This window comes from Triturus cristatus, chromosome 2_1, assembly GCF_964204655.1.
Source record: "Triturus cristatus chromosome 2_1, aTriCri1.1, whole genome shotgun sequence".
In the NCBI taxonomy this organism is placed as follows: domain Eukaryota; kingdom Metazoa; phylum Chordata; class Amphibia; order Caudata; family Salamandridae; genus Triturus; species Triturus cristatus.
The window spans coordinates 465,360,432-465,504,610 of record NC_140581.1 but is presented as its reverse complement, the minus strand read 5'-3'; positions in this window follow the sequence as shown (position 1 = coordinate 465,504,610).

Genomic DNA, 144,179 nt, shown 5'->3' with positions numbered 1-144,179 from the left:
AATTTTAATACTCTTAAATGCCTGCTGTGAATACTGAAAGTAGTAAAGTTAGGATATTGTGTCAGATTACTTTTGTGAATTGGGCCCTTGGTTTTTTGAGAGGTAGTGCAAAGAGTTAACAACTGGGCTGTGAAGTGCTTGCTTTTTAATTTGAGCTGTATTTACACAGCCCTCAGTATCTATAAGGATGTGTTGAAGGGAAAGTACCGTAAATAACAAATTGCATTACATAAGCTCTAGTATTAGTAAAATCTACATTTTGGAAGCACCATTTTATTGTAAAACTAATTCCAGGTTTTGCAGCATACTATCTTACACTGTGTATAATGCCGTTATAAAATAATGACTTACATGTTCACAGAGCTTTCTGTCACAGGCTGTTACCTCGTAGCACTAAAAATACACATCACTGTTCTTCACTGCACCAATCAAGATTTAATTATGTGGCTCTCTGGTTACACAGAGACTTATGCACTGCATTTCCCACTGAGTAACAACTTTTTAAATTTATTTTTCATTTACTCTGCCCATTATTTTATACGTAGATACCTGATAGTGGAAGACCTAAAAAACCTACAGAATATTTTTGGGCTTATTTATGAGAGGCTTGCATCACAGAGCATCACTTTTTTGATGCTCCGATGGCGCAAGAGTCTTAACCATACCTATGATGCGGTGCAAAGTCACCCTGCATGACTCATAGATATATGGGAGAAGACATAGCAGCGCAAGTCACTGCGTTGCCTTACTCTGCGCCAAGGAGGTGGTCCATGGGATTTGCCTGGAGTTCCCACACAACACTCATGGATTTTGATGCGCCCCATATTTACAAAATCACATAAACCTGGGGAAGCTCCAAAAACGGGCGCCTTCCCAGCGGAGGTGTAACGAGGAAAAATGTTTTAATTTCTCCTCGTTTCTTCCTCTTTCCATGTGTACTGCATTCTGCAGCTCACATAGAAAGAGGAAAACGCCTCTCTGGATTGTTTTTGTGAAGGAAGGTGCCCCTTTCTGTACAAAAACAATCCTGCCAATGTTGATACTAGGCAGCAATTTGTGTGTCAACGCAAAGGAAAAGGACAGGAATGCACTGTATTTCATAAATACAGTGCATCCCTGCCCATTCACATTGGCCTAAAGCAGTGCAGCAAGAAGACTCATTAATGAGGCCCTTTATTTTTAGCTACACCTTTGACTGCACCCCCACGCTCACTGACTTTTGGTTTGCTAAACACTATTTAATATTATTTCCCCACTGTAAAAATTATTTACTGTGGGAATTAAGGGGCGTTTATGGTTGTCAATCATTGTCATTGATGAGAAGTACCAGGTCCTCGAAATTCGGGTCAGAAGGGGCTACTTATGCCTAAAAAAAGTTTGACAAGGGGGTCTTGGCATCAAAAAGTTTGAAGAGCTCTGTGGTAGACAAATTCAACCATCCTGGGAGTGTGCTCAGATGCAGCCTCAATGGACGTACCAACAGACATTATTCTGCTCTATGCTTGTTCCTAAGTCTGATGGTTCATTAGGAAAAACCCTTTCTTTATATCAAACGATAACAGATCAAAAGGCAGCTGGGGTGGACAAGTCTCTAGAGAACACTCAATCAATCGATCAATCCAATCCTGGATTTGAAATGCACGATAGATCACCCATGAGGGGGGCCCAGGCACTGAATTGTAGGCACAGGGAGATCAAGTGATTTGCCCAGAATCCCAGGATGTTGACGTCGAGGCTCGAACCTGGTTCCAACTGGCTCCGAAGTCGGTAGCTCAAGCCATTGTATCAGATCCTCTTTCTACAAAGCTACATTTTTAACCTGTTTTTGAAAAAAAATTCCATTTATTGTTATTAAACACAATTTACATGAATTTTCTGCTAATTTTGAATGCAAGATGTATCCCACTCATTTTTAGTGTTGATATTTTTACTTTCCCATAAATCTCTACTTCACGCTTTTGATAATTTTTTGCTTTATCGCTCTCATTAGCTGATTATTTGTTTTTAGACTTGCACTTTCTCTGAGAACTGCTTGCATGCTATGGCCAAGCTTTCAAAATTGATCTAAGGGTGGTTCAGTAAAACCTTTTTTACTGTGGGTACAAGACTGCTTGGCAAACCTAGATAGGCTATTTTCTCACACTTACTCACTTAATTTTGCATCAAACAATATTATAGAGTTGCATTCAAATTAATTCCTTTTAAATTTAATATTGATAATTTATAAGATTTAAATGCATCACTTGAAGCTTTAATCCATAGTAAAATTCACCCATTTATTGCATTTTGTTTGTGATACTTCCACTCATCAAGCTTGGCTCTTATTGGCCACCACTCCCTGGGGCAGATCGTCCAGAGTTTCTTTTCCGTAATAAGAACAAGCACTTGATGGATCTCGACAGAATTTGGACTGGAAAATAGTATTTAGTCAATTTAATTTCTGGAGATGGTTGGCAATTTCAAGAGTGTTATCTAATACCTTTCGTCCCCCAAAATAAAAATACCTACATAGCTGATATGTTCCACATACTCAAGTTTAGGGTCAAAGATCAGTATGCATGTATGCTCTTTTCCTGTCTGATTTGGAGGAAGATTACATTATTGTCCATCTTCCCTATATCTCTAACAGCAAACACAACACTAACCCTGACCTTAATCCTAACCCATCTCCTGCACTGTGCCTAGGGCTTGGTAAGGACCATAGCCCATCCACAGCACTGGTACCAAGGTAAACTGGCACGTTTTGGTGTGCAGACTTAGAAAAAGCATATTTTAAATTGATTTTCAATGGAAAGTCTGCAAGACACTTTCTCAACAGCAATGTTGAAAGCATTTGATCATAGCCAAGGGGATCAATTACAGAGTCTTCCCAAAAATTTTCCATCACAATTTCCACCAGGCATGTCCATACCCATTAGGGTACCCTGGCGATGGCAAATCTGCAAAAAAGACTGTCTGATTGGGCTAGTGGCCTGTTGCCTTTAGGCCAAGGGAGTCAGGACCGGAACTGATAATAAGCCACTGCTACTTCTTAGGACCTTCAATGTATGGCTTAAAGCTTTGTTGGGTGGGCGTGAGGTCTGTTACAGAAATCATAGGGTACGGCCGAAGACTGCCCACTACATGCTCTAGTGAAGGAAGATTCTGCACACTATTTACTAATACGCAACTCTATGTAGTTGGAGTACATAAGGCACCGTCTGTTCAACATGCTCAGGAGACGAGGGAGTGGGCAAAGGGTGTGGTCATAAACCATGCTTCGTGCTGAGAGCCCAGAAGTATGTCCAAAGGTAATATCCAGCTGGTTGTATGGAAATGGGGTATGAGCACAGCATGTGGTTGTAGGCTACTCCATGAGTCCAGAACTCAGAATAGAAGACTATAACAATCATCAGTGGACTTGGCTGAAAGTCATGTCAAAGGATATTGGGCTTATGGAGACCAATACCAGCATGGACAGGGACTTGACAACTCCGCAAAGGGTGTACCGGAAACTTATACTCTGCTGCCTCTATATTTTGGTCCACATGTGGAGTGGGTAGTAGCTGTCAACTTGGGTGTTTCTAGGCATGCATCTATCCATGTGGCACCAACTCCACTCTGGTCAGCAAGGCTATGGGGCTGGCACTCCAAGCAGCTATGTGCTGTGGCCTTACCTATGATGCTTACCACAATCCATCATTACTTCTGGATTCTTCTATATCTACCCATGTTTGTCATTAATCACCTGGCTACATACTGAAATTCCTTTCATGTTATTGGTTCAAACACGTCTTCAGCAATTCAGACCTGTGGACACAGAATCAGAGGTTGGTCTAGCTGTCTTTACTCAACTTGCTACTCCTCTTCAGCATGCTTGGTGGCCTCACAATATCCTCGAAAGCAACATGCACCAAAAGCATGCTGTACCAACCCTCATTATCGTATTTTCCTGACATGGAGTCAAATATGATCTAATGGAGCCAATCAGAATAGGAGGCATATACCAGCATAGCCACGCCAATGCTTATTTTGTAATTTCGATATGAGATTGTTTATGCCACTAATCCAGCATATCTCAATTATCACTTTCGGTGTTATGGATCAATTTATTGTGAACTCTAGTCACAAGTCTAGGATGGCTGCTGTTCCTAAAGTGCATATTAGAAGGCAAGCTCGATAGAATATTCTGATGGAGCGTCACTTTTTTTAACACTCCGGTGGCGCAAGCCTTTCAATCATATCTATGAGTTCATGCTAAGCCACTCTGCATGGCTTTGCATGGCCTCATATATATGGAGTAAGACAAAGCAGCGCAAGTTGCCTTAGTCTGCGCCAGGGAGGCGTTCCATGGTCGTTGTGATTAATTTTCCTGCGCAACACTCATGGATTTTGGCGCTGCCCCAGATTTACTTAATGATGTAAACCTGGGGCAGCGCCCAAACCTTACATCTTCCCAAAGCAGGCGTAATGAGGAGAAATATTTTTATTTCTCTGCATTATTTTCTCTTTCCATGTGTGCTGCATGCAGCACAAATAGAAAGAGGAACGCATACAATGTACACACCTTTTCACCATGGTGCAAGGGGGCCTGCATTGGCGCTAGGCAGCAAATTGAGCGCCAGAGTAAAGAGAGGACAGGAATGCACAGTTTTTAGGTCTCGGCTAGTGTAGGTTACGCACATGCGCAGTCTCGCTGGCGAGATTTAACGTTATGAGGTTTTTTCGGTAAAGGGCTTTAAGCCCCGCCCCTCTTTTCCATTGGCTGGCGTCACCGTTTATGGTAAACGGTGGCCAGCCATTGGAAAAGAGCTGGTAGTGACGTTTTCGCTCTGCTTTTTCTGCCGTCCCACTTGACGGCCTCGCCTGCTTTCCTTCAGAAGTAAAAGGTTTCTTATCTTTATGGGGCCAAACACATGGCCCCATAAAGATAAGAAACCTTTTACTTCAGAACGAAAGCAGGCCATCCAAGTGGGATGGCAGAAAAAGCCGAACGAAAACGTCATAGGCTGCCTGGCGAGCGCTTGTTTGATTTGCTTCTTTTCCTTGATGACTTTGTGGCTGCTTAAACATACTCGGGCAGATTTACAAGCACCTTGCGCCACTTTTGCATCATTTTTACCAGGTTAAAAGTGACGCAAAAGTGGAGCAAGGTGCTTGCAAATCTGCCCCACTGTTTTCCTGTTCTTGGCCTTGGACGTCCCGAGCTGCTCTTGGTTCACCTCCGTTGGCCACAAGGACGGACTTCCGAAAGCGCTGAAAGTCACACAAGCATCAAAGAGGTGCTTTATTAGCTGGTGAAAGAAGTAGGGAGGTGGTAAGGCAGGACAGTGGGGGGGTGGAGGTGCACGGCGTGGAAAGGGGGTGCTACATCGATGCATTTCCGAACCATCGATGGAGGGGGCCCCGACATACGCCTAGCGCCGGACTTTAGGTCTAAGGAACGGGCGCCGAGAGCTCAACCTGTACCTTCGTGGCGCCACAGGTGTAGAATAAAAATAAACAGCGCGGAGAGCATAGCGCCAAGGCAATAAAATAGCAGTGGTAAAGGAACATAAAAAGAGCGCCTAGAGCTCAAACGAAGTGAAAATAGCCCCTCGAGCCTCTAAAAACAGCGGTGAGAACGAATCACATTTGGACTTAGCGCCGCGCGTGTTGTGCGCCTAATCACAGCCCTCGGAGTGTTTATTTTGTGCTCCCCACGGGAAAGTCTTCAAATACAAACAACGTCTCACTTCTGAGTAGAAGAAAGAGAAATGTACTCGCAGCGCAAAGAAAAGCACGCATCAGAAATAACAACGAAAAGGCAGCATTCAAGCGGGAAATAGAAACACGAGGCACACATGGGTCGCTTTGGCATATCGAATGAGTCTCGAGGGGTCAGCACTGTGGGTTTGGAGGGGGCTACACCCACCCCCATCTGCCGGCCCTGTCTCCCGAACACCCCAGGAGGGGGGGGGAGGGTGGACGAGCAGAACTTCGCCCAGGGCGCTTCATGGATTAATACACTACGGACTCAAAGGGAACTGTCCCTCAATGCAATCAGAGCCCCGAGACGACGTCACGCACTACTGGTGTGTGTATGTGTGGGGGGGCGTTATTACTCCATGCTCACGAGTTTTCGGTCCCCTTAAATGACATATGACGTAAGGGGCAGGGGGCCCCGGGTCACGTCCCCATGCTATCCTCGCTATCCTCAAAGAGGACGTCACACACGGAAAACAAATATCGCCTCTGGCGCTAGAGTGGCCAATATTTCTTTATTTATTTGATGTCATTTTATATAGCGCGGACTTTACCCAAAAGTGTCAGAGCGCTTCACAATAGAACCAAGACCGTTACATGAGGGCATTTACATACTTACACTTTACAGATACAAACGAGATAGATGAAAAAGTAAAATAAAACAATAGGTGACAATCATAGAACTGGTTAAAATTCAGAGTCACTCCTTTCATCCCCAGCAGATACGTCTTGAGCCGCAGTTGTAGACCACGGGGGTGTACGGATGTATTCATGTCAAGTAGTGAAGTGCCCACCTTTCCCACTTCGGGGGGTGAGCGTCAGAGTTATAGACAATCCTGTGTTCTCCCCCCCTCCCCTAGCTGTGGGGAGTAGGGGGGAGCGGTAGGTGCTGGGGGTGGGTGGGTATTCTGCTGGGTAGCTGTATGGTCCTATCAGCTCCTACCTTCCCACCTCCAGACCTAACGGACAGTGCTTTTAATAAACTATATGGTATATTTATATAAGGAAAGTGACGGAGCGGCGCCAGCCTTCTTGGCTTAACACCCTGCTCCACCACTTTGGAAACACAGGGCTGCACGTATTTACAACAATACGGTGCAGCCCTGCGTTTCCATGTGCGCTGCGACTATGGTCAACGCACTGTAGTGCAAGGGTGCCTGTGTTGGGGGGAATTATTGTTTATGTGCTGGAAGGCGTCCCATCTTGCACATAAACAATTTTAAATGCTGATTTGTAACTTCGATGTGTGCTGTTTTGTGCAGCACACATAGAAGTTGCAACTCATCATTTCTAAAATTATTTTTTATGTTCAGGAAGGGACATCTTCCTGCACATAAACAGTCATACATGGCGTTTTGCTGTTTCTATCAGTGCTGCACAATGCAGCACACATTGAAACAGCAACAAGCATTGAAAATGCAATAGGTCCCGCTTTTGATTAAGTTAAAGCCATTTGCTTTCCTAATGGTATTGTATAGCAAAGCAAATGGCTTTAACTTAATGAAAGGCGAGACCTATTGCATTTTCAATGCGTGTTCATTAATACGGTGCATTCCTGCCCTTTCACCATGGCGTAGAGCGTAGGGCAGCACAGCACAGCAAGAACACTGAAAGTCACTAACTTAATCCCTTTCCCAATAAGGAGAAATACCTCCCTGGCTAGTTTTAACAAGGATGTCAAACTTGCACTTTTTGAATGAAATTTCCAACCAGAGATATACTAACTCCCGTACTTTCTCCAGTATTCTTTGAAATGGCTTTTCTCTGCTGGCAAAGGTTTGTTTAGCATCTAAATCTAGATCCTGTACTCCTGAGGCACAGCCGGGAGCTCTGCTCGAAATTGAACTGTTTTTAAAACTTGTGTGTTAAATTGATTTTAATAATTGCGCACCTCTCCCTCACCTACTAGTCTGGTTGGGGCACTTATCCAGAATCCCTAACACCCGTGCAGCCGATTTGAACGCTGCCACGGGGTAGGAAATCGCCATCACCGCCATCAGCGAGCGAGCCTGCTCGCAGGCCACGCCCACTTCATCAGGCCACGCCCACTTCCCTGGGCCACACCCCCCTTGACTACTTAAAGCGCTGACGCTCAGCCTTCCCCAGATCCTGTACTCCTGAGGCACAGCCGGGAGCTCTGCTCAAAATTGAACTGTTTTTAAAACTTGTGTGTTAAATTGATTTTATTAATTGCGCACCTCTCCCTCACCTACTAGTCTGGTTGGGGCACTTTTCCAGAATCCCTAACACCCGTGCAGCCGATCTGAACGTTGCCACGGGGTAGGAAATCGCCATCACCGCCATCAGCGAGCGAGCCTGCTCACAGGCCACGCCCACTTCATCAGGCCACGCCCCCCACGCCCTCTCCCAGCATAAAATCATGTGCAGCACTCGGACGCGCAGCGGACGGGCGCAGCGGGTGCGCCGTCAGCGCGCCGAAGGCACGCCAAAGGCAAGCCCGTCTGGGCCCGTCCGGGCCCGGACGGTCCCAGGCCCAGCCACTATGCCCATTTCTCCCAAGAAATGCCCTGTCTATACCCGAGATAGGCTTTTGGCCCTAAATACACTAAAACATCGCTCCTGCAATTATACCCTCATGGGCGATAATCCATTTACCGGCTGCAGTCTCTGTAATCCTCCCGGTGCAGATCTTGAACGCGGTGGCCTCCAGCTAGGCCTACTCAACTGCAGGTCGCTTGTTAAACACGCCCACGAAATAAACCTCCTGATCTCAAACCCCGCCATGGACATTCTGTTTCTCACTGAGACATGGCTCACCCCCAACAACGGCCCTGACATTGTCAACGCGCTCCCTCCGGGCTATCAAATCTGTTCTCTGAATAGACCGCGTGGTAGAGGAGGTGGCCTAGCCATAATATTCAAGGATTCCCTCACCTGCAGAATCTTAGATGGCAACATCAAAGACTGCGAAAGCTGCCACTTCACCATCCAAATTTCACCAGTAACATCCCTGTCGGGACTGCTTGTATATCGCCCCCCGGCCTACTCGCCGAATTCCCCAGCAAGCTCATCGACCATGTCACTCTTGAGTCTACAACTACCTCTAACTACCTCTTGTTAGGGGATCACAATCTTCACTTTCTGGACCCAGTCGACATTCAGGCAGCCGAATTTTTACTGGACATCTCCTCCTCTGGTCTCTGCTTAAAGAACCCACAGGCCACTCACGACAAAGGACAGCTACTTGACCCCATCTTCACAAACATTCAAGACCTTAATACCCGCGCTCACTTCCCTCTTCCCTGGACCGACCATTTCCTGGTCCCCTTCGAATGGCACATCAATATTCCTCCACCCCAACCGCCCAAAATCAGAACTCTTATCAGACGCTGGCACAAACTGGTCCCAGAAGAATGGGCAGCCAAACTTAGGGAAGATATCCCCCCTCCCTCTCAAAACACCATTACAGCCAACACTGAATTCAATACATGGCTCACCCAATCACTGGATTGCCTCCTACCGAGATCCAGCACCCTTAAACGTACCAAGAGAGTTAACCCCTCTCCCTGGTACACCCCCGAATTGAATCTCTTACGGAAGGAATGCAAGAGAAATGAACGCATATGGAGGAAAGACAAGACAGCAGACAAGAAAGGTACGTTCCGTGCTTCCATAAAAACTTACAAACGGGAGCTCCAGAAAACCAAGAGCGCATTCTACGAAGATAGAATTAAAAACTCGCCCTGCTCTGCCCAAGAAACTTTCGCTATTCTTAAAGAACTTCTTCAGGCTCCAGATCCCCCTGCAAAACCCCTGGACCCCAAAGCCGCGGAATGTAAATGTATTCAACTGGCCACTTTTTTCGACGAGAAAATTAAAAAAATTCTCGCATCCCTACCCCCCGCCGGCCATACGGACAGGGACCCTTCTAACTCTCCCCACTGCCACAGTCATTCCACCGATGCCCCCTCACCCCTTCTCGACACCTTCGGCCAAGTATCCACGGAAGAGGTCGCCGCGACGCTGGCCACAAATAAAAGTGGCTCCCCCAGCGACCCTGCTCCGCTTCGTTTCCTGAAAAAAGTGTCCAGCACCATTATCCCTCCTCTCACGTCCCTCATCAATGTCTCCCTCACTCAGGGAGTAGTCCCTCCCAGCTGGAAAGCGGCGGTGGTCAAAGGTCTTTTGAAAAAACCTTCACTGGACCCCCAGGACCTAGCCAACTACAGGCCAATCTCCCTCCTCCCCGGAAACAGTAAAATCACGGAGAAGCTAGTGAATAAAAAACTATCACTATTTCTTGAAAGTAACAACATACTCAGGAACTCCCAGACTGGTTTCCGCCCCGGCCAGGGCACTGACACCGCCCTCCTGGCGGCAGTGGAGAAGGCCAGAAGCATTCTGGACACAGGAGGATCAGTGGCAGTGATCCTCCTGGACCTCAGTGCGGCCTTCGACACTGTAAAACACCAGATTTTAATCCAGCGGCTGAGAGATACTGGAGTAAGGGGCACGGCCTTGAAGTGGCTCATGTCTTTTCTAGATGGTCGCTCTTTCCAAGTCTGGGAGAATGACAGCCACTCTCCCGCGATCCCCCTCCGCTGTGGAGTACCGCAGGGCTCATCTCTTAGCCCTACGTTATTCAACGTTTACATGTCTCCGTTGGAGGAATTGGTCACCCCGTTCGGCGTGACGATCATCAATTACGCCGACGATACCCAGCTGGTGGTAACCCTTTCACACCCACACCAAGATCCTTCCGATCTCCACAGCTGTCTCACCGAAATCCCCAGCTGGATGAACACCTCAGCGCTGAAACTGAATGGGTCCAAGACCGATATCCTGCTGCTCGGACATAAAGAGCCCTCCCTGCCGCCTAACATCTGGCCCGACTGTTTAGGTGACCCCCCTGCCCCCAAGGAGGAGGTCAAGAGCCTGGGCGTATGGCTCGAAAAGGATCTGAACTTCAGAACTCAGGCCAAAAAGACAGCAGGAATATGCTTTGGTCTTCTCAGGGCATGTAGGAAGGTCTTCCCTTTGCTTCCCGCCACTTCCCGGAAACTATTGATCCAGGGCCTCATCCTGGCAAGGTTAGATTACTGCAATGCAATCTACCTGGGTGCCCCGGAAGCTACTTTTAATACCCTGCAGAGAATCCAAAACGCCGCTGCCCGACTACTCACTCACACACCAGCCAGATCTTCGGCAAAGCCAGCTTTGAAGCTCCTTCACTGGCTCCCAGTCAGAGAGAGGGTTGCTTTCAAAGCCCTCTGTCTGGCCCACAAACTTCTCCATAACAAAGGCCCACCCATCCTCAATAATTTTATCATCCCCTACAAAGCGACAAGAGCTCTTCGATCAAACGGAGAGAATTTCATCACGGTTCCCAGAGTAAAAAAAGCTCGGTCTGGAGGACGCCGCTTCTCGGTCCACACTGCCAAACATTGGAACAGCCTCCCTCGGAGTCTAAGAACCGAACCAAATCTCCTTCAGTTCAGGAAGGCACTGAAAACTCTTCTCTTTCCCTGATTCCTCTTCCCTCCTGCTGCTGTTCCCCCCCGAAGTCAGGTTCAAGCGCTGGGATGCTCAAGGGTTACTACGCGCTCTACAAAAACCTTAAATTAAAATTAAATTAAAACATCTAACTCTCCTTGTGATATACCTCGAGTCACGTTAGTTTTTTATTCGACCCCATCTTTAGTTATTGAAAACTAGTTGTTTTTTAATGGTCTATTTCTATTTTTTCACGTGACTATGAATATCTCCTACTATTTTTTTTATCAATAAAGTATTTCAATTTCTCTGTCTAAAAAGTCTTTTATGTGACACCTTTATGGCCTGGTTCGCACGCATTAAAAGCACTACATAATTGAATAAGTACATAATATATGTGGCATTCTTATGAAGGGCGGTAGGGCCAGTGCGTCTCCAGTCTGGTTCGATGCACCGTCCGTCAGCAGTTGCAGCAGCATGCTGTCACATCAACAGACGTCGGCACGTCTGCGTCATTTGTCTGTGATTTGGACAGCTTATAGTATCACCTGCTATAGGTGTCCGATGTGCTCATTAAACTCTCATACAGCACAAAACCCGTTTTAATAACACAGTAGGAGCACACAATACATCATCCGCGATTTTTGTCTGGCTGTGACATCTGCCTGCTCGTCACGCACCAGAGTGAAGGCCCACTATGTCTTGCCTCAGCTTGTTTGCTGTAAAACCTCACCTATCCTTCATACTTGTACTGACACTGCATTTTGACAGGAAGACAGAGTTCCCTTTTTAAGTGTGGCTTTGCAGTGGAGCTGAGTGAATGATCTATTGTTACCAAGTCTTTAAAATGTACATATGTTGGACTTTGGCTTCATCCAGACGAGTATAACTTTCTCACCACATGCTGAAGGCTGCTCAATGTTTCATTCTGTCTGCTATGGAATTCTTGAATTGCCATGCACGAGGGCGTTTCATACATCCCAACAATACACAAAATCATCACACATTACATTATTTCCATCACAGAGGTTTAGAAATATCAATTGCTTTTGCTCTGTTTTTTCACTGCTGCAGGCTTTAATAAAAAATAAGTTTTAGCCAGGATTCAAAATGCAAGCGCAACCTTCTGGCTTTGCCAATGCTTGTTTTCTTTCTGTTTTTTAATTAACTGACAAATGCTATAATGGAAACTTACAATGAAATTCCTAGAGTAAATGGAGGACCTCATAGATCCTTTCATAATTTATTCCTGATTCTTAAGCGCTGCATTGCACTTGAAAGCTGCTTCAGTGTGCCCCAAGGGAAAGAAGCTTGAGAGAGGTGTGGAATAACAATAGGTTCCGGTCTATCCACTGCTTTGATTACTCACATTCCAGTTCCTATTTAGCAGGGAGTGTGCCTAGGTGGGCTTCGTGGCTCATGCGTGCTATGTGGTCCATAATTCTTACCTGGTTCTGGTATTGTAGGCTCATAATCTAGGATAAATGCACTCTTCCAATAAGGCTTGATATAAGTTGCCCATTTTCAGCTCTTGAATCCTACATTTTGCAGAATATGTGTTGCTATGGAAGCAGAAACTGTCCTCTCCAGCCACCAACAAATGCTTCTTTTGTTTTGCACTGTGTACATACTGTAGAAAGAAGGCAACCGGAAGCAAGCAGCAGTTGTTGCAAGGCCTCCAACATTGATCTGAAACAGTGTACCATACATTTTGTGACCAATGCTATTCTTTTATTAGTCAGTCAGAAGGCACATTATGTTAAACAGTTGCTACTGGTGTATCTACTACAATTTTTGGCAACATCCTGAGAGTTTCACGTCCATGGGCATGTGCTATCACTCATGTATCTCTCTACAAACAATTTTGTTCAGATGGATTTGACCGCTTCATAGTCCCTCAATGTAGCCAAATTTGTTTATGTATCTTATCTGATACTCTTGCCTACAGTCTTTTAGGAGCTTCTGGATACTGTGTCATATGTCTTGATGGAACAAATTTCGAAATAGCAGCAGAGGAAGCCTCTTGGCGGAGAAAGAAACGCAATCTTACAATCTCAAGGTCAATGTAGTTTGCCAGTTGAACCGTGCCTTATTTATATTTTCAAGCAGTTATTGTTTAGTAATGTAATGTTGTTGTTGTTGGTTAAAAGACCTATTTAACAATCAATTTTAGGAGGGTTTCTACAGTGAGCTTTCTTCACATAATGTAACTTTTAAATGATGATTGATTTATAAATCTTTATTAGTGCAGCTCATGGTGCTACTTTACACCACACAAAGGTAACTGCTGAAAACCTATTTAGTGTGCTGTTTATGGAATGTTTCTCAACTATATTTACCCTTTCCTTAGAGAGTGGACTCCATGTTAGTCTGTTCTTTGACTTTGAATTTAGAATATTTTTGAGGTCTTTCCTTTGCTCTTCTTGTTGGCAGACTCCATGTTGGTGCTGTTATTGAATATATACTTGGAGATTTTATAGGATGTGTCCTTGCCTTTAAATTGTGCAGAATTTAAGTCTGTCTTTTTGGTAATGGATTATTGTACTTTGTGCTAGACTGCATCTGGTCTTAGCTATTTAACTAGAATAGGACCCAGTCACTTTTATCATATGTTAATTAGGGATGGATGGAACTCGCAGAGTTGCCTAAAAACTCCATGAGATTCCGCAGAGTTCTGCACATAATTGTGTAAAAAAACAAGTTTTTGTTAATTGATTCACTGCCCTTTGCAACCTGACTGACTGCCCAGCTCCCCGCTAGCCACGACGCTTGCAAGAAAGACACAAGTCATCACCTTTAATCAAATCTCTTATTCAGAGGGAAACAAGGGAGTATTGTATATGGCAAACAGACAATCTGTTTTTTCACTGAAAGAGGTGCACTGACCTCTCGCTGTTCCTTACTTCTTTAATTACTGTCTATGGCATTCAGGTGAAGGAAAGACATGGACCTCTGAGCTCCGCACCCCACATTCCACGCACTCGCTCACCATTTCTCGCCAGGGAAACAAAAACCTGAGCCGATTTTCTTTAAAAAATCCAAATGTTGCAGAGCAATCTGGCATCCCTGGGATCGGAGAATTACATGAAGCAGCAACCTCTCTAACTCCTAGGCTCCTCACTGCCTCTTCTTTGCAGTTTCCCCATGCTCAACAGTTGTCACTTGTATCTGGCCCAAGCCCTTTGCACATCTCCTGTACCCTCCCTCCCCCCCAGGTGTTCCCCTCATTCTGAACTGAGTGCCAGCGCAAATCAGGTGCCTCCGCAACAGCAACCCTAACACTTTCCCATTGTTCATTTTTACTGCAGTAATGAAATGAATGACAGCCAATGCAAATGTCAGTCACGCCAGCCTCTGCCGCCATGCACTGCAGCGCAGGTCCTGGGCTTGGCACAGCAACCTGTATCCCTGTGAGCCCCTGACAAATAGGGGGTTATGGCTTATCATTGTCTGGACAATTAATTGAAAACCTGAGAGATTCAGTTCATGGTGATAGGCAGCACTGGCAAATCCCCTACTCCACGGACAGCTTGATTAATTTTTGGGGGACGGCATGGTGTGGCGTGGGTGCTTTGTACCCAGAACTTGTGCCGCCGGGGCGGTGACATGCTGTGTGCCTGAAGCCTGCTGGAGCTGCTCGACATGCCATATGCTGCAAGAAACACTTGGTCCTGCAGGGCTTTGCCTGTATTTTTCCATGTGAACTTCCATCTAGCTGTAGAAAATTACTTTCAGTTTCATAGTATCCTCTCAGTGCAAATGCACAGGATGTCTTTAGATTCTCCCAGATTATTGTTTCCGAATAGCGTTGGCGACGTTCACCCATTAACCCTTGGAAGAGAAGTCTGCAGCTCTGTTTATGTCAGAAGGACACATGTGATACATGGTGGTTAGAGGAGTTTTTGCCAAACTCCGTGCTCCAAGTGAAGCGCAGAGTGGGAAAAACGCAGCAAAGTCTGCCGGTGGGGCAGAGTGTTCTGCCCACCCCTTATGTTAGTTTTATTTGTTTGCATTTTGAGTATCTTAAATAAATTGACTAACCATTTTTCTTTTTGCCTTCTGTAATGATTTTTAAATTTTAAAATAACCTTCATGGTTAGGACTTGAACCTTGTCCTGTGTGGATTTTCCACTGTGAATTTTTCTATTTGGATTCCCTGGGTTTTATTGCAGTTTGATGCCTAGGTCTCTCAACCTGTGGTACACATACACTTCCTGATTTGTCCACTGACCCTTTAATAGTAAAAAGCACTGACAGTTACCAAACCTAATTCAAAATGTTCTTACAGTTCCTCAAATTAAATGCCCTGCTTATCCAACAGGACATGCATGATATGTCCAACAGTTCTTTTTCTACCATTTAAATTAATAACTTTTATTTTGATGTTCTCACTTGCATGAATGCACAAATATAACTCCAAGTGAGTTACATGATGAATATTTCACAATTGTGAAATATATTCCACACTCATTAAGTTTGTGCTATTTTGATTGAATCCTACCCGAGACCATGGATATCTCTCTATAGAAATACAGAAGCAAACATGTGCTGGCAAAGCCAATAGGTCTGACTTTGAAGTGCTAACACATGCAAACAAAAGCATGCACAAATGTCCACTGACAATTTGTACTGTGTCTTTCTGCAACCAGTCTCTTTTTGTGACCTTTTATGTCTAGTTACAATATTTTATTCTGCAGCTTCTGGTGCTTGCTGGAACCAGGAACATGGTCATTATCTACTGAATTCCAGCTACAACCCCTGAACAGAAAATATCCCCATATGCACTTTCACTGCCTTCACACCACGCCCTGGAGTCCAAAGCAGTGGCTAGGCCCAGGCCAGGGTTAACAAAACAGCCTACCAGCCTGAATTGGAAAATGCACCTCTCCTAGGTATCATGTGATTGATGGGGGGAAAGGATGTGAGATTCTGATAGATCACATGGCTATGGAATTGAAATACGGTCTAAATCCCATCATATAGGGTGTATAGCCAAGATGGCGGTTGCATGAGACGTGCCTTGCACTCCTCCGTATTTCCGTTGTTAGAAGCACACAGTAATTGGCCATGTGAATGACAGAGAAACTGTTCAAATGCCCCAGGAGGAACTTTACAGCGGCGCTGTGCATGGTCTAGGCAGTGCAATCCCATAACATTGATTTACTTGGTGCCACCTGTGTCTGGCCGGAGACAAGATTGTGGCCATGGCCTCAGTGAGGGCGGCCTCAATGGAGAGGGGACTGCTATGAAGCCCTGCTCCCCAGCACGGGTAGAACAAAGCCTATACCCGACACATGTGACTACCTCAGTGGCTCCACAGTTCACTGGTTAGCACCTCCTGCACGGCTAGCCGAGTGAGGCTCTGGAACTCTGTGCACGCCCTAACAATAAATACCCCATCATGAACCACCCACTGGTGCAGAGTGTGGCAGACAACACAAGCTAGCATAGCCAGAACATCTAGTGTTAAAGATTATGGGTATCTGTTAGCATGAGCTGAAAGCCATTTTGTACTTGGCAGGCATTTTAGTTAGTTATGTGCTGGCCATTTACTGTTTCCCTCTTCCAGAGCCTTGCATATGCTCAGAAGGGCCTAGCTAGTAGAATGCACCTGCTCCTAGTATAGAACTGTCAGGCTGTTCTAACTGATGTCAGCAACTTATTACTCCTCCTACTTGTTGACTGTTCATTTTTTGTATGACCAGCTATGTGTGTAACTCTTCTCATGTGTACTTGTACCGCCTTCTTTTGAGCCCCTGTGTGGGTATATAAGGCCCCTGTTCTCTGTAATCCTTAGATGCCTCCTACAGTGACTTGAGATTAATGTGTGACGCAATCTCCCCCATCCGAGGTTAATAAAAAATATGTCTTTTATATTACAGCTTCTGTGCCAATCTCTTCTTTGTTGGTTTAAAAGGACCAGGTGTATCAGTGAAACCCCTGAGAAGGTTTTGATTTCTTCACTAGCACAGACTAAGGCCCTTCATGTCCCCAGTTCAGACACAAGAGGATACTGTAGTGGCGTGTGAGCTATCAATGACGAAACCCTTGTAATTCCCAATGGACAATGTAGAGCTGTGATTTATGCATTGGAGAGTAGAGAAGTAAATGCAGGTTGAGAATGTTGAGTTCATGGTTACACACAGAAGAATAAAGATGTGTTATACTAAGCTCCATGTGTGGCATACTCATTGGCAAGTACCCAGGCTGGGGAGGACGCTAGAACCGGCGACGTTATAGGGGATCAGTAATCCGAAGATCGTCTGTGCTCTTCCAGAGAGTTTGCCGTGGTCCAGAAAACTGCTCATGCAGGCCATGTGTGCCTTCGTGGAAGTGCAGAATCGAAGTTTGGCGTATGTGAAGTCAACAAAGAACTCCATCCAGTGTGAAGCATTTGATGAGAACGAAAGCTACAGATCATTGGCCAAGAACCTGCTGGGAAGGCTGTAAAGAGAGGTACCACACTATCATGCAACACAAAGCTATAAATCATACGGAGTGACATCTTTGGTGATTTGTGCACCATCGAAGAAATAGTGAGTCCGAACAAATACATTTCTGCTCAAATGTAGTACTTATTAAGAGCTGCCACAAAGAAAATATCGTACAACTATCAACTGCTTTTCCAACTGACTTGGAATACACCATTGGCACTTCAGCATGTACCATGATTTGATTTGAGTTATAATTTTATATATCGCTCAAATGCCCTGAGGCGTCTTGGAGCTGCTGCTATCACAACCGAGAGTTGGAAAATAAAACCAGAATAAAAGCTGCTCTCCTGATTAAAAAGCCAATTCTTCATGAGATGTGGCCACTTCCTTAAATTCATGGGGAGGGAGTTCCATAGTTTTGTGGCCTGCAAAACAAAACTTTTACCTCCACATGAAGCTTGTTTAGCCTTGGCCAGTACTAAGTATTTTGCTTCTGAGGATCTAAGTCTCCTAGGAGGGATGTACCAGGCAAATTACTCATGAAGATAGTGTGGACCAATATTGTGCAGTGCCTAGAAGGCAATACAGAGCACCTTAAATTCAATCCTTTTTACCACTGGAAGCCAAGGTAGCTTAATCAAGGCCTGTGAAGCTGAAAAGGGTGTTCCCATAGTCCAATTTAGCTAGGACTAAGGTGGTAACCACCCGTTTTTGAAAGTCAGAGGGGATAAAAGGACATATTTTTCAGGTTATTCTTAAGGAAATGAATAGTGATGTGGCAAGAGCAATGACCTGATCTTCAAAATTAAGTATATCATCAAAGCGAATTTCTAAGTTCCTCACTTTCTGCACTGGTGAAGGTGGAACCCCCATATCATGCGCCCACCAGCTTGGCAACCAGAAGGAATTATCTTTGCCAAAAAGAAGCGCCTCTGTCTTTCCTGAATGGAGCTTTAAGCAATTTAATCTCATCCAGCAATCTACCTGGACATACAAAAGCTAAGCTTTTGAGCACTATCCTCAGGACTGCTTGAAATGGATACCACCATTTAGGTATCGTCGGTGTAAGACACCACCGAGAATCTAAGCAATGTTATCAGTCTCACCAGTGGGGTAACATAAAGATTAAAAAGAGTAGGGCTCAATGAAGAGCCCTGGTGTCCTCCACAATGCAGACTAAACTGTTCAGAGACCAGATTGCCAATATGTTTCGTTCTATCCATTAGAAAAATGTTATCAGCTTGAGAATAAGGCTGCTTATTTTTTGCCCAGTGAATCGGTCAATTAGGATATTATGGATGACCGCATCAAAGGCCACTAAGAGATCTAATATTATTAATGCAGCCCGACCTCCTCCATCTAGAATGAACCTCAGCTCCTCTGATGCAGCTATCAGCGCTATCTGTGTACTATTTGCGTCTCTTAAACCATATTGGGTGGAATCCAGAAGGCTGTAATTGTCAATAAATTACATAAGCTCAATGTTCAAAGCCTTCTCTAATAGTTTGGCTGGGAAGGGCAGTCTAGATATAGGCAAGTAGCTACTTATCATAGATAATCTTTCCCTTGGGAAAACAACTAACAAAATTAAGCACCATAAAAAATATTCTACTATACAGTATATACAATAAAAGAAGTAAAAAAAAAAAAACATTATAAGATCCTAATATCAAAACTATACATGCAATTACTGGAAACCAGCATACAACTGTAAAATACAACAACAAATAACCCCAAAGCTGCAATACTACAACATGAGCCTGGAACTAAATAAACAAGCTGATCATAAAGCCAGGCAATTATCTGAACCTATGAGGAACATGTCTAATGCAACTGCGCCAGCGAACCTCGAGAATAATTTTTTTTGGTTCCAACATTTCATATACACCACCCCACTTGCTTCCAACCACCTTATTCCAGGTATTCACCATGTTGTCCTAACCATACGGACCAGACTCCTCCCAACTATCCATAGTGACTTCCTGCCTAGGCTTAGCCTTGATTACACTAGACACATTCCACCAATTAGTGCCATTCAGTCTAACAGCATTTCCACACACTTTGTCCACCACCAATGGTCCAACGAATTTCTCACCACACGTTCTCACATACCCACTTTTTTTATATACATTCTGTCACCAACAATAAATTTCACATCACTCACATGATTTTTGTTATTGAAATTATTTTTATGCTTGCTCTTAGTTTTGGCCACACTTTCTTTTACTTTCACATCGCAATCCTTTAACTATACACCAAACTTTACCCACCTACTCATCTAACTAGGGTATAACTTGGTGGCAGGTTTACTACCCTTTAACAATTTGAACGGAGAACCTTGTGCGGGCTGGTCCGGTAAAACCATAACATGGACATGGACTGGACTGCATTCATCACAATACACCTGTCCCACCGAACACAATAGACCAGCACCCGATTCATGCACGCCACATGACCATTGCTTTGGGGATGATGTAGAGACATTTTCAAAAGTTTAACATCGCCATATTTAAGGAACATGTCCACCTCTTCATTAACGCATTGTACACCATTCTCAGAAATAGGAAATTCAGGATGACCTTCTGAAAAGATAATTTCTTGAAGAAACTCAATTACCGTTTTGGCATTGGGCTCTGCTACAAATTCTACTTCTGGCCCTTTGAATACAAATCCATTGCTACTAAGGCAAAATGAAATTGACTTGGTAACCTATTAAACCAACCGACTAAATCAATATCCACTTTTTCCCAAGCTCTAGATGGGCACTCACTGGGCTGCAATGTAGTCTCCCAGACGTCCTTCATGAGCCATCTTTATGAGCTTAAACCTCAACCCAAGCGGAGGTACACATTTTTCTCCTTCTAGAAGAAGTCCATCATCCACCGACAACTCGTCAGCTATCTTCCAAAATGATTGACACAAAATGGAAAGTGCTTTTTCTGTACTCCATCCCTTGGAACCATAAGTCTTTATTTATATCATAACTTCATCCAACTCCATTTAATTCTTCCATTCATCCAATGTGGCAATCAAACAATTTTCATCCTTAGTGTCCTCAGCGTCATCCACATTGTCATCCTGTACTGCAAACCTAGACAAAAAATCTGCATGCACATTTTTTTCACCTTGGATGTGCACAATGTCACAATGAAACTGAAACAATTTTGTTTTAAGCTTTGAAATTGAGTATGTTCTTTAATTTTTTCCCCTGTTTGGATAGCCACTAGAGGTTTATGATCTGTCTTTCCAGTGAACATCGCCCCCGAAATATATGGTTTGAATTTCTGTATGGCCCACCAACTTGCCAGCAATTCTTTTTCTATGATTGAAAAATGGGATTCAGCATCCCTCAGCACCCTACATGCATAAATGATAGTATTTTCTGTTCCAAAAATGCTCCTGGGTAGGAATAGTAACCAGACCATGGTTACTCACATCAACAGTAATGAAACATGAAAGTTTAGGGTCAAATGGTTTGTGAATCCTAGAACTGGCAAGTTGTTTTTTTTACCCACTTGAATGAATCTTGGCATGTGGAAATCCACTTAAAGATAACTTTTTTTGAAAGAGAACTTTCAAAGGTTTAATGTGTGATGCATAATCCGGAATAAAACAAGCATGGAACTTACACATCCCCATAAAAGACTTAAGTGTTGTTCTATCATTGTGACCTTGTACATCAATTATAGCACTAACCAAACCCCGCCTTGGTTCTATGCCATCTCCAGAAACAATATGTCCCAAATAATTGACTATGTTTTTACAAACTGCACGTTTGTCAATTTTAAGGCCTACCCCGTCAACGCTCGATCAAGATTAGCCTGGCATTATATTGTCCAGATAAGGCACAACCCATTTCTGATCCATGAATACTTGGTACATTATTCTCTGAAACACGGATGCTGCTGAAGCTAATCCAAATAGAATCCTATGACATTGGAATGTAACGATAGGGGATACAAATGCTGTGTAATGCATGGATTCTGGTTCCAGCACTACCTGGCAGGACCCTAAAGCTAGGTCTAACTTACTGAACCACTTGGCACCAGCCACTTCAGCAAGAAGATTGGAAATTTTAGGAAGAATGTATCAATCAATCCAAATAGCCTTATTAAGGCTCTGTAAATCTACACAAAGTCTCGGCTTGCCATTATTTTTACAAGCCACTACGAAAGCTGACAGTCACAGTGACAACTTAATAGGTTCAATGATCCCACCGTCACTCAATGTAATCAATTATTATTGTCAGAGGGAGTACAGCCAGTATTTCCAATGGACCAATCATGATGTGCCTTCCCGCTGACATAACTGGGGTAGGGAAACCTGGGTTGGCAGTTCCAAAGGAATATCAGGCAAACACTTAAGTATTTTATTTTTCACACTTTCTTTTCCTGTCATGGACCCGATCGTCCAAGTCCTGCCTTTGCTGCTGCTTTTTGTCAATCTGTGCTCTCCACAAAAGCACAGGATCAGAATGTCACATGTTCCCAATGCCTCACCGTGATTTCTCAGCAACACGCATTACAGAAGCATGTATGCCGACGAAACCCCAGGGGGGAAAGGGGATGGGACACAGAAGAGACAGTCACACTGCGTTTGATTCTTTCTATAGCTTCAGACGTTTCCTACTCGTCTTCTTCTGGCTATTCACTGGTGTGTATTTTACTGTAAAGGAAGAACATAAATTTAGACATAATACACTCTTCTATATTTCTATTTTATCAACTCCTAATGTACCCATACCCAGTCTTGGTGTGACCTATGCTTCTCTTCTATCTTGTTGATAATTTGGCTTCTGTATGCTGTAAACTAATTATCACAGGATTGTTAATTCTTTTGCTCTGTTTTTTCCTAGTCTCACACTCTCTCACTCTCTTATGCCTTGTAGTTTAGTCACTCCGAGTCAAAATACCAGGATAAAAAATTATCGAACCAAACTGTTTCTCTTAGACTTCAAACACAAGTTCCTTTCTTATATTGTCAGAAGACTTGTGCTGACGCTGAATAATTTCAATACAGCTCTGACAGAGTCTAGGTAAGGAGCATGCTCAACTTGCCAACTGTTCCTCACAGAATGCGCATGCTCTAGTTGCCGACAGTCCCTCACAGAAAATGTGCATGCCCTCAATTACTAGAAAAAGAACGGTCATACTTCTATCCTCCGAAAGTAATTTTCCAAGACTCCAATTCCGCCGAAATAACAAGAATAGACGCGCGACTAAAGTTTCCCTTACTAAACTTTCTCGATGCAGTCTTCCAGAACTTCTTTCTCTCCTCCATGGTTAGGTGAAATGCGCCACAGAGTGGGCACTGCACCTGGATCATAGTGATTGCCATCAAGCACTCGAGCGCTAACTTGCTGCTCTAGTAGTTGACTCCTGACGGCCATTTTAGAGATGGTACCTGTTTGTAATTTGAACTGCATTTGGGCTTTTCTCCTTTTAACTCTGGCCCTAAGATCAATTAGGCTTACTGAAAGTCTTTTTCTGTTAAGAGGCTTGGCGATCCTGATAGTACCCTCTCTCAAAGTACTTCCTTTCGGTTTGGGCTTGTTTGGGAACCTTCTGTGAAAATCCCTAATTAATCGAGGGGCATGAACTTCTGAGGATAATTCCCAAGATCTATCCTCAGGTCCATAACCCTTCCAATCTAATAAATAGTACAATCGCCCCTTCCGCATCTTTGCATCCAAAACTTGTTTCACCTCATAGTCTTCTCCTTTCTCTGTTTAGATTGTTTTTGGAGGTTTGCTTATTCGTACATCATTTGACACCTTCTTTAATAAGGAGACATGAAATACCGGATGAACTCGTAACCCCTTGGGTAATTTCAACTGATAGTTTAACGCACTTAATCTTTTCTCAATCAGATAGGGGCCTACAAATCTTGTCTGTAACTTCCTATTTCCTTTGAGTCTAAGATTTTTAGTGTTCAACCAAACCTTATCTCCTGCTTGTAAATATAGTTCCTTTCTTCTTTTTTTTGTCTGCATAATGTTTATAACTTTCTTTAGCTTTGGTTAAGTTTTCTGTGGCTAAGCTATGCACTCGTGTCATGTGTTCAACTAGATCAGTTACTGCTGGAACGCCTACCTCTTGATAACTTAATGATTGGTTAGGATGCCTTCCTGCATTCAAATAAAAGGGGGAATAAACAGTGGAAATATTTTTTACATTGTTATGCGCAAACTCAGCAGCCCACAGGTAGTCTGGCCAATCACCCTCTTGATCTAATAAACACAATCTAAGGTACTGTTGCAACTCCTGTTTCGTTCGCTCTGTTTGGCCATCTGTCTCTGGGTGGTAGCCAGTCGTATACCTAGTTTCAATGTTCAACCTCTTAGTGAAGGCCTTCCAAAAATGGGATAGGAATTAAGAACCCCTGTCAGATATTAGAACCTTTGGTATACCATGAGCTCTGACAATATTTTGACTAAAGGTGTGTGCTAATGTTCTAGCTATGGGCACCCCCTTCAAAGGTACAAAATGGGCCATTTTTTAAAAAGCATCTACACATACTAGTATTGTATCAAACCCTTCACTAGATGGTAGTTCGACTATTAGATCTATCGTTACAGTATGCCATGGGTAAGGTGGGGTGGACAAAGGTTGTAGTATACCTTTGGGAGCTTGCCTCTCCGGTTTTCCCCTTGTGCAGATCTCACATGTGGCTACATATTGACGTATATCTTTAATCATGTTTGGCCACCAGAAACGTCGTCTCACCAAGTCTTCAGTCTTTAAAATTCCTTTATGGCTGCCAAAATGCTATCATGGCATTCCTTCATGGCCTTTTGTTGCATTTCTGGTGTGGGCAAATAGAGAGCTCCATGTTGATACAGTAACCCTCCTCGAATTTCTCGTCTAGGATCTTCTTTCACCCAATTCCTCATTTCTTCCAGTGTCATTGAATTCTGATCTTCATTTTCCAAAGATTCTTGTAAAACAGCTCCGATCACCCTCTCTGCTGGTATGATCTTCTCATCCTTGACCTCTTCTGACACTCCTTAGGTACCCAACCTTGATAAGGCGTCTGCCTTACCATTTTGTGAACCTGGTCGATAAGTAATGATGAAATCATAATCGGCAAAATACAAAGACCAACGCAATTGTCTAGGTGTTAATGTTCTGGCCGACTTCATCATTTTTTAGATTTCGATGATCTGTATAACTGTGACCACATGTCTAGCACTCATCAAGTAGTGTCTCCATTCTTTAAATGCATCCTTGATGGCCAATAGCTCCTTCTCAGTTATTGTATAATTGACTTCTGCCGAGGTCAACTTCCTTGACCGGAAGGCCACTGGATGCAGTTGACCAGTAGTTTTATGTCTTTGAGACAGCACCCCTCCCAACGCCAGGTTGGAGGCGTCTGTTTCCACAAAGAAAGGCTCAGATGGATCAGGGTGAAGTAAAATTGGCGCCATGGTGAAATCCTTCTTTAACAGGATGAAAGCTTCCTCTGCTTCTTTTGACCACTTGAAGCTAACACCTTTCTTCAGTAATCTGGTTAAAGGGATCAACTTTTTGGAGAAATCTTGAATAAATCTCCTGTAGAAATTTGCGAAACCAATGAAACTTTGAATTTCTTTCACTGACTTAGGAGATTCCCAATTAATCACTGCCTTGATCTTATTTCCGACCATGGTGATTCCGCTTGGTGCGAGCACGAACCCTAGAAATTCCACCGTAGAGACATTAAATTCACATTTCTCTAACTTAACAAACAGACTGTTTTCTCGCAATCTCTGCAGCACCTTCTTAACATGTTCTTCCACAGTATTTGAATACATTAGAATGTCATCAATATATACTATTGCATTCTGGTCAATGAACTCCTTCAATACATCGTTAATAAAATGCTGAAAGGCAGCTGGGGCATTACATAGGATATAGGGCATCACTTGATATTCAAAGAGCCCATGCTTGGTTCTGAAGGCTGTTTTCCATTAATCTCCTTCTCGAATTCTGACAAGATGGTATGCCCTTCTCAGATCCAATTTGGTATAGACTTGCGCTCCTTTCACTTGATCTAATAGGACAAAAATTAAGGGCATTGGGTATCGATTCCTAATGGTTATTCGATTGATTGCCCTATAATCTATGCAAGCCCTTAACTCTCCATTTTTCTTCGGGATGAAAAAAAGTGGCGAAGATACAGGGGATTGTGATGGTCTAATGAATCCATTTTCGAGGTACTTTTGTATATAATCCTTCAGATGTTCATCTTCTCGTTCTGTTAAAGCATGAATTCTGCTGTATGGTAGGTTAGAACCTTGTTCCAAATCGATTTTACAATCAAATTCCCTATGGGGTGGAAGTCTTTCAGCTTCTACCTCATTAAAAACATCTCGAAATTCAGTGTACTCTTTGGGTAGTTCCGTTGTGGTTATCACACAAATCGTAGACTCTCTTTCACTTAAGTGAAACGCTGGTGTCTTCTCATGGTCTCTCGTACTTTTCTTATAACAATTCTCCTTACAGTACCTCGAATCCAAGGCTATTGATCGAGCTCCCCAATGTATAGTAGGATTATGTTCCGTGAGCCATGGCTGACCCAGTATTAATTGAAACTGCGGGGCATCAATTAAGTTGAATTGCAAAGTTTCAAGATGTCCTTCCTCAGATTCCAACTCCAGTGGCTCTGTATGACTCACGATGGGTGACGATGAAAGATTAGTCCCATCAACTGATCGGACTGCTTCACTTCTTTCCTTCTTGATTGCCCACAGACCAATCTTATCAGCGAATTTTAAGTCACAAAAATTGCCCGTGGCTCCCGAATCAACCATAACAGTCACCTGTTTCAATATTTTTTCTCTGAATCGTAAAGTCATCGTCATAACCAAATGCGGAGATGCAGACTGCAAGGTATTCACCAAGGTATGTGCTTCTGGAGCTGTTTCTGATTTTGCAACCACCAGTCCAACTCCATTTACTGGTGGTGCAAAGCGTTTTCTGACGGTGTTTGCTTGGGCTTCTTTGGGCAATTGCGAACAAAATGTCTACTGCCTCCACAATAGAGGCATTGCTTATTTACTCTTCGTCTTTCCTTTTCCTCTTTAGAGAGAGGACCCCGAATTGTCCCAATTTGCATGGGTTCTCCCCCAGGGCCTGAATCAGTTTCTTTGCTACTTTCTATCCTTGCTCGATCAAATCTTGGAACACTGGGTCGAAAATCTCTCTTTTTCTCACCTCTTCTTTTGCTTTGTCGGAAGTCGATTTCTAAAACCAAATCGATTAATGCTGATGTCACCGTGGGTCTATTGGGAACTTGTGCTAAAGCGTCCTTTAATTAATCTTTTAAGCCTCGATAGAACACCACTGCTCGTTTTATCTCTGGCCACTCCGTTTCAACCACCAACTTGTTAAACTGGGCCAAACAGGAAACCTGATCACGGTTGCCTTGTCTAATTTCCAGTAACTCATTGTCTGTTGCTTGTGAAACCCTTCGCCTGTCAACAATTCAGGAGAAATTATTTTTTTAATTCATCGAGTTCATATAAGATGGGATAATTTCTGGTCATCAGAGGCATAGACCAAGACGCAGCGTCCCCACTCAAATATGATAGAATAAATGCCACTCGAGACTGCGCATCGGGGAAAACTGCCGGACGGTACATAAAGTGTAAAGTACATTGTGTCAGGAACACTTGAGCCTTCTGTGGGTCTCCATTATAACGCTCAGGTGGGGCTAAAGGAATTACAGGGGACAAGGAGTGAATAATTTGTGTAGTGATCTTAGGCTGGGGAACAGATGCATCACTGCAACTTTCTTCTGGAGAGGCCGAATATTTTAAACGGGGTCCTGACACTAAACTACTTACTTTTATGGTCAGATCTGTAGTCTCTTTCCTAAGCTCCCTATTTTCTTCCCTGACTGAGATTAATTCTCTTTGTATTCCTTCTAAGATTTCTCCTAGCTTTTTTAAACCTAGACCTTCCGCCATTCTGCTCAGGTGCTAATTTTAACGTGGGCACTTCACTCTGTCAGGCTGTGCTCTCCACAAAAGCACAGGAGCAGAATGTCGCATGTTCCCAATGCCTCACTGTGATTTCTCAGCAACATGCATTACAGAAGTATGTACACCAACAAAACCCCAGGGGGGAAAGGGGATGGGACAGAGAAGAGACAGTCACACTGCGTTTGATTCTTTCTTCAGCTTCAGACGTTTCCTACTGGTCTTCTTCTGGCTATTCACTGGTGTGTATTTTACTGCAAAGGAAGAACATACATTTAGACATAATACACTCTTCTATGGTTCTATTTTATCAACTTCTAATGTACACCTACCCAGTCTTGGTGTGACCTATGCTTCTCTTCTATCTTGTTGATTACTTGGCTTCTGTATGCTGTAAACTAATTATCACAGGATTGTTAATTATTTTACTCTAAAGTTTTTTCCTAGTCTCACACTCTCTCTCTCTTATGCCTTGAAGATACCTCACCTCTGTTGATACAGCTGAAGCGTAAACTGGATTCTGTTATTTGGTAAGTATATTTTATTCTGTTTTCTTTTCTTCATCTATACTGCTTTTTTATTCTTGAATTACTCAGTAGCATAACTCTGCAACCCTTGAACTAAAATAAATATCATGCGGTGTTTAGTCACTCCGAGTCAAAATACCAGGATAAAAAATTATCGAACCAAACTGTCTCTCTTAGACTTCCATCACAAGTTCCTTTCTTATATAGTCAGAAGACTTGTGCTGACGCTGAATAATTTCAATACAGCTCTGACAGAGTCTAGGTAAGGAGCATGCTCAAGTTGCCAACTGTTCCTCACAGAATGCGCATGCTCTAGTTGCCGACAGTTCTTCACAGAAAATGCGCATGCCCTCAATTACTACAAAAAGAACGGTCTTACTTCTATCCTCCGAAAGTAATTTTCCGAGACTCCAATTCTGCCAAAATAACAAGAATAGACACGCAACGAAAGTTTCCCTTACTAAACTTTCTCGACGCAGTCTTCCAGAACGTCTTTCACTCCTCCATGGTTAGGTGAAGTGCGCCACAGAGCAGGCACCGCACCTGGATCATAGTGATTGCCATCAAGCGCTAGAGCGCTAACTTGCTGCTCTAGTAGTTGGCTCCTGGCGGCCATTTTAGAGATGGTACCTGCTTGTAATTTGAACTGTATTCGTGCTTTTTTCCTTTTAACTCTGGCCCTAAGATCAATTAGGCTTACTGAAAGTCTTTTTCTGTTAAGAGGCTTGGCGATCCTGAAACTTTTTGACCACAAAGCAAATCGACCCTGTTGTCACCGGAATTGAAGGTAAGCTTCTTTTTTGTTAGTTATCTTTTGAATTTTCTATTTAAGTTTGCTCCAGGCTTGGCTATTTTGCAATCTCTCTTACAAGCAATAACTTTCTAGGGCAAAATGCATTTGTGTGTAATGTTTTCATTTAAGAAATATTAAAGAAACACACCTCTTATGATTTTCTTGTATTTTTAAATTTGGTGCAAGCTGCCTTTAGGATAATAGACACTCTCATAAACATTTACATCAATGAAAAAAACTAAAAGGGACCATACAGGTTGTTTAATTAATTTTTGTAAACGTTCAAATCCTAAACATGTGCATAACTCATTATTGGGACAATTGAAATGTAATATAATGTAGAAATTGCACTAGACAAGGTGTAAAACTTTTATTTAATTATCTGTAAAATCAATGTTAGTTCTAAACTTGAGTCGGTTAATATATTTATTAATGTAATATTTCCCTTTGTCAAGTGCATTTCTTGTCATTTATTACATTTCAAATGTCCCATTGTTAACACTCAAGTTCAAATAAACACACCTGTATTAAGAGTTCATACAAAACTATTTGGTGTAAGTGTCGATTATCATGATGAATGCTTGCATCAAAATTTAAATGTCCGCCACATTCTATTTTAACTAGTGTATGGACTTAACAATTTAGACATTTAAAAAAACTTTTGTATTTCCTGTCCTAATTGTAAGTAGAAATATGTACTTTATATTTAATCATTAACATTTCTAGGAATCAAAGAATTGTAAATAAAAAATAAATGCCAGGACAAGCTTGGTGAATCGAAAATATATGCTTTATTAACAAATGAATTACTTCTCTCATAAACTTTTCTTTATTATAAAACCATAAAACAGTAACAACACGGTTTTCTCTGCACAACAGCCTGCTGTACGTGCCTCTTATAAAACTGGCAAGGGGTAACCTCCTCATGAAGGGGCATCTGTTGGGCACAGAGAAGGCACCTGAAAGATCTTTCTTGGGAGGGGTCGGTCTAGGTTTTACAGGGGTAGGAGGAGTACAGGTGGGAGGTGTTGGAGAGAGTTGGGTTTGGGAGGTAGAAGGAGCTGGAGTGGGTGATGTGTGTGTGACTATGTTTTGCAGTTGCATGTGGGTCTGGTGTATGTTGTATCTGTTTGGGTATTTGTTCCTTGGCAGGTGCATGTTGTTTGGGTGAGTGTGTGCATTTGGGATTGGTTGGTGTTATGGGTGTGCTTTTGTGTGAGTATGTTTAGAGAGTGTGTTGTTGAGGTGGTTGGTGAGGTTGTGGTGCATGTGTTTGTATGTTTTGCAGTTGCATGTGAGTCTAGTGTATGTTTGGATGTGTGTAGTTTGGCAAGTGTTTTGTATTCAGGTGAGTGTGTGCGTTAGGGTTTGGTTAGTGTTCTTTTGCGTGTAGGTCTGTGTTTGGATGAGTGTGGTGTTGTGGTGCTTGTGGGTGTGGTGGCGGTTGTGGTGCTTGTGGGTGTGGTAGTGGTTGTGGGTGTACTGGTGGTTGTGGTGCTTGTGGGTGTGGTGGTGGTTATGGTACTTGTGGATGTGATGGTGGTGGTTGTGGTGCTAATGGGTGCAGTGACCATAGTGTGTGTATGTTGTTAATTGTTTGTTTGTGTGTTTATGTGTGTGTGTGATTGAGCTGGTTGTGTCTGTTGGAGTGGGTGCCTCCAAACAATTGAGTGTGCTTGGAATACAGGTTGTACTTAGGAAATGTGATGAGGGGACTGAGTTATGGAACACGTTTGGACTGGTTGGGAGGCTGCGGTCAGTAAGGAGGCTATTTTTGCAAGCGATCTCTGCATGCCAGACACAGAACTGTGAATGCCATACAGAAATGCAACTATTTGTTGCATTTGGCTGATAAGGCCCTTGATGCCATTTATGATCCCAATCTGGCCTACAGAGATGCTGTGTTAGAGGTCAATAGCCTCTTTACTCTGCGCAGCTGGGGTGACAGGGGCAGAGGGTGAGGTAACTGTGGCAAAGGAGACCTCAGCCCCTTTAGGGGATTGGGTTTAGCCAACTGGGGGGAGTAAGAGGGAGGATGAAGATGGGTCTCGGGGTGGCTAGGATGCAGTTTGTACAGTTCCTGTAGGGTCCGCCACTACTAGGGACCAGTAGCTTGTGGAGGTCTCTGAAGATGTTAATGAGCTGCTGCCCTCCATTCCAATCCACTCACCCTCCGTGCCACTGTGTCGATCGGTGTCTGTGGTCTCACCACCCGAAACACAGTGGCCAGCTGCTTCCCTGCCTTCAAGGCCAACATCCCCTTCGCCTGCTCCTGAAGATACTGAAAACATTTTTATCATTATCTCATGCACGTAGGGGACATCTTCAGTAACCATTTAGTAGTCAGAGTTTTGTAATTTCCCATTATTGCTCTTATATCATTTATGATATTTTCTCTTAACCATTTCCAATTCTCTCCAGAAAATTGTTTAACACCTCTGAATGGTTCTGGTTTGTTCTTTTGAATAGTGATTTAATTTCACAAAATATTTTATAATGCAAAAATACCTTTGTAAAGACAAAACAATCTGACATATTTTTATATGAATCAATGTGAAACAATAATTAATGCAAAGTTGTACCAAAAATTTTATAAACCAAAAGCATGTTTAGTTTGTTTGAGCATTTCACAATGGTAACACTTACTTCAAGTAACTTAAGTATTTTCCAAATGTTGACAATATTATATGGATTCAGTGCTGAAATTGCTTATTAATGTATCACTTATGCTGCTGAAGAAATTAAGAATACATTTGGGGGCTTTACAAGTGACTTCTACAGCATAAGTAAATGCATAGCGCTTGATACATTTCTAATCCACATTAGTACAAAGCAAAAATTATTTTACGTTTGACTTCAAAATATCTTAAGTTACACTGATTCATATCTAATTTTCAAATCAAAAATTAAAATGCAAATCACAATATGCAACAGATTTAACCTTGATGTATTGCTACAATTTCCTAATGAGTCGCAGGTTGTGCCTTGAGAAACTGCCCGTTCGCGATGAGAAAGGTGCCGCTCGAGTAAAAATCTACTCGAGCGGCAGAAAAGGTAAGTTTGCACTGTGCATGGTGCTGTTCGCAATGATTGCACAGTGTGGACAAGCATCCAGCACTGTGCAATCACAGCGAACAGTATTTTTCTACCGAACTCGGCCGCTTCCAGAGCTCCACGTAATACGACAGAGTTTTTTTTGCACTTTGCGTAGCTTCGCGTAGTGCCCCAAATCCAACTTTGATTATGCTGAAACACGCGTAGATTTATTTAAATTTGTGCACAGATTGAAATTGCAGATATTTCATCTGATACAAGGCACGCAAAAACGCAAGGCCAATGGAGCACTAATGGCAGAAACTGGCAGACCCACTGCCTTGACGGCAGGGGATGTAGGATTGTTGAGAGCTCTAGAGCAACTCCACAATGAAAACACAGAGAGGGAAGTTGTTGCCATTCAAGATAACCCACTGCTGGAAGGCACAATAAAGACCTCATTTAAAGTAAAATCAACTTTTGTCCAATTATAATGAAAGACAATCTTGATGTATTCAATGAAAAAGTGACTAGTGAGCTGAAAAAACTATATTTATCAACCACTTGTGATCCGAAGAAATATAGCAAACAGGATAATCTCTATTATCAACTCATGAAGAAACTGCAATCAGATGACAATATCATTATCCGTCAACCCGATAAGGGGGGCAATGTGGTGCTTTGGCCACAGAACCTCTATATGGAGGAAGCCCTCAGGCATCTGTATAATAGGGATTGCTATAAAAGGAGCACTATACAAATTGTCAAAAAAACATGGCATGAATTTCACAGCAAACTGCTGACATGGAAAAGAGCAGGATTACTGAGCATTGAAGAATTTAGGTTTTTGAAGACAGTTCATCCAGTGATCCCTGTGGTATACTTCATACTTAAAATTCACAAGGGACTATCTAAGCCACCGGGGAGGCCCATTATTTCAGCCTAAGGGAGCCTGATGGAAAATGCTTCCCGGTGTGTTGACTCTTTCCTCCAAGAGCATGTGAGACAATTACCATCATATGTACAGGACACGGGGGATTTCCTAAGAAACATAAATGTAATAAAGTGGGAGGAGGATTTTATACTTATCTCCCTGGATGCCACAGCATTATACACCAGCATACACCATCATGATGGGGTTAAGGCTGTTGAGCATTACCTGAGTATCAGACCAATGTATTTATACATGCATAATAGAATGTTGAGCACAATGATTACTGAGGGCCCGATTCACAGAACTAACTTAAGACAAAATCCTAAACTTACTACCATTTTGGTATTCACAGAGGGCACTTACTCATTTTGGTATTCACAGAAGGCACTTACTCATTTCGGTATTCACAGAAGTTAGGAGTCCTAACTTTAGGACTCCTAAATGCCTTCTGTGAATACCGAAAGACTTAAAATTAGGATTTTTCTCAGTTTAGTAGTAGTATAGTTAGGACTCCTAACTTTAGGACTCCTAAATGCCTTCTGTGAATACCGAAAGTCTTAAAATTAGGATTTTTCTCAATTTAGTAGTCCTAAGTTTAGGACTCCTAACTTTAGGACTCCTAAATGCCTTCTGTGAATACCGAAAGCCTTAAAATTAGGATTTTTCTCAGTTTAGTAGTAGTATAGTTAGGACTCCTAACTTTAGGACTCCTAAATGCCTTCTGTGAATACCGAAAGTCTTAAAATTAGAATTTTGCTCAATTTAGTAGTCCTAAGTTTAGGAGTCCTAACTTTAGGACTCCTAAATGCCTTCTGTGAATACCGAAAGTCTTAAAATTAGGATTTTTCTCAGTTTACTAGTAGTATAGTTAGGACTCCTAACTTTAGGACTCCTAAATGCCTTCTGTGAATACCGAAAGTCTTAAAATTAGGATTTTTCTCAATTTAGTAGTCCTAAGTTTAGGACTCCTAACTTTAGGACTCCTAAATGCCTTCTGTGAATACCGAAAGCCTTAAAATTAGGTTTTTTCTCAGTTTAGTAGTTGTAAAGTTAGGAGTCCTAACCTTAGGACTCCAAAAAGCCTCTGTGGTGTCCAATGACAACCAATCTGATCAACCCACTCGCCTAATTTTAACCTACAGCCAGCAACATAACTCCTTACGAAAGATAATCAACAGAAACTGGGCCTCGATACAAAATGACCCAGTCATAGGAGGCCAACTCACCAAGTCCCCAAACATCACCTTCAGGAAAACCCCTTCAATGAGTAATTCATTAGTGAGTAGCAGTCCTGAGGTGAGAACTGGCAAAACCTGGCTAAGTGCCTGGAAGGGGTTCTATAAATGCACCTCATGTAGAGCCTGCAAGTATGGAAGCAACAAATCATCATACGCTACGCCCTTTTAAATCCAAGCCAGTGCCAATAACTAAAATCCTCAACTGCAAAACGGAACTTGCAGTATATGGACTGGAGTGTTTGTGTGACCAGCAATATGTGGGTAGTACCAAGTTGCAGGTCCACAAACGAATACTCCAGCACATAAGGGCCATCACTAACAACGATGTAACATACCCAGTTGCGACATTTTAATGAGTTCCACAACAGGAGGTTAGAGGACCTGAAATATTATGTTGTGGATACAGTTCTTCCACTCAGAAGGGGAGGGAACCGGGAGGCACTACTTAGGAGATTAGAGACAAGGTACATGTTAGAGATAGACAGCAAAACACCTTCAGGCCTTAACTCTAGTGAGGATTTCTTTACCTGTTTATAATTTATTCTTAAACCACATCAGTTTCTTAACACTCTCTTTTTATACAAGCTGATGTGTCGCTGCTGTTGACATAAATTTTAGTTTTCATGTAACTTTTTTAATTAAAGCACATTTGCACTGACTAAATCACGGCTGTGATTTAGCGTGGTAATATCATTTGCACTATACGCACTAGCAAGTTCAGCAGGGATTGAATAAGGTAATCATGGCCCACTGGGGCAGTACACCAGCAACAAACATAATCATACCATATCCACATGAAAAGCAACAGCTCATGGGTTGCTTTTCGGCATATAAGACTAAAGTTTCTGATAATAATTGAACTGTGTAGGAATGCCAAACAACAATGTTTTTTCTATGGGCAATGGCATATAGGGGTTTTAGCTCATAAACACCACTTTGCATATTTGAGTGGTGATATTACATCTTTTAAGCATGTATTTATATGTTTTTATATATGATATGCTTAATTTATGTATATAATTGGGTATCAGATATCAACCCGTTGATTCTAATAGAGCTGACCATGAATGCCAAGCACAGGGGTAAAAAATGACGCATTTCAGTTCAATTGTTATCATTATATTGATTTTAATGATTTTATGCCATCTCTCTTAAGCATAAATTATTTATTTATTTACACATTCATAATATCTTAATTTATTCTGTTGGATATTGGATGATGATTATAAATTATTGTAGTCATACAGTGAACTTTCAAAAACAGAGGATGTGAAGACAGACTATGAATGTATGTGTTTGTTGTGTTCATGTCCTTGGTTACCCGTCAACCCTGTCATGTGATTTGTACTAGCACTTTAAGTTGGTGAGAGCACTCCCAAAGCGTGTAATGTGATCAAGGCCTCTGGTAGGCTGAAACGTGTAATGGCGGAGGTGCAGGGCGTTCCTCAATAAAGAAAATGTGCACCAATTGCTGGGTCTGCATTTGTCTATTTAGCATTGCGGAACGTGGCGGAGTAAGGATATATATATATATATATCTATATATATATGTATATGTATATATATATATATATTACCTACTGGCGGTCGCCAGTAGGTAGTTATAGTTAGGACCAAGTTTCCATAGGAAGAGCATTTTTTGTTTTGCTTATAACTTTGGCGTCGTTTGATGAATCTTCATGAAAGTTTTCAAACTAATTCTTTGTTCATGCCAGCTCCTATGTGGGAAGTTTAGGGGGACCCAAAACCTGTTTTCTCCATGTTAATTTCCATATGAAACTTTAGACAAGGCTACAGGTCAAACGGGTGAACGGAATTACTCCAAATTTGGCAGGGTGAAGGGTCTTGGTCTAGAAAGCACGCTTTTGATTATTTGGTGTAAATCCGTTCAGTAGTTTTTGAGACATATTGAAATTTACAGATATCGATATTTGGGAATTCTGCCATCTGATTGGCTGAGGCATTACGAGCACGAGCTTGCTGCTTATTGGTTGTGAGCGCTGCGAGCGGTTGCAACTAGGAAGTGTTGGCCGCCCTTTTGTGAGCTGATTGCTGTAAACTGATGTACTCCTGGCGCTGTAGCATACTGGCCGGTGTAGCATAGCTGTGCAAGTGGTGTTAGTATGGGTTTAGACTATAGCGGAGTGGAAAGCAAACTACTCACCCCTACCAGTCTGAAGACTCAAATAGAGTGTTTTAGCAAGCAGGAATAAAGAAATAATCGTGAAGAATATAATGCAGAATGTTGCAGTGCCACAGAAGACAAATGGTGAAATCAGGTGTGTTTAAGAAAGTAAGTGCCATAAATGGAACCACTGGTGCAAGAGCTAAGGCATCCAGCTGAGGCAAACTCCAAATGCTTCTGCTGTATTCAAACCTAAGCTCCTGCATCAGTCAATTCCACATTACATGTTACAGTTCCATGTGAAATAAACAATACCTATTAGACATGAATGACTGTAAATTGTGGAATGAAAATAAAGGTAGGATACGATTACCACACTGTGCCAACCAGTTCCTAAAAAATGCCGTGTTTTTTGATCTTGATCGCCAGTTCGTGAGCAGAGGCTGAGGATGAGCTAATTTGTGTGAAAGGGCGTCGTGGATAAGAGGCAGGCAGAGAGACGTGTGTACAAAGAATAGATATGGTTTCAAAATGGATGTCGGGTTTAGGCTAATTTAGCAAGTAAATAGCGTATTTGCATAGGCCATACATCATCCATCCCTGGTTAGTGTGGAGAGGTAAGGGCCAATAATGAAAACAGAGTTCAAATGCCTAAGCATATTTAGAAAGTTATTATATGAAAATAGTTCAATTGAAGTGTATTCAAAATTCAAATATTTAATAAGAAAAAGTCAAAAAAGTTGGAAAAAATCAATCCAAGAATAAAGTGAATTTCTTACAAGTCTTGGAGATTGCAGTCCGGAAGTTCTTCAGCGGCTTGAGATGCGTAATGTTCTAAGATGCGATTGTTGCCATCGTGTGAGAAAAGAGAAGCGATCCAATTCATATCCTAGAAGGGACAGTAATGTTCCTCGAATGTTGGAGCGGCAATTTGAATTGGCAGGCAATCTGCGATGTTGTCAAAGGTCACACGTTGCAGGAGATCTTTCGCGGCTGCGCAGAAATCCCATTCTGCCAGGATACCTTCTTGCATTGCATCCGCCATTGCTCCACTGCCCGAACAATCAAGTTCATGGTTTTCAAGATACTCCATTACCTGCTGGATATCGGGAGCGTTTGCTGGCATGTTGGCAAGGCATAGATCCATTCGCCAGTCGAATGGGCAAGTTTTGCAATAAAAAGATGGTTGCATGCAGATTGTATATGTGTAAATAAATGTCATGTTGTAGCTGGCTCCGATAATAGATAGAGGCAAGCAGCCGAAAAGTTGTTCCATTTTTTCACGGTATTGATGTAGCTTCGTGTAGAGGCGTATTCTGTCGGACATGCTTGTTACCACAGGGAGCGTAGCCATTTTTAACAAGCTAAAATAGTAATAGGATGGACGCAAACAGAGCGAGAATTATGGGCACTGTTGCTCTTATTCCAGAGATGATCGAATGAATGAAGTCTGGTATTAGACTAAAAACAGTTTGAAGGCCTGTGAGAAGGCCGGAGGAGACAATGTTAAAAAAGTGTGCCAGACCTTAAATGTCAGATGTGTTGAAAATTGTGTAACAATTCACAAAGTGTAATGGGAGGTTCGTATTTAAAAGTGAGTGCATTTTACTTGAAGTTCGTGCTATTTGCAGTTGATAAATTACTTCTGGAGAAGTGAGGGACACTTCTGTTTGAAACAAAAGTGCTTTCAGTTTGCTCCGTTTAATAAAATCTGTTTTCAAAGTAGGTATTGAAGGCCAAGTTGAACTTTGGGAGTTACTTTGTGTGGGTGGGAATAGAGATTGCCAGAGGAAGTTATCCGGTTTGAAACAGAAAGGACCTACGGTATGCCAGCTCATATTGCATAGCAGTCCATGTTATTAAGAAGCAGATAACTGCCGTTAGAAAGCTGTGTGAATGTTGGTCTGATTGTGGGAGTTGGCGTGCTTTTAAGAAAGCACGCACGATTGGGGGCTGTAAGCTTAGAAGCGTCGTGCAGTTGGACATTCTTGCATAGTAATGGATGATTGCCATTGTTGTCCCACTTTTCATCTGTGAGAAAAACTTCGGTATCCTCTCTAAGACAGCGATATGTAAATGGGAGAAACCACTGCTCATAAATAAACGCGCTACCTTATATAATCACATACAACATGGCAAACAACATGTACACCTAGCAGACACAACAACACTACGTACTGTGGGAACCGTGGCTAGCCATGTACACAAACCAAACATGGCATGTCACATCTGCCACACAATAAAGAATGCGGGGAGAGAAGGGAGCAAAGTATGTGCGAAGGTGGCAAATGATTCTCGATTATAAAAGTATACAATGCAAAGTGTTGACGGGATGTGCCGGACAGACTTGAGTATGCAGAGCACAGACATTTACATGTCAACATACACTGATGGTCTATTGAGTGAAGTCGACAGTGGACGCAACCATGATAGTACAGTTAGTAGGGAAGATTACGGAAACATAGTGCGTACTCGCCCCCTCCCCCCCCAAATCTTTAGCTTAGTGAGCTTGCTCGGCATACGCAAGGCTAGCGTAGAGGTATGAATAAAAGGCGCGTTTCTCTGGGTGTGGTTCTCTTCCGGAATGGCGAACATGTCTGTCAGGTCTGCGCAGCTTACACCACCATGAGGCTGACGCCCTGAGCGGAGGTAGCTGCGGGAATAATGCTCTCAGCCTGCTGCTACCCAGAAACCGTCATAGCCGCTGCGACGCACATATGCCCCACAGTTCACCTTTAGACACCGTCGTATGTGAAAGAGGGCCCACCATGTGCCGGCAGAAGCTTTTGGGCAGAGGACTGCGAGCTGGGAAGGCTCCTGAGATCAACGTTGGCTACCGCGACACAGGCAGACTGCGCGCAGCCTGAGGCCCAGCACCGTGAAGTGCTCTGTATACTACTAACACAGTAGTCGAAGAGGTACCCACAGTGGATCGGTGTCTTGATCCCACAATGGACGATGTTAGAACTGCATCTGAGAGTGCAGATGAAGGTACTCCTTTCGACCAGCTGTAACCAACTCTAGGTCCCAACAGTGGAACGGTGTCTTGATCCCACAATGGACGATGTTTGAACTACATCTGAGAGTGGAGATGAAAGTACTCCCTTCGACCAGGTGCAAGCAACTCTAGGTCCCAACAGTGGAATGGTGTCTTGATCCCACAATGGACGATGTCCAATAGTACCTGCTGCTTGTGGGTTTTCACAGAAGTCCCTGTGTTGATGTGCATCAGACTCTGTGCTTCCGTAGCTAAGTGCTGCACATGATTATTGTGCTTGGTTGACACCAGTCGGTGGAGTACACCGTGGTACAGCAGGTCAGAACAGTGGAACGGGGTCTTGATCCCAGAATGGATGATGGTAGAACTGCATCTGAGAGTGCAGATGAAGGTACTCCCTTCGAGCAGGTGCTACCAACTCTAGGTCCCAACAGTGGAACGGTGCCTTGATCCCAGAATGGACGATGTCCAATATTACCTGCTGCTTGTGTGTTTTCACAGAAGTCCCTCCATTGAAGTGCATCAGACTCTGTGCTTCTGTAGCTAAGTGGTGCACATGATCATTGGGCTTGGCTGACTGCAGTCGCTGGAGTACACCGCGGTACAGCAGGTCCGAAGACTGAAACAGGGTCTGGATCCTACAATGTACGATGTTAGAACTGCATCTGAGAGTGGAGATGAAGGTACTCCCTTCAAACAGGTGCAAACAACTCTACGTCCCAACAGTGGAACGGTCACTTGATCCCAAAATGGACGATGTACGATATTACGTGCTGCTTGGTTTTCACAGAACTCCCTCCATTGAGGTGCATCAGACTCTGTGCTTCCGTAGCTAATTTCTGCACATGATTATTGGGGTTGGGTGACTGCAGTTGGTGGAGTACACCGTGGTACAGCAGGTTCGAACAGTGGAACGGGGTCTTGATCCCACAATGGACAATGTTAGAACTGTATCTGAGAGTGAAGATGAAGGTACTCCCTGTGTCCAGGTGCAAGCCTCTAGGTCTCAACAGTGGAACGGTGTCTTGATCCCACAATGGACGATGTTAGAACTGTATCTGAGAGTGGAGATGAAGGTAGTCCCTTCAACCAGGTGCAACCAACTCTAGGTCCCAACAGAGGAACGGTGTCTTGATCCCAAAATGGACAATGTCCGATATTACTTGCTGCTTGGTTTTGACGGAACTCCCTCCGTTGAGGCTTCCGTAGCTAACTGCTGCACATGATTATTGGGCTTGGTTGACTGCAGTTGGTGGAGTACACCGTGGTACAGCAGGTCGGAACAGTGAAACGGGGTCTTGATTCTGTGATTGAGGATGTCAGAAGTTAAAGTTTGTGATGATTTTTGTGTGCCCACTCCGATCAGGTGCAACCAACTGCATGCTTCCAAATCCAACGGCACATGGCTGTGAGGCATTAATGACCACTGCCTCTGGCCTACAGTGTGGTCAGCAGGGCTCACAATTCAGATCGAGTGGTGATTGTTTCATTACAGAATCCAGTAGGCAACTAACTACAATGTCTATTGAAATATACACAATAGCCTTTTAGTATACTTGCTTGAAGAAGTTTTTTAAGATGACTTATAGGTCTAGTACAATGACCAAATTCTTCTTGGCAGTGGTAAAGAACACTGAATAACAGTGTACACAGTGGACAGCAGAGATCGCAATTTGAATTGCTTTCATTTATTTATTGCAGAGTTTTGTGTAATTTATGTTGTTGTATTTTGTGAAGAGGACATGAGAAAAAGTATTCATGGAAGACTGTGCTCACTACTGCCTTCAATTTACACTGCAGACAGCAGTGTTCACAATTCAGATCGAGTCGCTATTGTAGATGACGCAGTCCTGTAGGTAAAAGACATTGCTCCAGTGCACTCTGTCCGCACCACGCATACGCATCTTCACAGGGTCCGCACACGGTTTTTGTTGCTTCGCGTACGGTAAACTGGGGAGCTCAAGTCAACGCCACGTGGCTATGAGCCCTTGCTGACCGCTCTCTGACCTTCACTGCAGGCAGCAGTGTTTACAATTCTGATCGAGTTGCTATTGCAGATGATGTAGTGTTGTAGGCAACAGACATTACTCCTAGTACAGCCCACCCGCAGCACGCATCATCGCTGGCTGTGCACATGCTGAATGCTTTTGATGTGGCTATCTAAGTGCACTAGACCTGATGGACCCTTTATGATACAATCTTTTTGTGAATTATTTCAGATCTACTGCCTGTATCTTAGTATACCACAAGTTATGGTTGTTTTACGAGAGAATCTTTTCTGTATTATTTCACATCTAGTGTCCCTACCTTACTGCAGCACAAACTATTGACCCTTTTATTATTGAATCTCTGTATGTGATCCATTGATTACTGTTGTAGTTGATGCTAGCAGCAACCATTCCCTGAGAGCTGGTTTACACTCACCCCACACGCATTCAGCACAGACGTCACTGGATATGTGACCCTGGTAATAAAAAGGAGTCGAGCGCACGTGCCCGTACCCACTTCCACTATCTATCTGGGTCCGTGTGTTCATTATGTATGCATGATACTGCCTCTGGGCCGTACCACATTACATTGTGCTGTGGACAGCGTATGCAACCATGTTACCACTGGCAGCGGGGAAAAGTTCTGTTATGTAGCTTTTAGATGCATGGCTATCATAGGTTGAAGGCTGCTTTACAGAGCATGAATATTGATGAAGATGATGGTTGCATGTTGTGTGTACTGTCAGATATGTGTACATTGCAAAAGTTTTCAAAAAAGCTCTGTAAGCAGAAGAGGAGTCTCTCATCAAAAGCTATAGAGAGAATGGCGAAAATGTGTGGGGTCCTCCAACTGTTACAATGGGAAGTGTTATGAACCAATCAAATGCATTTCATTAAGGTCAAGGAGGCCGCACCTGACGTGATTTTGAGAAAATATTACCATAATATAAGTTTATTACAGTTAAAAATATATAAATGTTTAAAATATTTTAGATTATCGCCTGTTCTCATATACACTTTAAACATATTTAGATATAGTTTTGAGACGAAAAATAAATGAGGGAATTACATTCCCAGCGCGACACAATACGTCTATGATGTAACACAGGGCCTGGCAGCGTGCACTCTTCACATACGCACCGCGCAGTGGGCGTGCCCCCGTACGTATATGATGTTACGCGGGACGTGGTGCCACGAGCCCGTTGGATACGAAATGCGCATCCTTTACGAGTTTAGCAATACGGCGAATAGGATTCGCGTGCTGATGGAGCTTGGTAGACATACTTTTTTTTTGAAGATATAAAACATTACATGCTTTTCAAATTAAAAACAAAAAAGGATAATAGAGTTCCAAAATATTTTTTTTTTTTAAATAGAAAAAATATAGGTTTTATAAATATTACAAAATTCACTGAAAAAAACAAAGGTTTTACAGACGTTATAGTTAGGAATTAGCATTTAAAAAACCTTAGAAATTCACTGAAAAAACCATAGGTTTCAGGGACATTATAGTTAGTTGGACATTTGACTCATATAAAACCAGAGAATTTCGCCCGTTATAGTTAGTTGAGCTAACTATAACTCGCGCGCCCGCAATGCACTGGTGATGACGTCACATATTACATCACTCATGACATGGTCAGTGACATCACTGATGACATCTCAAATGACATCACTGATGACATCACTGATGACATCATCCACCTGATAATCAGATGCACATACTGATAGCCTAATATAAACTTTGATACACGCACTCTAAAATACAGACTACTATTTTTGAAACCATACACACAACAATGCCAGATACTACATAGCACCAACTATTTCCTAGGTCTACACTCACATCCACTCATTTATACATGCAGTTACTCATCAATACAGTACTATAATATGCACTCATACACCTATACATGCAGTCACAGTCCGCCACTCATCCATAGAGTTACTGACACACCTAGTCAGTCATGCAAAGAATCAATCACATACCCATTTACTCATGTATACAGTTATACACACCAACTACGTTATTTATACACACACCACATCACTTATTTATGCAGATACTAAGACATACTTACTGTCTTATACAATGACTGATATAAGTAGACACTTTTATACACCCACTCTTTCAAATAACTTACTCTCACGTATAGTCATTTATATACTCCAACACTCACATATACTGCCTTAAAACACTTAGAACATATGTAGTTACTCACACATATACCAGTGAAACATTCATTCACTCACCAACACACCCATACACACACTAACTCACCCATACAGCCCTTCCCAGATGTACTTTCGAATCCATACAACCAGTGAATCACCCACTCAGACATGTATGCACAGAGTCACACACACCCCCACCCACCCACACAGACACTCAGGCACTCATACAGATACTCAGACAACAAATCAATAACCCATATAAACGCTCATGTAGCTACTCACCAACCCATGCAGCCGCTTATACACCAACTGAGACACTAATACAGACTTTCACACAGTTTAGTCACTAACCCATACATTCAGTAACACATGTTCAATCACTCAGTTATACAGTCAGGCACGCACCTACTAAATAATCCATTCAGGGACTTGTAAATTCACTCTTTCTTCAATACACCTTGGCATAGATATATATGAAAAATATTTAAACTTTACAGAAACATACATTCACTGGATGATGTCATCAGTGATGTCATTTGAGATGTAATCAGTGATGTCATCAGTGATGTCACTGACCATGTCATGAGTGATGTAATATGTGACGTCATCACCAGTGCATTGCGGGCGCGCGAGTTATAGTTTGCTCAACTAACTATAACGCGTGAATTTCTCTGATTTTATATGAGTCAAGTGTCCAACTAACTATAACGTCCCTGAAACCTATGGTTTTTTCAGTGAATATATATAAATATATATATACATATATTATCTACTGGCGGTCGCCAGTAGATAGTTATAGTTAGGACCGTGTTTCCGTAGGAAATCCGCAACATTCTATTTGGAATAACTTTTGCGCCTATTGATGAATCCTCGCGAAATTTTCAATATAGGTGGGGCGCTCCGCTCCGCTCCTACCCTGAAAGTCTCGGGAGGATTCGTCAAGCGGGGGCTGAGAAAAAGGGGGGTCCCAAAACGCGTTTTTCCCATGCAATTTTCCCTAGGGACCTTTAGTCCAAGGTACAGCCCAAACGGCTGAACAGAATTACTTGAAATTTGGCAGAGAGGTAGTCCTCAGGTCAGGGATGTGCCTTTTACAGGTCTGGTGTAAATCTGTTCATTAGTTCCTGAGAAAATTGCAGTTAAAAGTACATACATATCTATAGGCGCGCAACGTGCCCGTACGGTAAGCATACCGTACGCGCACGCTGCCGTGCGCGAGCGCAATTCTGATTGGTTGTTAGATGTCAGTAAACATTCGAATCGGTCGAAATCAGGAAGTGTCAGCCGCCATTTTGTCTCTCGCAGTCTGAGGCAGTGAAAAACAAAGGTGGAAAACGTGAAAGGGGGGCAGGATGGACAGTTCCTGACCCCCTAGCCTTTGTCAGGGGGTCACTGAAGGACCCCCAAGGGTAAAAAAACCAATATTTTTTTTTCGAAAAATCGCGGAGTGCGCGCACCGTACGCGCACGGCACGCGCAACGCATCGTGGGCGCTTGGTGCGCGAAGCGCACCAAGCGCCCACAGTGCGCGCACGGTGAAAAACCTGAAAAAAAAATTAAAATAATAAATACATAACTTAGCATTTAAAAAACCGTACACATTCACTTAAAAAACCATAGGTTTCACACACGTTATAGTTAGGAATTAGCATTAAAAAAACCTTGAAAATTCACTTAAAAACCATAGGTTTCACACATGTTATAGTTAGCTGGACATTTCCCTCGTAAAAAACCATTGAAATTCCCCCGTTATAGTTAGTGCAGGCAACTATAACTCACGCGACCGCAATCCTCTGCTGATGACGTCAGATATTACATCACTGATTACATATGTGTCTTTCTGAAAAATAAATATTTGTAATATATGTATAGCTAAAGATTAATGGAAGAAGACATGGGTAAATAGGTGTCTAAATACAGTGATGTAATATCTGACGTCATCAGCAGAGGATTGCGGTCGCGTGAGTTATAGTTGCCTGCACTAACTATAACGGGGGAATTTCAATGGTTTTTTACGAGGGAAATGTCCAGCTAACTATAACATGTGTGAAACCTATGGTTTTTTAAGTGAATATATATATATTTAATATACACCTATATATATATTTTTTTGTTATGTGCAACCTCCAAAATTAACATTATAATATCTTAGAAAAAAATATTATATATTTTATACAAATTAACACATACATTTTAGATAGTGTGTTTGTGAATATTAAATGTGTCACCACCACTCAAAATGGTAGCTACTTTGTTTATTTATACAAAATGCTAATGATCATTTGTTTTCATAAAAAAGTGTTATGTAGTGCATTAACCCCTTGAGTGCCCATGACGAGATGGTCTCGTCATGGGCCGCGTTTGCGCTGTGCCCATGACGAGACTATCTCATCATGAGCCCCGCCCGCTAATGAAATGCCCGGCACAGGGCGTGGAAAGGGCGGGGCACTCAAGGGGTTAATGTGGTTAGATGCAATATTAGTGTGGTTTTGTTTATACTTTTGTTGACAGTTTTCTGTGACAAAATTTAAAATAAAACAAATGTGTAAATAATACATATAAGATGTATTATTTGCACATTTTAATTACAAATAATAAACACATGTAAAAAATGGAATTTTGTAAAAGAAGAAAACAAAAATATTAATGTTGTGTATAAATATGTTGAAAGAGTATTTCTTTAGAAAAGTAGAGGAAATGTGTGTTTTGATTTAAAAATAGGTTTTCAAAGCTTTACAAGATTTTTATTATTTTAAATGTAGACATAAGAACCCAGTGAGAGTGAGGAGAAGAAAGCCTCAGGTTTTCCAACCATTTCTGGACCTTGCCACCATGGAAAAATGGGATGGCATCAAAAAAGTAAGACTGAATAGGCAAACAATTATTGATTTATGTAATCAGCTGGAGCCATATCTTCTACCCCACAATAGGAATGCCACATCAATTCCACCAATTTTCAATATCATGGTAGTGCTTCATTTTGTGGCCAAAGGATCATTCCAATACATTGTGGCAGTATCTGGTGAAAGTCACAACTTTCAGTGGTGTGCTACAAAATTCTTTCTTCATTGATAAGACACATCAGCAGCTTCATGCAGTTTCCATGAATAGAGGATTTTTCCAATGTGAATGGATATTTTTATCCTTTGGGTTGCCTCCCACATGTGGTTGGAGCAATTGATGGCACACATATTGCCTTGCTACCACACGACAGAGGACATATCTACCACACTCGGATTTCATTCACTCAATGTGAAAATTGTCTGCTTACAAGGTTTGTACATCACAAGAGTGTGTGTGCGTGTTCCAGGATCAACACATGATTTCTTTGTACTACGAAACAGCAGCATAGCCCTGCAAATATCATAACCTGGACCTGATAGGGCCTGGGTTGTTGGTAAGTACAATCTGTCCATAAAATGTTTTGATAAATTCAAGTCTAATGATAAAAAATAGTATACAATCCCAGAATCTGGTTCTCAAAGTGTCTGTGGTTCTTAGGTTCTTCTCGTCGGTCTCGTTGGGATTGTAGGTGTAAGTGTAATACACTGCATCCTATGAATGACTTGAAACAATATGGAAAGAGGAAATTTAGAAATCTAAGCCCTGATGAAGTCCCCCTTGCGGGAATGAAACACATTGGCTGGACCTTTTTATAACAGATGAACTCTTTAACAAGTTGAAATAAAGAAGTTATTATTTATTACTACCTGCCTCTTGGACTTTCTGAACTGTGCACCCCCACCTATGCCCAAGTGTTTAGCGGTTTCTGTGTTTAAAAAGTGAAAAACACATTAGCAACAGTTAAATGAAAATCAAAAACGAAATTTAGGTTTAGTGACACATTTATAAGTATAACTTACCTGTCGTCACTCCACCGGGGATTTCAGTAAAGTCTTAAGGATGTACCTTCTCCTCCAAGGAAAAAGTTGTAAGGGGGGGCTGGGAGAACCACCACCAGTCCTCAGGGCCTCCAGGTGATGCTTTGAGATCAGGGAATGCACTCTTCCCCGCAGGTCATTCCACCGCTTCTTAATTTCCTCCTGTGTGGGCAGGCTGTTTGCTACAGCATTCACTTTGTCAACTATTCTGGTCCACTTTTGCCTTTTCTGAGTTATGACTGTATTTTGTACTTGGGCTCCAAACAATTGTGGCTCTACTCTAATAATTTCATCCCGCATAACTGACAATTTTTCCTCTGTAAAATGGGGATTACTCCTCCCGCCATTATCCCCCCAAAAAAATTACCTAAATATTATGACCCACAGGAAAATAAATGAAAGAGGGAAAAAAAGGACAAGAAACAGAGAAAGCAAAAAAAAACACCTGACTTGACAGACAAATTTCTCCTTGACTATGTTGTGCTGTAGTGGAATGGAAAGGATCATGGTCTGAAATGGAGTGTGTTTTATAGTGCGGTATGCAGCTGAAAACAATTAGCCACAACACATCAGGTGCAGGATACTAACATCCATCCAAAAGCCACAGGATTAGTTCAATGTTGAACGCGTACAAAGGCGAAATCCCTCCATTGGCAATCCGTCAATAGAACACCACCGGCCCAACTGTGAAATCTAAATGTGCTCAGTGCAATCCCACCACTCTGACAGTGATGGAGTAATGTTAGTCAGCAGAGAAGTTCACTGCATCGGCAGTGGTGAGCCGCTTACACAACAGAAAACAGTCAGTCGAGGCAGACGGGGATTCAGCCAGCCAGCATACATCTAAATACAGCCAGTGAGATTCCGTCAGCTTGGTGGAGTACTTGTAAACTTTGCGCGGAGAGACAACGGGATTACACCCAAGATCTAAATCAAGCCCATGGTCTTTTGTGCCAGGCCTCAAAACCATTTTGAACAAACCTTGGTGAAACCACTCTAAAATACATAGACCCTTGACAGCCTTGTATATTTTACCAAAAATCTTTCTGTTCCTAAAAACTAGGACACCTTCAAAAAATCCTGACAGATTGATATGTCTGTCTTCATGTGATACTGGTGCATGATCAGGATGTTCTAAAATTCTGCCTGACCATGCTTTATTTAATAACTCATGCATATGGGTCCACACAGGAAGAAGGGTCGCCTGTACCAATCGCATCTTCACTAACAACTAAAATCTTATCTTGAAGTTTTTCTTCAAGTTTATCTAAGTGGCCATCATTATCTTCTACTCCAAGGTTTGCTACTACAGTGTTACTCCTGACTGTCTGTTTTACCTGAATCTGACATACCTTAGCAAAATGACCCAATTTATTGCAATTTCTACACACAACATTTCTTGCAGGACATTGTGCCCCAGACCATATATGTGACATATTTTCACATCGAAAACATATTTAGTTTGCTTAAAAATATATTTTCTGATTTAGCTACTTTTTTAACAGACTCCTTTACATTGCTTTTCCCTTTTTGGCCCACATTTCCCTCCTATAAGTTTTTTTCTTTTAAATCTTTCACTGATATCTATGGCGTTTCAATACTCTTAGCTATTCATAACATTTCATCAAGAGATGTATCTGTTAAAGACAATAGTTTTTGCTGTACTGCTTTGTTTGTACAGTGGCATAAAAATTGGTCACAAACTAGTTGGTCCGTAAACTTTTGAAAACGACAATCAGCTACTAGTCTCCTGATTGCTGACAAATACATGTCTACATTTTCCCCAACATTTTGTTTCCCCGTAAGAAATGTATGTCTTAAAACCACTATGCTAGGTTTAACATTGAAACATAGCTCTAGCTTCTTTTCACAGTCTGTGTACTCATCCATCTGCTCTTCACCTGTTCCTTCCACATCAGGTAAGTGTTTATAAATGGCATGTACTTTGAAACTTGAAGAATGTAACAGCAAAACGTTTTTCCTCTCAGTTCAAAATTTCAAAGCTCTTATTGCCCCAGATAAGTTTTGAAAGCATCAAATCAGTTTCTCCCCACGATGGGGGGTTCTAGAAATGGTGGTGGTGGATTGACTGATTGTATAGCGAAAGACAGAATTTGGATTGAAATTTAGACCTAAATGCTCTATGATAGTGTGCGCATCACTGTGAAGTGGATGCGCTACTGATAATAATGTGTGTTATGTTGTGAAACAATAGTGTGCGTATCACTGTTAATCTGAATAAAATATGCTTTGCCAAGATTTTAACAAGTGTGATCGATGGAGAAATAAATGCAGTCAATAGTACGCGTATCACTGAATTGACACACCCTATGATAGTGTGCGCATCACTGTGAAGTAGATGCGCTACTAATAATAATATGTGTCATGTTGTACGACAAAAGTGTGTATATCACAGTTAATCTGGAGAAAATACACTGTGCCAAGATATTAACATCGGTATTCTTTTTCTGCTTTTACTTTAAATTTGCTCAACTAAACATGTGATGCTAGGTAACAAAAAATGCACCAAACAATACCAAGGAAATGAGCAGTGGCCAACCAAAATGAGAGTTTGAGGCTACTTTCAATCAGGGACTGAAATAAATGTTATAGGCATAGATTGATCTATAGTAAGCCTGAAAACCAATTACAGAGCTGCTCCTCCTATGGAGTTTCACTTAAGTGGATGCAGGCTGCCTGGAATGACTGGTCCTAGAGAGGGCACAATGTGAGTTTTACATTTAATAGGTTTATTGGAACAATGGTAACGTTTTCCTCCCTTTAAAAAAACGTGTATTGAGATGCAAGTAAAAACAAACTAACACTTTGAAGAGTCTTTAAATAGTCTTCAACAGAGGCAGGGCTGCTGATGCTTAGATGAAATGCTTGCCTGCGAACGCTTTGTCAATACTTGCCTGCCTACACTGTAGCCGGGCCGACGCTGCAGCTTTGGTACAGTGAGAATTTGAGACGCGCACCAGCTGTTCCACTAATTCAAAATGGCACATGAAGAACGTGATGACGTTTTTGAAAGGCTTCTCAGCACACTTTTTGCTTTTCCTCTGTCTGTGCTTCCAACAATACATGTGCTCCTGACTTGGCATTAAAATATGTCGAAAGAGATAGCTAAGCAGCGTTTGACCCCACGTAGGAAACAAATAAATAATGCTGACGTGATGTTTGACAAGATTAGATCTGTAGAAGACCTTAACATTATGTGCTACTGAGGAATTCTGTGGCAGCTCATTGCACACAAAAGTGTGGTGATTTGTGCACCATAGAAGAAAAAACAATTCCAAAAAGGTTAGTTTCTTCTCAAATATATTGCTTATTAACAGCTACCACAATGACACTGTTGCACAACTATCAACTGCTTTCCCAACTCACCTAGAATACTTAGCTGAGCATTGCAAGCCTTATATGCTGAGGTTCCATAAAATTACATCATACCCTTGGTACTTCAGCATGTGCCACTCATATTACAATAACGCGAAAGGCAGATGCAACCAGGTTTTGAAAGAGAAGCAAATTGCAAGATAACGCTGAGAACAGAAGAGCTGAAAAGCAGAGGTCAACAAGGTGCCCAACAGTACAAAGAGTTGCCTAAAGGCAAAGTGATACAGATACCAGAAATGGTAATTTGCTTACCAGCACTAATTAATGAGAGTCATCAGACCACAGTGCTGGGTGAAGAAGTGTCCGGGCTTGTGTTGACGGAGCTGTCCATCCCCGAAGGAGCACACCACCAAAGCTGCCGAGTGTGGCTCAGAACAACTCCAAAGGTCTCCAAAGCTCAGAGGCAGTGAGCACCGATCAGAATTGTGTAAATTTGATTTTCAAATTGAGACCAAGAAAGAGGTCACGTTTCCTGTAATTATTAAGGTTGACCCAGAGGCCAGTGAGTCGCAAGGCCTCAGAGATGGTCTGCATAAACAAGATCACTAAGCAGCTTCAGAAAGAACACTAATTTCCACATAAGTAAGTTCCACCAATCGTTACTATGCTGCAGCCTTCGTGAAAGCACCACCACCGTTTGATACTACCAAAAAGCAAAAAACTGGCGACAGATGGACTGCCTGGATAGAACATTTTGATGAGTCCATTGATGTGATAGAAGAAGCAGATAAGAAGATTATCAAATAACTTAAGAATCTTGCTGGTGAAGGTGTAAAAGAAGTCATAAAGAAAATACTAGGCCTGGGCAAAAATTTCGTTCCGTTCGCGGAAATTGCGATAATTTGACATTTTTGCGTTCCGCGGAGAGCGCGAAAATGTCAAAAATTCCGGTTTCCGCAGCTTGGCGATAATTTGTTTCTTGCTCGCGCTGTAAAATGATACATTCTCGCGCGCGCGCGATCGCCTTACCTGAATCCCTGCGTTCGCCGACAAGTTTTCTTGATCCGGTCGCGTTCTCCATGAGATGTTGTATTGTTTTTAGCCATTTGCGCTGTCTCGCGACAGTTCGCGCCCGCAGTGACGTCATGCGTCGCGCGATCACGTCTTTCTTCTCGCGATCATGCACCGCGAGAACAACTCAAAACAAGATGGCCGCGCCCGCAAGCAACCACATGGGTAAGTTGGCGACCCGCAACCATGCAGAAAATCTCGCGAACATGCCGGAAAAAAACTTCCGCATCTTTGCGATATTTCTGCTTGTTTGCGATAATTTTAAACATTCTCGCGATAATTTGCGAAGGTTAATTCCGCAAATTCCGCCCACCCCTAGAAAATACCACAAGTTAACAAAATTACATACTGTCAAATCAGAGCAGCCTTGAATCTCAAGTTCAATCCAATGTCAAATGTAGATTACGAAAGATACATTTTCAGTCAAGAATTACAGAAGGTTGGTGAAACCATCAAAAAATTGGTGAGAGACTGGAAATGCTCATCAAACACTGTAAGTTCAATTAATTTAATGATAAGTGATCTATACCCCTCAGAAATATTAACGGATGTATGTTAGATTCCTGCAGATGATGAATGTTGAGAGAAACTCCTACACCCGAGTACCGACCTCCAGATTCCTGGGGGCGCGGCGGTGGCAGTCTCTTGACCACCCTATTACGATATGGGTTGTGGACTGCCACAGCACCGCCACAGTCGCCAGAGAACTGCTGTTTCCTGGTGGTGTTGCAGCAGTCAGAAGACAGTATTATGCTTGGCAGGACCACCACAGTCCCACCAAGCATATTACAAGTTTCCTCTCCACCATGGTTTTCATAGTAGGTCCACCACCATTTTCAGGGCACCGCAGTTGTAATGTCAAAAACAAAGCCCGCCAGGCAGGAGGAATCTCCAAAACTGGCAGGTGGTCTGACCATGGCTTTGGCAGGGCGGTGGCTGGGTGGACTCATCGTCGCACTGCCAAAGTCGTAATTGGGCCCTTAGTCTGGAGTGAGTTCTCATGGCTGCCCGAGCTGGAGAGCTTCTCAACAAGCTGTTGATATGGAGGCTGGAAGTGCCCAGATTGAGTCAGTTATGAGCATGAATAAGAAACACAAAGTGATGGCTCCATGGAAAAAGAAGTTGTGCTTCAGGTGTGGAATTTCATTTCCACACGGAGGTAAATGTCCCGCTATTAGACAGATTTGCAAAGGCTGTGGGAAGGAGAACCATTTTGTATTGGTCTGCAATGTGAAGAAAAAAGTAGGTAGTCGTGGTGTGAAGACAAAATGGCCACCTAAATGTTCCAGAAGTGACGTTTGATGCATGTCCACAAGGCCAAGCAACAATACCAGCTGAGGGAAATCAACACCAAATGAAGTTGATCATCATCTAAATTATCATGAAAAAGTTCTTCAGTATCAATATCAAGTGAAAGTGAAGACGATTGTTGCGCAATTTCAATGTTTACCACAGAGAAATAAGAGCATGTTGGACTGGTCGCATGAGAGGAAAAACACAGGTCAAAGAAAAACCGACATGACAAAGCACCAAAGTCATTCAAGCATTGTCTGAAGATTATACTGAAAGTCAATGGTTGTTCAATACCTTTTATTATCGACAGTGGTGCGTCAATAAACATTATGCCTGAGGAGAAATACATTGAACTTTCTCCATTGCCCAGACTAATGCTGTTGAAAACTAAAATGTATGCACGGGCTACGTCGACGCATTAAAACATCAAGGTTCATTTGTAGCAACAATGAAACACAAGAAAACAAAAGTACAAGCATCCATTCATGCACTTCAAGGTACGGCGTCAAGCGCCTATTTTCTCAGCTTCATCTTTAGCACAGCTGCTGAAATGGGACTGATATCAGTGAACTATAACATGAATTCTCATCATGAAATAGAAAATCCCTTCCTTGTTTTAAGGGTTGGGAAAACTCAAGACTATGAAAGTACAATTACACATTAATGAGGACGTCCATCCTATTGCTCAAAGACACAGACGAATTGCATTCCATTTACAGGAAGTTCTTGAAAAAGAACTTGAATCTTTACTCAAACATGATATCAGTGAGCCTTCCACTGGTCCAATGCCATGGGTTTCTCCCATAGCACCCAAAAAGGACGGCGAAGGAGCTGTACGCATCTTCATGGATATGCATCAAGCAAACAAGGCAATTGAAAGATAAACACATCCAGGTCCCCACATTGCTGACATGATAACATAATTGAATGATGCGAAGGTATTCTATTGCCTTGATTAAAATGAAGGATATCATCAGTTGGAACTCGAGGAGAATTGCAGGTAGATTGCAACTTTTCTACACATATTGGTCTGTTCCGATATAAAAGACTAAGTTTCGGTGCCTCATCAGCTGCAGAGCTTTTTCAAGATGTCATTCAATGTATCAGACAGCATAAACCAAAATATCAGAGGGGAGGGGATGAACCACTTGAATCTTGTTCTTGCCAGGGTCTCTGTAAAAAATGTTCGCACGACCCTCAACCACGCTGCCATGGCCTGCAGTGCTATTTTGGTCTATATAAACAGGAAGTTGGATGAACCTCTAATTCTTGCTCCCTCCTCCATTGATCTGAGCACATATCGTACAGCATGTCATGAATTCTTTCAATGATAGTGATGACATATTGATTTTTGGAGCTACACAGAAAGAACACAGAGAAGCTCTCACCCAAGTGTGTCGTTTGCTCGCTGATGCTGGTTTAACTTTGAATACTGAGATATGTGAGTTCTGTAAGACAAATTTAAAATTATTTGCCCTTATCTTTTCTAATGGGGATATGACACCTGATTCAGCTAAAGTGCAAGCTTTGTCAGCTGGCAGTCCCCCACAAGATGTTTCCATGTTATGTTCATTCCTGGGCATCACCAGCTACTGTACAAGATATATACAAGACTTTGCCATCGTGAGTGCTCTGTTAGGAGGCTTGATGAAAAAGAATGTTTCATTTCATTGGTGACATGAATGCAAGCAAAACTTCAAGAAAATCAAACAAGCTATTGAGAATGCTACTGATATGGTATACTTTGATCCAAAGCTTCATACTATGGTTTTTGTTGATACTAGGCCCGTTGGGTTAGGCGCAATCCTTGCACAGAATAGCGGACAACCAAATACTCGCAGACATAGTGTGGCATATGCAAGGAGAAGTTTATCCCAAACTGAATGTGCTTATTCACAGCCTTAGAAATAAAGCTTACCAGTGGTGTGGGCTTCTGAACATTTCCACATATTCTTGTATAGGAACCCTTTCATGCTTGTGACAGATCATCAAGCATTGTTGACCATCTTTGGCAATCCAAAGGCAAAGATGCCTCCTTGCATCGAACATTGGGTCACTGCGTAAATATTTGCGGAAAACAGCTGCCGAACCCACTTCTAAGGCGCAGGTCTGGACAGGGCACCACGGGCAAGGGTAGGACTCCTAGATGGAAGAGTCCAGCAGCATCAGTAAAGTTGCAAGTAGTATCTTGTGTCCCTGAGACTTCAGAAAACAGGAGGCAAGCCAGAAAGGCCCTTGGAGAATCTTGGGTTCAAGGATGTAGAGGACAGGTCCAGTCTTTCTCACTCCCAGGCTAGAGCAGGCCAACACACAAGAGCAGGTAGCAAAGTGACAGCCCCTCCTACAGCACGGCAATCAGCAGTCAGAAAGCCAACACAGCAATGCAGGTAGCAAAGTGGCAGTCCCTCCTGCAGCACCGCAGGGCTACTTCCAGGCAGAATGCCCGTCGTTCCAGTAGAGGTCTGATTTGATGGTGTCGGGGGTCCAGTACTTATCCCCAGATGTGTCTTTGAAGTGGGGGAGACTTGAAAGAGGCCTTAGAAGAGCATAAGGTCCCTGTCTTTTGTGCTTTGGCTCAAGAATCACTACAGGTAGGTATGCAGTTCTTTGGTTGGGGACAAACACTGTTCTATTCAGGTGCAAGTGTCAGCTCCTTCCTCCCAATCCACCTCAGGAAGCCCCATCAGCCTGGTGATGGGCCTTCAGGATCCAAATGTCACACCCAGCTCCCTGTGTGTGACTTTCTAGAGAGAATGCCCAAAGCCCAGCTGTCTCCCAACCCAGATGTGTATTCAGAGACAGGCAGAGGCACAGAATGGTCAAAATAATAAAATGTCACCTTTCTCAAAGTGGCATTTTCAGACTTACAATGCAAAATCTGACTTCACCATAAGTTGTGATTTTTATTTGTGAGTCCAGGAACACCAAGCCTCTATCTTTTACCAATTGGAATTTACACTTAAAAGATGTGCTAAGGCAATCCCAATGTTAACCTATGGGTGAGAAAGGCCTTGCTGTAGTGAATAGCAAGTTTAGCAGTGTTTCACTAGTAGGACATATAAAACTAAAAAGAACATGTCCTACCTTTAAAATACACTGCACCCTGCCCATAGGGTGCCTTAGGGGTGACTTATATGTAATAAAATGTAAGGTTTCATCCTGACAAGTAGGTGACCTTGTGTATAAAGATGGGTATGCAGTTCCTAAGGGTGAGGAGACATATAAGGTCAGCAAGTACTAGGTTTGATATGTAGGTTCAATAAGTGAATCCTATTATTCAAAGTGAGAGGGGAGACCCCTCTTCGGAACTGGAGCCCTCACACGCCCAGCAAGCTAGGTGTCATGCTTCATCATGTGGGCTTGCTCCTCGTCGGGCCGGCGCAGCAATGCCTGACGGGCTCCCATAAATGGGGCTCTTTGTCGGAGATCTTTTGTCCCGGCTGTTTGGTGCAGTGGTGGTGAGGGGCCCAGTAGTGTAGATTTAGTGTAAGTGAGTTAAAATAGGTCAATTATTCCTTGAATTGTATTTATTCTGGTAGATAAATTGCCTGATTAAAAGTCAATAGAGTGGCGTAAAGCTAGGGGTTAAGTGCCTAGATGCCTACTTCCTACTCTCATTCGGTCGACATGTTTCTTGCGTGAGGGATCCAGTTCCGAAGAGGGGTCTCCCCCTCTCACTTTGAATAACAGGATTCACTTATTGAACCTACATATCGAACCTATTACTCGCTGACCTTATATGTCTCCTCACCCTTAGGAACTGCAGACCCATCTTTATACACATTGCCCTGGGCACGTAAACTGGACCTGAAAAAAGCCCTATTGTCCCGCCTCTTGTTGTTACAAAGTAGGTGAACTTGCCAGGTAGAAATGGCAGTTTAAACTGCACACACAGGTTCAGCAGTTGCATGCTGGAGCAATGTGTGTAGGGCTGCGTAGGTGGGTGGCACAATCATTGCTGCTGCAGGCCCACTAGTAGCATTTAATTTACAGGCCCTGGGCATATATAGTGCACTTTACTAGGTACTTATAAGAAAATATGCCAATTACAGATATGACAATGTTACCATGTTTTGAGTACAGAGCATATGCATTTTAACACTGGTTAGCAGTGGTAACGTGCCCAGAGTCCTAGAGCTAACAAAAACGAATTAAGCAAAAAGAAGGAGGAGGAAGGCAAAAGGTTTGGGGGTGAACCTGCAGAAAGGGCCATTTCCATCATATTCCTGCTGCCCTGGTACTCCTCCCAAGAAGGCTGAAGAATACATACATTTCATTGAGAAATCAAGCACACCAGCTGCCATTTTGTTGGAGCAAATCGTTACTGACACAAGTCAAGATAGTGAAGTGTTAAAACTAAAAGACATTATTGCACAACAATCTTGGCACCAGAACCCTTGATCTCTTACCAGTAATAGTGAGTACCAGAAGTTTAAAAATGAACTGTCCATTACTCAGGAAGCATTACCCTAGGAGGTTTGAGAATTGTTATTTTGGAGAGTCTGTGACAACAGATAATTGAAGTGGGTCATTTAGGACATCGAGGAATCGTTGCCACAAAGTAAGCTCTCCGAGACCGAGTCAGGTTTCCACATTGCGATGAGAGAATTGAAAGAGAATTAAAGGCCTGTCATCTTTGTAACTGTTTTTCATGGAAAACCATTCAACACACCTTAAACATGTCACAGTTGCCATAGCATGTATGGGAACGATTTGCTATTGACTTTTCCAGTCCTCTTGACAATGGACATCACCTGATGGTCATTGTTGATGAGTACTCCCATTTTCCATTGATAGAAGATCTCTCATCTATCATTAAAGAAAGGGTCATTGAGAGATTAAACGGCATCTTCGCAACATGGGGTGTTCCTTCTAGCTTAAAATCTGACAACAGTCAACCTTTCAACATTTGAGAATTCAGAGACTTTCTCAGTCATCTTAACTCTTAACTCTTTGGCCACAGGCCAATGGCCTTGCCGTACTTTTAAGAAAGCTGTTCAGCGTGATGTATGGGAAAAGGTTGACCTTTCAACTGTCTTGAATTCTACTCTTCGAGCTTACGGTTCGACGCCTCACTACCTCAGGTGAAAGGCCTGCAATTTGATGGTCAGGAGAGCATTGACAACCAAGTTACCTCAATAGACTACCAAAATATCAAGCACTAAGGAGTCACAGTGAAGGCAAAAAGAAAGGAGTGCGGTTTGGGGATATAGTTCAGTTGAGTCTGCACTCAGGCCATGGCTCAGTAGGTAATGTCTGCGGCACTGGAGGAGTCAATGGAGGTCACTCCTGATGTGTGAAAGCATGCTTCAGCCCGGGTTTCCCCGCTGGACATAAAACTATTGTTATCCATTGTGAATGGACCTTTTGATGGTTATAAAGTTCTTTCTTTGATTTGAGATTAGTACTGGGTTCAGACTCACAAAACTACACTTAGTCCTGCATCACAACCTACCGTAGCAGCTGTCTATGCACCCCAGAACATCAACATTGTGCGATCACTGCCTCTTTTCTGCAAGACCCCATTCAGAGGGCTTCTGAGGTTGACTAGGCGGTATACACTTCAATACCACTGATATCAAAATAATTAGTCTCATTATCAGAGGCCTGAATAACCCGACCAAGAGAGCTTGATATTGTTCCTCCTGGAACAGAGTGGGGGAGACATCTATTTCCTCCAAGAGACACATCTTCTAACAAAAGATTGACACAGCTTGAAATCATGCTAGTTTCCCCAGCAGCACTTATCATCTGGGCCTGTAAAGTGAGAAGGAGCTGCTATACTTTTCTCTCAGAACTTCCGAGATGAAGTCGTGAGCAGGATTGCTAAAATTAGAGGCAGGTTGCTAGCATATCGCATACAGCTAGGTGGGAAATATCTCAAAATAGCCAATGTTTATGCGCCCAATGAGAACCAGGAATGTTTTTAAATAGCACTAGCTCTGAGATTTTGCAACTTCCTGACCCAGCTATCCTAATTGGGGGAGGTGGGGTATGAAATTGGGTTATTGGTTAAAAGGGGTGGAAACCACACTCAAGCAACAACCACAATTCTTGCCAGGGTAAACCATAAAAGTAAACTAACCTGTGCTTAACCCTAGGTTAGCTTGGCCCAAAAGCAGTCAGGCTTAACTTAGACACAACACAAGTAAAAATTGCAAACCAATTTAGAAAAGTAGAGTAAATAATTAATAAATAAAATCACACCAAAACAAATTAAATCCAATCAGTAGATATAATTTAGATTTTTAGTGAAACTAAGCCAAAGAACCAGAAAATGCTACTTGTGCGGAGCAGGTCAAGCGTCTTGGATGGTCATTGCTGTAGCTCAAAGAACAAGTTGTTGCTGGAGCTACGCTTTGGTTAATCATTGCGGACGATTGCTGTCATCGGGAAGTGCAAGTTCTGCATTGCCAGTTGTCACAAATAGTCACTGTCAGCTCAAAGAGCAGGCCAAACTGGAGCTTCATGTTGGCTGATGTTGCGGGTGGTGAATTGATGGTGTGAAGATCTCACTTCACAGTCATGAGGAGTCAAAACTTCAGGAGCTTCACCATTTTGTCTGAAGGAGGAGCTCTCACAGATGCCAGCCAAGGGTCCAGGACTCTTGGGGATCAGGACTTAGTCCATCAGGTGCCATCGGCATGGCTCAGGCAGATCCCAGCAGGCTCAGTTGGTGCTGGTCAGCTGGGCAGTTGCAGTTAAGGCCTCTGTAATCTTGCTGTGCCCCTGTACCACCCTATGGTAGCTGGTTTTCCCCGACTGGGACCCCGGCGGTCTGTGGTGTGCTGGCGGTGTCGACGGTTCAGCCGCGGTCTTACCAAAAGCAATTGGATCGTGTAATAAGGCGTCAGACCACGGGTATGGCAAATAATGGACTGCTAAACTCATAATAAGGCCCTAAGAACGCAGTTCTTAAGTGTCGGGTGCCTGTTTTTATGAGAGACAGGAGATGTGTTTATATATATGTATATATGTGTGTATACATATATATAACATACACATATATATTTGCCATTTTACATATATATCGCACTTTACATGAGCAACAGATTACATTACACATGGTCAGAATCATTTTATTTTAAGCACCACAGAGCATATGATTTACCCAGAATTAAAGGATGTTGGGCCAACGCCAGGATTCGAACCTGGTTCCCTAGATCGAAAGTTAGCACCTCTGGCCGTTATGCCACATCTATATTTCTAAATTTATATGTAAAAAAAACACACAAGTGTTATATTGGTGAATGATATTCAATAGTGAGCACATTCTCTGTTGAAATGGCTTTGTGAAGTTAAAAAATAGCAACACAAAAATACTGGAAGGTTCACTTGGAGCCTTGCTTGGGAATATATGTAAGAGTTTCTTTGAAACTGGACTCAGGGACATTGTTCAGCACCTTTGCACTAGTGCACAAACAGGGGTACTCATTTTAAATGCTTTTTACATATAGAACAGGTCTTTCGCAACCCATTAGAAATTAGTGTGCGACCCACCACAGGGTCTGACCCACAGTTTGGGAAACACTGATTCCAGCGAAATCTGCTATGAAAGTCATCCTTGGTAATATTAGCAATGAGTAAGTACACATCAAAGCCCTCCTTATGTGTGGTCTGAAATCCTAATGGAGCTTGTAACAGTATTCCCATGTGTAATAATACTTCATGTGTTACCAAGGAGAATTCCTTCAGGTCATATCTGAAGGATCTTGTCCCTACATGAAGCAAAGGGAGTAAGAGTTTAAATGCAGAACTTGGTTCTGTAGTGCTTTCTGGAATTGAGATACAATCCCAAACATATTTATAGCACTTGCACGTTAGTGTGTTGTCTTAAAAACAGCACTTATCCCCGAAATCAAGTGATTCTTATAGACAAATTTGCATAACAAATTATATTAACAAGAAAATCATCATGGTACGAACATAACTAAAATCTTTACTCTGAAGTTTCAACAACTTTACCTTAGCGCATAGGCAATATCCCATTTTAAGAAAATATTCAGCATATTCTGCACTATTTCCATCCAGACATGTTAGAACAAAATATGAAACATTTAAACAATATCACTTCATACAAATGAATAGGGCCATTCTAAACAGCAGAACTATCGTGGAAGGGCCTTGACTGCAACTGAAAGTTCATTCAAAACTTTGTATTCCTAACTGTGGAAATAATATTTCCATCAATTTGACTTAGTCTGCAGAGCTTCTGAAGAGGGAAAAACCACATGGGGACAGGGTATGAGGGGAGAATACAGGAGAGAATGACAGAAATAGCATTAATTTTATACAGGATGGTGTTTTTACATGACTGTGACCTAACTAAATTATATTAATAGTCTCAAATCTATATTTCATGTTACACTTCTTTCAACAGTAAGCGCATGTGCTCATCATTTGCATATTGGATCCAACATGAAACATATTATTATTCATTATTACTTAATGCAAAATAATATAGATGTGGAAAAACGCTTCCATACAATTATCACAAGGCTGGTGCACAGCTTTGTTTAATCTGCGTTACTGGATGCTTGATATCTAAAAAGCAATGGTGAATTTTAGTGCGACTATAATGTGAACATAGAGGTTTTAACTCAAAATGTTGTGTATGATGTACCTGATGACACTCTTGCCATTTTCACTCTCTATTACAATTTGAAACTCAACCTTTCTTCAAGCTGAAATCCAATTGAGTCTTAATAATTAAACAGAGTATACCCTCAGGCATAATAAGCTAAGGGTATACTCTGTTTACAAACATAAGCTTGTTTATCAATGAGAGCTACCTTTAAACTTAGGAAAAATCCTTTCCTGCTTTGTTTGCATTAAAGATGACAAGGAATAACTGTAACATGAAAACGTTTGATAGCACTGTAAGCGTATATTCTAACCATGGTCATACACTACACAGTAGTGGTTATCATTGTGTATTGATCAGCCAGAATTTCCATAAGAAAAGCGTTTGTTTGTTCGCTAGTAAGTTTCGTGCTATTTGACAAATCTGAACAAAATTTTCCAAACACAAATTTCATCCATATCGGCTCCTTCATGGAGTGTTTCACACTGATCTAGCAAGTGGAGGCCAAGAAAAAAGGGGAGAGGGGTCTCAAAAGTGTAATTTCCCATCTTGATACCCATAGGCAAATTTGCTGTCAGATGCAGACAAAACGGCTGAACTGAATTACACAAAATTTGGCAAAAGTTAGAACTTTACTCAGAAATCATGCTATTTGTGATTAAGTTGTGATCTTTTCAATCATTTTAAAGAAATAAGCATTTAAAGAAGTGCTGGGGTTAGGCATGAAGTCTATAACCTTCAGAAAAAGTTTGATATATCCCCACAGGTAGTTCCATGGGAGCCCCTTGGTACCAAACATTAAAAAAATCTACTTCTGATTGGTTGAGGGAGCTTTTTCTTCTGTCAGCCATTGTGTTACTGGTGTACCGGTGCCAGCACCACTGTACTGATTGATCTGATTGGCAAGCTGCAACTCCTCCATAGAAAATGTTGCAGCTGCCATGACAGGACTCATGAACTTGGCCCCCAAGTTCTGAAAACAAAGTTGGAAAAAGCCCCAAAGGGCAGATCCTGATGCCTATGACTATACTAAATAAAATACATTAAATTTGGGACACCAGTACTGCTGTACTGGTGCGATATCCCACGTGGTACTGCGGTAACAGTACTTTAACTGCAGTACCAAATATTTCATTGAAAATTGCAAGTTTTTCTTCATAACACCACAGTCCAGGGTATTAAGGATATGTAGCCTGGCGATGTTCACCTTCTGCCCTAACCCCCAAAAAGGCACGGTCAAAAAGGTTCATGCTGTGCTATAGGAGGTCTTGCTGTAATCCAAATAAGTAGAAAATCACCAATCCTGCTAAAGTTCCTTATGGTGTTCACCAAGTTATTTATTATACCATTTCTAAGGATTATTTCATCACTTCCTGAATACAATATCCAAGAAAACAGCAGAAGGCAGCCAAAGTTTGTTTTAAAGAGAGCTCTCTTTCTCAAGGTATCAAGTTGAAGGACAGGTACAGTTAGCCTTTGTATTGGAAATTGACTTCTTGGTTTTTTATTCTTTTCAGACAGAAAATATCAGAAATTGACCTTTTTTGGACCTTCCATACGGTGTTTGTGGCTCAGTCTTATGTACAACTAGTAGATTTGTGAATTTTTATTCTCCCCTGAGAAGAGGTATCAGAAGTACAGGTATTTTCTCATCCATCTAGATTCAGCAGATCATATTTGTGACCATTCCCAAACTATCAGATCATTTCAGGACCTTCTCTATGAGACACTGGTCACTTTGGTTTATAAATATCGTCCTAATGTAAATGACCTGTCCTGTTTTGAAACAGATGTAAACAAGTACCCCAAAACACAGATCCAAGTACTATATTTTTTTTGGGGGGGGTGACTTTAAAGTAGTCTTGAACCATCAACTAGATAAGTCCACAACCACTGTAGGACTACTTTTAGCTGCAGCCCACAATATATCATGCAGCAATGTGATTTGATTGACATATGGCAACAAAGACATCCTGACTGTAGAGGATATACATGTACTTCTCAGTCTATGACATGCCGTCTCACATTGACTCCTGCTTACTGTAAAGGCATGCTTTTACGTGGACATAAAATGTGGAAATTTGCCTATCCAGTCATTTGCTTATTCACTCTACACAACCATTCGCCTATAGTTTTAACAATGAATTTCCCATTGACAGGACCCAACGCAAAATGTGGTACTTCTTCTTTGAAGCTTTGCCGGATAGATTGTTTAAATCTATGACATATCAGGCCCTTGGGGATTACTTGAAACTGAAGGTAGGCCCTGTGCCCAGCTCCTGTTCAATCCAGACAGCTTTAAGGGCATATTTCAGGGGGCTATGCATATTAAAGCATGCTGGGATACTCTGTAACTATGAAATAGGCTTAGGAGACTGGAGGGGTTATACATGAATTCGAAGAGAGGGATGCAATATCTGGGAGGGGAAAAGTACTATGTGAGTTAAAGGAGAAGCTTTAAGAACTGAGAGAAGAAATTGGCTGTTCAATCACATTAATGAATAAATATAACACTGCTAGATGGTAAGGTGAGGTGGTGTTTTCTTGGAAGGTGCTTTCACAGATGCTGAAAGGGAGTTCTAGAGTCATTATGGAGATAGTAGATGGCTCAGGGACTATAGTAAAAGACACTCCATGTATTCTTTTCTTTTTTTTTAAATCTGTTTATTAACATAGCTCATAGTACCATAAAACAATGGACAATGTCCAAGAAGCCGTATAGAAAATTGCGTTGTGGTGAATAAATACAAGCACATCAGTACACAAGTGGGATATTCAATTACATAACTGCTCCCCCGATTCCCTCCCCGACCCTTTATATTTCCGCCATGGCCCCCAGATCTTTTTCCATTTCTTGATGCAACCCCTGCTCTTGTATATGGTTTCCTCAGCTATTTGGCACCAATATAGGTCCCTCCTCCACTGTTCCCATTGCGGAGGCGTCTGGGAACCCCACCCACTGGCGATGTTTCTTTTCGCAACCCCGCGGCCAGAGCCAGTCAAAGTTCAACATGCCTCGTCCAGTCTGTGTCCCCCTTAATCATCAATAGCAGCCACTTTGTCTCCATCGGAACCTTGTCACCCACAACCGTGGACATAGTGTCCGTAACCTTGGTCCAGAAATGAACCACTTCAGGGCACTCCCATAGTATGTGGTAGAAGGTGCCCTCTCCCTGGCAGACCCTCACGCAAAGGGCTGATTGACTCCCGCCCCATGCATATAAATGTGTGCGAGGGTAATACACACGATGTTGAATTTTCAATTGGACCAGCCTAAACCTGGGGCGGATTGCTATTTCGCGTGGGCTCTGTATGGCGTCTTGCCAGTCATCATCATCTAAGGTACCAATGTCACTGGCCCATGCCACCCGGAGCCTCACCAAGGGGTCTGGCATATTGTTAATGAGCTCTCGATAAATGGTGGATGTGGGCTTTTCCGATATGGGGCCCAGCAGTAGCCTGTCTTCCAGGGGGGAATATTCCGGGATAGAGACATCTCTACTAATATGTGATTGTATGGCGTGTGTGAGGCATATGAAGTGGTATCGCTGTCATGCAGGTCATATTCCTTCTTGAGGTAGGCAAAGGGGAGGGGAGCAGTTCCCTTCCAGACGCCACCTAAGTATTTAATGTCAATCAGCCTCCACCCCCTAAAGCCGGTCAAATTCTTCACCTCTCTCAGCTGATCTCCAATCCATAGGGGTGTTCTACCTGTCAATTTGTCCGTCCACCCCAGGAACTTATTCGCCTCCCTCCAACATTGAACTACCACTCTTGTGTGTATAGGCCACTCTCTTTGCAGCCTTCGGGCATAAAGCAGGTGCTCACAGTTTCCCCCTGACATGACAAACCTGTCTATTCAGTAGGCCGGTTCGGAATTATCTGTGTATACCCAGTCGTTAACAACTAGGAGCTGCGAGGCCTAGTAATATAACCTGACATCAGGGAGTGCCAGGCCCCAGTCATATACCCCTCTAGTGAGCCTGTGGAGCGCTATTCTAGGAGTCCCACCTTTCCAAAGCAGCGTTCGCACTGCCTGCGAGATGTGTGTGAATACCCCCGGGGAGGCAGGATGCGGTGCATTTTGTAGGCTGTATAGTAGCCTCGGCAGAGCAAGCATCTTAAATAGTGACGCCCGGCCCATGAGGGAAAGAGGTAGTAAACGCCAGTGACTCACGTCTGTCCCGAGGCCAGCCAACTGGAGCTCAAGGTTCCTAGCGAAGAATTCCTCCTTATCTCACGTGATATATACCCCCAAGTACTTGAACCCGGCAATGGCTATGGTGGCTGGGCATCCTGTGGGGATCCGTGGGGGGGGCCCGACAAGGGAAAGATTACTGACTTTCCCCAATTAATGGGGTAGCCGGAGTAGCTGCCAAAGAGCTCAAAGAGGTGAAATGCCTGCGCAATCGAGTGGTATGGTCGCGCCATGTACAGCACTATATCATCGGCGTATAAGAAAATACACTCTTCCCATTCATTCATCAATGCCAGGCCCCAGAAAGACCCATCTCTCCTGATCCAGTGAGCCAGCGGCCCCAGGGTCAGGGCAAAAAGGAGGGGAGACAGGGGGCAGCCCTGCCTGGTACCCCTTCTAAGAGGGAACACCCTGGACATAGCACTGTTGACCCTAACCCGGGCTACAGGTTGTTCGTAAAGAAGATGCACCCAACTGCAGAAGATCGGGCTGAAACCAAGTTTCTGTAGCACCATAAATAAATAGGGCCACTCAATACTATCAAAAGCCATGGATGCATCTAATGCCATTGGCACCGTCTGTGCATCTCCCAAATCCTCAGTCATGTATAGTATGCCGTATAAGCGGTGCAAATTGTGGCGGTTGCTCCTACGAGACATAAACCCAGACTGGTCAACATGCACCAGGTCGAGAAGAACAGATACCAGCCTATCTGCTAGGACCTTGGCCTCTACGTTGATAAGTGAAATGGGGCGGTACGAAGAGCATTGGTCCTCCGGCTTCCCTGCTTTATGAATGACCACAATCGTGGCTTCGTGTTGATCGGGGGAGCCTGACCACCTCCCGCGCTTCTGAATACATCTGGATAAGGGGGTTGATAATAACGTATGCCAGCCTCTTATAAATCTCTATTGGAAACCCGTTGGGTCCAGACGCTTTCCCGGACTGAAGCAAGTTAAGGGCCTTCCCAATTTCCTCCCCCGTAAGATCCGCGTCCAGGTGCTTACTCTGTTCCTGGGACAACTTGGGCAGCACAAAATCCTGCAGGAATTCAGCGCAATCACCCCCAGTCCTGGTGCACACCGGGGAATACACCTTTTCGAAGTGAGACGCGAACGCCTCAGCTATGTCCAAACTGTTTGATACTGGGGAACACAACGCGTCCATCACCTCAGCCACTCAGGAGAGCTCCCTGTCACATCGCTCAAGCCAAGCCAGCAATTTTAGGGACTTATCCCCAACGTCATATAGTCGGTGTTGTGTGGCAAGTGCGTATGCCCGTGCCTCCCCCTCAGCTAATGCTCTGAGTTCCCTCTGTTTGAGTATCAGTCTGTGGCGGAGGTCAACTGAGGAGGCCATGCTGGCGTCTCGCTACATCTGGACTATTTCATCTTCAAGTTGACTGATCTGCAGGGATTGGTCTTTCCTCTGGGCCCCAATCAGTGCCTGAGCCTGCCCTCTTAGCACTGTTTTGTATGCTTCCCATATCGTAACATGAGAGGCTACCGAGTCCTCGAAATAGAGACGGGAACCCTCTCGGAGTTTTTCGCCAATAGTCTGGTCCCAGAGGCACCACGGGTCTATCCTTGGGAAGTAAGCCCTGTTGATCACAGGGCCCAGAAGGGTGACACCGACCGGGGAGTGGTCAGAAATCCCACGAGCCATTATACGGGGGTTGGCGAAAACACCCGCCTGGTCAGAGCAGGTAAAAAAGTAGTCAAGTCTAGAAAAAGTCCCATGACGAGTTGAGTAGAACGTGTACTGTCTATGTGAAGGGTGATATGTGCGCCACAGGTCACTAATGCCCATAGCCAGAACGAAACCCTCTAGGCCTCGTTCCCCCCTGCATCCCAGCCCATCCCCGGACCGGTCAAGGTCCGCATTCATGACCGCATTCGTACCACCCCCCAACAGCAGGAGCCCCTGGGGAAGATCTGCCAGGAAAGAGCCCAGTCGTGGGAAAACTGAGGAGTGTAGGCCTGCTGGGACGTAGCATGAGCAAAAGACTACTGTGCGGCCCTCCCATTTCACTGCAGCCGCGGTAAAACACCCCGCGTCATCGGACCATGTGCCCAACAGGACTGCGGGCAGGGCATTGCGGATCAGGATGCCCACCCCCGTGAACCTGATGTGAACCCCGAATGAGCAATCATTTTATAGCCAAATCAGTCTAAGGCCTTGCACCTATTCCCACGCAGGTGGGTCTCCTGAATAAACACTACATCGGGAGAATGTCGTTTGAGGTGCTACAATACTAGTGTTCTCTTAATCATGTTGCCCAGCCCATTCACATTCCACGTCCATATTTTAAACTTGGCTTGTGCTCCCATTGTAGTCAGAGAGGTTGATCATGACCGGACATGCGTTCGGACCCACTGTGCCATCAGACAGGTTACCACAGGCATCAGTACTAATCTGGTCTAGAGCAAAACTTAGCCACCCCTGAAACAATCCCCCCCTATTAACACCCCCCTCCCTGCCTCCCTGCTCGATGGGTCCCCCACCTCCCACCGTTTAAACATGCAGAGTGCCTGTCGCCCCATTATCTCCCCATTCAACATATGCAAGGAAACATGAACATGCAGTCAGCTGGAAGAGTAATACTGTACTAACGAATGTTCCACCCATATTTTGGCTATACTAGGGCAGTTCAAAGCACCGTCCCCTAGTCCCGCCCCCTCCCAGTTTAACTCCCAGTGCATCCAATACACCCCTATGAGCCCGAAACACCCCAAAACATTACAAGGAAGGGTAATATAGATACTGTGCGGAGCTCCTCATAACCGAGTATCCCCCCCACAAAGCGGAACTCAGGTGATTTCTGGAATACCAAAAAAGAGAAACGAGGAAAAACCAGTTCAATCTAAGTAACCTTACCGCTACCAGTCACTTTATAACTCTCCGTTCATGGCCCTGGCTGCCGGCCAAGGGTCTCTCGTCACTCCCATTGTCTTGTCCGTTGAGTCGTTGATCCGCCCTGTGCGCGCTTCCTTGCCTTCCCACTGTTCTCCAACCTTCCAGCCAGTCACTGGCTTCCTCTGGCGATTCAAAGAAGTAGGCCTGGCTACCATCCAAGATCTTGAGGCGGGCGGGGAAGAGCATCATGTACTTCACCCCTTGTTCCCTGAGGGCTCTCTTCAAGCCCTCGAAGGACCGACGCTGGCGCTGAACATGTAGGGTGAAGTCCGGATCGTGGCGTTCTCAAGATGTAGGTCTCCTGTCGTCTGCGCCGCCTGCAGGATGGCATCCCGGTCTCTAAAGTTTAGAATGTGGGCGATGATGGTACGCGGGGGGCCCTGGCTTAGGATTCTCCCCAAACGCATGGTGGGCCCGCTCGACGGAGAAGAAGTTGAACAGGCGTTTGGGCTTCAGGTGGTTCAATACTAGATCTTCTATGAACCAATCCGCGGAGGGCCCCTCCTTTCCTTCCGGAACCCCTACTACGCGAATGTTGTTTCGCCTGGCCCGCCCCTCCTGATTTTCGAGCCTGGCGTAGATGTTGGTTTGGTTTTTGGTAAGGACAGCCACTTGTTACTTTTCATTTTGAATTGAAGATTCCCGATGCCCATTTCCGCCACCGCTACCTTGTTGGATATCTTCCTGAAGTCTGCTCTTAGCAGGTTGGCCTCCTCTGTCACCAAATCTAGCTTGGGCTCCAGGGTTCCCCGGAGGTCCCAAATGGCTGTCATTATGTTTCTCTGGGAGGGGTCAGGACCATTAACTGCTGGATCTTCCTGCTGGCTCCCACCCGGAGCTCCGTCATGCTTCCCCATGGCCACTGTGTATTTGTCGATCTGGTTCAACTGTCCCGAGCCCAGTGGTCTATTGCAGCCCATGTCGTAAGGTGCGTCACCCTTGTCTAGGCCCAGACAAGGTGAGTCGGGGGAGGCCCCCTCAACGCCCTCGTTACTTCCAGAGGGGGAGATGGGCACTCTACAAACCCCCTCGGGCATGGTATGGCGCAAAAGGCAGCACGTAAGGGGTAGCCAGACACAGTCCATCTCCACAGGGCTTGGTCTCACTCTACTGCGGGCCCCCTCTGACAGCGCTCGGTGTGGCCGGTAGTCCAGACCCGCAGGCCCAGGGGCCGTCGCTGTTCCTTGCACTGCCCGCTCACGTGCTCAGTCTTAGGTAATCCTCTTTGCCCAGGTCAGCGCTTCTCTTCTCACCAATGGGGGGGGCCCACGCTCTAACCCCCAGGGCTGTGCAGTGCACTCACTCAGCGGGTCTTCAGCCCCACGATGATCCGGATGATTGCCCTGGCAGGCGCTTGAGCTTTGGCAGGCCTCACTGCCTCCCCTCCCCTAGCACGCCAAGTCCCGCAAGCGGCCTCACCGCGGCCGGGCCACACTCACTGGCCACCAGATGTCAGGCGCCTCTCCCGGCCCAAGGCCCAATTCCGCTGCCTCCTTCTGTAGCTCCAGACTCGTAGTTGCTGCTCAGTGTGGATCGCACTACCTGTACTGCGCACCGGGATTGTGTAGCAGACATGCGTCTGTGTCCACGTCCTCGGCCGCTGATCGCAGGCTGTAGCTGACGCCGTCTCAGGGACCGGGAGACGCCATCTTGGCCTTGTCTGCTGGAATGAGGAAGGTCGCTGTTTTGCGGGCAGAACACTTGTCGGCAGCCGCCGCAAGTCCGCTCAGCCCGCCGCCGTGTATCAGTGCATCAGAGCCCCGAAAATCTCCAAGAACTGCCGTCAGATAATGCCGGATTTCGGGTAAGATTGCGGAGCTCTAGCTGCAAGCGGCCTTCTGCAGCTGCTGCAGGCCACGCCCCATCCCACTCCATGTATTCTTGAGGTTTTTACAGGATATTACACTCAGTTTTACTCATCTTGATCACTGGTGCCATATGCTGACATCGCTGCACAGTTTTACAAAATTGCAGTGGCCTGGTTGGAAGACAGTGATTAAAAACCACGGTTGCAACTTATCACAATCAAGGAGAATATGAACACTATACGATCCATAACCAATAGTACAATGATGGTCTGGCTACTGAATCCTATAAATATTATGAGGAGTTATTACCGACTTACTCTTCAGCCAAGTATGAAGAGCTGCTTCATAGTGTTAAACTGCTGCGATACTACGTGGGACAACCATGGTTGCATTGTTTAAGCCAATCAAAAAAACAATCTATATGCACATCACGTAGACCACTCTCCTTAATTATCACAGACACCAAGATACTGTCAAAAATCACAATGTCCAGGCTTCTTCTGTATAGGTTGGGATTAGAGGTTCTGTATCAGATCAGACTGGAATAATTCCTAGATGATCAACATCACATAGTCTCTTCACTCTCTTTGGAGTACAGCATAAAATATGTTAGTTCCCTAGGCTGTGGTATCTTTAGACATTGAGCAGGCCTTTGGCTGACTGGAGCAGATGTTGACAATGCTGCAGAGGATCTACCTAGTGGAATACTTTATAGGCTCAATATACTTTGCTGAGAGAGAAAGACCAGTATTAGAGTAAATATTATATATTGTCATTTATACTGATCTGATTACTGAGCATACTGAGTACCTGCACCACAATATAGACTTGACTAGTCAGAGAAAGATTGACTTTTAAGGTATGCCTGGTCTGCAGTTTAACTGGAGTAAAGGAGAGGTATTCCAGTTGTCATCAATAGACTCCCATTTTCAGATGAAATTCCCTATGAAATGATGCGATAACTCAGCAAGAGTGAAAATTAGCCATTACGCTACCTTCGTCATAGACGAGTTGCATAGCACTAAGCAAAATGGTTATTCTGCCCCTATCATTGTAAACATACCAGTGACCATGACTAGTAACTTCTTCAACACTCTAATGATGATGTTAACTAAATAAGTATAGGCAGGCAAAGCACCTAGAATAGGTTGGAAGGTCCTGAAGCTACCCTTTTGAAAGAGGATATATTCAGTACCTGGTTTTGTGTTTAAACTCATGTGGAAGGGTCCACTATAAGGAGCCCATTGGAAGAACTGTTAAAAGACCAAAGTTCCCATGATTGAACAACAGGACTCCAAAGCAGAGCTGCTCCAGCCCCTGCAGCAGGCTAGGAGGAAGTCAGACCCCCATATATAACCTATGCAATCGACTTAAAGGGGACTAACAGTTTAACCGCTGGAGACACTGTAGAGCTACCAGAAATAATATATATGGCAGAACAGTATAATCGTGTGTCCGTAGATTAACCAGGGCTACTCAATTATTCAGGTACATTCTGTCGTTGGTAGTGGTGTGGTCTGGGAATGCGTGTCAACATTGATGGGCTCAACCTTTCCCTCTCCTGACCACTGTCCTGTCTTTACAGAATAATAGGGTAACATATTTATTTCTCAACAGGAGTCACAAAGAAATGCTAAACGGTAATTGTGTTGAGTTTAGAGTTATCAATTGAAGGAATAAGTATTCCTTTACAGAATGGATGCATGAGGATACAAGCATGTCAGCCTCCATCTTCTCAAAATGTTTTGGAGAAAAAAGTTACAAACACCTTTTCACATCATCCATTTGGTCCAAACTGAGGCCTTCATTCTCATCTTCCAGACAAATAAGAATGCTGCTGTTTGTTCCTTTTATTCTCCGAGCAAAATTTGCCCAAGCTGTCAAATCCATATTTTTATACAGATCTTGAAATTGCTGAAATGTTAGCATTTCAGATTTCACAAAATAATCATTCATCTTTGTTCACAATGCCTTTTCCAGCACGGAATAAAGAAAAGACTGCTTCCTTGGCAACCAGAGAATATTAAACATTAGAACTGCAAAGACTTATGATAATTTTATAAAGCAATTGTTTGGAATTGCTTTCCACTCCCAATGATAGTGATGATGTGAATAGTAAGCTCACTATACCTCTTTGTCTCTGAAAGTTGAATTAAAACATTTAAGATGGCAGTTGCTCGTTACCAAATATAGGGCCAGATGTACGACCCATTTTTGCATGCGCAAACGGGTTTACGACCCGTTTGCACATGAAAAAATACCAATGGGCTATGTACAAACCCTATTTAGTGAGTCGCAATTTATTTGTGGCTCGCTAAATAGGATTTGCGACTCACTATTAGGAAGGGGCGTACTAATGGCGTCCCTTCCTAATAGTGACTCGCTACCCAATGTAAGAATGTTTTGAGACCGCCATTGCGATAGCAAAACACTTGCAATTTACCGCCCTCTTCAAGAGGGTGGTAAACCACTCGCAAAAGGGAAGGGGTCCCCTGGGGGCCCCTTCCCCTTTATGAATCCAGGGGAAAATATTTTTAAGGGGCAGGCAGTGGTCCCAGGGACAACTTCCTGCCCTTAAAAAATTAAACGAAAACGTTTCATTTTTCTGTTTTTTAAATGCAGCCCGTTTTCCTTTAAGGAAAATGGGCTGCCTTTAAAAAAAAAATGCTTTATTTAAAAGCAGTCCCAGACATGGAGGTCTGCTGAGCCCAGCAGGCCACCATACCTGCGAGGGCAGCCATTCCCAATGGGGTCACAAATTGCGAGTGCCTCGTGAATATTGATGAGGCATGCCATTTGCGACCCCATTGGGAATCGCAAACAGTGTCTCTGACACTGTTGTACATTGGCATTAGCGACTCACAAATTGCGAATCGCAATTGTTCGCAATTTGCGAGTTACTAATACCAATGGTCGTATATCTGGCCCATAGTGTGGAAAAGTTTTTGGGGTTTGTATTTTGTTTATTAAATAATGATCATTACTATTAAATTTTACACATGATTTAATATATATTGACAGAATTAATATACGTGTAATTGAAACACATTTCTAATGCTGTATAGAATTATGTTTATATTAATATGTTTGAGTTAGGCCACATTTCTGTGTATTTTTCTTTGCTGGGGCAGTTTTGTGGAGCGGGGTTAGGCTGCGCAGGGGGCAGGAGTGGTGGCACCCTCCTAAGTGAGCATGAATGTTCATGCAAACTTTGCATGTTTTCCACCCAGGCTGCATTAGAGCCTGGGCGGAGAACATGCCAAGGCTCCCATTCCCCATCTGAGCGCCGAACCACAGCGCTCAGACCAATCACAACGCTGCATTGCAGTGTTGTGATTGGCTTAGGGGAGCCTATCCTTCCAGCAGGTAAGTGATCTTTCTTTTTTAAATTCTCCTCCATTTCCACCTTCCCCCCTACCTGCCCCACTACTGCTTTGCGGGAGCAGCTGCAACTGCACCATCACTTCCTCCCTCACCTCTTAACAGGTAGTGGAAATTTGCAGTAGTTCGATTGTATGTTTCCGGTCGTCCGTTGACTGATTGATGGGTACCTCTACTTTTGAAAAAGCTCTTCTTTGGTAAGTCATATCCGAATCTCTGTTGTTCAGTGGGTTACAATATTACAATACGCAAAGTTATTGCTCATTAAGTGTGGGAGCCCAGGTGGAAAATGCACTTTACTGACTACATGTCCTTTCTGTTCGATCTAGTTGAATTTTCTACAGCAGCTAAGATGCTGGTTAAAAACATCCAGTTGATTCCAGATGCATCTTGGAGATGATGGTCAATAGTGTCAAATCAAGGGGTCCATTAGTTTCAATTCCTATTTTCATCTTACCAGTAGAATTTCCCTTATTTACTTGATAAATACGGTCAAGCCAAAAGACCTACAACAATCAACTGGATCCAATAGAAATCATTTGCAACTGTTTATCTAGTATTGTACGTTGGTAGGAGTCTTCATATAGCATGTTTTAGATTTAGTGATCAATTTTCACACTTACAAGGTGGATTCAATACTTTCTTAAGTTTGTTTGGAGTCAATACTATGTGCGTTGAAAACAGATTCTCAATTCTTTTAACAAAATGTCAGTTTGCCGTGCATGGACCGACTTCCAAAACATGGGTATCTGATATTTAATAAGAAGAACTGCTAGATCTGTGAACCTCTCTTCTTGCTTTTCTTTGATCTTCTATATAATATTACAATGTATAATTCAAGTATCTGTAAGTAGCTCCAACTGGTAACTTCCGATACCAGTTATGAAATTGCCTTCCAATAATTTGATAGTTCTGAGCATGTGTGTCAGGTATGCATTTTTGTCTGAACATCTCAGACAATCCCTCGACACTCCTTCATATATGATGTGCAATCTATGCGGTGTGAGATATGCTCTATGAAAAATGTTGAATATAACTACTTTAAATCTCGCATTTCTGAAGACTATAGAGGAGAATCCAACTATTGCAGCCCATTACAGTTATCTGTATAGAAACAAGGGGCTCCCACTGTTCTCTTAATGGAAGAAGTGTCGGACCTATCCAAATGCAGGCCCAGAATATTGTGGCTCCCTTAAGGGGAGGAGTGCGTAGCCTTTAAAACTCCGTGCTCACTTGCAGGAAGTTGCTTGTCGTCATAGTGACTTACTGCTTGCTAAATGCAACTTCCTAGTATGGAGCTCCAGTCGGCGTCCTTTCCTGGCATCTTCTGTGCTTCTGTTTTCTGGGTGTTGTAGGGGTTTTTGTTCCTGACGTCTCAGCGTTGGTTGAGAATCGCGGTGTGCATGTTTTGAGGATTTACAGACTGCAGGATAGGTGAGATATTATGTAATAGTTATGTATTACCTACTGGCAAGTGTAATTGGAGGAATTACATTATGTTCTCGTCTTTTCCCTAACTATTCAATCTATCCAGAAGGGCAGCACTAAAGAACATTTGAACAGAAGGGGGAATTGTTAGGTATTTCTCCTACATGTGCCTACTTTCAGTTTAGTATAGAGAAGAACCGTAATATTCCTCATAACTCAACAAACAATAATTTTGATTACAGGAGGAAAGAGAGAGGAAATTCTAGGCAACAGTTGGGACTTGGCTGCTTGACCTAGAGGTTGGGTGTATTCTTTGTGACCAACCATTTCACTCCTGCGGAAATGCATACCAGGTGAAATACTGATAGTATGACGAGCCCATGAGGATTTTTCACATGATTGAAATGGAGGCACGGGAAATAACTTTAGCCGACCTGGCCCATATTATTGGAAATCTGCAGAAGGAGACTCAGGCTCTGACACGAAGGGTTGATGCTTTACAGAGAATAGAAAATACGAGTCCCGGTAATCAGGGAACGATACCAGGGGGAGAGTCTTCAGAGGGTCCTTTTTTATCTGTAGCCAGAACAGGTATGGGGCGGGTCCCTCCGTTATTCTTGTTACTACCCCCCATACTGTACCCTTGGCTCCTCCTCAGCGATTCATAGGGGATTTGACAAATTTGCCACTTTCATAAACCAGTGTCAGTTACAATTCATGTGTAAGCTGGCATGTTTTCCAATCAGCAATTGAAAGTTGCGTTTGCTGTATCACATCTGGGTGGTACAGCTACTGCCTGGTCCATTTCTTTAGTGAGTTGAAAGGGATGACCCCCTGCTTTACAACTACACTGCCTTCAAGGCACAATTAAAGAAGTTGTTTGATCATCATTCCTTTATTCAATTGGTTGATACAGAGTTGCTCAATTTACGCCAGGGTAGCAAAGACCTTGTGTCTTATATAACTACGTTTAATCGTTTGGTGGCTGAGTTGGGTAGCCTGAAAATAAAAGGAGTTCCTTGTTTTATAGAGGACTCAAAGATGAGTTAAAGGATCTGTTGGACAAAGTTGTTAACCCTCCTGAAAACTGCTGTGACTTAATTGATCTGGTAGTAAAATTGGATCACCATCTTTCTGAATGCCGTCAAGACAGAGGAAGGCCAGATACTAAAGTTGTGGTTTACAGAGAAAAAAGCACAGAATCAGAAAAGATAGAAGACCCAGAGCCCATACAAATAGGAAATAAAACAAAGGACCACTGAGTGATGAGTAAAGACAAAGACGTCGTAAATTGAAGCTTTGTTTGTGTTGTGGGAACAAAGCTAATTTTCTACATGATTGTTTCTTGAAACCCCCAAAAATGAAGGCTGCGGAACTAGAAGACCCGAGACCTGGTGAGGCAACAGGTTAGAGTCATCCTTGTAATTCAGCTTCACAAACCCTGGCACAAATAAATTCGGTGCGTTTCAATCGTCATGTTTTTGTTACGGCTCAGTTGAAATAGAAGGGAGGCTCAGTAATTTTTCAGTTATTGATAGATTCAGGAGCAACTGGAAATTTTATTGATATGTTTTTAGTGCCCAAATATGCAAAACCAGTAATACCAAAAAAGGTGGTTGACAGAGTCAAAACTATTGATGGTAGTAAATTGAAACCTGGTCCTATTACTCAATCCACAGTAGATATGTGGATGGACTAACATACTAATCATACAGAATGAATATGATTGATCTAATTCAAGCTCCGCAGTTTCAACTGGTTTTGAGAATTCCTTGCCTGGAGGTTAATAACCCAGATATTGACAGGGAAAAACACTCTTTCATTCTACCTTTTGTAAGAAGTGTTCTTTCAGTGTGGGATCCATTACTAATGATGGAAAGATGGAAGCAGTTATGGTTGAAGAGTCACTTATCAGTATTCCTCCTTGTTATCAAGATCTAGCAGATCTTTTTGTTGAAGGCCACTACTCTCCCTCCACACAGACCATTTGAATGTCAAATAGACCTCCTCCCCAGGGCATACATCGCTTTTAGTAGGATTTACGCTTTAACAAAGAAGGAGACTCAATATTTAAGAGCATACATTGATGAAATGATACGCATCAGATTTATCAGACCATCTAGATCAAGTGCATCATCTCCACTATTTTTTGCGCCATAAAAGGGGGGGCGATTTGTGTGCGTGCATAGATTATAGAGCCCTGAACGAGGTAACAGTTAAAATTGATATCCCTTGCCCTTAATTCCTACCCTTCTAGATCAGGTAAGAATGCCAAGGTTTTAACAAAGTTGGACTAGAGGGGGGCGTACTACTTGGTACGCTTTAGAGAGGGGTATGAGTGGAAAACAGCGTTTCATAATAAGTTTGGCTTGTACAAATATTTGGTGATGCCTTTTGGACTGTGCAAAACCCCTGCTGCCTTTCAAGTTTTCATGAATGAGGTGCTACGAGAGTTTCTGGATCTTTGTACTGTAGCTTGTATTGACAATATCTTGGTATACTCCTCCTCTATGTCTGAACATAAAAAGCATGGAAGGCCCATCACACAACAATTATGAGAAAATAACTTTTTTGTGAAATTAGGGAAATGTGAATTCAATGTTCCTAATGTTCCCTTTTTGGGATGCATTCTGTCTGCAGAAGAGGTTAGTATGAATCCCCAGAAGGCCTCAGCCATTATACAACAGAAGACCCCCAAATCGGTGAAAGAAGTGCAAAGCCTTTTGGGGTTTGCCAATATTTATAGATGTTTTATAGATCCTTTTTCTACCTTTGTGGACCCTAATACGAAGTTATTGAAGAAAGGAGTGGCTTTCCATTCGAATGAGCTGGTAGAGCAGGCTTTTCAGAAACTGGAAGAGGCTTTTTTATAAGTGCACCCATCTTACGACACCAACACATTACTCAACCTTTCATAGTTGAAACAGATGCCTTGCAGGTGGCCATTGGTGGGGTTCTATCCCAGAGAAATACTGAAACAGAATTGCTCCATCCTGTAGCCTATTATTCACACAAGTTAAGCCCAGCAGAAATTAATTATTTGGTAGAGGATAGAAAATTATTGGCCATAAAAAGGCTTTTGAAGAATGGAGACATTTCCTGTTAGGCTCTATGCACACAGTTACAGTGAATACTGACCATAGAAATCTGAAATTCCTTAAGTCTGCTATGGCCTTCTCCATGCAACAGTAACCGTTGATTCAGTTTTTCTCTGAATGATATTATGTAATACAATTTTGATCAGGACGCCAGCATGGAAAAGCTGATGCCGTGTCGCGTCTGCGCTTTGGCAGTTCAGATAAAGACTTAGACCATCCCAAAATAATTCCTATGGAGCGAATATTAGGGGCTTTGTTTTCAGAGGAAAATTTCATGGCAGAAGTTGCGAAGTCACAAAAAACTAAAGAGGCATAAAACATTGTTTACATTAATAACAGTCAGAGGGTAAATGTGTTGTAATACATTCAAGGACAATTATTCATACCTACTAATGCCTTGCAATGGCAGGCTGTGGAGTGGCATAATTCACAGATACTCACAAGTCATCCCAGGGAAAAAAAATCTATACAGTTGCTTAAGAGATACTTTCAGTGGCCCACACTCGCTCATGACAAGAAGCAGTTTGTGCAGACATGTAGCATTTATGACCAGAGCAAAGACACACATCAAGTCCCCATGGGCTTGCTGCTTCCACTGTCTACTCCTTCTGCACCTTGACATACACTTTCTCCGAATTTCATAATAGATCTTTCAAGGACAGATGAGGGAACTACAGCAGTTTTGGTTATAGTGGATTTGTTGACTAAAATGGTGCATGGTTTGCCAACATCCAAGGAACATGCAGATACATTTCTACAAACTATTGCTGTTACAGGGCCTTTTGTCTATTATTGATCCTGATCGAGGTCCGCAATTTGCTCTGAAATCCTGGAAAACATTGTGTGAGACATTGGAAATTGATGTTTGTTTCTCTTCTGGATGCCACCCTCTAAAATATGATCAGACGGAGAGGGTGAATCAATGTTTGGAGCAATATGTCAGGTGTCAAGTGCTAACTAGTTCAAAAGACTGGCTTGTGATTCTCTGGGCAGCAGAGTTTTCATATAATAATAAGCAGTGCATAGTTCCACAAATACCTCAACCTTACAATGTAAATATGGGGTTCAATTTGCTTCCATCATTAACCATGGCTAAAGTGCCAGTAATACAAGACTATGTTGAAAAGATAAAATAACTACAACAGACAACACCAAAAAATGTAGAACAGGCAAAGGCTGAATACAAAAGAAATGCTAATGAACATCACAGACCTAGCCCTGAATACCACATTGGGGAAGAGGTATGGTTTATCAACTTGATATCTGAACTTGAAGGGGCCTCACAAATTTCAACTACGATTTATTGGTCCTTACAAGATAATTTAAAAAATCAATGACATTGCAATGAATTGCAATGAAATTAGAATTACCCTCAAATATGCAGATCCATCCAGTATTCCATGTGTCTTTATTAAAGCCAGTTGTGTCAGGGACAGTGGTACTGCCAAAACCTCCAGCTACTATGGTCATTGGTCAGCCCTAATTTGAAAGGGAGGCGATCTTGGACTCAAAGCGAATGCGAAACAGACTTTATTACTTGATTGGTCTGGAAGATGGAACATGGGAACCAGAAGGGCATGTTCACGCTCCTCGCTTGATTTGTATGTTTAATCGCCGACACCCTGATAAGCCCAAGCCTGGGGGAATGCTATTTGGGGGGTGAACTGTCAGACCTGTCAGAATGCAGGACCAGAATACTGCGGCTCCCTTACAGGGAGGAGCACGTAGCCTTTAAGAATGCTCGGTACCTTGCAGGAGGTCACTCGTTGACTTCCTGCTTGCTTATGGCAACTTACCTGGTGTGGAGCTTCAGTCGGCGTCCTTTCCTGGCATCTTCTGTGCTTCGGTTTTCTGGGTTTTGTCGTGGCTCCGGTTCCTGTCGTCTCAGCGCCGAGTGGAGAATCGTGGTGGGCGTATTCTCCTGGGGCGGCTCCCATCTTCCTTCATTTCCTGTTTGTTGCCAAGATAAAGAGAAAAATAAAATGAGGAGACATTATTAACTACTTCTGGGTAATGCGCTGAAAGCGCTTCATTATTTTGAGAGAATAACTTACCTGTTTGTATTCTAGAAATAGAGCCTCTTTCTGTGTTCAAGCTGTCTATGAAAGAAACAAAAAATATAAGGACATTTATTAGTGATATTTCATTTGGGAATGATGAATGATTTCAAAGTTGCACCATTTAACTAAAAGCTTCATTCACCTTATGTTACATGTATAATTTATATTTTTTGTCTGCATAAAAACTTAATTTTGTATGAGGCTTGAAGGAATTCTTAATTCTTTGCAGAGTTTTGAGAGCATATGTACTGTACCTGCAAGTTCCAAGGAAAAACATGTTTTGAAGATTTACAGACTGCAGGATTGGTGAGATATCACATAATAGTTATATATTACCTACTAGTTAGTGGATTTGTAGGAATTACATTATGTTCTCATCTTTTCAGTAATGATTCAACCTATCCAGAAGAGAAGCACTAAAGAACATTTGGACGGAAGGGGGAATTGTCAGGTATTTCTCCTACCTGTGCCTACTTTCAGTCTAGTGTTGGAAAAAGTGTAATAGTCCTCATAACTCAAAAACAGGAGGAATGAGTGAGGAAATTCAAGGCAACACCTAAAAAGAAGCTTTACTTTTCCATCCTGCTTCCGTGGCGGGCAGGATTAGGCCTTAATGTAGTTGGGACTTTTCTGCTCGACCCGGAGGTTGGGAGTATTCTTAATGACTGAACATTTTACTCCTGCAGAAATGCATACTAGGTGAGATCCTGATAAGAAGATGTATTCTGTATTTTGCTAAAATTTCACAGTGGATTGTGGAAATCGCTTTTCGAGATCTACCATGTGTTAGTATGGTCTAAAGAGCAGTAGGAGTTAATGACTATTGATTGCCCCCATTCTAATATGCTTTTATTTGTCTTACTAGTGTGCCACAGGATTTGAATTGGCCTGCTGACAAGGTATCATTCGCCCTCTGTTCCGCAAAGAAAAGTAGACTGCGACCTTCTAAGAGATAAACCCATTTAGCTATACCGGCTCTACCCTGAATAACTGTGTTAAGAGCTGTATCCCAGCCTACAGAGAGATACGTAAGGGGAGCCCAGGGGAGTATGCCTTCACTGTTTTAGAGTGTCAAAGACACTTTCATAAGCAAAATCAACAGGTTGACCAGATTTTAAGAAGCAAAACTGTGACAAGCTGATATAAAAGTAAGACTAAAGCCTTTAGCCCCCCTTCTATGTCTGGCCTGTCCAAGCTCCTTGTAAATGTATTGGCCCGTAGGAGTTCCCCATACATGGGGGCAAGTAAGAAGTTGACATGGATACAACAACAGAAGGGTTTTTTCAAGTGTGGAAAATGTAAGGCCTGTGGTACGAGTAAGAACGTTAAGACATATCCTTTGCCCACAGGTAGAACAGGTGTTATAAAGAAATTTATGAACTGTAACACGGAATTTTGTGTTTATGTTATCAGATGCCCATGTGCCAAAATGTATGTTGGTAGCACGATTTTCCCTGTGAAAAAGCGGATTCTTGAACACCTAAGAGCGATTAGAAATGTGGATTTGAATTATTCTACTGCGAGGCACTGGCTGAAATATCATAACAAAGATGTTAATTGTTTTTCATTCTTTGGCATTGACAGGATGCCGGCAAACCCCAGAGGGGGAGATCGGGAGAAACAATTGAGAGTCCTGGAATCACAGTATATCATCCTCTTAGAGTCCAAGAACCCTTTTGGTTTAAATGAAGATGAGGAACTTTTTATCCATATTGGATGAGTATCCATTGGGTTTCATTTTTCTGCTCTATACATATTTATATGTATACTCTTCTGACTATGCCCTTCTGTTTATTTGAGTTCGGTTTGGTATCCCAATGGTGGGTTTGTCACCATAAGAACAATGTTACCCTTATAGGCGATTACTGAATCAGTACTGTTATGGATTGTTGATTTAATGGTGACATCCGCCCGTCGAGTGCCCCCTGATCTTTCCTGCTGTGTTTAAAATTTCGTATAAATGTTTTGTGACTTTACACTTCTCTCCAATTTATATTCTAATGAAAATGATTTGTCTGTGGATATATTTTTGGACCATGACTATTGGGCCACATGGCCTGCATTTTCAAGAGTGTATATGTGACAACAGATTGTTCATGAGATATTTGGATAAATTGTTTAAAATATTCGTGTGATGTTTCACATATAAGGCCACTTGGCCTTGAGGATTTGTATTACTTATAAAAATGTTTTTATGTATTTGCAATGAATAATCAAATTGTATTTGCATATATATATATTTTTGGGAATATTGTAACTGACGCACTGTTATTATGCAGTTTGAAATGCGTCTTATCTTTATTTCTGAATGAAAGTCTTTTGTTCACTTCTATGCTCGGGTTACGAGCAATTTTGGTCCGTTATCTATGTTTACATATGCTAAAAATGGTGGACGAGTAAGTTGTGACTGTTGGCTTGTGAAGAAGAGCACTTGCTCGAAACGCGTTGCCATTAAATATTTTTTGAAACGAGCCTTGGAGTGCGAGGTATTCCTTTGTATAAAATACTGTGGAGTCTTCTACAATATAATACCGGGACCCGAAACCCGGGAACTCGCACCAACCCCGGGAGGAGTGGAGCTGACGAAATCAGGAAATCTTCTTACTCTCATATATATATATATATATATATATTCACTGAAAAAACCATAGGTTTCACACATGTTATAGTTAGCTGGAAATTTTACTGATAAAAAACCTATGAAATTCCCCTGTTATAGTTAGTGCAGGCAACTATAACTCACGCGACCGCAATCCTCTGCTGATGACATATGTGTCTTTATGAAAAAAAAATATTTGTAATATATGTATAGCTAAAATTTAATGGAAGAAGACATGGGCAAATAAGTGTCTAAATACAGTATTAGCATCAGCATAGGATTGCGGTCGCGTGAGTTATAGTTGCCTGCACTAACTATAACGGGGGAATTTCATAGGTTTTTTATCAGTAAAATTTCCAGCTAACTATAACATGTGTGAAACCTATGGTTTTTTCAGTGAATTTGCAAGGTTTTTTAAATGCTAATTCCTAACTATAACGTGTGTGAAACCTATGGTTTTTTCAGTGAATTTGTACGTTTTTTTAAATGCTAAGTTACTTTACGCCATTCGTGGCGTGCGCGCCCAGTTAACGCAGTTCGTTCCGTGCGCGCACGGTGCGCTTCGTGCACCGTGCGCGCACAGTGAGCACGCGGTGCGCTTCGCGCACCGCGCGCCCACTTTACGCAGTTAGTGCCGTGCACGCACGGTGGTCACGCGGTGCGCGGGATGGGCCATGTACGCACGATGCGCTTCGCGCACCGTGCGCACATGGAGGACATATTATGCGCTTCGTTGTGAAATGTAATCTTTTATTTTTTCATTAGATCAATATATGCCATGCACAACGGTTGCCCTACGGGCACCATTTGCACACAGGGTGGGGAGAGTGTGGACAGTTTTTTTTTTTTAATTAATTTTTACCGTACGCGTACGGTAAGCGTAATCGGCGATTTTTCGAAAAATAATAAAATTACATTTTTGGTCTTGGGGGTTCTTTGGGGACACCATCATCAATGCTAGGTGGTTAGGAACTGAATACATTGCCCCTTTAGATGTTTTTAGCCTTTGTTTTTGCTGCCTCACTTAAAGTGCGAGAGAGAAAATGGCGGCCGCCGCTTCCTGGTTTCGACCGATTCGAATGTTTACTTAGATCTAACAGCCAATCAGAATCGCGCTCGCGCACGGCACCGTACACGTACGGTAAGCTTACCGTAAGCGCTCGGTAAGCGCACCGTAAGCTGCCACAGATATATATATTGATTTAAATGCTATTTTCTCAGGATCTACTGAACAGATTTACACCAAACCTACAAAAGGCACTTCCTTGACCTGAGGACTACCTCTCTGCCAAATTTCAAGTAACTCTGTTCAGCCGTTCGGGCTGTAGCTGTGTCTAAAGGTCCTATGGAAAAATGCATGGGAAAAACGCGTTTTGGGACCCCCCTTTTTTCTCAGCCACCGCTTGACGAATCCCCCCGAGACTTTCAGGGTAGGAGCGGAGCGTAGCGCCCCACCTATTTTGAAAATTTTGCGAGGATTCGTCGACCGGCGCCAAAGTTATTCCAAATAGAATGTTGCGGATTTCCTATGGAAACAGGGTCCTAACTATAACTATCTACTGGCGACATGACAAACAAATCCCAAAAAGAAGAAATTTTGAGGCCCCAATCTGAAGGACATCAGCGTTTCTTTGCAATTTCAAACAGGCAGCATAGGTTTCTCTTCCTTACGCGTTTCAGCTGTCACAGCAGCCTTGATCACAGGTGAGCCAAAATGTGATGCTTAGTGCTGGAGGCCTTAAATCCAGATAGGCACGTGACCTGTGGTGTAAACATCAGTTCCCATAATGCACTTGTAATGTAAGTACAATCTGCGCCATGTAATGTTCATATTTGTCTTGCTTGATAGCGTCAAAAAAAATCACATAAAACATAGTTCAAGTGCACTTATTTACAATCAGGAAAAAAGTCACGTTTAAAAGTAGGGCTTCATAAAATATATCTCCAACCTTGGCTCGAAGTGCTGCCTGTGTCACTTCATTTGGAAACACTGCATCTCCAGAAAGTGCTTCTGGCAATGTTTACATATAATATGACAGCGCACAGCTGTGAGAGCTAAAACCTCTTTCTGTATCTAGTTACTTCTTGTGAACATTTTTAAACACCCTTCTAAAATAACTTGGACAATATGGCTGAGAACGCAGGACCCACTTTCACGGATGAGGATGTCAGCAACATTTTAGCAGCATCACCACTGCTGGCAGACTTCAACGTGGCTCAAACTATCTCACAAAGTGCGGATTGGGAAAATTTGTCTGAGAAAAAGAGAACTCGCATCAGAACAATACTACATGGCGTGATACTTACAGAATATCTACGATCCAATACAGCGCCCAAGGGTCTAATAGTAACAAATGCACCACGCATATTTTTAGATGACGCAGCTTTCCGCAGAGACTGGGCTCAGATTGCATGGCATTGTACTAGAGACTGGATCATCTTAATAATCCAAACAGCCAAAAGACTTTCGGATGCCATCCTGATCGACATCCAAGCTACAGAAAACCATTTTAAGACCACCCTAACCTCGTACAAAAAAAGACTAGATGAGGTGAATAAAGAAATGGCTGACTATAAAGAGGAACTTACTCAGTCCAAAATCCATCAATTTCAAAAAGACCTAAAGAAATTTTCATTTGTGAAAACGTATCCATATTCAGACGCTGACTACAAAGCACCTACAAGATCAACTGAATCTATGTCATCGGGTGATGGCTCCTCGATCAGTAGTGGAACCAGTACCGAAAGCTACGGCTCAAACAAAGGAAATTACAAGAACAGACAATGAGGAAGAGGTAGAGGAAGAAATGCGTACTGGCAACATCCCTGGCCTAATACATATCAAGGAGGACAAACGAACTACCAAGGACCCTTCCCCCCGATGCCGCACCATATGACCCCACCTATGTTCTACGGCTGGAACCCACATTTCTCACAACCACCGCCACAATTTGGCAATCAAAACCAGCGGTTTCCTTTTTTAGGATCAGGCCAGAGAGGACGCGGGAGACGACCACGAAAAGGACAAGTACACTGGGAGGACAACGAGAACCCGAGCGCCAATACACGCAGCAAGACAAAGGAACCACAACCAGGAACAAGTGCAAACAGACTCTAGTAACAAACCTCTCTGATCACATCCTCACAGATGAAGAAGATGAAGTACTGAATAGAGGACTGGGCTTCTCACCAACAACGAGGCTAGATAAATTCAAACTCCATTGTGAGCTTTCTGAATTCTTTCGTAAAATAAAATTGAAAGCCTTTTTTGAGAATCAATCATCAAAAGAAACACAAAATGAGGACAAGGGCGACACTACCCTTAAATTAAAATCCACATTTATTCCACCTCCTCATACAACACCTGCAGAACTCATCGCCTTTGAACAAGCAATCTACAAAGGGATAGAAAATACACATGAGGAACAAGTTTTCAAAAACACCAGTGCAAAACAGTTTGCTGCCATTAAAAGTCTAAAAAACAACGAAGGCATCATCATCAAACCGGCGGATAAAGGAGGGGGGGGTAGTCATTCAAAATCGGAATGCATACCATATAGAATGCCTACGCCTTCTGGATGACCCTAAGAACTACAAAGTATTGGAACAAGACCCAAGTGAGCGACTGAAAACTAAAATAAACATTCTGGTACACGACGCAGAAATAAATGGTCATATCAGTAAACATGAAGCATCTTTCCTGACCTCTGGCGGCATGTCAATAACATACTTTTACACAATCCCAAAGATTCACAAAAACAAGATACCACCACCAGGCAGACCTATTGTATCTGGTATCGGTTCACTCCTAGAACCCCTATCCCGTTTCTATTTACAACCAGTGTTACAATCTACTCCTGCATACTTAAAAGACACAAAAGATCTACTAAGTCAGATAAACAATCTTCAGTTTAACCCTACAACATCAATCTTAGTGAGCATGGATATAGAAAGTCTTTATACCAGCTTGCCCCAAGATGATACACTAGAGGTCATCCGCACATCACTAGACAATATTGCCTGGAACTACAGAACACCTAAATCTTTCATTCTGGAATGTGCAGAATTAGCCCTAAAAGAGAACTTCTTTGAATATGAGGGCACACTCTATTTACAACAATACGGTACTTCGATGGGCAGCACGTTCGCGCCGAGCGTAGCAGGACTTTATGTGTCCAATTTTGAAGGTTTACACATTCTGAACCCACAATCACCATACAACAAAGACGTCACATTCTATAAGAGAGATATAGATGACGTCTTTCTGATATGGACGAATGGCGAACAAAGACTTCATGAATTCTTAAACTGGATCAACACTCTGGATCCCAACCTTCGATTCACGAACACTACAAGCCGAGAAAGCATCACCTTCCTGGACCTAGAAATAGAGGCACAGAAAGGGGTCCTCGTGAAGAAAACACACTTTAAACCCACTGCAAGAAACACTCTTTTACTTTTCGAAAGCTTTCACCCCAGACCATTGAGGGAGAATCTACCCTACGGACAATATCTCAGACTGCGCTGTAATTGCAGCGAAATTAAGGAGTTCAAATCTCAATCAGAACAATTGACAGAAAAACTAAAGAATCGGGGTTACCCTAACAAAATCATCCAAAAGGCACAAAAAAGAGCAAGAAACCAGAACCGAGAAAGTCTATTAGAGCCTAAAAACAACACGACTACTGCCATACCACATACCTGTGTAACTACATATAACTCCATTTCAAACAAAGTCGCCAGAATGATCCAGACCAATTGGAAAATCGTGACCTCAGGGAAACTACAATGGGAAAAACCACTGTTCTCTTACAAAAAGGTCACAAAATCTCAGGGACAGTCTTATATCCACTCGTCCTAAAAAACCTATGATAACCCCTAGCACTGTGCTTAGTGCATGGGGTCTACCCCAAGTTACTGGTCATTTCCCATGTGGGAATTGCAGTATCTGTCATCTGACACAGACCACGAAACCCTACACCTCGAAGAAGGCAAAATTTGGAATATCAAAAGACACACAAATTGTAACTCAGCAAACGTAATCTATCTGATTACGTGTCCATGTCAATTACACTATGTGGGCATGACCAGCAGGAAAATTTATTTATTTATTTTATTTAGGTTACTTATAAAGCGCTAACAATCATCCCGGGGGATATCACGGCGCTGCGATTGCTACAGTGAGGATGCAGTGGGAAAAAATAGGTGTCTTTAGTCATAGTCAGGGAAAAGAAAAGTTTTCAGTTGTTTCCTGAACGCCAGATGATCCTCTGTAAGTCGAAGGGCCATGGGAAGTTCATTCCACTTCTTTGCGGCAACGTGGGAAAAGGCTCGTTCACCCATTCTGGCTTTCTTTACCCTCGGTATGCTGGCCAGAGCCGCGATTTGTGAGCGGAGGTGTCTAGTGGGCGTGTAGAACCGGATCCTGTTTCTAAGGATGAGAGGGCCTGTCTCATGAAGTGCTCTATGAGCAATGCACAGCATCTTAAAAGTTGCTCTCTGCTTCATCGGAAGCCAGTGCAGATCTCGCAGACAGTTTTTGGCCGAGTCATATTTCCTTTTCATACAGATGGCCTTGGCTGCTGCGTTCTGAAGTGTTTGTAGCTTGGTGAACAAATACTCCGCCATGCCAACAAACAGAGAGTTTCCATAGTCCAGCCTGCTCATCAAGAGAGACTGAATTAGGATCCTTCTGCAATCTAATGGAATCCAAGGAAAAACTCTTTTGAGCATTTTCAGGATCGCAAAGCCTTTGCCGCATATAGCGGCTACATGAGCTTTCATGGAAAGGGACGTGTCGATCGTTATCCCCAGATTCCTTGCTGTTAATGTAGGGGCTGGGGGGATGCCCAATGCTTCGGGCCACCAGGTGTCATTCCACATTTGTGTGTGGCCTCCAAACAACAATATCTCTGATTTGTCTGCATTCAGCTTGAGATAGTGTTTATGCATCCAATCAGCCAAATCTGAGAGGCAGCTCCTAAGTCTGTCCTTGGAATTGGTCTTCTCATCCAGGACTACCGTAAGTTGGGTGTCATCTGCATAGGAGCAAATTTCCACCCCCCATTTTCTGCCAATTCCGGCCAGAGAAGACACAAAAACGTTAAACAGAGTAGGGCTTAACGAAGCCCCCTGTGGGACCCCATATTTGATGGTCCGGGGGGAGGATGAGAACTTGCCCAAATGCACCGATTGGGATCTTTCCAATAGGAAGGACCGCAACCATCCCAGTGCTCTGTCCCTAATGCCTCTGGTGGCTAGTGTCTCCAGGAGCAATTTGTGTGGGACGGTATCGAATAAAAAACAGAATATGTGAACATCGTAGCAACATCCGCTGTAAACGGAACACCACGAAACTTACAGACCACTAGCTCACAATGAGACACACTACCAATGATATGACCTGGGTAGTCATAGAACAACTTGATCCAAATACAACAAACATGCATGACCAGCTGTTCGAAAAAGAACAACACTGGGTGTACCGACTATCTACCCAAACATCAGGTCTCAATGACAATGTACCTTGGAACAATATACGACGATCATGAGTACTCCAAATGCATTGACATATTAGATATTCACATATAATATACTGTCTTTATTGTTACACACACATAAGTTCATCGAACTCTGATTTATTCCCTGAGGTCTTTGTCTACTCTTTTTCTAGTTTAATCTTACCATTGCGTCTAGCATAAAACTGCAGCTAATATGGTGTATACAACCTGACCACGCCTTCATCTGATATCAGGGATTGTCATTTATTCATCACACGCAGCCTCCTTGTGGATTCCCTTCGAGTCTCTCATTAATTTTAATAACATCCTGGCACACGGTAAAACGCACGCTCCTGAAATAGGATGCACCCACACAGTTGCGTTTACGCACCACTAAATCCGCCTATTGCTAATTTTCACAGTACGGTCTCTAAGTAAACACATAATCGCGCCTATACGCATGCGCTGTCTCTATGAGCATCAGCGCTCTAGACGCTCGCGCCAGTACCACACGTGACCACACGAGCATTTCCTTTTCCTTTTTAGCGTCAGCACAGTCAACCGCACACGGCACAACTAGCGGATTCGACCGGCTGCATAGGTCATTACGTCCTTCTCTCCCCTAGCAAATGTGAGTACTAACATTCGTGTATCCGAAGCAGGAGCCGCCTAAAACCAAATACGGAATATCCCTTACTTGTAAAACTTTATTTACTATAATCTATACCATTGAATATCTTCATATTTCGATAGGGTCAGTACGGGACACAGCAGACCGATCGGATCCATGAGGCATAACATACTCAGAGTTTATGTGAGACTGCCATTGTCAATCTTCCATGTTGTTAGTCTGAAGTTTGTGTTTGTATGTTTAATGTGATTCTCATCTAACAAGAACCACGCGCTACTACTAGATACGCATCGTTGTTTTTAAATGACAAATGCAATATTTCACGCAACAAAGCCAATAAGCGATATCATCTAAGAGGACAATGTGCCCCTTTTTGTTTTATTTTCACGCGCTATTATCACTAACTTTCATGTTCCCGTGGATTCCCCTGTTATCATCTAGAACCACCGGGGCACATTGTAGCCACACAAGTTTCTTTGTGGATAGTCATCATGCATGGCTCCACCCTGTCACATGCATGATGCCATCATCTACAAATATAGGAGCACGCATTAATGATGCATGACAAACAACTATACGTGGTGTACTTGCATTTATTAATCTTTTCATTTACAGGTACTCCAACCAGAGGATTTGTGAATAATACCACAATCCACCACACTCACAGCACACTTTAGGGTGTGTGTTGATATTTACACCCACGTGGCCCCCCTTTTTGGTCACGCACATTCTTGGTCCTGACGAAAGCCTTAAGATCTAACCCAAAGGCTGAAACCAGTAGACCTAAATATCTAATAGGGATACCAGGGTATATACCATACCCCTTAAGAGATCCCGCATTTGTTTTTACTTATGTCCTAGGACCATTCCATTAACATTTTTCAAAAAGGGTACTCCTAGAGACATTTTTAGCTCATAACTGCACTTCAAATAGCACGTCACTTATCTTCACCAAACAACCTGCTCCGCTGTAACTCAGGCGTTGTAGCACAGCTGGATTGCATTAGGTGATCCAGCTGGGCCCCGATGATGAAGCATGCCACCTACCAGGTAGGTGGGTGAGGGGTTTCCTAAAACAATCTACAGTTGTTTGCACTCCTTCTCATTCTTTCTGAAGGTAACGGCAAAAAGCTTTTGACCGCAGATACCTCGTAATAGAACTTGTCCATTGTGTTTATCCAAATGAAGTGACACAGGCAGCATTTCGAGCCAAGGTTGGAGATATATTTTATGAAGCCTTACTTTTAAACTTGACTTTTTCCTGATTGTAAATAAGTGCACTTGAACTATGTTTTATGTGATGTTTTTTTGACGCTATCAAGCAAGACAAATATGAACATTACATGGCGCAGATTGTACTTACATTACAAGTGCATTATGGAAACTGATGTTTACACCACAGGTCACGTGCCTATCTGGATTTAAGGCCTTCAGCACTAAGCATCACATTTTGGCTCACCTTTGATCAAGGCTGCTGTGACAGCTGAAACGCGTAAGGAAGAGAAACCTATGCTGCTTGTTTGAAATTGCAAATAAACACTGATGTCCTTCAGATTGGGGCCTCGACATTTCTTCTTTTTGGGATATATATATATATATATATATGTATATTCACTGAAAAAAACATAGGTTTCAGGGGCGTTATAGTTGGTTGGACATTTCACTCGTACAAAAGCATAAAAATTCCAACGTTATAGGTAGTTCAGCTAACTAGAACTTGCGTCCCCACAATGCACTGCTCATGACATCACATATTACATCATTCATGGCATGGTCAATGACATCACTGATGAAATCACTGATGACATCTCTGATGACATCATCCAGTGACTGTGTGTTTCTGTAAAGTTTACATTTGTTTTCTATATATATATGCCAAACTGTATTGAAGAATGAGTGGTTGTATAAGTGTCTGGATAGGGGATTTAGCAGGTGTGTGACTGATTGTATAAGTGAGTGATTAAACGTGTCTATGTGAATGTATAGGTTAGTAACTAAACTGTGTGAATATCTGTATCAGTCTGTCTGTTGTTGTGTATGCTGCTACATGGGTTGGTCAGTGGCTACATGAGTGTGTATATGGGTTATTCATTGTTTGCCTGAGTATTTGTATGGGAGACTGAGTGTGTGTGGGTTTGAGGTGTGTGACTCTGCATAGATGTATGAGTGGTTCATTCACTGGGTGTATGGGTTCAAGAGTGCATGTGGAAACAGCTGTATGGGTGGGTGAATGTGTGTATGGGTGTGTTAGTGAGTGAATGGATGTCTCAGTGGTACATATGTGAGTAACTACATATGTGAGTGATAGTGTATATAAATAACTATACGTTAGAGTGAGTGATTGTGAGAGTGGCTGTATGGATGAGTGTGTATTTGTATCAGTGATTATATAAGAGAGTAAGTATGCATTAGTATATGTCTGAATTAGTGAGGGGGTGTGTATATCTGTATAGGTGAGTAAAAGGAAGTGTGATTGATTCTTTGTATGACCGATTAGGTGTGTGAGTAACTCTATGGATGAGTGGTGGTGTGTGAGTGTCTGAATATGTATATGAGTGTATATGATAGTGTTGTATTGATGAGTGACTCCATGTATAAGTGATTGTATGGGTGAATGAGTGGATATGTGTTTAGACCTAGGAATCAGTGAGTGTGCATGTAGTAACTGGTATTGATGTCTCGATGGTTTCAAAAATGGTAGTCTGTATTTTACAGTGGGTGTATCAAAGGTTATAGTAGACTGTGAGGAGGTGCATCAGATTTTCATGTGGATGATGTCATCAGTGATGTCATTTGAGATGTCATCAGTGATGTCATCAGTGATGTCACTGACCATGCCAAGAATGATGTAATATGTGATGCCGTGAGCTGTGCATTACGGGGGCGCGAGTTATAGTTAGCTGAACTAACTATAACGGTGGAATTTCTACGGTTTTGTACGAGTGAAATGTCCAGTCAACTATAACGTAGGCCTGGGCGAAAATTTCGTTCCGTTCGCGGAAAATGCGATAATTTGACATTTTCGCGTTCCGCGGAGAGGGCGAAAATGTCAAAATTTCCGCATTCCGCAGCTTGGCGATAATTTGTTGCTTGCTCGCGCTGTAAAATAATACATTCTCGCGCGTGTGCGATCGCCTTACCTGAATCCCTGCGTTCGCCGACAAGTTTTCTTGATCCGGTCGCGTTCTCCATGAGATGTTGTATTGTTTTTAGCCATTTGCGCTGTCTCGCGACAGTTCGTGCCCGCAGTGACGTCATGCGTCGCGCGATCACGTCTTTCTTCTCGCGATCATGCACCACGAGACAACTGAAAACAAGATGGCCGCGCCCGCGAGCAACCACATGGGTAAGTTGGCGAGCCGCAACCATGCAGAAAATCTCGCGAACCTGCGGGAAAAAAACTTCCGCATCTTCGCGATATTTCCGCGTGTTTGCGATAATTTTTAACATTTTCGCGATAATTTGCGAAAGTATATTTTGCAAATTCCGCCCACCCCTACCCCTGAAACCTATGGTTTTTTCAGTGAATTTCAAAGGTTTTTTAAATGCTAATTTTTAACTATAATGTACATGAAACCTATGGTTTTTTCAGTGAATTTCAAAGGTTTTTAAATGCTAATTTCTAACTATAGCGTACCTGAAACCTATATTTTTTTCAGTAAATTTCAATGGTTTTTTAAATGCTAATTTCTAACTACAATGTCCCTGAAACCAATATTATTTTCAAGTAAATTTTAAAAAGACGTGCATACTTTTTGTAGTGAAAAACTAACTGTAACAGTAGTCTGTTATAAGTTATAATTTAACAATGTTTGAAATGTAATTAGCAGTAATGACGCAGCAGCTATGATACCTGACTTCGAACAACAGCGTTCACAGTTCAGCTCCAGCGGCACGTTAGCCCACCACTATGTCACTGTGGACAACACCTTGCTTAATCTTTTCGTCTCCCCGATCGCCGGCACACCTTTCCAGGGGTAGCTGTATGCTTTACAAATGCTTGCATTTTTTTAATTTAAAACCATAGTGATGAGAAATATTAGCACGTCTTTTTTCTTCTATTTTGAAAGATATTTTTTTTTTATGGCTTCTGTTTAGAATTACGGCAATTAATAGATGTATTTGGTCATGAGAATGCAAATGACATGGTTTCCCGGGTATCAGTTTTTAAGCTCTCCAACGTATGTACATATTAAGGACCTTATACGTGTCAGGATCGAAATCGAAACCTTTACCGCTTCACATTTTGTAACTTTTCCCAACACGTGCACAAGTTAAACAGTTAAAACGTGGGCACGTGTCAACTGTAAAACGTGACATCTAAATGGGCGGAGCCGCACCTTACTTCCATAGACTACTCAATAACCAAAAAGTATATAAACCACACCCGTTGATTGATTAGTTTCGTTTTTGCGAGTTATTTACCTGTGTCCATTCAGTGATGCAGGTGCACTTTTCTAGAGTCGGATTCTTCTTTTGCGGCCACAAAACATAATCCAGAGTTGTAAGTTGTTTCATAATGGCATAGTAGATATTTATAATACGTAGCTATTTGTCAATATTTAAACACTTGTATTTAGAAAATAGTGTTATTGATTGTTTTTGCCATTTATATGTAACTTCAGCAGCTTGTTTTCAGAGACAGACAGAATACAGCAAACATTGTTCCTTTTCTGGCTCCTTTGAGCTCATATAGTGTGACTTTGTATATTTTAATATTGACACTGAACTTGACGTCAGAGGTGTTGGTGACCCGTTGGCGCGAAGACTACAGATTTATATGTAACGTCAGCAGCTTCTGTGTCTTCTACTATATACCCCTTTGGGATCATATACTGTGAATATGTATATTATAATATTCACAGTCATTATGATCTCAGAGGAGTTTATGACCCGTCAACGTGAAGAATAAAGATTTATATGTAACGTCAGCAGCCTCTTGGTCTCAGGCTGTTTCCCCCTTGAGATCCTATACTGTGAATAGGTATATTATAATATGAACAGTTATTGTGATCTCCGAGGAGTTTATGATTCGTCAGCGCGAAAATGAAAGATTTCGAAGTCCAGTAGAAAAGAAGCTCTGAACATATTAATCGCTGAAAAGTATTTCGTTATTGATCTTCTTTTGTATCCATGTGTTTATGCTCCTTTTCCTTTTTGTGTAACAACAGTGACACTCTGTATATTGTAATAGAGTGTATATTGTAATAGAGTAACCAATCAATGAGAGAGGGGACTAGGAGCGAATGAAAAAGGTCCTGTACCAGTGCTCCTGAAGGTCATATATTTATTCCATGGGTGGTTTACAGTTCCTATATAAAGGAAAGGGATAGCAATAGCCAAAGTATAGGCTGTAGAGAGTAAGGGATGTCTCCAAGGTCAAAGTGAGTGTGTAGAGTGAGGAGAGAATACTCCTTGTTGTGATACTGAGTGCCCTCACACACCCTTGCGGATGTTTAGCATCATCATTGGGCACAGTTGCTCCTCGTGGGGGTGGCGCTGCAGTCCCTCACGGGCCCTTGGTTAGGGGCTCTCTGTTGGAGTTCTATTAGGAGTTGCCGCATTTGTGAGTGTGGGTGTGTGGGTAAGGGTGTGCTAGTGAGTGCAGGTATTAAAATTGAGACAGGGTCCAAAAATAGTTTAATTGGGAGGTCCCTGGTTCAAATTAAAAACTTAGCGGGGAAGGAGATGCACGGTAGTGCTTATAATGAGAGGGGAAACTAAACCAAATAATGTCCCACTTCTCTCAACCCGTATAGTGTAATAACAAAAAGTGCTGTAAGAAAGGTTAGGTCAACATGTTTCGTGCTTTTAGGTGGTCCCTATTGGATCCAGGAGCGCTTCGTCAGGACCAAGAAAAGAAAATTACAAGGGTGGGTTCGGGAAGAGACAACCCGTAATCCCATCCGTTACCTAGGTCTGGTACGCTTGACAATTCGTGTTCAGAATCCGTTATTATACGAAATTCATGTTCACAGCCTAAGAGGAGACATAACAAAAGAGGGGGGGGGGGGTAAATTCCAACAAAAAAGAAGAAGAAGATTTACAAGAAGACACAGAAACACCAACTGGACAAATTGAAAAAGTGGACAAGTCAAAGGAAGAAGACATTTATGAACATTTTAGCATACATCCTCTTCATTCAAAAGAAGTTATGGGAGACAATATTGATCTATTTCAGATGAAGAAAGCAAAAGGAACTCCCGTGAGTGTATGGGAGGAGAGCTTGGAAGCTCGATGTTTTCCCCAGCTGTTTCCTAAAGGAAAAGGAGGACGATACGATGAACGTCCGGAACAGATTCCAGCTTCTGAGTATCGGACTACAAGACTATATGCTGAAGATCCCAGATTTCGACAAAGTATTCCTTATTTTTTCCATCTTTTATTTGAAAGCGACTTGTCTGCACTGTCTTATGCAGTAAATCACATTTTAAAAAGTGGAGTACATTTACAAAATGTGTCTGCTAAGGATTTTATGGAGAAAGTGCAGCACCGAGATGATCATTTGGAAACACAACTGATCAATCTGATGGCTTGTCAGCGTGGGACAAATGAATATTGGTACCGACGCCATGGTGAATTAAAATGCATGTTACGGAATTTAGGAACTCCAACATGGTTCGTTACCCTAAGCTGTGGGAAGTACGCTTGGGATGATTTACTGGATTTTCTACGAGAGGCAAATTCAAACATTAAAAACATCGAATACAAGACAGCAGGAGAACTGTGCTCATTGGATCCGGTTAATGTTTGCAGATATTTCAATCATAGATTTGAGGCTATGATGTCCTTCATCTGCAATAAAAAAAATCCACCTCTAGGAGAAGTAGTGGATTTCTTTTGGAGAAAAGAGTACCAGGCAAGAGGTGCTCCTCATATTCATATGCTGTTGTGGATCAAGGATGCCCCAAAGTTTGGAACAGATACTGATGAAGCAGTGTTATCTTACATTGAAGAATATGCAACATGTGCTATACCAAAAAGCACAGAAGAGAAAAAGTTAAAGGAGCAAGTTTTACGTTTCCAAAGTCATCGGTGTGGAAAATACTGTCGACGGAAATACAAGAGCAAAGAAAAATACTACACTAAATGTCGATTTGGATTTCCTAGACCTGTTCTTTCAAATGGAAGAGTAAACAGTTTTATGTCAGCTGTGAGACATACTATCACAAGAAAATCACCTAAGAATACCTACAACCTTAAAAGAAAAGAAGAATCAAAAAATATAAATGACTACAACCCAGTCATTTTATCCATGTGGAACGCTAACATGGATATACAGTATGTTGCTGACAATTCCATTGCTGTTGCTCGATATGTAACGTCTTACATTACGAAATCAGAAAAAACAGAATTGAAGGAAATGTGGGAAGAGATTTCTCACGAGAAGACTGTCAGTAAGAAGCTGTACAGTTTCAGTTTGAAGATGTTATCGCATCGAGAAATTGGATCCTACGAATGTTCAGATAGGTTATCTTCTGCAAGTCTCTACTCGAAGTCAAGAAGAATAATTTGGGCAAGTTTAGGCCTTGCAGCAATGAGAAATCGGGTACTGAAATCTGTAGGAGAAATTGAATATTTGGCCGAGAATGACCCAGAAAGTACAGATATTTTGAAATCAAACATGTTGGACACTTATTATCCCAAGAGAAGTCATCATCTGGAGAACATGTGTCTCTATGAAGTGTTGCAGAACTACATTTATTCACGGAAAGCTGCAGAAGACATCAACAATGGAAAATATAAAGTCGTTGGTGAAGAAGGATGTTTGGTGAAGCAAACAAAAGGAAGTTTGATAAATCACCGGAAGCTGAGTTGTGACACTACTGACAAGAAGGAATTTTACTACTTGGCTCTTTTACAGTTGTTTAAACCATGGCGTACAGAGGATGAACTACTGGGAGAATTTCAAAGCTATGAAGATTCTTTTAATGCTTGCAAAGACAGCATACAATGCAGTACATTCTCAACTTATCTGCAAATGTTAAATGAAGAAATAGAACAGGAAACTACAATTGCAGCAGAAATAGCTAGAGATAGTTCTCAGGACAGCCAAAGTTCAGGAACACTCAGTCAAGATCCCCTAGGACAACCAATAGTTGAAAATGAAGCATCAATAGCCATGAATGAAGTGGAAACGGCTATGAATCAAGCTCAAGAAGAATTTATAGACTTAGAAAATTTGGAAAGACAACTGAATCAAGAGCAGCAACAAATTTATGAAGAGATCAAAAACAAAATTGATCACGGATTTCTACATGAAAAAAAAGAGTGCTCATGCACATCATTTCATCCAATCAGGATGTATGTAAGCGGACAAGCTGGAACTGGAAAAAGTTTCCTAATAAAAGTCATCAGAAGCTACCTAAAGCAAAAAACGGATTCTACTTTGTCTTGTGTGGTTACTGCTCCAACTGGGTTAGCAGCATATAACATAAAAGGAATCACTTTACATCGTTTGCTAATGTTACCAGTGGAGCATGAGAACAAAATACAATTCAACAAGCTAACTGGAGAAGCATCCTTGGAAGTTTCAAGAGTATTGAAGAAGATGCAAGTTCTCATTATTGATGAGGTGAGCATGGTATCAAACTTAATGCTTGCCTTTGTGCATTTAAGAATGCAGCAAATTTTGAAGACAGACTATGACATGTTATTTGGTGGAAAACACGTCATAGTTTTTGGAGATCTTTTGCAACTTACTCCAGTTAAAGGACAACCAGTGTTTAATACTGTCACACATGAAGACACGAAGAAGTCATTGGGAAGCATCGGAAATACAAATATTTGGTCCTTCTTTGAGTACAAGGAACTTACTACTAATATGAGGCAAGCAAACGATGAAGAATATGGAAGTATTCTGAAAGATATCAGGATTGGACTACTCACAGAAGTTGGCAAAAAAGCATTACAGAGTCGGCTGCTACATAATTTATTTCCAAAGGAAGAAATAGTTGCAGAGAAGATATACAAGAACATTGCAGAAAACAAAAGTGTCATCTGCTTAATGCCAACTCTACGTGAATGCTCAATATTCAATGAGGAGCTTTTGAAATTGGAAAAGGAAGAGATCAGGAAATTGGAAGCAGTGGACAAAATTGAGGATGGAAGAATTACTGTCACAGTAACAGGCAAAATGAAAAATAAATTGGACTCACTAGAGAAGAACATCTCCAAAACAGCTGGATTAGAAAAAAATCTATATGTTTGCATGAACTGTAGAGTATTTTTAAGAAGAAATTTGGATGTTGAAAAAGGTTTAGTTAATGGAGCTATGGGAAGAGTTGTGGGTTTTATTAATTATCAGAAAAAGAAGGAATTGAATGTTTAAAAATAAAATTTGATCAGATAGAAGAAGTTAAAGATATTTGTCGTTGTACAGTTCGTTTCATGCTTGTGAAAGACTTATATGTACGTAGGAAGCAGTTTCCGTTTTCTCTAGCATATGCTGTAACTATTCACAAGTCTCAAGGATTGACTGTAGATTGTGCATTTGTGAACATTGGTTCAACTGTGTTCAAAGAAGGTATGGCATATGTTGCTTTGTCACGAGTGAAAACATTATCAGGTTTATTCATGATAGACTTTGATGACTCAAAAGTTAGTGCTGATACAAACTGTGTAAAGGAGTATAATAGATTAAGAAGAAGCTATGCTCCTCATTTAGGTCAGTATCCTGTGTTAGAGAAACGTGTAGTTTCTCGTAAAAGAAAAAATGAGAATATCTGTAATGAAGATGTAGAGAAGAGGAAAAAAAAGAGGAGTGATGTAATTGTAAGCAAAAAGAAAAAGGAAAATGAAGAACAGGTTGTAGGATGTCATTTTGAAAATAGCTCTGGTGTCAACTGCTACGCAAATGTAGTGCTGAATGTTGCATTTTATCTGGAAAGTTTGCAAGAGCAGATAATAGTAAATCAGGGAAAAAGATTCTGTTCAGAGCTGAGTCTCCTTTTTCAAAAGCTAAGTAAAGATAAAACTCAAATAGAAAGTGCTACTGAAATTAGAAAACTTTTAGATGTATGTTCAGAACGAACACAGTTTTCTCAAAATGTACAGCAAGACGCACAGGAATTCTTGATGTATTTTCTTCAGGTAGTGGAAGAAGAAGGAGTTCCCATTGAAATTTTTTTTGGTCTCTCTTATAAATGGGAACATAGTTGTGAAAATTGTTATAATATATGTGGCTCTAATGTTGATAATGAAAGGTTTATTTATTTGACATTGCCAGAGAGTAAAACAGTTACTTTTGCAAAATTAGTTAAAGATGCTAATCATAGCATGAAATGTGGTGAGTGTAAATCTGACATGTTTTCAACATTAATTTTAAAGGAATACGGACAGTATGTAATTTTAATGATGCAACGATGTAGAGCTGATGGTTCAAAATTGGATACTTTAATAAAGAAGTTTACAGGACAGCAATTATCAATTTCAGGAAAAACTTTTGTAACTGTTGCAATAATTTTCCATGATGGACCTACTGTTACTTCTGGACATTACACAGTTTATCTTAAATGTGAAAAAGGTTGGACACTGTGTAATGATTCCCAATTGATTTTCAAACAACGTTTGCCTTTTGATTTAGCAAATTCCTATCTAATCTTCCTGAAACCTAAATTTTAGACAGATTTGGCAAGATCTGGACAAAATAATTTTACCATTTTACTGGATTACCATTGCAATTTTGTAGAAAAAAGATTTTTTAAATTATCATTTGGCCTAATGGAAAGATAACCAATTGTAATGTGGACTTTTTTAATTTTTAATGAAACTTTGAAAAACCAATAATTTAGAGATAATCGGTAACATCTGCACAATTTAAATTTTGGAATGTTATTGGACTGCCATTGGAAATTTTTTCAAAAATGATTTAAAAAATTACTATTTGGCCATGCGGAAAAGTAACCAATTCTATTGTGGACTTAATAAATTATTCAAAAAATTTTCGTGAAACAAAATGTTACAGAGAATCGGTGAGATCTGGACAAATTAAACTTTAGAATTTTATTGGAAATTTATTCCCCAAAAAATTTTTAAATTACTATTTGGCCTAAAGGAAATGGAATCAGATGTATTGTGGAGTTATTTGAGATATAATATTGTGATTATACTTCTGAAACAAACATATCAGACGGTATTTTAACGAAATAACTATTGGTATTAGATGATATTTTTTTAGAATATTATGCATTTCTATAATGTTAAGTTTAAGTAAAAAGAGATTCTGGGCTTTTTTATTACAATCTTTGTGATTGTTATTTTTTTTTGCCCGCTGTAAAATGATGAATGCAATTGCTTTCACAATTTATAGTGAAATGCAATATATTCTGAAAACAGCAAAAATAAGGCAAAAATATTTTTGGGAAAAAAATGTAAATGTATTATAAAATGTTTTAAAAATATTAATACTTTTTTCTTTTTTTTCAGATTGATATAGAAAATTTTCGAAAACTAGAACCATTTTTAAAGCTATTTTTTTTAAAAAACAAATGAATAAATATTTTTTTGAGTGAGTATGGTAAGTCAATAATAATAATTGTAGTCTCTCAAGGACCTTGTAATGTGATAATTGATTTTTAGTGTTTTTTAAAAAAAAAAAAAAAAAAGTACGCGCACCGTACGCGTACGGTAAAAAAAAAAAAAAAAAGTTTTTAAAAACATATGTAAAAAAAAGATGAAAGATAAGGTTGGCTCTTAAAAGAACCGTTGTGTTCATGCAGGGACAGAGGAAAGAAAGCATGGGAAAATTATTCAAAGCGACAAATGTGCTGATCTATTTTGTTGTTCACTAGGGAAACACTGGTCTCCCTATGGCAAATTAGATCTTGACAAAAGGCGCATCGAATATCAACGCTTCGAAATCGAGGGTTCATTTCCAGAGGGCCAGCAAAAGGAGATTCTCCCCCCACAGATGAAGGGCTCACCTGACCTGCAGAAGAAGGAGTCAGCTCTGCAGATGATGGTCCAGGCTGAGCTGCTGTGGATGTACTTGCTTGTCTTTCTGAAGAGTTACCTCCAAAAAGATGACCATGTGTCCTTCTGTGTACATCCTGGAGGTGTCTCTTCATGGTATGATTCCCAAAGGAATACTTCCTGTCAGGATTACCTCTAGAAAGTACACGCTTACACAGCTTGCAAGTTACTAAGGGTGCATTCACCTTTTGCTGGCCTTCAGGAAAAGTAAAATAATCCCATACATAAGAGGGCTTTTGTTTCCTCGCTCTCTGCCTCAAGACAGTGCTGCTAGTGCTAGCCTCACTCTCAGAAGAGCTCTGCTGTTCTGCCATCGTATCACAAAGACAACCCAGCTCCTTCTCCTAAGGGATCACAAGCAGAAATGAGGGGAATGGGTGTGGTGTAGGAGAGTTCTAGAACTGAAAGTAGTTTAAACCAATCAAAAGTTGTGTTTCATGATCACATGACCTACCGTACGCTTACGGTACGCTTACGGTACGCTTACGGCAAAAGTGCGCATGCGCGTAAAAAAGACACGCGCTTGCGCGCATGCGCATAACAGTCACTCCCCGACACTTCCGCGTAACGTGCGCGTGTAGCGTACACGCGTACGCGTCCCACGCGGAGTACGCGCGGCTACGCAAATTGCGTAACTATACGCAAGCAGCGTAGAAAAATTACGGACGTTACGTGAACCGTACGCTTACCGTGAGCTTACGGTACGCGTACTAAAAAAATAATAAAAAAAATAGAAAAAAAGTACTGCTAATAAATTTTACATGTTTATTTTAAAAAATATATTTAAAAAAACATATTAAAGAATTTTAAAAATTTAATCATAGTCTTTATAAAAGGTAAGAAAATAAAAATAAAAATATGTTAGAAAAAATAGAAGAAAAAAAAAAAAATAAGCATTTAAAAAACCTTGCAAATTCACTGAAAAAACCATGGGTTTCACACACGTTATAGTTAGGACTTAGCATTTAAAAAACCTTAGAAATTCAGTGAAAAAACCATAGGTTTCACACACGTTATAGTTAGGAATTAGCATTTAAAAAACCTTAGAAATTCAGTGAAAAAAACCATAGGTTTCACACATGTTATAGTTAGCTGGACATTTTACTCGTAAAAAACCATTGAAATTGCCCCGTTATAGTTAGTTCAGCTAACTATAACTCGCGCGCCCGCAATGCACTGCTGATGACGTCACATATTACATCACTCATGACATGGTCAGTGACATCACTCATGACATCACTGATGACATCTCAAATGACATCACTGATGACATCATCCTTGTGATAGAGTGGCAGACCTCCTCTCACCCTAATATAACCTTTGATACACACATACAAAAATAGAGACTAAAATTTACAAAAGAATGGACATACCAATAACAGTTACAACAACCTCTTCAGTAATTCTAAGATCCACATACACATCCATTCATTCACCAACAGTTCAATACAGTCACTCATACATGTACTCACTTATCATATGTACTCATACACCTATACATCCTGTTACACAATGCCACTTATCCATAGAGCTACTCACACACATAGTCACCCATGCTAATAAAGAATAAAACATACATTTACTTGCATATACAGTTATTCACACACCACCACACTTACTTCTACGGAAACTTACACATACTTAGTCTTTTAAACAATCACTTATAGAAACACATACTTATTCATACAGGAACTCTTCCAATGTCTCACTCTCACATATACTCACTTATTTACACCAATAGTCACATATACTAGTTTAAAACATAGGTAGTTACTCATAAAGACACTATTGAGACAGTCATTCACTCACTAACACACCCATACACACACTCATCCACCCATGCAGTCCTGCACACATGCTCTGATCAACACATACAAACAGTGAGTCAATCATTCATGCACCTATGCACTACGTAATACCCCCCACCGAACCATGCAGACACTCAGACTGATACTCAAAAAACCAACTAATATCCTATATAGACACCCATGTAGATACTCACCAACCCATGCAGCCACTTATACACAAAGTGAGAGACTGATACAGATATTTATATATTTAAACATTACTCACTAAGCCATGTATTCACTATGATACACTTAATCAGTCAGTTACACAATCAATTTTTCAATAAGAAATCATCCATTTAGACAGTAATATACCCATTTATTCTTTCATCGACCTTGAGATATACATATATAAAACATATTTAATTTTCAGAAAAACACACATTCACTGGATGATGTCATCAGTGATGTCATTTGAGATGTCATCAGTGATGTCATGAGTGATGTCACTGACCATGTCATGAGTGATGTAATATGTGACGTCATCAGCAGTGCATTGCGGGCGCGCGAGTTATAGTTAGCTGAACTAACTATAACGGGGCAATTTCAATGGTTTTTTACGAGTAAAATGTCCAGCTAACTATAACATGTGTGAAACCTATGGTTTTTTTCACTGAATTTCTAAGGTTTTTTAAATGCTAATTCCTAACTATAACGTGTGTGAAACCTATGGTTTTTTCACTGAATTTCTAAGGTTTTTTAAATGCTAAGTCCTAACTATAACGTGTGTGAAACCCATGGTTTTTTCAGTGAATTTGCAAGGTTTTTTAAATGCTAATTTTTTTTTTTTTCTTCTATTTTTTCTAACATGAAAGCACACTTACTGCTCTTTTTTTTTTGGCAAGTGAAAATCACTTTTACAGACTGACACATTATGAAACCACTTTTTTGATTTTCTTAAATGCACATGTCCAAACTGCTTTTTCAGACCACCACCATGTGTAACCTGGGTGGCTGCCTACATTCCAGCAAGGGCAACCAGCCTTAGTGATGCTGAATGTATTTGCATTACTGAGTCCAACCTCAAACCCTTAAACTATTCTTTTTTTTTCCAGTACACCTTAATTTATCGTGAAAACATAGTCCATATTATTTTACATGTTCCTCACATTTAAATTTCTCCCAAAACAGAAAATGATAAACGCAACTTCAACAAAAAGAATTTCCATTTCTATTATTCATTTCTTAATTTACCATATACATCTCCTCTCAAACTCTAACCTCACCTTTAAAATTAGTTAGTTGTGAAAGAAATGTGGCACTCAAACAGCAGATTATCAGAGCCAGGATCTCTGTTGTGTTCACCTCTCTCCTCTCAGCAGAACCAGATAATGGCAAACTTTCCCTCTATTTTTCCACACATATACATGTAAGTTTCAAATCTCAGTGCTTCCCCCTTTTTTTCAAATGTAATCACACATTTCTATTGGTTGAAAACCAACCCTTTTCCAAAAGTACCCTGCCCCCAACTTGACTTCTGCCTAGTACCCTTCCCCCAACTTGACTTCTGCCTGCTACCATAGCAACAGCTCATGGAACACTGCTGTATGGAGTTAGGTCAGAAGTTCGCCACACAATGTTTCAATTCCACAGAGCAAGAGTGCTTGACTTTTCAAACCTAACAGCAAATCCATAGTACTGTTCTTTGGTTACACATTTTTTTGTACCAATACAAAACATGCTTCTATTAATTTACACATACAGCCTAGTTTTTATTCTAGAATGGTATGAAACAGCCAATCATTTCTTTTTGTTTTGAAAAAAATATGTATGCCTCCATTTCCAAACTGTCTTTCTTTTCATATTGCCATTCTACTGAAAGACACCTCCTGAGTGCATCCAGTTCTCCTTTGAAGATGTTCACAGTGTGGATTGTAGGGCACAGCTATGTCTTCTGGAGTGAAAAGTATGCAGAGAAAACAGATATGGTGAGAGACCTTGCTTTGCCAAATGTAGACATTAAATGGATAGGTCAGAGAGGGTTAAAGTGGCAACAAATGATGCCATTGGTGAAATCCTTCATGCAAATCCAACACCCTGACCTCATAATAGTGCACTGTGGTGGCAATGACCTAGGCACTTTGACTGGGGTAGGTCTGGAAATGCTTATGAAGGACACCTTTACACAACTGTTTTCACTTTTCCCTAAAACTGCCTTTGTGTTTTCCAACATATGCCAAAGGCAAAAATGGAACTGGTCCAATCATTTCTGTCCGCAGATTGACAAAGCAAGAAAGCACGTCAACAAATCTGTTTCTGCTTTCCTCCGTGACTATGGTATGGGTGCCATTTACCACAACAACTTGCGTTATGACATGCAAGACATTTATAGAGGAGATGGTGTGCACTTCAATGATGAAGGGAACAGAGTCTTCCTTTTGAACCTTAGACTCTGCATCGGTACTTACTTGTAGGTACCACTAAAAAAATGACTTCATAAACACAACAGCTCTTTTTAGAGCTCCCTAATATCTAAACTCTTAATTCTGCATTTAATTTTTTTTTTTTTTTTTTTTTTTACCGTACGCTTACCGTACGCGTACCCCGTGATTTTTTTAAAAATCAATAAATGTTTTTTTTGTACTTTTCTGTCCTTCTTTGACCCCCTTACAAATGTTAGGGGGTCTGTAACTCTTCTCATTGCCCCCTTTTCTTGTTTTCACTCTTTTTTTTCAGAGTGAAATACACAAAATGGCGGCCGCCGCTTCCTGGTTTCGGCCGATTCGAATGTTTACTAAGATCTAAGGGCCAATCAGAATCTCGCTCGCGCACGCCATTTTTCTTCCGTACGCTTACCGTAAGCTCACCGTACGCGTACCCCGTGATTTTTTAAAAAAACAATAAATGTTTTTTTTGTACTTTACAGTCCTTCTTTGACCCCCTCACAAATGTAAGGGGGTCTGTACCTCTCCTCTTTGCCCCCTTTTCTTGTTTTCACTCTTTTTTTCAGAGTGAAATACACAAAATGGCGGCTGCCGCTTCCTGGTTTCGGCCGATTCGAATGTTTACTAAGATCTAAGAGCCAATCAGAATCGCGCTCGCGCACGCCACCGTACGCGTACGGTAAGCGTACGGTAAGCGTACCGTAAGCGGGCTCAGATATATATATTGATTTAAAGGCTATTTTCTCAGAATCTACTGAACAGATTTACACCAAACCTACAAAAGGCACTTCCTTGACCTAGGGACTACCTCTCTGCCAAATTTCGAGTAATTCTGTTCAGCCGTTCTGGCTGTAGCTCGTTCTAAAGGTCCTATGGAAAAATGCATGGGAAAAACGCGTTTTGGGACCCCCCTTTTATCTCAGCCCCCGCTTGACGGATCCCCCCGAGACTTTCAGGGTAGGAGCGGAGCGTAGCGCCCCACCTATTTTGAGAAATTCGCGAGGATTCGTCGACCGGCGCCAAAGTTATTCAAAATAGAATGTTGCGGATTTCCTATGGAAAAGGGGTCCTAACTATAACTACCTACTGGCGACCGCCAGTAGGTAATATATATATATATATATATATATATATATATATATATATATATATATATATATATATATATATATATATTACCATAGGTTTCAGGGGTGTTATAGTTAGCTGGACTTTTTACTCGTACAAAACCATTGAAATTCCCCCGTTATAGTTAGTTCAGCTAACTATAACTCGCGCGCCCGCAATGCACTGCTGATGACGTCACATATTACATCACTCATGACATGGTCAGTGACATCACTGATGACATCTCAAATGACATCACTGATGACATCACTGATGACATCATCCAGTGAATGTGTGTTATTTTGAATTTAAATATGTTTTTATATATGTATATCTCAAGGTCGATGGAAGAATAAATGGGTATATAAGTGTCTAAATGGATGATTTGTTTTTGAAAAATTGATTGTATAACTGACTGATTAAGTGTATCTTAGTGAACACATGGCTTAGTGAGTAATGTTTAAATATGTAAATATCTGTATCAGTCTCTCACTTTGTGTATAAGTGGCTGCATGGGTTGGTGAGTAGCTACATGAGTGTCTATATAGGTTATAAGTTGGTTTTTTGAGTATCAGTATGAGTGTCTGAGTGTCTGTATGGTTCGGTGGGGGGTATTACGTAGTGCATAGGTGCATGAATGAGTGACTCACTGGTTGTATGTGTTGAACACAGCATGTGTGCAGGACTGTATGGGTGGATGAGTGTGTGTATGGGTGTGTTAGTGAGTGAATGACTGTCTCAATAGTGTCTTTATGAATAACTACATATGTTTTAAACTAGTATATGTGACTATTGGTGTATATAAGTGAGTATATGTGAGAGTGAGAGATTGAAAGAGTTCCTGTATGAATAAGTATGCGTTTCTATAAGTGATTGTTTAAAAGACTAAGTATGTGTAAGTTTCTGTAGAAGTAAGTGTGGTGGTGTGTGTATAACTGTATATGCAAGTAAATGGATGTTTGATTCTTTATTAGCATGAGTGACTATGTGTGTGAGTAACTCTATGGATAAGTGGCGTTGTGTAACAGGATGTATAGGTGTATGAGTACATATGATGAGTGAGTACATGTATGAGTGACTGTATAGGTCTGTTGGTGAATGAGTGGATGTGCATGTGGATCTTAGAATTACTGAATAGGTTGTTTTGACTGGTATTGGCATGTCCATTGTTTTGAAAATTTTAGTTTCTATTTTTGAATGTGTGTATCAAAGGTTATATTAGGGTGAGAGGAGGTCTGGCACTCAATCACAAGGATGATGTCATCAGTGATGTCATTTGAGATGTCATCAGTGATGTCATGAGTGATGTCACTGACCATGTCATGAGTGATGTATTATGTGACGTCATCAGCAGTGCATTGCGGGCACGCAAGTTATAGTTAGCTGAACTAACTATAACGGGGGAATTTCAATGGTTTTGTACGAGTGAAAAGTCCAGCTAACTATAACGCCCCTGAAACCTATGGTAATATATATATATATATATATATATATATATATATATATATATATATATATATATATATATATATATATATATATTACCTACTGGCGGTCGCCAGTAGGTAGTTATAGTTAGGACCCCTTTTCCATAGGAAATCCGCAACATTCTATTTTGAATAACTTTGGCGCCGGTCGACGAACTATAACGCCCCTGAAACCTATGTTTTTTTCAGTGAATTTCTAAGGTTTTTTAAATGCTAATTCCTAACTATAACGTGTCTGAAACCTATGGTTTTTTCAGTGAATTTCAAAGGTTTTTTAAATGCTAATTTCTAACTATGCCTACAGTGATAGGACATGTGAAGAAAGAAGAAAAAATGTACAGAAAGAAAAAAAAGAAATGCAGAAAGAAGCAACAGAAGTCCTCAAAGACGAAGAAAAGTGCAGGAAGAAGGATAACGTGCAGAAAGAACAAACAGAAGGGCAGAAAGAAGCCATGTTGCAAAATCATCCTGTACCCTCAACTTTTTAAGACTGATATTTGTGGTAACTGAGTCTGACTAACCAGTCCTAGAGCCAATGCTATGTTAAAAGACACTTAGAATACAGTGAAAATACCTACATACACTAGGGAACACTATGCGTTGGGGTCCCCCTGTGATTAGCATGACCTCCTCTGTAAGCCCCTAGTATATAATAGGGCAGGGGGATTAAAACTACCTCTTAAAACGCGCCACAGGGCGTGTTTGCACACGTCACCTCCCTTCCCCACTGTATAAACAAGCCCTGTGGCCATTTGAAGTTGGGAGATTAAGTCCCCTTGAATCCTGAGGGTCCCTAGGGTCCAACTAGACCACTAGGTACCTCCAGTAAGCGCCACAGAGCTGCGTTGCAGAGAGGTGTAAAAAGTGGCATGGCCTGGACCACCTCTCTGCAATGCAGCTCAGTGGCACTTACTGGAAGCACCTGGTGGGCTAGTTAGCCCCCAGGGGCCCTCAGGATTGAAGGGGAATTATATCCCCAACTTAAAACGTGCCATAGGGCGTGTTTGCACACGTCACCTCAGGCCCCGTCCTCTCCCTTCCCCACTGTGTAAACACGCCCTGTGGCCGTTTTAAGTTGGGAGATTAAGTCCCCTTGAATCCTAAGGGTCCCTAGGGGCAAAATAGCCCACAAGGTACGTCCAGTAAGCGCCATTGCAGAGAGGTGTAAAAAGGGGCATGGCCTGCACCACCTCTCTGCAACGCAGCGCAGTGGTGCTTACTGGAAGCACCTGGTGAGCTAGTTGGCCCCCAGGGTCCCTCAGGATTGAAAGGGAATTATTTCCCCAACTTAAAACGCGCCACAGGGCGTGTTTGCACACGTCACCTGTGGCCGTTTTAAGTTGGGAGATTAAGTCCCCTTGAATCCTGAGGGTCCCTAGGGTCCAACTAGACCACTAGGTACCTCCAGTAAGCGCCACAGAGCTGCGTTGCAGAGAGGTGTAACAAGTGGCACGGCCTGGACCACCTCTCTGCAATGCAGCTCAGTGGCACTTACTGGAAGCACCTGGTGGGCTAGTTAGCCCCCAGGGGCCCTCAGGATTGAAGGGGAATTATATCCCCAACTTAAAACGTGCCATAGGGCGTGTTTGCACACGTCACCTCAGGCCCCGTCCCCTCCCTTCACCACTGTGTAAACGCGCCCTGTGGTCGTTCTTAGTTGAGAGATTAAGTCCCCTTGAATCCTAAGGGTCCCTAGGGTCAAACTAGCCCACTAGGTACCTCCAGTAAGCGCCACAGAGCTGCGTTGCAGAATGGTGTAAAAAGGTGCGTGGCCTCAGAACACCTGTCTGCAACGCAGCTCCCTGGCGCATACTGGAGATACCTGTTGGGCTAGTTGGCCCTCAGGGACCCCCAGTATTGAAGGGGAATTAATTCCCCAACTTACAACTCGCCAGGTGGCGTGTTTGCAGAGTGCTGCAAGGAGGGGGCGTGGCATCTGGCGTGATGCCGGTCTTTTTTTTATTTTATTTTTTTAAGAAGGGGGGCTGTGTGGCCCCCCTTCTTTTTCTAATTTATTGGCCCAGCGCCTGCCTCCTAATTTTTATTGGGGGAAAAAAAAACATTTGGAAGGGGGCCACGTGGCCCCCTTCCCAACGCCTTAATCGGCCCCAGGGACCCCAACCCCCGGGGCAAGGCCTTTTTAAAAAAAAAATCTTTGGGAGGGGGGCTGCATTGCCCCCCTCCTCAGGCCACTTATGGCCCCGGGGACCCCATCCCCCGGGGCCGGCCATTGTTTTTTCTTATTTGTTTTTTAAAATATAGTTATAGAAACACCTAGGACATGCTGGACAAACCGTACGTACCTATCACCATGACTATTTGCGTGATATTCATTAAAAGGCAACTATGCATACAATGAATTCACGTGGAATGTATTTACACCGCTAGTGAAGCTCTGACGTGTCTGACGCCCTACCGTGCCTAATCCCGGTGCCCCCGCCGGTGTGTTCTCTCCAAGTAGACACCCTTGTTGTTTATTTATACAAACATGGGTAGCTATTGATGGGCACCTTTAATACACACGCACACCAAGCCATTCAAAGGGGATTCGACCAAAATTCGACCAAAACAATGCAAGAAACCCCCCTCATGGTTAATAAAACACACATCCACAGCCGGATGTGTAATACTTTTTATTTTACTCTCTGGAAAGGAGACGAACCTCACCTCACCTCCTCTCTGAGCCCAATGCTTTGTTACACCCACCAGTGCCTGCCGAGTGCCACACACCTCTGTGTTGTATTCCACCAGCTAGTGCGTATGCTATGACACTCTCTAGCTCATGTGCACTGTAACACCACCCCGTGAATATGTCATGCCACACTTGCCTTCGCACGGATTATATTGCCCCATCTAACGTGCCTTCCTCGATGCCTATGTTATAACGCACAGCGCTATGCCATACATATTACAATCTGGGATCCATATCTTTGTCACAGTGCATATGCAACGTTACACTCCCCAGCACATATTTTATATTACAACTTTAGAGACTAGTTAGTTTACACAACACTGCCACGTGCATGTTACACTCCAAGGCGCATATCTCATAGCACGCGCTAGTGCCTGTGCTATCTCGCGCTCTCCAATGAATCTGTCAATGCGCACAATGTATTGCATATTATATTTCACGCCTGGTTCATCTTATATCACACTTTTTGGTGCATAGTTTATACCATACACTATATCTAGTTTTCATTTTCAATCGTGCTCTCAGGACTATGTTCTATATAACACTGCATTCACCTACCCTTTTCACGGGCATTACATTTTGCGATGGGGGTGGAGGGTCAGGGGGTGTTTCTGCCAAGTGAGCCCGGAGTCACAGTCACAAATGTCCTCTTCTTCCTGAATAAAAGTGAGATTATGCTGCATACTTGTTCATATTTTAAGTAGTTCGCACAGACACACATTTTAAAAACAATAAAGTTCCTAATACCCACCTTCTCTGAACAGTTAGCTTGCTGTCCCATCCCCCTCCTCCCTATCCTCTGTTGTCTGAATCCATGGACTAGCCTCCACCCTCCTGCCATGCATGGTCTGATGTGCTGCCACTGCCCTCCATTTAGCATGATATACCAGTCCACTCCTCCTGCCGTCCATTGCCCAATGTTATGCCCCATCATTGACCTCCTGCTTAGCCTCTGTGCTTAGCTTGCTGCCCCTATTCTCCTTCCCCCCTGCCCTCCGATGTCTTTGTGCATGCCCCTGCTCCATCCTTTTTGCCCACCATGTTCCATGGACCTGCCACTCCTATCTAGTCTGAGTGTTCTGTTGAACTGCCACTCCCCTCCCATCTGCCTAGCATTATCAGATGACTGTAACCTGTCCCTGCCACCTCCACCTTGCCTGTCCACATGCCATGCCCCTATCCCCTTCCTCCTGTCCTCCATGGTCCATTTTACTGCCACACCCTTCTGCCCTCCCTGGTCTGTTGTGCTGCAACTGCTCCTCCTGCCTGCCCTGCGCGGTCTGTTGTGAGGCCCCTTCCCCTGAACTCTCTTGTCTGTGCCCAGGTCCTGACCCTCCCTTCTATCCTCCATGGTCCTTTGTGCATGCCCCTTCACCCTCCTTCTTGCCCATCATAGCCATTGTGCTGCCACTAACCCTCCCGCTTGCCATGCATGGTCTTCTGTCCTGCCACGGCCCCTCCCACCTTTCCTGTGTGGTCAGCTAGCTACCCCTGACCCCCTCCCACCTTCCCTCCATGGTCTGTGTGTTTGCCATCATTGTCTCACTGTTGCTCTCCATGGTGTGTCTTGCTTCTAGTGCCCATCCTGCCTGACCCTCATGGTCATCTTGCTGCTCCTGCCCTGCCCCTTTGCCCCCAGCCCTCTGTTTCCATGTGCAGACCCCTATTCCCTCCCTCCTGGCTTGTCTGTTCCATTGTAATGCCCCTGATCCGTCCCTCCTGCCCTTTATGGTCTGTAATGCTGCAGCTTTCTCTCCTGTCTGTCCATTATGGTCAGCTAGCTACCATTGCATGTTTCCCCTATGTTCTCTGTTGTCCATGTGCATGGTCCTGTCCCCTCCCTATTGCTTTCTATGGATTGTTGTGCTGCACTCCCGTCCTGCATGCCCTGTGTGGTGTATTGTGCTGCTGCAAACCCTGATGCCTTCCCTGCAGGGTCAGTTTGATGCACCTCTCCATGTCCCTCCTGTCCTCTGTTATGCAAGTCCATGTCCCTACCCCAATTCCTCCTGCCTTCCATGATCCAATGTACCATACTTGCGAACATTTTGAACTCGGTAAGAGAGAGATTTTGAAAAAAACTGGGGTATTGATTTTCCCCTTTGAGTTACATTGAAAAAGAGGAGATTGTAGACAGGAGACAGATCAAATAAATCTCATTTGAGCTTACAAACATTGGACGTTTCCTGGCTGAATCGGGTCTGTTGGCATGTATGGTTGTACTACCACTGCCCACAATGGTCTATTATATTGCCACAGCCTCTCTTGCCAGTCCTGTATTGTTGGTTTGTTGCCCCTGCCCCCCTTTCCACTGCCCTCCATAGTCTGTTGTGCTGCCACGGCCCTTCCTGCCTGCCCAGTGTGGTCAAATTGTTGCCTCTGCACCCTCCTACCTGCCTTCAATTTTCAGAGTCTGTGCCCCTGACCTCTGCCTCTCAACAGTATCCTAATGAATAACTAGATTGCTAACATTCTATATTTATTACAAAAGTGTGGAACGCCTGACGTCATCTTTATGTAATCAAAACTGTAATACCTAGAGCATTTCCTTTAGAAATTACATATATGAGAGGGTCTTATTTGCATCAAAATTATGGTTAGTGCTCTAAAAAACTAAAATGAGGACATATATTTTGAGTTTTCAAATAGCGACAAAGCACTTTTAAATTATTTGTTATCTTTATGTTTTTTTATCCAGTTGACCACTTGATTAAATATTGCACTTAGGGGAGAGGATGTGGTGTTACTTCCAGAGCTGCAGACTTTGCAACTGGGGAACCAGGTTGGAGTTTCTGCTTCAGCTCGACATTCTGTGATTCTGGTCAAATCACTGAATCTCCCCATGTCTACAACCAAAATGAATTTGTTCTTGTGTGATGTAACCAATGCTCATGTAAAGCACTCCAATACCTGACAAGTCGACGCTATATAAAACTGCAAAAACACAAAAAATAAGTGTTTTGCACACTTCTGTCATTGGGCTATACTTGGGCTACATCTGGGTGATATTTGGGCTACATTTGGGCTCTTTTGTCTCTAGTGGCCATCTTGGGAGATTTATTTGTTATGAAGTTTCCTAATTTCCTCAGTAGGAAATGCTTTCAGTTTTTTACTTTGATTCCATCAAGAAGGTATTCAGATATGTCCCACATTTGCCATAAATTCTGAATGTTAGCACTCTAGTTGCTCATTAGATCACTGTGGTAAACCTACTGCTCACCAGGTAAGTCTGCTGCTGGTATTAAAAGTGCATGTTTCAGTCTGCATGTCAGAATTTTTTAATTAAATAGAAGAGGATTTGAGAAGTCAAAATGTGCCCCAATTTTTCTTTCTTCAGCACTAATCATAATTTCTATGGCAAAATGAACCTCCTCATTGTGTTCCTTTTTAAATTAAATTTTTTAAGTGTTACCAGTTTATTCCAATCAAGATGGCTTCAGGTGTGCCATACTTTTGTCATAAGTAAGACAGTAAGCGCTCTAGTTGTTCTTAAGAACACTCTGGGACATTCTGTCATTGGGCTATACTTGGGCTACATCTGGGTGATAATTGGGCTACATTTGGGCTCTTTTGTCTCTGGTGGCCATCTTGGGAGACGTATTTGTTATGAAGTTTCCTAATTTCCTCATTTACTACAGTCTCCTCAGTAGGAATACTTTCAGTTTTTTACTTTGATTCCATCAAGAAGGCATTCAGATGTGTCACACATTTGCCATACTATCAGAATGTTAGCACTCTAGTTGCTCATTAGATCACTGTAGTAAAGCTACTGCTCACCAGGGAAGTCTGCTGCTGGTATTGAAAGTGCATGTTTCAGTCTGCATGTCAGAATTTTTTCATGAAATAGAAGAGGATTTGAGAAGTCACTCAAAATGTGCCCTAATTTTTCTTTCTGCAGCACTAATCATACTTTCTATGGCAAAATGAATCCCCTCATTTTGTTCCTTTTTAAATTAAATGTTTTAAGAGTTACCACTTTATTCCAATCAAGATGGCTTCAGGTGTGCAATATGTTTATCATAAGTAGGACTGTTAGCGCTCGAATTGTTCTTTGGAACACTCTGGGAAGCTGCAGTAGAACACAAAGGAATCAACTGACAGTCTCTGCCCTTGTTGGATGTACATGTTTTACTAAGAATGTCAGACTTCATTCTCACATGACTGAGAAAGATAATGTGAATTTACAGAAAATATGCTCTCAGTTTAGCTTATAGATCACCTTCCAAATCTCTGTGGGAAAAGCATTAGAAAATAGTTTTCTCTCAAACATGATTCATGATATCCCAGCAGAAGGCTTTTTCACATGGTAAAATCACCTTAGAACTTACCACAATTCCTAAAATGAGTATGGTACCATCAACAAATGATTTATAATGTAACTAAAGTCTTAAAACCTTCTATTAACTGCAATGCTTTTTAATGAGGTGCTATCATGTATATTGGTCCCAAGATGGCTGCCAACACTTCTTGGATGAAGTGCTGACAGCCAATCAGATCTCACGATGAGATGTGTGGTTAGGCTCCGCCCAGATATATATGTGATTTTACTTTTGATTTTCTCAGGAACTACTGAACGGATTAACACCATTTAAGCAAAAGGTTCGACTCTGAACCAAGGTCTACCTTTCTGCCAAATTTGGTGTAATTCTGTTCAGCAGTTCGGGCTGTAGCTGCGGCTAAAGGTCCTATGGGAAATTGCATGGGGAAAACACGTTTTGGGACCCCCCCTTTTTTCTCAGCCCCCGCTACACGAATCATCCCAAGACTTTCAGGATAGGAGCGGACCGGAGCTGGCCAAAAGTTTTGAAAATTTCGCAAAGGTTCGTCAACGGGCGCCAAAGTTATTCCAAATAGAATGTTGCGGATTTCCTATGGAAAATAGGTCCTAACTATAACTACCTACTGGCAACCGCCAGTAGGTAATATATGTATATATATATATATATATATATATATATATATACATATATATATATATATATATATATATATATATATATATATATATATATAACTTACTGGCGGTCAACAGTTGGTGCTTATAATTAGGACAATGTTTCCATAGGAAAAGCGCTTTTTGACAAATCTTCACAAAAGTTTCCAAAAAAGTGTCATAGTGAGTGTTGTTGTGAATGGAAAGTGACAGGGTGATCCGTCAAGTGGAGGCTGAGAAAAAGGGAGGGTCAAAAAAAGTGTGTTTCCCATTTTAATTCCCATAGGGGCTTTGAACACGACTACAGCCCAAACCGCTAATCGGAATTACACCAAATTTGAAGAAAGGTAGATTGGTTACGCAGACCACAATTTCAGTTATTAGGTGTAAATCCGTTCAGTAGTTGTTGAGAAATTTAAGTAAATCCAAATTAGTATATCTGCGTTTGCGGCTCATTCACGAATAATAACAAGCTTGTGCAGGTAAATGTAGAGCTCTGATTGGCTGCCAACATTTCAACCAGGATGTGTTGGCAGCCATTTTCGGACTCGGCTTCAGCCAAGTCCTACAAAAAAAAAAGAAAAAAAAGAAAAGGGGGCAGGATAGGAATACCCTGAACACCAAGATTTGGTCTTGGGGTCCCACTGGGACCCCACCATGGCATAAAAGCATTTTTTTTAAATTCACGGTGAATTTTGTAAAATATTCATGAATATCAACATGAATTTTAAAATAAGCGTGTGTTCCTGCTCTTGTTTTAATTGTAGCAACCGGGTGGGCCAGGTCCCGGGGACAGGACCCCCTCCAAGGGCTTAAAAATGCCCCAGGGACCACTACCTCCCCAGAGCTATTTATATCATAAGCGGAAGTTGAAAGATGAAACGATAGTTCCTGCACAGAGGGAGCTACCTTTCCAGTAGCTCCCTCCATGCAGTAGCAATGCCAGGTCCTGCAGGAGGTGGAGAGCCAGCAAGGACTGCACGGACATTCAGGCTCCCACCTTGATCCCCAATGCTGGTTACTGGGTGCCCTGGGTGGGCTGCACTGCACCCAGTATGACAGTGCTGGGCTCTGGGGAACCCAATCAGCCTTTGGAGAGGCACTTCACAATCCCCCTCCCCATTCAAATGTGGCCGGTCCCAGGGGATGGGGTTCACGGGACCAAAATTGGCCCAAGGAGGGGCGTTTCATGGCCCTCCTTCTCCATTCAAATGTGTCCGGGTCACCGGGGATGGGGTTCCTGGGGCCAACATTGGGACGGGGAGGGGCGCTTCCTGCCCCTCCTCCTCCATTCAAATGTGGCCAGGTCACAGTGGATTTGGTCCTTGGGGCCCATCTGGCAGCTTCAAGGTCTCAGAAGACAGTTCTCCAGGGGCAGTTTCCGCTTTTGGGCTCTGGAGCTATGCAAAAAATGTTAAATACATTAATTTAATTAGAGATATGATTTCAGAAGGTATCTCTAAATAAAATGATGTATTTAAACCTGGGCTGCCTGTTGCACCTTGCTCTGAACAAGTACCTGGAAGCCAGATAGTAAATCAACTTTTTTTTTACAATGTGACGCACAATGCAGAGCTTACCTTTCTAAAGCCCCTTTAGTGCCGTGGGTGTCTGGTGATATCCCCTATAGACCAGTGATGCTGCCAGTGTCATGGTTTTAGACATTGCAGGTTGCATCCCTGTATGAAGCCAGACGTCATTCACATGCATAGATCTCACACGTTCCCATTCGTCACAGGGTGTGATTGGATGCAAACATGGTAAGTGGGATTTAGCTCCTTGTCCTTGGTAATGGTAAGTGTAATGCCAAACTTGTATTAGGTACGTTGTGCTGTAATGCCTGGTCATGCTGTCCTTCCTCACTGTGACACCCCAGGTTGTGGCTGTAGGTCGCTGCCCCTTTAGAAGTGGAGTTGCTGTATTTGTTCCCCAGTGAACGTGATCCAAAAGTCATGCAGGGCTTTTGCTCCCAGGTTTAGTTGATGCAAAACCTCAGCTTGTGAGGGTGACAAGCTTGAAGGGAGAAATATGGGCATATAGGGCCTTATTCACAAAGGTAAACTTACAGGTTTGCTATGTTTTTGCTATTCACAAACTACGAGTGTATTATTATGTGTAGTATTTTTACAACTGCAGAGAACTCCGCACATAAAAAGAAAGGACAGACTCTGCAGTCGTTAAGATACTACACGTAAAGGTATACACGGTATTTGCAAATGGCAAAAAAACTTCAATCATACACCAAAAGTGTGAGTTTACCTTTGTGAATAAGTCCCATAGTATCCTGATTTGTGGAATACCAGAAAAATGTCAACATTAAATGCTATGGACATGCATGTCTAGAATATGTAGCGCATACTTGGTGCTTATTAAGGTCCTCATTTATTTAGATTGATCTGTGAAATGGTTCTAGAATGTTTTATCCCCAATCTGGGACTTGTTTTGCTTTTAAAGACAGACGCTGTAGCATGCTACATGTTTGTGTTTGCATAATTCTAGAGATCTGTTTCTGGTATATGCCATTAAAACAGACATTAGAACGGGTCCCTGTCGGGCCCTAAATTCATGCCCTTGACATTAATGCAAAAAACACTGATTGATTTTCGAACAATGAATGTTAAAATCATTAAGGTAATATATGTCAGCAATGTAGATCGTGTCTCTATGTCACGTTTTACTTATTCTTGCATTCTCCTCGAGTGTTTCATGCATCTTATTACACTTGTATAGTGCATACTTTGAACACCAGGTGTTTATGACGGGATGTGATTGAGAGCTCTGGCTCTGAGGCTGAAGGCAGAGAGAGTTTCTCACAGTGCCAACAGTGGGTTGGCCTCTCTGTAGAGTACACAGAGCAATGGTCACATATTCCAGCTGCTATGGTCACATATTCCAGCTGCAATTGAAATTCTGTGTAATTGTGAGGGAAGAGGGTACACAGTTGTCAAAATATTGACAAGGTGAAAGTAAAAGAAAATAAAGTGCTTAGAAGTGCGTGAAGTGTATGTTTGGGGCAGTGAAGTTAAGGAGAAGTGAGAAAGTACATTTAGGAGAGAGTGAAAAGAGGATGCTGAAGATGAAAGAGATGAGGTTTAAAATATGCAGATGGATGAGATGTGGGCAGAAAAAGGGCATACATGTCCAACATAAAGTGCACATAACTGAAGGCCAACACTCCTTCCACCTGCCTCAATAATATTTAATTCACAGTCTCACAATTTCATTAATTATGTACAACAAAATCATTGTTGTTACTCATTTACCTTAAACAGCTAAGAACTAATCGACAAAGCCAATAGTCCTGGCTGGTTTTAGGTGTATGTCAGTTGTTGTGTTGTACATTTGGATGAAATAATAGAAAGCTTATGGGAATCACAGAAAATTAGTTTACAAGTTTAAGTCACACCCCGTTTGGAGACCTTCACCTTTTGTATCTCACCTAAAGTCGTGTCTGCACATATCTTATATGACTGATTGCAGCCTCCAGCTATGGTAGCTTCCCAAAAGCCTGGTTAGAGCATTTGTTTTAAAAGTTGATGCCGCATGTAGTGGTAGAAACTGGGGTAGCACACACAGGATAATTCTAGTAAAGGAAGAGGAAAAATCATTGAAGAATACATTTGGCAAGTTTACCAATACGTATACAGTGTGCCAAAGGTCACACACAAAAATATGTTCTTTTTTCATACCCTTGCAACTCTATTCCCTCTTTGCACTGTTCAATATGGCGCCGACACTTCTTTTGCTTTTCTGGTTGTATTTCAAACGCATGTGCATCACGTATGGTCATTGGCCATTTATATCGCGCTCCGAGTCACCAACACGGCACTTCCGCATATCGGCAAGAGAAGGCACAGCCCGGCAACATCAAAGTATTCCCCCACCGCGTGTTAACAGGTAAGCGCCTCCAACATAGCTCTGGCTATGGGCCACTTTAATTGCTTGACGGGAGCTAATATCCTGTATATTCCTCTAGGTTTCAATTCCCTCGGTACCTGGAGCAAAGGGACACTAATCTATGTATCTTCACCATTCTTAAACGCTGCGCCTGGCAAGGGGCACTGACCCCTCTGTACATTTTTCGTTACACTCTCACCCTCACCACTCGGCCAACTATTGAGCCTGGCCCTAATTCAATTATGCTGTCCCTCTAGGCTCTAATTCATTCTGGAGGTGTTGATATCGGACCGGTGCACCTTACATGGGTCATTGACCCCTATGTAAGTTTTAAATTAGACCATCACTTTCACTACACGGCTACCTCCATATTGTTTGGCTATCATTCTGTACTGATAGATTTCTAGGCTCTTATTCATGCCATAGATGCTGCCATTGGTCGGTGCCATTATTATTGGACCACGCCCTGCCTCGGACTGCCACCCTTCAGGCAGAAGCACCGTTCACTCGTTGTAAGTTCAATCACCTACCGACTCACCATCACTCACGTATAGCCAACTATCCTGTTCAGTTGGTCCTTTCATTACATTGTTCCGAGTACTGTCATGTTCCGCTCCTATTACAAATAAATTATATTAAGTATCCCTCGTTCCATTTGGCAAATCACTCACTGATGGGTTTCTATCATGACATCACGGAGTTCAGTTGTCACCTTGCTCAGTCGCCATATCGGATTAGGTTCTGCAGCATTAGCATATACGTAAGCACATTGCTGAATCCTTCCTAACCTCTTCTTTTCTTTTTGTCCCCTCATTTCTCCCCCCCTTTTTTAGCCCTTCTCCTTCCTTCCTTATTAGTGTCTGGCCTTTACAGGCTAATTCTCAGGCATATATTTTGCTGTCCTGATGATGATCCTGCTATCCTAGCCGGGATCGAAACGTCGTCGACAACCACATCTTGACTCAGAATTGTGTATTATGATTCTTGCGGAGCATAAGATGTTCTTTACAAGTGTGACAGTTGTAAATATATATGTGAAGTCACTATGAATGTGCATGCCTGAGGTCTGGAAGTCTGGTGATTTCCAACCCCGTTATTACCCACTGCACTTTACTTACATCTTGTTTCTCTTTTGAATTACTTGTTTAATAAATATAATTGTCCATTTGGAGAAAACACAGTTCACAGTGTAGTCCTGTGTTATATTAACATTTATATTTAATTGTGGAAGGAACTATAGAGTAATTGCTACTACACCCCTTGGTCTGTGGATCGCTCTTGTTATACATTGATAAAATTGGTTTATATTGTAGTATTCCTGAGCAGTTCAAATGCAAACCAACATCAGTCATATTAATTATATTGCCAGCAGCATAATAACTAGGCCTGGGCGTTGGTCAAAGTGGTAAAACAACTCTGCCAAGCTATGCGGAGTTCCGCGAGCAGCAGAGCGTGCTGATTTTGAGTGCCGGGTGTTTGTCTCGCACTGCAAAATCAGCACGAATGCATCATGTGCAGCGCAAGAGGGCACAGCTTCTTTATGCCGCTCGAGTAAAAGTTCTGCTTGAGTGGCAGCTTCCTCAATGTGAATAGACGCTTTCTCAATGCGAGCAGTAGCGGTGGCCTGCATTGAGAAATCTCACTGGGAAGCGGTCTACTGTTGGATTTGCCTTACTCGCGTTCACCCTCTTACTGTGGGCGAGCGGGGAAAAAACTCTGCAACGCTATGCTACGTAGAGTTTTTCAGAACAACACAAGCTGTGCAGAATGTGAAAAACTCCGCAAGCTCCTAGTTCCCCCATGGGCCTCTGCTATGTGGCCCTGGGGGCACATGTGGTGCCCCCCAAACATCTATGCACCGTGCGCCAGGCACCACATGGTGCCTGGCACATGGTGCATGGATGTTTAAAAACATCACTATTTGTAGTTTAGCTTGTGCTGCAGCCCTTTTCCCGGACCACAGCACAAGCTGCAATAGAAAAAGGGATGTTTACGACCACCTACATGGCGGTCACATCATAATCTAGTGGGAGGGAACGCCGACTACTTGTCGTGTGGTCCTAATCCCGCTGCGATGGCTGTCAGACACTCATATGACCGCCATCGTAATAAGCCCTCAACATGTTTCCTAAAACCAAACACTCACTTTTTCCCACTGATATTGCTGCTGCAGCTGCTGCTCTCAGGCATTTAGGAAGTGCCCTGGCTACGGGGTCTAGTATTGTAGACAGATATGTGCATGGGTCCCTTTTGGCCCCCGTGTTCCTGTGCGAGAACTGCGAGAGGAGTTGGTGGGGTTTGGTACCACAGGAAATCTGGGCTGCACTGTTTTATTAATCTGGTGCAGGCCTTAAACCAAGCGCCATTCATCAGATTTTGATGGGTCTTTACTTCTTTTGCGGATGAGAAGAATAGGGGAGTTGCATACACTCTCCTTCGTCTCCACCAGTACACCTTCTTTAATACATGCTGTTATTATTTCCTGCAGACCTAACTCTCCTTCTCATGATATGTTTAACTGTGGAACTTGGGCCAATAGAGCATTTTCCTTCAAAACAACATGAACAGGTTCAACATGTAAAATTTTCCCACATCACATTTGTTCAAAGCCCAAACATCAGTTGTCGCGTTGTTGCATACTACCTCAGGTAAACAATTCATGCTGAATGTCAGTATGTTGGACGCACATTTCAGATATAAAGGGTTCATTATTACTGCATCCAAAGAAAACACCACCTGGCAGACATTTTATAACAGCCTTTATCCTTTTCAATAATCAATTGAAAATGCTTTCATCAGAGACCACAAAGGGATGCTTATTTGTTATTGGGCCAATAGTGAACTTGACAGGCCTCATGATAGGATTAGTAGCAAGTTTGTTTGTAATCCCCACAGAGGTGTTTGTTCTCCACGAGAGAGGTAGGTGGGGAACATCATTAGCTGACACTGTGGAATAAGTGGCACCAGTATCCACGAGGAACGTAAAGTCACGATCATCATCTTTTGCTTGAACATATGGCCCTCGCTGGTCTACCGGTAACATGGCTTCCCCTACTCCTTGTTCACCTCCCATGACTGGGTGGCGATAAACCACATGAGACAAGAGCCATAATCTATCCCTGATGAATCGTGTAAAACATGATTCATAAACAAATCATAGGTGTTGCCATGATCATCCTATGTGCTGATTAGATGGATTCACAAGGCCTGTTCTAATGCTACTGTCACTTTATCAAGACGCACTGTTAACTTGCAGGTAGAAATGGTTTACTACAGTGACAATGTTGCACATAACCTTTTCAGGTTACCAGTGCTTCAGAAAATATTCAAACATCACACATCTCTGCTACTAATGAAATAGGCAGGGGGAGTGAAGAGGCTTCTAGCCCAGTAGCAAATCAGTACCAGAAGTCATGAGTTTGCATTGCACTCGAAGACAAACTACTGGTAGTGGTGTAACAGGAAATCATAATGTAGACGGCACACACTGGATCAGTGTTATGAGAGGGAGAAGGAAGCATAAGATCAATGTTTCTCCTATTACTTGTTATTTTCTTTTACATTTGTTACAATTTGCATTGTTAGAAAAACAGAAAGTTATTTACTGAAACGTGATTCTTGTTTGATCCTAACAATCATTGACAATACAACTAAACCTGAAGGAAAGGTAATATAACATTAAGGAAAAAGCAACATTGTTGTGTCTAATTTCGATATGACATAGTTTTACTTACTTACATTGGAAATAATTTCTAGTGATCTCTGCACATCGCGTTCTTCCTTCTCCTTCCCTTGAGTCATCCTGAGGGTAATGGGGCATTAGCATATCATCTTCATCTGACTCTAACAAGAGGACAGGTATTCTTCTTTGTGTTGCTGTGTCGTAAAGTGTTGCCCATGTTGCTACCATTTTGCGGATTGTCTCTGGTGTATACTGGAGGGCCCCACCACGTTTATGGAGACAGCGAAAATATATTTTCAGCAGCCCAACTGTACGCTCTAGCACACTTCCTGTACATTTATGAGCTGAATTGTAGCAGCGCTCACTTTGTGTTGCAGAGTCAAAATACAGTGTTGAAATCCATGAACACAAAGCATAATCACTAGGGGTGGGCGGAATTTGCGAAATTAACTTTCGCAAATTATCGCGAAAATGTTTAAAATTATCGCAAACAAGCGGAAATATCGCGAAGATGCGGAAGTTTTTTTCCGGCATGTTCGCGAGATTTTCTGCATGGTTGCGGGTCGCCAACTTACCCATGTGGTTGCTTGCGGGCGCGGCCATCTTGTTTTGAGTTGTCTCGCGATGCATGATCGCGAGAAGAAAGACGTGATCGCGCGACGCATGACGTCACTGCGGGCGCGAACTGTCGCGAGACAGCGCAAATGGCTAAAAACAATACAACATCTCATGGAGAACGCGACCGGATCAAGAAAACTTGTCGGCGAACGCAGGGATTCAGGTAAGGCAATCGCGCGCGTGCGAGAATGTATTATTTTACAGCGCGAGCAAGAAACAAATTATCGCTAAGCTGCGGAAACCGGAATTTTTGACATTTTCGCGCTTTCCGCGGAACGCGAAAATGTCAAATTATCGCAATTTCCGCGAACGGAACAAAATTTTCGCCCAGGCCTAATAATCACTGTCTGATACAATACGAAAGTTTGAACATTTTTAGAAACAAAATAGATTACTATGTTCAGCACATACCTACGTAAATATCTCAAAAATTACCAAGCACTCAAAATTATCCTCTAAGAAGACGTGCATAAATCCCACGCTGCCTAAGCGTAAAAAAAGTATGAGAACTTCCAGGGAATCTTGCCACTATAGCTGTAATTACCTTTGATCCATGGCAAACTACTTCTATGTTTAGAGAATGTGAATTATATTTCTGTGTATTCTATTTCTAAAAATAAACTTATTGGTCAAATTCCATCAATGCATCCAGTGCCATGGGGAAATAGTACAGTTTGATTAAAAAAATGTAACTTGATTAACGCAGTTCCTGTGCAGGTGTTGGAAATTCAATATGAAAATTAATTTTCATCAGCATTGCATCAAGAAAAGCTCAGAAAAACAGCGATACTCCACCTGTTGCAGCAATGACACCTTGGTAGCTCCCAGAAGCTAAAAGGTGGAGTGAGCATATTACCTGCACATGGTTGGGAATGGTATTACTCTCCAGCTGAGGTGTAATTCAGCTATAAGATCTAATATAAGCGCACTACGTAGCCTATATTTGTCAAAGATTTCTTCCTCTGTCTGCTGAAAAAGAGTACCTCTGACACTACATCTGTGCTCCTAAAACCTTTTGCTCCTCTGCAAAGTAGCCAGTGTCCTCAATCTCCACGCCATCATGTACAAAGAAGCCATTGTGGAAAACGCTGAGGCATTCTAGGGCTGTTTATCTGGGTTGAACTTGGTTACCACCTGTGTTGAGTTGGTGGATAAATGTTACATGCCAAACAAGTATTCTGCGACAAGTCGCAATTTGTGAATGCTTTATACATACAAATACCAAAACACTATTAGTGAATTCCTATTAGCAATTCTGTATTTTGAGTTACAAAAATACCGATTTTTATTCATTCAGTTTGCTAAAAGAGAGAATCAAATACCTTTCATATACACAATAAGGTTTTTCTGTGTTCACAAATGGCCCGATTTAATGATTCAGACCTTCTACCTACGCAAAAAAGCCAACCTACATCTGGAACGATATTAGACAGCTACTTTCAGTTGAAGGCCTGTAGCAGACTGAAAAGATTTAGTAATGGACTAGAAAATCCCAAATCTACATGGAAAGGTAAAACTAATGTCACTGGACACAGAACGCAAACACTTTAGAATAAGATGGCATGTTAATGTACAAGAACATTAATGAAGTTTCCCTTTCAGTTTATAGTGTTTCTAAATGAATCTTTAAGCATAAAATATATGGTATTGTTCCCAGTCTGACATTATATCTTGTTTCATAAGCCAGTTGCATTTTCCCTTTAATGGAAAAAAACATGTGAAATGAAAATATATTAGCTTCAGTTTCAGGGAATAGAGCGCTAATTACAGCTACAGCCGTATCCACGGTGACTGTGCGGGCACCGCCGCACCAACGGTCCGACCACCCTTTTACGAATTTGGGGGTCTTACATCCAAAGGACTGCTGCAACCGCTGGGGACCTAAGATCCCTGGCAGTGGCACAGCGGTATGAGGCCTGCAATATGCTTGGCAGTGCCGCTGCAGTACCACCAAGCATATTACGAGTTGCCTCACCACCACAGTTTTCAGGGCCATGAGAAGTGTAGTAGTGAGGAAACAAAGAGGGCTGTACAGGGCCCCCTTTTGCCTTAGGTCCTTGGGATGCATACAGGGGAGCACATGGTGTGCCCTCCTTTAAGCCTGAACCTCCAATTCCAGCACGGCATGGACTTCACGATGTGGGGGTCTCATGGTGCTGCCTTTCTAAGGCTCACATATGAGCCTTTGGAAGGTACAGCCTTTGAGACCACTGCCGCAGGACTGCCAGACCAGAAGAAAACTCCTAATCTGGTGGGTGGGTAGCAGAGGGCTTTGGCGATCTCACAGAAGGGCACTGACGTGGCTGTAATAATACTCCAAGAATGATTCATGAAGATAAATAGTTTAATGGAGCAAGCAGGTACATCCTTCGTTCACAGCTTCCTTCTCTAACTGAACTCTATCTCCTCCATTCTAGAACTATACCTGCATCATACAACCGTAACCATAGTAATACAGATGTAACATTAACATACCACATCTCCCTCTTTTCAAAACAACCTAACTAATTATTGATAAGAGTTACACATATATTTACAAAAAGTTCTGTAACATATTTTCACTTAAGTACAAATAAAATAATTCAATAATCATAAATTATACTAAATTCATGAACAATCCTTTTCCCCTTTTCCATTATTAACAACATAATTCCGATATTTTAATGGCATGACAATTGTTCTCCCAACACGTGATGTTCTCAACCCCTCACTTGAGGTCCCTGCTTTACTACTGGAAAATGTACCATTTGACTGTGTCAAACTATTGCTACAATTCCCAATGTCAGTGTCATGAACTTCATCCCATAACCATTTCATGTCAGATTTAATACCATCAGTATCCATTGTTTTTCCTGTTTGAACATTGCATTTTGACATTCTATTATAGTGCCAAATTTTCCCATCACTCAATTTTGCAGATCTTGAATATGTTGCAATTACTCGTAACGGTGTTGAAAATTTACTTTTCCCTTTTCTTACCTTGTTAGCCAATTTAACCTTAACCCAATCACCCACATTAAGTGCACAATCAAAAGTACCATGGGTTCTGTCAAAGTTGGTCTTGTAATTCTCTTGCATTTTCCTTAAATTGGCCCTAACCAATGCAGGTGACCATTTCCCATATATTTGCATGTTAGACCATGCCACATTATCTTTACAAAATGGTTCTCTGCCACGCAGTATTCTAAAAGGACTATACCCAGTACCAGTCGGCGTAATCCTATATGCCCAAACTGTACTGAGCAGTTCCTTTTTCCAGTTTTTACCAGCTTTTAATGAAGCTTGTACACTTCCCATTATGACCCTGTTAAACCTCTCTACACTACCGTTACCCGCTGGATTGTATACAGGAGTCTTTTTTTCACAAATTCCATTCCTTACCAAAAAATTCTTAAACTTGTCAGAAGAAAATTGTGGATCATTGTCACTGCGTATCAACTTTGGAATCCCCTCTCTTAAGAATAAACTTTCCAAAAATTTAATAGTATGTTTTGTGTCACATGTCTCATACACTTCGATTTCTGGCCATTTCGAGAAATCATCAATGACAACAAAAACATATGCATTGGAACCATCGTCTCCCTCAATGGGACCTAGCCAATCTATACTTAGGTTTTCCCACGGCCCATTGGGAATTGATTTTGCACCTAGTGAAGGTCTTAGCATACGAAGTGACTTATCAGAATCTTGACAAATAACACAATCTCTTACACATCTCTCAGAATCACGATCAATACCTGGCCACCAATAAGATGATTTCAGTTTACTTTTTAGTTTAGAGATACCGAGATGACCTTCATGATTTAGTTCTAAAATTCTTGATCTCAATTTTAAAGGTACTATGACTCTAACTCCCCTGCAAATATACCCCGAATCATCTATAGATAACTCACATTGTATCTCCCAAAATGCCCTTAAATCACCTTGAATATCTTTTTTGGTAGGCCAACCTTCGGTTATGAATTGTGCCGTTTTCTTCAAACACTCATCTTGTGAATATTCACGGTCCCATTCCTCTTTAGAAATAGCAGAGGATCCATCATACACTGCTGCTACATTGAACTCATCCCAATCATTTTGTACAAAACTCTCATATGGCAAAGGAGATCTACTCAAGTAGTCTGCCACTTGGTTCTTTTTACCAGGTAAATATTCTACCTTGTAGTTAAAATCCAAAAGTTTTAAGGTCATCTTTGCTATCCTGGGTGTGGCTTTGTATATGCCTTCAGAAGTTAAGACTTTGAGTAACGGTTTGTGATCTGTACGTAGCCTAAAACTAGAACCCCATACAAACTGTCTAAATTTTTCCATTGCCCATATTGTTGCCAACATTTCTTTCTCTATTACGGAATACTTTTCCTCTGACGGTGAAAGGGAACGAGACGCAAATGAGATGGTTATCTCTTCACCATTCTCATTTACTTGAGACAGTACTGCTCCCAGACCTTTCCCACTAGCATCTGTCGTAATTATGGTTGGTGACAAGGTGTCGAAGGCTTGAAGGGGAAGGGCAGAGTGTAAATCATTCTTTACACTATTGAAATCACATTCCAGATCATCGTTCCAATTAAATTCACTTTTTAATTTCAACAGTTGCCTCATATTATATGTTTTGGTGGCAAAGTTTTTTACGAATTTTGCGTAAAATTCCGCCATCCCCAAAAATGATCTTAAATCATCCTTTGATTTGGGAGAAGGAGCATTTTCGATAGCTTCAATTAAACTCTTCTTCGGTGAAATACCATCACCTCCCACTTCATGTCCCAAATAAGTGACAGATTTCATTCTAAATTTGCATTTTTTGATTTCCGCTGTCAACCCTTTCTCTGCCAATTTTGATAGTACAGAATTGAGTCTTACATCATGCTCATGTTTGTCTCGTCCCATTATTAAGATGTCATCTTGGAAGTATATAACGCCCTTTAATCCCTTAAACATTTTATGCATTAGCCTTTGAAACACGGCAGCAGCAGAAGCCAACCTGAAAGGCATTCGTACAAATCTATAACATCCAAAAGGAGTTAGGAAGGCAGTCAGACTTCTACTGCTGTCATGTAATTGAACCTGGTGGTACGCAGATGTTAAATCGATTGTGGAAAAATATTTTATATTTTTTGATTGGGCCAATAATTCGTCTATTCTGGGCAATGGAAACTTATCAACTACAATATTTTTATTAAGGTCTCTTAAGTCAATACATAGACGCAAACGTCCATCCGGTTTGCGTGCTACCACCAAAGGGGCGATCCATTCTGCGCATTCTATTGGTTCAATTATTCCTTTTTTTTCTAATTGGTCTAGTTCTTTCATTACCCCTTCTCTAATACCAATAGGAATGTTCCTGACTCTATGCATGACTGGCATGGCGTCTTTCTTAAGTACAATCTTGTGTACAAAGCCTTCCAATTTCCCAACATCTCCTGAAAATACTTTCGGGAACTGTTTAACTATGTCATCTACCAAGCCTTTTTCTGATTCATCCAATAACATAACTTGATCTTCACTATTGGGGTTGAGTATTATGCCCAGATCACCTTGGTCCATCCAACCTAGCACGGATGGACCTTTTTCTGCCACATATAACTTCCCTGTTGTGCTCCTGTCCTTAAACTTGAATATCAGCTCTACAAAACCTACCATAGGAATCTTCTCACCAGTGTATGTTACTGGTTGTATATCTGGAGCTCTTAGTTCTTGCTTAATAACTTTTTCAAATTTTTCTTCCCATACTGTTCTTTGTATGATGGTATACGGTGAACCAGAATCAGGAACTATTTGTAGGTCAATACCACCGATATTTATCACACATACAGGTTTCTTCTTCTTTTTTAGTCCTACATTCATAATTACATTGTCAAATTCTTCACAATCCTCAATGCACAATATTTCTTCATCAGTGGAATCAACAGCCTCTTCCTCCTCTACACCTTTGGCCTCATTAATGCACTTTACATATGTTTTACTATTTTTGTTAATTCTCCTTCTACATGCTTTAGTGAAGTGGCCAAACATCCCACAATAACTACATTTAGATTTCATGGCTGGGCACCACTTGTCTCTGGCAGTATGGCAGTAACCACACCTATAACAAGTTAGCCTGTTGTCTTCATGCTCACTCTTGTTATAACTACTCGTTCTTTTATCAGCATCTTTGTAACTATTCTTCTTTATTTTTTTCATATTAGTTTTATTAGTAGATATTTTTCCTACTACACTATTCTCTTCATTCTTTTTTAATGCCATCTGTGCACATCTTTTTGACATCTCATCTTTTTTAACAATGGCTATAATTTCATTCAAAGGAGAATCCCCACAGACCCATAATTTTTCTTGTATGGCACTGTTATTAGAATGCATTACCAATTGATCTCTAATAAAACTATCATGTAAATTCTCAAATTGACAATTTACAGACAGTTTTTTCAACGCAGAAACATAATCTTCTACAGATTCATTTTTTTGTTGTTTGCGTTGAAAAAATTCATATCTATTAATTCCTACACATACTGTAGGTTGATAGTAAGTATCTAAGTCCTGTAAAGCATCTAGAAATACATTCGCATTTACACCAGACTTTTTTTCCATCTGATAATAAATTCTTGAGCCTTCGGGTCCTAAACTGTGCAAGAGCATTTTCTTTTTCCTTGAAGCTGTGAATTCCTCCTCATTTTCTTCCTCTAGAGCAGAAATATAGTTCAAAAAGTATTCCTTCCAGTCAAGCCACTTTAATGCAGGCTCACCAGGACAAGTCAAAAATGGAACTGGAAGTCCAAGTCCACATCCTTGGTTTGCCATTGTGATTATTGGTGAAGTGCAGTGTATGGTTACTGAATTATATATTTGCACCCAAATATCGAAAAATACTCTTTTAAACTGAGAATATACCAAAGTTTCTTCCAGAATGCAGTACAGTAACGTTATGGTTAACGATTCCTGTCTTGTGACTGCTTCCTGCTTAACTGATCATTTTCGCGTGTATTCTCGATGAGTAAGATGAGAAAAAAAAAATCCAAGATGGCGGCTCCGTAAGGGTACGTTGCGTGACCTTACGTGGTGACGCGACGCGTGGAGACGTCAATGTTCATCCTCTAAGGCAACCGGAGTAGTCGTCTCATTCATGCGCTACTTAACACTCTCTGACTCACGTGAGAAGTTGAAACGTTCTTCCCTCGTTGCGGAGTCTGTAAGCTGAACGTCGGCTTTGGAACGTTGCCTTCTTTAAAAGATGCACTTACGCTGTCTCTGCAATTTACTTGATTTTCACGGTGAGAACGTATTTTTCAAGATGTTGCCGAATACACGCGTTGCTTCCTCATTCCTTAAGTTCACGAATACATCATGTTATAATTCCTTTATGTGGAAGTTCAAAATTCGGTTCCTCTCAGCAAAACAAAATTTCCTTGTTATCTTGCTTGACTGCTTGAGCGGTATTTTCTTCTCTGCTTACTCCTTGTTAGATCCGCTCAATGTTCGACATTAATTCTCCTCCTCAGGGTAATTACTTCTGTAACTTGCCGTTAAAAAAAAAATTTAAGAGACTTCAAGGGAGGAGTATTCCTATTTACGAGTTCCAGTTTAACTTGAAATCCCGATCGTCGCCATTGTAATAATACTCCAAGAATGATTCATGAAGATAAATAGTTTAATGGAGCAAGCAGGTACATCCTTCGTTCACAGCTTCCTTCTCTAACTGAACTCTATCTCCTCCATTCTAGAACTATACCTGTATCATACAACCGTAACCATAGTAATACAGATGTAACATTAACATACCACAGTGGCGGCCCGCTGCAAGTGCGCCAAATTTGTAATTAGGCCCTTACTGTTCTCAGAAAATGGAAAAGTGAGATGCCAATTCCCTCCATCCATCCATCCATTCACCCATCCATCATCCATCCATCCATCATCCATCCATCCATCCATTCATACATCCATCACACAGATCAGCTGCACAGGGGTCATGGGATTATAAGAGGGCCTCACTTTCCTCATTTCCCTTTCCTGAAACATAATGGGGTATAAGATGTATACATATTAAAACTAGAGATATTTCTGGCAGAGAATTTTAGTGCTTCAGTAGAGGATTGGAATTCTCCAGAGAAAATTTGTATTAAAGAAAACCCAAGTTTTTTTATCTTTAATTTTTTATTTTGCAGTCTATCTGTTTCACAAGGAATCTGTGCTGCTTCAAGACACCTTTACAGTCCAAGATCTTGCTTTCAGCAATCTTTAAAGCCTGTTTCTTCCTCTTCAACACAGGCTTACCTTTCTTGTAGTGAACTTGTCCTTTTCTTTATGTTGATCTTCTAAGGTAATTGACATTTATTGGTACACTCAGCATCCTCATGAACATCACAGCCCATGTAAGTATACTTTTGTGTGGATTTTAAGTATAACGTCTTTGGGCCACTTGAGCTACCATGTACCTTTGCTTATTTTGTGGTTGAGGGATAGTACTGAAGAGTCTCAAACTTTCAAAGACAGCCTGACTGTACTTTGTCTTTTGAAGAATTATTCCTTCTAAGGCCCTCAAGAAAAGATGGCAAAAGATTTTAAAGTTAAAGGGTCAAGACGTGTAGGTATTAATTCTATTGTGCAAGATTCCAAGGTACTGCAGTTTACTACAATCAACAATGTTGATGAGCCTACATTTTACAACTGATACTTAAAGGCTGCAAAACCTGCATGGCTACTATGGCAGAAACCCACCCTTGAGGAGCACATTAGCCATCAATGATTAGAACACTTACACGTGCCTTTGCTCCTTGAGTAATTTGATAATAATCATTGAATTACATTAATGATGTGGCTGGCCATAAAGTAGCTGTAAAATAGTATATCAAACACCAGTGTCTTGCATTGTTTGGAATGAAAATAAAGAATACAATGATCCAAAAATGCATTAAAACTAATCGTAAGGCGTTTTAAAGGGACACCATATTCCCAATACCAACATTTTATATTTAGGAGAAATGTATTCAATTTAATATAAATTTAAATATAAATTGGAATTGTTTTTAATGGAAAATATGCACAAATTAGAGCATCAGTCCCTAATATCGATATCAGAACATTTATGGTACGTAACATCAAAGTTATAATATTGTGGGTACCCTAATATTAAAGTTTAGAATATCAATGGCAAATATCAGGATTTCCAGGACCTAAACTGAAAAATCGGATGTCCATCCGCTCACTCCCCAGGGTGTTACACGGCACGTACTTGAGTAATCAGGGGGAGCAGAATCAAACTCAGGAGGAAAGGGGTAAGGGAAATGAGAGAGAAAAGACAAAACAATAGCACCATGGTCTCGTCCGGAGTACAGCTCTCAATATTCATGGGACTCAAGGCTGTATTCATACAGGTCAACTTCAATCATTTACTAGAAATATTACAAACAAATTAACAATTACTAAGATTTACAGTAAGAAGCATGGTAATAACAACAGTGTCTTTTGCTGTTATGCTTATCAGATTCAAAATGGTGGGCTGCAGGGAATCTAAGCCAATGTAGAGGAAACCGGTATCAGAAATGATGAACTCCAGGTTGAAAGCAATCGTGGAAAACAAGTATGAAGAAGCAAGGGACAAACACAGCAAACCAAGCCAAATGGAAATCCGTAAGCAAGTCAAAGTTCAGATAGAAATCATAAAACTGAGGGAACTGAAAAAAGCACAAAACCAATAAACGAGAAGGGCAGGTGATATGGTGAACAAACTATAGTGAAATCGAAGGAGCCAATACAACATGAGAAGTTGATAGGCAGCTTTCCAAGGGAGGTGAACAATTTATAAAGCCCTTCTTCCACCCATGATCTGGACGTTACACTCCCTTGATCTTCAGACTAGCAGTCTTGACACCCCTGGCACCAAAGTCTGTTCTGAAACACTCACACAGGAACTCTTAAAGCAAATCCCCTTCTCCACACACCTTGTTTATTCCTGTTAGTAAGTTATTGAAGTATTAAATACCTACAGCTTTAATATTGTTGTTTTGTAATATCAATTTTATGTTTGTGTTAATGATTTGCATTAAAGGCCTACTGCTTTAATATTGTTGTTTTTTCATATCAATTTTATGTTTGTGTTAATATTTTCCAATTTATTAGATCTGTTTTTAGATATTGTTTATTTGTTTATAATTTTGTATTTCATTGGGAATTTTTAAATATTGTTTAGATTCATTTTCGTTTTATTTCAATTCAATTTGTAATTGTAATATTTGAGTTGTTGGATTTTATCTGGTTTTTGGAAGTGTAGTGTTTTAAATTAATAGTTTACATTTTTTTGTTTATTAAAATGATTAATTATTGTTTTATTTTAAATTGCATTTAAAAAAATACTTTTATTTAAATGTAATGTTATTTTTTGAGATGTTGAGTTCTAGAGGGCTTTTGGGTGGGAAGTCCTTAATCTATTTTTTTATATGAAATTAATTACATTTTAAATGTTATATTGTATTATTTTATTTAAAAAATGTTTATTCAGTCTGATTACAAATAGACCATAAAAGTACATAAAATAAAATACATATCCATAATATCTCAGGAGTTTAAACACAGATTCACAATAAATTAAAAACAGTTAAAAGTATAATATAATTGCATGAGCATATTTTGAGTCTCCAAATGTCATATGACCAAGATAAAAAGGAACATGAAACATGGATTGTTGTTAAAATTGAAGCATCACTACTCTTATATCACAGTTGGCCAAAGTTAAATGAAGGTAAGAGAAAGAAAAGGAGAGCAAAAACCTCAAACAGGTTCCACCATGTACTCCTGCTAACACAAAAGTAAAAATACCTCAACCAAACTCCACCTATCAAAGGCAAGCTCAATGCAAGTCGTGACTTTTTAAGCGTGAGCACATAAGCATAGAAAGAGAGGAGCTCACACAGAAATCTCTCCACCCATGGGAAAAGAAAATATTCTGACATCTAGCTAGTATCCCAAAGCATGCATATAATTCAGAAAGATAGCCTTCCATTTTTTTTCTGGCCCTTATGGCTTCCTTCAAGAAAGCGCAGACATTGCAGGAGATTTCAGGTGTGCTTAAAAATTGTAATTGGAGCAAAGCTTCGTACACCGTCGAAATCATTGCTTACATAATAGGCTTCAGAAAGTGCCTGCGTGCTAAACTATACAATTTGCAAAAAAACATAGAGTGCAAAAGTGATTGTGCAGAATGATTGTCTCACGGGCAGTTAGATTCTATGTTTCCCTCTAGGTCTGGGGAGATTTTAAAAAACAGGGACCAGAAAATTGATCCTGCTCTAATAGAGAAGAGAAGTGATCGCTCCCATCTTGTAAGATCTAAAGATAGATACACATCAGGTTCACCTGTGGGTAAGGATCTACAATAATTCACAACTGAGGGTTTTGCAACACATTTTTCATTCTTGTATCTGTGCAATACTCCATTAATGATACTTTCCCTTGTGCCTTAACAGTTTTAGAAACACTGCTGGGTTCAATAAACCAGGTGGATAAACCAAGAGTTCCTAGAGTGTCTCGTATATAACTTAGCCATGGAATAGAGTAGGCCTTATCCTATGCTAAACAGTGAAGTATAATATCCCTGCATAGCTTTGCTTCTGGGTTCATCCAGACTCTAACACGCAGTAGGAGTGGCGCAAACGTACCTTAGCCAATATGAAGCCCTAATTTAAGTAGTTGGTGGTAAACTCAGCAACCGCCGGAGGAAACAATTTTCCTCAGCCTGTAAGAAACAACATTTGTTAAAGCCCCAGACACCTGCGCCATAAGTGGCTGCACTAATACACTGTGAATTATGCACCCTCAGTGGTGGCAGAACAGTCCCTCTAGACCCTGATCTAATCAAGTTACAAACTGTCCCTGCTGTTCTACTAAGCTTTAGGCTAACCTGTGCAAGATGGGGATTTCAAGACCCTGACAAGCTCAAAGTTAGTCCTAGGTAACAAAAGTTATCGACACTCGCTAGTTCTTGCCCATTGAGACTAATTTAGTTTAGCTTTATCTTACCTGGTCGACAGGATATGATGTGCAACTTAATTTAGTTCGTTTTTAAATTCATGTTTTGCATAATAGAGGCAAAGAGTTCCACCTGGTGCCTCAGTGCATTCTGGGTAAGGGCTAACAATACTGTGTTATCAGCTTAAAATAATGCAGGAATCAGAGTGCCTGCTATTCTAGGTATATCTGAAGTGGGGAGGTTAAATGGACTGTTAATCCATTTATATATAAAAGAAACAGCAGGGGACCCAATATGCACCCCTGTCGCTCTCCGCTCTTCAAGGGGAAATCAGAAGAAGCTCCCCATAGGACTTTTGACAAACTCTAGCAGTAAAATCTGTGTGTAGTGAGTATAAAAGGTTTACCAGTGGAGGGTCAACTCCTTGGTCCAGCAACATTAACAATAGCTTGGTTCTGTTCACTGAATCAAAGGAGGGGGACAGATCCATAAAAGCAAGATAGATGGGAGAGCGTCTGCCATTAGTGTACATAGAAATTGTCAGAGCCAGGTTCAAACACTGTTTGTTGAAGTCTGAATAGAAACCAGATTGAAAAGGGGAAAGAATGTTCGTATCCGCTGCCCATTTAACTAAATGGTCATAAATAACTCTGCCAATAATTTTAATCGTGCTGTTCATGAACGAGATGGGATGATAGCACTCTGGGGACATACAGTCACCCTTTTTGAATATTGTAACAACCGTTGTGATAGCCCAGGAAGGAGGGATATTAGTTGTTAAGCAAAAATTAGGCGTGTTGGTGATAAGGGAACCCCATATCTCAGGCATGGATTTCAACAGATCCTAGGTACTCCATCTGGGCCCGGCGCTTTCCCACCCTTGCTGTGTTGAATGGCCGTTTCTCCTTCCTGCAACAATATGAATAAAAAGGGTGAGGAATTCTGTAGTCTATTGCATAAGACAGTATGGGGCCGATTCCGATCCTGGAAAAATATTCCCCGTACAAATCGTATCTGGATTTTTTACCGTACAAATCGTACAAGTCCCGTACAAACTGGCAAGTATGATTCGTATGTGAAAAAGTCCATAAGAATGGCATTGGGTAAATTCCCCGACACGTCCTCGGGTCGGAAAAGGTGTCCGACACGTCCCCGGACATTTTAACGTCCGAATCTGAAAACTGAAGTCCGAGTGCGCAAGTACGATTCCTACCGTCCGTCCGATTGTACAACCATATGGTAAAAAGACCGTCCAGAGCGAACTCCTATAGCAACCATGGCGACGTCCAAACAGGTGCCCGGTACGCGCCGAACAACCCCCCAGCCCCCCGTATCTATGCGCCGTACCCCCCCAGCCCCCTGTATGTACAACACGTACCCCCAGGCCCGTAGGTACAGCACGTACCCCCACCCGTGTATGTACGGCACATACCCCCACCCGTGTATGTACGGCACGTACCCCCACCCGTGTATGTACGGCACATACCCCCACCTGTGTATGTACGGCACGTACCCCCACCCGTGTATGTATGACACGTCCGCACCGTACCTACGGGGGTGGGGGTACGTGTCGTACATACACGGGTGGGGGTACGTGCCGTACATACACGGGTGGGGGTCTGCACCGTACCTACGGGGGTGGGGGTACGTGCCGTACATACACGGGTGGAGGTGCGTGCCATACATACACGGGTGGGGGTACGTGCCGTACATACACGGGTGGGGGTACGTGCCGTACCAACGGGGCTGGGGGTACGGCACGTACATCCGCGGGGGGCTGGGGGTACGGCGCGTCCATCCGCTGGGCTGGGGGGGACGGCACGTACATACGGGGGCTGGGGGGGACGGCACGTACATACGGGGGGCTGGGGGGGACGGCGCGTACATACGGGGGCGGGGGGGGAGACGGCACGTACCGGGCCCCCTATTCCGCTCGCATCGCGGCGTCCTTCGCTTTTCCGGCACTTTTTGGGTGCCGTAAAAATATTGCCGTCCGGACTGCTGTCGGTGCGAATCGTACTTGCTGGGACGTAAAAACATGCCTAACTCCGTCCGGACGTCACGTCCGCGGTGTCCCGGATCATATTCGTATGGATTTTGCTGTCGGTCGGTGTTTTTTCCGACTCGTACGGAAATGGTGTTTCCGTAAGAATCGTACTTGCAAGTTTGTATGGTGTTTTTACCGGGTACGAGTCGGACGGAGAAAACGCTCCGACCGACGGTTCGTACCCGGTTTTTCCACGATCGGAATCGGCCCCTTAGTGTACAAGGATCTTCCTCAATAGAATGGATGGAAACGAAGTGAGTAACCCAATCTGAACCTTATGTAGTTCCCTCTTACTTGAGAGTGCTATTTTTTACTATCTGCGTGCCCTGGAAATCTCGCTCCTATCTCCGGGCCGTGCAATTAGAGCATTCCTCAACTTTCAATTAGCCTTAGAGCAGAGCCCATCAAACCATCTGGGGTTCATATTGCATGACTGAATTGGCTTGAGCACAGACTCAATTATTTAATATGAAAATATGTATTGTTTTGGATTATGTTTTGTGTTTTTGGTGATGTATAGGGGTTTTGAGTGAATGGTGGTTTAAAATCTAAAAAATATAATTTTTTGTTTTAAACATTTGTTTTTTTTGGTTAAACTTTTTTTACATTTTGTTATTAAAAAGAATTTGTTTTATTTTAAAAAGTTTGGGATTTTTCAAAAGTGTTTTATTGTTTCAACTTCAAAAGTTACATTTTGTAAATTGACTTATTGTTTTAATTTAAATGTATGTTAGCTATTACATTTATTAAATATATCAAATGTATATTAGTTTTTTGTTTTATTAAAATATGATTTCGATTTTTTTTACCTTCAATAGATAAAACATTTATGATATTGTATTTGTTAAAAAATTTAGTTATGTACATTGATTCTATTTTAACTATAATTTTATTTTTTTAATTTTACAGAGTTTAAGATAGCGTGAACTTGACCCGAATCGGGTATCAGAGCGCTTTACAAAGCACCAGTTGCAATTGGAATGGAAATGGTAAATCTGACCTCCCCCCCTCCAAGAATCTAATGTTTTCCCCAAGGTTGCTTAGTTTGGAGTTGGAATAGTAGTTCTGACCCCTCCAGAGTCCAACGTTTTCCTCAATTTTCTTTTTGATTGGAGCGGGAATAGCAGATCTGACCTCTCTAGCGTCCAACAATTTCAATACTTTTGTTTAGTTTGAAGTGTAAATGGTATAATTTTAAACATTTAAATATATTGCAAAATTGTTTTATATATTTGTAGATTTAAATGTAATTATTGTACATTTTTAACATTTTATAAAACTATCTTTAATTTAGTTACTTAATTGATGTCATAGAAAAATTATTTTTGATATTTTTCTTTTGACATTTTCAAGTGGTTTATGATTTGTGAATTCAATATTTGTAATGTCGAAGTTATATTACTTTTTATTATTATAATTTAAAATACAAATTTTTTACAATTTAATTATGATACATGTATTTTAATTATATTAAATGTATTTTGTAAAGATATTGCAACTTTTTAATTAAATACATTTGATGTTTTAAAACAATATTTTTCATATTTTTTACAATATATTTAGTTTTTCAACATGTCTGTTATTTGTAATGTTAAGTTTAGGAATCAATAGCATTCTAATCTATAGTTTTGATTCACATTTTTTTTTAACTTTTGATATTTTGTAAGACATTTTGGATTACATTTTTTGATATTTTAATTATAAGTAATGGGTTGCAGATATGGTTGTCAATATTTTTGTTGTCGATGTTCAGTAGTGCAGTCACAAAATATATTTAGAGGCTTGCCACCTTGAAGTGGTCGAGGGGCTTGCATGTCTCAGTGGCCTGTAGAAGTATGCCATTGCTAGCTTAGGGCCTGTTTACTATCTTGGCGGATGGGATACTCCGTCATAAATGTGACGGCTATTCCGTCCGCTGTATTACACGTTCCATAGGATATTATAGAATATAATAGAACAGTAATAGAAAAGAATAGTAATATAGTGGGCGGGATATCCGTCACATTTGTGACGGAGTATCCAATCCGCCGAGATCGTAATCAGGCCTTTAGTCTTCTGGCAGGGTCACCCATGCCTGATAGGTCAAAGGGTAGAGACCAGATGAAGTGTGATCCACAGGTCTTGTAGGTTGATGGTTGAGCACAAGGCCAAGAGCCTTGTTCCATTAAAAAAAAAAAAACCTGATACACAACAGCATCAATGCTGTCCTACATGGCAGCTGACATAACAGGCTTGAATGGTGCACTTTTTTGAGAAACGCCATTTTATCCCATGAGACACAGGGTAAATATCATATTCCCTCTGCGGCCAGATATTTTGTCAAGCACTAGATGAATTCACATTTTTTCAGGCCTGTGTATGCTTTTCTGACTCACGATTTCACTCCTTTTGCAACTACAATGCACATTAAGCTCATATTACCTGGCTCCTTGTTGTTCCTTCTTCATTGCCTTTGACTAATTTCCTTCCAAATCACCCAACAATGTGGCAACTACCCACACAGATGACTGTGAATCATCACCTTTGCAACCATGTTGACTAATTGCAGAGTGAATTTAATAGGACTTTAGTGTCGACACAATTACTAATCCCTGATCAGAAACAATAAAGGTAATTACCAGGAATACACAGATTCTACTAGCCACAGGGTGCAAACAAGATGAACTTGTTTAAATAGTCACTGCGGGGGAACATTTTAGAAGTACTGCAGAAGCAATGAAGGGGCAGGAGTAATGACTCACCAGTCCAAGTGGAGCTGAACGCTGTAAGTGGTAGATTGAACCAATTACTGCCTGCCAAGACAGAAAACCTCATTTTGAACAACAAGGTGTTCTATTATGAAGTAGAAGATACAGTAATAAAGATGCACTTTACACGGTCAGGCCCAAGTTGCGCTTTCTTCAAAAATGTATGCATGTAAAATTATTTGCAAAGCGCAAATCTTGTCAAATAGCCACAGAGAGCGCTGGAAAAGACATGAGCCTGTGAATACAGTATAGGAATCCTTTACAATGAGGAAAATAATTAGTAAGGAGAAGACACCTATTGCTTAAAGATGCAGCGCTCTCTGAAGAGTGTTCAGATCTTTCTGAATTTAGAGATGTGTGGGCTACTTTGGGTGTTTATGGAGAAGTTGTTCCCGATCCTGGAAGTACAGTTGAAAAAGAGCTGTCTTCTGGATTTTTCTCTTTATGAGTTTTTCAATTTCTTTCTTGCAATGTCCTGGCTTCTAGAGTGGTCCTGACAACACCAGAGAGATGATTTTTCTCATTCAGGTGTACAGGTTACGTTTTTATTTTTTGCAGTTTTTATATAAGGCAAACTCTACTCAAAGGTATTGAAGTGCTTTACATGAGAACCTCACATAGGGAAACATTCATTTTTGGTAGGCACATGGAGATATAGGGCCTGAGTACGATGGCGGTGGGACCGCCACCGACAGCCCATCAGTGGCGGTCCTACCACCATCGTAATAGTGATTCCTACTCTCCACATTAGAATGGCGGGCGGATGTTGGATCTGGCAGCCTTAGGGAGCCCATCAGACAGAACCACAATCCCTACAATGGTGGCGGTGCCTGGCTAGGGATTACTATGTTCCTTCCTGCCGGCCATTCCATTGCGGTTTACCCGCCATGAAAAGGCAGGCGGAAAGGGACATTGGGGGCTGTAGCGGGCCCCCATTACCTCTGGCCCTGCGACACGGGCCCTGGGGGACACATATGCTGCCCCCCTACATATCCCTGCACCATGTGGCAGGCACTGCATGGTGCCTGCCACATAGAGCAAGGATATGCGAAAGGGATATTTTTTCTACTGTGCCGTGTGCTGCAGCCCGCAGTACACACCACAATACAAAATATATACTGTGCGGCTGCCTTGAAGGTGGTCACATTGTAATTTACATGGCGGGACTGCCGACTGCTAGTCGGGCAGTCCGGTCCCCGATATGATTCGTCCAACCGCCATAATGAGGCCCTTAGTGATTTGCCCCAAATCACAGGATGTTGTACTGAAGGCGAGACTCAAACCTTGTTCCCCAGTTCCAAAGTCAGCAGCTTTGGTTGTTACCCACATCCTATACATTTACAAAGGGCATGAGAGAACTAAATAGAACTAATAAACTATGGGATTCCAAGTAAAGAAGCCGACAGGGCAATCAGAATATGAAAGAGAATAGTATTGAGAAAGTAAAACCAAAAAGAAAACCAAAAAAGAATGAAAATATGATTTCAACTACCGAAGGCAGAAAGCTCCTTTGCCTAAAGAAGATGACCTGTTCTATATTTCGCTTCATCACAGTCAATCCAAAGTACAGCTCATGGACAAATTATCAGGAATAAAGACGTGAATGAAGCACTGCAATAATAAATTAGCTAAAGAAATATATCAATGAAAGGAAGTGATTGATGAAAGACAATGAACAGAAAAACAAAGAAAGTAGGAAGGAAAGTAGCAACGTTAGGAGAAAAGAATACAAAGATGGAATTGTTTTTATACAAGTAAGTAAGGTATGGAAATCAAGTGCATTAAGTTTCTTTAGGCTGGCATGAAAACCACCGTCCGTAGAGAATCCCTTCCCTTGCTCGATCTGTAAGAGAATTCTCTTTCTTAGTTGTATGACAGAATATCAAGAACAACAATATCAGCATACCAGAATATTGTGTCAAAATATTGTCTACAAAAATATCAAGTTTACGTACGATGGGCCTCATTTACAAGGCCCTATGCACTGCCAGAACATCACATTTAGTAATGGTCCGGCGGCGCACACCACAAACAATATCTACAAGGCCGCGTAAAACCACCCTGTGTGGCTTTACATGGTCTTGTAGCTGTGGGATGAGACAATGCAGTGCAAGCCGCTACGGTGCCTCACCCTGCGATAGGGAGACGTGCCATGGGTGTTACGGTGGGTGTTCCCAAGTAACACTCATGGCCTTTGACACATTCCCAGATTTACTAGATTTCGTAAACCTGGAGAAATACCTTTATTTCTCCTCGTTTTTTGTTTTCTATGTGTGCTGCATCCTGCAGCACACATAGAAAGAGGAAAATGCTTCTCATGATTGTCCCTTCCTGCACAAAAACAATCATCCCTGCAACTCAGGCACCCCTGCACCAAGGTACAAGGGTGCCTGCATTGGCACATGGCAGCCCATTTTGTGGCAGTGCTGGGAAAAGGACAGGAATGCGCTGTATCTGATAGATGCAGTGCATTCCTGCCCTTTTCTGTTGCCGTAGGGCAGCACAGCAAGAAGGCTTGTGGCACTTCCGTACGGCACAACCTTGCAAATGATGCCCTATGTAGGCAAACTACCAAAATAGTGAGTTGAGAATATCGTGAAACAGAATATTGACAAAAATAAGTCAAAATATATTAAAAAAAC